The following is a 144,179-nucleotide window of genomic DNA, read 5'->3' as shown; positions in this document are numbered from 1 at the left end:
TAGCTGTATCTCAGCCTATGGAAGACGGATAAAGCCCCTACATGCTACAGTGATGCACCATTAATGGTATGAGATGTCCATAAACTTTAAGACTGGCATTTCCGGCTCCGGCTAGGTCCAGATCTGTAACCAGATCTAGTTCTTTCTTTCTTTCTTCTGTCAACACTATGATCAGCCATCGTAGCCACATGCTTTCAGGCATGTTGACCATACTTGGTCAGTATAACCGTTTGGTGGTGCCACAGATGTCACATGATCAACTTCCGGTCAAATGTCATCCACTTCCGGTCAATGGCCAAAACTTGGATTTTCACTAAAAATGCTACTCCTCCCACATATTACATAGCACCGTGACGTCACTTACACACATGCATCATCTATAGCCAGTGTCTAAAAGTTATACCACAAAATTGGAATCAAAGGTCATTGAGGGGTCACTTCCGGTAAAAGTCTGAAAAATTTGTAAAAAATATTCAAAAAATTACTGTATTTACAAATTACATAGCAGAGAGTCGCCATTAGCACACATGCATCGCTACTATCTAGGGTCTTTAGGATGCCTACAGTTTTGGGGTCAAAGGTCATTAAGGGGTTACTTCCGGTCAAAAACCAAAATTATCAAAAAATTTTAAATTTTTTATCTCAAAATGTAAACAGACCAGAGTAATATAATCATCATACATAAATCAGTGTTACCTGATGTATGCATGGTATTTTTATTTTGGGGGTCAAAGGTCATTAAGGGGTCACTTTCTGTTTTTAGCTAAATAACTTTAAGAATTTTTATCTCAACAACTAAACAAAGAAGAATTTTTTAATTAAAATTGGAACAATGCATTTTATCGGTGTACATAAGGGTTTTTTTCATTGAGGTTAAAGGTCATTAGGGGGTCAAAAGGTCAATCATAAATTTTAAAAAAAAATCAAAATCCATGTAGAAGTTCCGATTAAGCTGAAATTCGCCAGGAATATTCCTTATGACATCCTAAGCACTATGTAATATTTTTGCGGGGTCAAAGGTAATTAAGGGATCACTTCCGGTTCTCACAGATTCATTTGTCACTGCTGGCTGTGCATCCTCGCGGTCGCAGGCGAACGCAATCAGATCTCGTTCTTCTTGCACATCCGCCATCGGCGATGTGCATTCTTTTTACCGCGTTCTTGCACAGCCGCCATCGGCGCTGTGCATTCTTTTTACCGCGTTCTTCTTCTTCTTCTTAGTCTAGCCGAGCGGCGGCTAGACTCCTGTTTCCCAGTAGTTTCTTTAGTCTAGCCGAGCGGCGGCTAGACTCCTGTTTCTGGGCGATTTCTTTCTTCTTCTTCTTCTTCTTCTTCTTCTTCTTCTTCTTCTTCTTCTTCTGTCAACATTTAACATAATTTGCTCTAGCTCCTTTATTATTTGACCGATTATGACCAAACTTGGGCACAAGCTCCACTACCCCAGCCTTTACATTTGACATGACCCATTTGGGGTCAAACGTCATGCATGAGTAATTTTGGCTAAAAATGTGATTTTTACCAAAAATGCTTCTTCTCCTACAGATTACATGGTACAGTAATGAGATTTATACATTGACCTTGGCTATAGCCGGGGCCTATGGGGTCCTCACAGATTTGGGGTCAAAGGTCATTAAGGGGTATTTTCGGCACATAACCAAATACCTTCAAAATGCTTCTTTTCCTACAGATTCTATGGTACAGAGATGCGACTGACACATATGCATTGACATTAGTTGGTGTCTATGGGGTCCTCACAGATTTTGAGTTCAAGGTCAAACAGGGGACAAAAATGGTTGATTACTGAAAATCACTTTAAAATTCAATATTTTCTGCATATTACGTGCTGTGATCATCAGAATAATGCCAAAAGGGCTCTAGCATTATGTTCATATACGATTGTAATCAGATTTGGCTTAAACATGGAGGAGGGTCTGTTTTGGGGTCAAAAGGGTAAAATTCTAAAGTTTGTCCAATTTAAATGAAAATTAGTATATGTGATCTTGATATGATTCAAAATATATTGGAGGTCATTTCAAGGTCACCAGAGGTCAACGAAAGGTCAAAAGGGGTCAAATTCTAATATTTGTCCAATTTAGATGAAAATTAGTATATGTGATCTTGATATGATTCAAACTATATTGGAGGTCATTTCAAGGTCACCAGAAGTCAACTAAAGGTCAAAAGGGGTCAAATTACAAAGTTTATTCAATTTGAATGAAAATTAGTATATGTTATGTGGATATGATGCAAAATGTGGTGAAGGTCATTTCAAGGTCATCAGATGTCATTTCAAGGTCACGGCTAGACTTCGCAGCCTTACTAAGGATGCAATATATCTAGTTCTTCTTCTTCTTCTTCTTCTTACACAGCCGTGACGTTAGTCACGGCTGTGTCTTTTTTTTTTACTTTTTTTTCTTTCTTCTTTCTCCTTCTTCTTCTTCTTTTTCTGCCGACCACTACATTTGCTCTAGCACTTACATGCTTACACCGATTTTAACCTAACTTGGTCACAACAATCATTGACCATGCCCCTACATGTCATATGAAACTCGTGGGGTCAAAGGTCACGCAGGGGTCATAGGGGTCAAAACGTGTTTTCAACTCAAAATGCTTCTTCTCTCACAGATTACGTAGGACAGTGACACCACTTGCACACATGCATTGTTGTTATCTTGTGTCTATGGGGTCCTCACAGATTTGGGGTCAAAGGTCATTAAGGGGTCACTTCTGGTATAAAACGAAAAAACTTCAAAGTTTTTTATTTGCTAAGAAAAACATAGGACAGTAACGGTATGTTCACACATACATTGTAGTTACCCTGTGTATATGTGGTATTTTTTTATTTAGGGTCAAAGGTAATTAAGGGGTCACTTCCGGTATGAAACGAAATACCTTTAAAATGCTTCTTCTCCCACAAATTACGTAGGGCAGTGACAACACTTGCACACATGCATTGTTATTACCCAGTGTCTATGGGGTCCTCACAGATTTGGGGTCAAAGGTTATTAAGGGTCACTTCCGGTATAAAACGAAAAACCTTCAAAAATTTGTATTTGCTAATAAAAACATAGGAGAGTAACGGTATGTTCACACATGAATTGTGGTTACCCAATTCATATGTGATTTTTTTATTTGGGGTCAAAGGTCATTAAGGGGTCACTTCCGGTCTGAAACGAAAAATGCCCCTTCTGTCACAAATAACATAGCAAAGTGGTGCCACGTGTACCCATATATTGACATTAGCAAATGTCTATGGGCGTTTTATATATTTTGGGGTCAAAGGTCATTAAGGGGTCACAACACGGCTGTGTTCGTGGTCTTAGACCACAGCTAAGTCTAGTTCTTCTTCTTTCTGTCAACATTTAACATAATTTGCTCTAGCTCCTTTATTATTTGACCGATTATGACCAAACTTGGGCACAAGCTCCACTACCCCAGCCTTTACATTTGACATGACCCATTTGGGGTCAAACGTCATGCATGAGTAATTTTGGCTAAAAATTTGATTTTTACCAAAAATGCTTCTTCTCCTACAGATTACATGGTACAGTAATGAGATTTATACATTGACCTTGGCTATAGCCGGGGCCTATTGGGTCCTCACAGATTTGGGGTCAAAGGTCATTAAGGTGGTATTTCCGGCACATAACCAAATACCTTCAAAATGCTTCTTTTCCTACAGATTCTATGGTACAGAGATGCGACTGACACATATGCATTGACATTAGTTGGTGTCTATGGGGTCCTCACAGATTTTGAGTTCAAGGTCATACAGGGGACAAAAATGGTTGATTACTGAAAATCACTTTAAAATTCAATATTTTCTGCATATTAAGTGCTGTGATCATAAGAATAATGCCAAAAGGGCTCTAGCATTATGGTCATGTACGATTGTAATCAGATTTGGCTTAAACATGGAGGAGGGGTCTGTTTTGGGGTCAAAAGGGGTAAAATTCTAAAGTTTGTCCAATTTAAATGAAAATTAGTATATGTGATCTTGATATGATTCAAAATATATTGGAGGTCATTTCAAGGTCACCAGAGGTCAACTAAAGGTCAAAAGGGGTCAAATTACAAAGTTTATTCAATTTGAATGAAAATTAGTATATGTTATGTGGATATGATGCAAAATGTGGTGAAGGTCATTTCAAGGTCATCAGATGTCATTTCAAGGTCACGGCTAGACTTCGCAGCCTTACTAAGGATGCAATATATCTAGTTTCTTCTTCTTCTGTCAACATCATGTTAATCAGCCATCGTAGCCACATGCTTTCAGCCATGTTGATCAAAGTTGGTCACTAGGACCATTGAGTGGTGCCACAACTGTCACATGATCATTTCTGGTCAAAGGTTATTCACTTCCGGTCAGTGGCCAAAAACGTGATTTTCACTAAAAATGCTTCTTCTTCCACATTTTACATAGCACCGTGACGTCACTTGGACACATGCATTGCCTATTACTAGTGTCTAAAAGTCCTTCACAGAATTGGGATCAAAGGTCATTAAGGGGTCACTTCCGGTAAAAGTATGAAAAATTTGTAAAAAATATTCAAAAAATCACTGTCTTTACAAATTACATAGCAGAGATTCGCCATTAGCACATATGCATCGCTACTAGCCAGGGTCTTTAGGATGCCTACAGTTTTGGGGTCAAAGATCATTAAGGGGTTACTTCCGGTCAAAAACCAAAATTATCAAAAATATTTTAAAAAAAATTATTTCAAAATGTAAACAGACCAGAGTAATATAACCATCACACATGAATTAGTGTTACCTGATGTATGCATGGTATTTTTATTTTGGGGGTCAAAGGTCATTAAGGGGTCACTTCCTGTTTTTAGCTAAATAACTTCAAGAATTTTTATCTCAACAACTAAACATAGTAGAATTTTTTAATTAAAATTAGAACAATGCATTTTGTCGGTGTACATAAGGTTTTTTTTTCATTGAGGTCAAAGGTCATTAAGGGGGTCAAAAGGTCAATCAAAATTTAAAAAAAATTCAAAATCCATGTATAAGTTCCGACGCAATCAGATCTCGTTTACATTATTGATTTTTATTTAGGGTCAAAGGTTATGAGGGGTCACTTCCGGTGTTAAACAAAATACCTTCTAAAATACCTGGCGGTTGTGCATGCTCGCGGTCGCAGGCGACCGCAACGCAATCAGATCTCGTTCTTGCACATCCGCCATCGGCGATGTGCATTCTTTTTACCGCGTTCTTGCACAGCCGCCATCGGCGCTGTGCATTGTTTTTACCGCGTTCTTGCACAGCCGCCATCGGCGCTGTGCATTGTTTTTACCGCGTTCTTCTTTCTTTCTTCTGTCAACATCGAAATCAGCCATCGTAGCCACATGCTTTCAGGCATGTTGACCATACTTGGTCAGTAGAACCGTTTGGTGGTGCCACAGATGTCACATGATCAACTTCCGGTCAAATGTTATCCACTTCCGGTCAATGGCCAAAACTTGGATTTTCACTAAAAATGCAACTCCTCCCACATATTACATAGCATCGTAACGTCACTTACACACATGCATCATCTATAGCCAGTGTCTAAAAGTTGTTAACAGAATTGGGATCAAAGGTCATTAAGGGGTCACTTCCGGTAAAAGTCTGAAAAATGTGTTAAAAATATTCAAAACATCACTGTCTTTGCAAATTACATAGCAGAGAGTCGCCATTAGCACACATGCATTGCTACTAGCTAGGGTCTTTAGGATGCCTACAGTTTTGGGGTCAAAGGTCATTAAGGGGTTACTTCCGGTCAAAAACCAAAATTATCAAAAAAGTTTAATTGTTTTTTATCTCAAAATGTAAACAGACCAGAGTAATATAATCATTATACATGAATCATTGTTACCTGATGTATGCATGGTATTTTTATTTTGGAGGTCAAAGGTCATTAAGGGGTCACTTCCTGTTTTTAGCTAAATAACTTTAAGAATTTTTATCTCAACAACTAAACAGAGTAGAATTTTTTAATTAAAATTGGAACAATGCATTTTGTCTGTGTACATAAGGGTTTTTTATCATTGAGGTCAATGGTCATTAAGGGGGTCAAAAGGTCAATCATAAATTTAAAAAAAAATCAAAATCCATGTTTAAGTTCCGATTAAGCTGAAATTCACTAGGAATATTCCTTATGACATCCTAAGCACTATGTAATATTTTTGCGGGGTCAAAGGTAATTAAGGGATCACTTCCGGTTCTCACAGATTCATTTGTCACTGCTGGCTGTGCATGATCGCGGTCGCAGGCGAACGCAATCAGATCTCGTTCTTGCACAGCCGCCATCGGCGCTGTGCATTGTTTTTACCGCGTTCTTCTTCTTGCACAGCCGCCATCGGCGCTGTGCATTCTTTTTACCGCGTTCTTCTTCTTTCTTCTTCTTCTTTCTGTCAACATCATTAAATCAACCATCGTAGCCACATGCTTTCAGCCATGTTGATCATAGTTGGTCACTGGGACTATTGGGTGGTGCCACATATGTCACATGATCAACTTCCGATCAAATGTCATCCACTTCCGGTCAGTGGCCAAAACGTGATTTTCACTCAAAATGCTTCTTCTTCCACATTTTACATAGCACCATGACGTCACTTGCACACATGCATCGCCTATTACCAGTGTCTAAAAGTCCTTCACAGAATTGGGATCAAAGGTCATTAAGGGGTCACTTCCGGTAAAAGTATGAAAAATTTGTAAAAATATTCAAAAATCACTGTCTTTACAAATTACATAGCAGAGAGTCGCCATTAGCACACATGCATCGCTACTAGCTAGGGTCTTTAGGATGCCTACAGTTTTGGGGTCAAAGGTCATTAAGGGGTTACTTCCGGTCAAAAACCAAAATTATCAAAATTTAAAAAAATTTTATCTCAAAATGTAAACAGACCAATGCAATATAACCATCATACATGACTTGGTATTACCTGATGTATGCACGGTATTTTTTATTTTGGGGTCAAAGGTCATTAAGGGTTCACTTCCTGTTTTAGCTAAATAACTTTAAGAATTTTTATCTCGACAACTAAACAATGTAGAATTTTTTAATTTTAATTTGTAACAATGCATTTTGTCGGTGTATATAAGGTTTTTTTTTCATTGAGGTCAAACGTCATTAAGGGGGTCAAAAGGTCAATCATAAATTTAAAAAAATCAAAATCCATTTATAAATTCCGATTAAGCTGGAATTCACCAGGAATATTCCTTATGACATCCTGAGCAGTATGTAATATTTTGCGGGGTCAAAGGTTATTAAGGGATCACTTCCGGTTATCAACAAAACCGCCTGGTGGCTGTGCTCGCGGTCGCAGGTGACCGCAACCAATCAGATCTCGTTCTTCTTTCTTTCTTTCTTCTGTCAACATCATAATCAGCCATCGTAGCCACATGCTTTCAGGCATGATGACCATACTTGGTCAGTAGAACCGTTTGGTGGTGCCACAGATGTCACATGATCAACTTCCGGTCAAATGTCATCCACTTCCGGTCAATGGCCAAAACTTGGATCTTCACTAAAAATGCTACTTCTCCCACATATAACATAGCATCATGACGTCACTTGCACACATTTAGCACCGATAGCCAGTGTCCAAAAGTTATACCACAGAATTGGGATCAAAGGTCATTAAGGGTCACTTCCGGTCAAAACCCAAAAATTTGTAAAAATATTCAAAAATCACTGTCTTTACAAATTACATAGCAGAGAGTCGCCATTAGCACACATGCATTGCTACTATCCAGGGTCTTTAGGATGCCTACAGTTTTGGGGTCAAAGGTCATTAAGGGGTTACTTCCGGTCAAAAACCAAAATTATCAAAAATTTAAAAAAATTTTATCTCAAAATGTAAAAAGACCAGAGCAATATAACCATCATACATGAATTGGTATTACCTGATGTATGCACGGTATTTTTATTTTGGGGGTCAAAGGTCATTAAGGGTTCACTTCCTGTTTTTAGTTAAATAATTTTGAGAATTTTTATCTCAACAACTAAACATAGTAGAATTTTTAATTAAAATCAGAACAATGCATTTTGTCGTTGTACATAAGGTTTTTTTTTTCATTGAGGTCAAAGGTCATTAAAAGGGTCAAAAGGTCAATCATAAATTTAAAAAATCAAAAATCCATTTATAAATTCCGATTAAGCTGGAATTCACCAGGAATATTCCTTATGACATCCTGAGCAGTATGTAATATTTTGCGGGGTCAAAGGTTATTAAGGGATCACTTCCGGTTATCAACAAAACCGCCTGGTGGCTGTGCTCGCGGTCGCAGGTGACCGCAACCGATCGTATATCTTGTTCTTCTTTCTTTCTTCTTCTTGCACATCCGCCATCGGCGATGTGCATTCTTTTTACCGCGTTCTTGCACATCCGCCATCGGCGATGTGCATTCTTTTTACCGCGTTCTTCTTGCACATCCGCCATCGGCGATGTGCATTCTTTTTACCGCGTTCTTCTTCTTTCTTTCTTTCTTCTTGCACAGCCGCCATCGGCGCTGTGCATTGTTTTTACCGCGTTCTTCTTCTTCTGTCAACATTTTGCAGACCCCCCCTCTTGAAATTTACAAATTGCTCTAGCTCCGACATACTTTCATGGATTTCAACCAAACTTAGACACACTCATCACTGGCACTTGCTACAAATGTCACATGATCGATTTCCGGTCAAAGATCATCCACTTCCGGTCAATGACCAAAAACGTGATTTTCACTAAAAATGCTTCTTCTTTCACATATTACATAGCATCGTGACGTCACTTACACACATGCATCATCTATGGCCAGTGTCCAAAAGTTATACCACAGAATTGGGATCAAAGGTCATTAAGGGGTCACTTCCGGTCAAAAACCCAAAAATTTGTAAAAAATATTCAAAAAATCACTGTCTTTACAAATTACATAGCAGAGAGTCGCCATTAGCACACATGCATCGCTACTAGCCAGGGTCTTTAGGATGTCTACAGTTTTGGGGTCAAAGGTCATTAAGGGGTTACTTCCGGTCAAAAACCAAAATTATCAAAAATGTTTAAAAAATTTTATCTCAAAATGTAAACAGACCAGAGTAATATAATCATCATACATGAATCAGTGTTACTTGATGTATGCATGGTATTTTTATTTTGGGGGTCAAAGGTCATTAAGGGGTCACTTCCTGTTTTTAGCTAAATAACTTTAAGAATTTTTATCTCGACAACTAAACATAGTAGAATTTTTTAATTAAAATTGGAACAATGCATTTTGTCGGTGTATATAAGGTTTTTTTTTCATTGAAGTCAAAAGTCATTAAGGGGGTCAAAAGGTCAATCATAAATTTTTTTAAATCAAAATCCACGTATAAGTTCCGATTAAGCTGAAATTCACCAGGAATATTCCTTATGACATCCTAAGCACTATGTTATATTTTTGCGGGGTCAAAGGTAATTAAAGGATCACTTCCGGTTCTCACAGATTAAGGGGTCATTTTTATTTTGCATCAGCCCCCCTAAAATACCTGGCGGTTGTGCATGCTCGCGGTCGCAGGCGACCGCAACCATATCTAGTTCTTCTTCTGTCAACACTATGATCAGCCATCGTAGCCACATGCTTTCAGGCATGTTGACCATACTTGGTCAGTATAACCGTTTGGTGGTGCCACAGATGTCACATGATCAACTTCCGGTCAAATGTCATCCACTTCCGGTCAATGGCCAAAACTTGGATTTTCACTAAAAATGCTACTCCTCCCACATATTACATAGCACCGTGACGTCACTTACACACATGCATCATCTATAGCCAGTGTCTAAAAGTTATACCACAAAATTGGAATCAAAGGTCATTAAGGGTCACTTCCGGTAAAAGTCTGAAAAATTTGTAAAAATATTCAAAAAATCACTGTCTTTACAAATTACATAGCAGAGAGTCGCCATTAGCACACATGCATCGCTATTATCTAGGGTCTTTAGGATGCCTACAGTTTTGGGGTCAAAGGTCATTAAGGGGTTACTTCCGGTCAAAAACCAAAATTATCAAAAAAGTTTAAATTTTTTTTATCTCAAAATGTAAACAAACCAGAGTAATATACCCATCATACATGAATTAGTGTTACATGGTGTATGCATGGTATTTTTTATTTTGGGGGTCAAAGGTCATTAAGGGGTAACTTCCTGTTTTAGCTAAATAACTTCAAGAATTTTTATCTCAACAACTAAACATAGTAGAATTTTTTTAATTAAAAGTGGAACAATGCATTTTGTCGTTGTATATAAGGTTTTATTTTCATTGAGGTCAAAGGTCATTAAAGGGGTCAAAAGGTCAATCATAAATTTAAAAAAATCATAATCCATGTATAAGTTCCGATAAAGCTGAAAATTCACCAGGAATATTCCTTATGACATCCTAAGCACTATGTAATATTTTTGCGGGGTCAAAGGTAATTAAGGGATCACTTCCGGTTCTCACAGATTCGGAGCCATAACTCATTTGTCACTGCTGGCTGTGCATCCTCGCGGTCGCAGGCGAACGCAATCAGATCTCGTTTACATTATTGATTTTTATTTAGGGTCAAAGGTTATGAGGCGTCACTTCCGGTGTTAAACAAAATACCTTCTAAAATACCTGGCGGTTGTGCATGCTCGCGGTCGCAGGCGACCGCAACCATATCTAGTTCTTTCTTCTGATTCTGTCAACATCATGTCAACATTATTAAATCAGCCATCGTAGCCACATGCTTTCAGCCATGTTGATCATAGTTGGTCACTAGGACTATTGGGTGGTGCCACAGATGTCACATGATCAACTTCCGATCAAATGTCATCCACTTCCGGTCAGTGGCCAAAACCGTGATTTTCACTAAAAATGCTACTCCTTCCACATATTACATAGCACCGTGACGGCACTTGCACACATGCATCACCTATAGCCAGTGTCTAAAAGTTATACCACAAAATTGGAATCAAAGGTCATTAAGGGGTCACTTCCGGTAAAAGTATGAAAAATGTGTAAAAAATATTCAAAAAATCACTGTCTTTACAAATTACATAGCAGTGAGTCACCATTAGCACACATGCATTGCTACTAGCTAGGGTCTTTAGGATGCCTACAGTTTTGGGGTCAAAGGTCATTAAGGGGTTACTTCCGGTCAAAAACCAAAATTATCAAAAAAATTAAAAAAAATTTTATCTCAAAATGTAAACAGACCAGAGTAATATAATCATCATACATGAATCAGTGTTACCTGATATATACGTGGTATTTTTATTTTGGGGGTCAAAGGTCATTAAGGGGTCACTTCCTGTTTTTAGCTAAATAAGTTTGAGAATTTTTATCTCGACAATTAAACAAAGTAGAATTTTTAAATAAAAATTGGAACAATGCATTTTGTCAGTGTACATAAGGTTTTTTTTTCATTGAGGGTAAATGTCATTAAGGGGGTCAAAAGGTCAATCATAAATTTAAAAAAATCAAAATTCATGTATAAGTTCCGATTAAGCTGAAATTCACCAGGAATATTCCTTATGACATCCTAAGCACTATGTAATATTTTTGCGGGGTCAAAGGTAATTAAGGGATCACTTCCGGTTCTCACAGATTCGGGGTCATAACTCATTTGTCACTGCTGGCTGTGCATACTCGCGGTCGCAGGCGAACGCAATCAGATCTCGTTCTTTACACAGCCGTGACGGTTTAGTCACGGCTGTGTCTTTTTTCTTACAGGTTCTTTCTGCCGACCACTACATTTGCTCTAGCACTCACATGCTTACACCGATTTGGACCTAACTTGGTCACAATCATCATTGACCATGCCCCTACATGTCACATGAAATTCGTGGGGTCAAAGGTCACGCTGGGGTCATAGGGGTCAAAAACGTGATTTCAACTAAAAATGCTTCTTCTCCTACAGATTACGTATGACGGTGAACCCACTTGCACACATGCATTACTATTACCCAGTGTCTATGGGGTCCTCACAGATTTGGGGTCAAAGGTCATTAAGGGGTCACTTCCGGTATAAAACGAAAAACCTTCAAAATTTTTTATTTGCTAAGAAAAACATAGGACAGTAACGGTATGTTCACACATAAATTGTAATTACCCTGTGTATATGTGGTATTTTTTTATTTAGGGTCAAAGGTCATTAAGGGGCCACTTCCGGTACAAAACGAAATACCTTTAAAATGCTTCTTCTCCCACAAATTACGTCGGACAGTAACACCACTTGCATACATGCATTGTTATTATCCAGTGTCTATGGGGTCCTCACATATTTGGGGTCAAAGGTCATTAAGGGGTCACTTCCGGTATAAAACGAAAAACCGTCAAAAATTTGTATTTGCTAAGAAAAACATAGGACAGTAACGGTATGTTCACACATGAATTGTGGGTACCCAATTCATATGTGGTATTTTTTATTTGGGGTCAAATGTCATTAAGGGGTCACTTCCGGTCTGAGACGAAAAACCTTCAAAATGCCCCTTCTGTCACAAGTAACATAGCAAAGTGGTGCCACATGCACCCATGCATTGACATTAGCCAATGTCTATGGCCGTTTTCATATATTTTGGGGTCAAAGGTCATTAGGGGTAACAACACGGCTGTGTTCGTGGGTTAGACCACAGCTTAGTCTAGTTACACAGCCGTGACGTTAGTCACGGCTGTGTCTTTTTTCTTACAGGTTCTTTCTTCTTCTTCTGTCAATCTTTACATTGCTCTAGCACTCACATGCTTAGATCGATTTTGACCTAACTTAGTCACAATGATCATTCACCGTGCACCTACAAGTTACATGAAACTCATGGGGTCAAAGGTCACGCAGAGGTCATAGGGGTCAAAAACGTGATTTCAACTAAAAATGCATCTTCTCCCACAACTTACGTAGGACAGCGACGCCACTAGCACACATGCATTGATATTACCCAGTGTCTAGGTGGTGTACACAGATTTGGGGTCAAAGGTCATTAAGGGGTCACTTCCGGTATAAAATGAAATACCTTCAAAAAATTTTATTAGCTAAACAAAACATAGGCCAGTAACGGTATGTTGACATATGAGTTGTAGTAACCCAGTGTATATGTGATATTTTTTTTATATAGAGTCAAAGGTCATTAAGGGGTCACTTCCGGTATAAAAACGAAATACCTTTAAAATGCATCTTCTCCCACAAATTACGTAGGACAGTGACGCCACTTGCACACATGTATTATAATTACCTAGTGTCTACGGGGTGTACACAGATTTGGGTCAAAGGTCATTAAGGGGTCACTTCCAGTATAAAACAAAATATCTTCAAACATTTTTATTAGCTAAGAAAAACGTAGAACAGTAACGGTATATGCACACATAAACTGTGGTTACCCAGTGTATATGTGGTATTTTTTAATTTGGGGTCAAAGGTCATTAAGGGGTCACTTCCGATATAAATAGATATACTTATAAAATGCATCTTCTTCCACAAATTACGTAGGACAGTGACGCCACTTGCACACATGCATTGGTGTTACCCAGTGTATATGGGGTGTACACAGATTTGGGGTCAAAGGTCATTAAGGGGTCACTTCCGGTATAAAACGAAATACCTTCAAAAAATTTTATTAGCTAAGAAAAACGAAGGACAGTGACGGTATGTTCATATATGAATTGTGGTTACTCAGTGTATATGTGGTATTTTTTATTTTTGGGTCAAACGTCATTAAGGGGTCACTTCCGGTCTGAGACGAAAACCCTTCAAAATGTCCCTTCTGCCACAAATAACATGGTATAGTGATGCCACGTGCAAATGTGCATTGACATTAGCCAATGTCTATGGGGTTTTCATATATTTTGGGGTCAAAGGTCATTAAGGGGTCACAACACGGCTGTGTTCGTGGTCTTAGACCACAGCTAAGTCTAGTTCTTCTTTCTTCTGTCAACCATTACATTTGCTCTAGCACTCACATGCTTACTTCGATTTTGACCTAACTTGGTCACAATGATCATTGACCATGCCCCTACATGTCACATGAAACTCGCCGGGTCAAAGGTCACGCAGGGGTTACAGGGGTCAAAAACGTGATTTCAACTAAAAATGCATCTTCTCCCACAACTTACGTAGGACAGCAACCCCACTTGCACACATGCATTGCTATTACCCAGTGTCTATGTGGTGTACACAGATTTGGGGTCAAAGGTCATTAAGGGGTCACTTCCGGTATAAAACGATATACCTTCAAACAATTGTATTAGCTAAGTAAAACATGGGACAGTAACGGTATGTTCACACATGATCTGCAGTCACCCAATGTATATGTGGTATTTTTTTTATTTGGGGTCAAATCTCATTAAGGGGTCACTTCCGGTATAAAACGAAATAGCTTTAAAATGCATCTTCTTCCACAGATTCTGTAGGACAGTGACGCCACTTGCACACATGCATTGTTATTACACAGTGTCTATGGGGTGTACACAGATTTGGGGTCAAAGGTCATTAAGGGGTCACTTCCGGTATCAAACGAAAAACCTTCAAAATTTTTTATTTGCTAAGAAAAACATAGGACAGTAACGGTATATTCACATATGATCTGCAGTCACCCAATGTATATGTGGTATTTTTTTATTTGGGGTCAAAGGTCATTAAGGGGTCACTTTCGATATAAAACGAAATACCTTTAAAATGCTTCTTCTTCCACAAATTACGTAGGACAGTGACGCCACTTGCACACATGCAAGTTATACATGCAAGATAACACAGTGTCTATATGGTGTACACACATTTGGGGTCAAATGTCAGTAAGGGGTCACTTCCGGTATAAAACAATATACCTTCAAAATGCCCCTTCTGCCACAAAAAGCTATGGGGTTTTCATATATTTTGGGGTCAAAGTTGATTAAGGGGTCACAACACGGCTGTGTTCGTGGTCTTAGACCACAGCTAAGTCTAGTTGTTTCTTTATCCTAATGATTTAATAATATTTGTGACTGGACATCACGAATCAGCCGTAAAGTCGGCCCCGGTCAATTTTGTTATGTTTAGAAAATATATATCATAAACTTTAAAATGGTATATCATTTGACTTCAAACGATATCCAGAAGCGGGGTTATGGTTTGTTGAACTCTGTTCCTTCAACAAATTTTTAGTTTTTATCGGTTCTACATGTGTCTCTTTTTCCACTGGTAATAAATATCAAACAGTCATAATTGGCAGTCATTTCAAATCATTTCCATGTCAACGAAGTTCAGGAATGTCCTCTCATTGCCGAGTTTACGCCTCATTCGTAGTGTCCACTCACATTTAGTTTCTCGTTTTAAATGTCATACTGATCCATAATACACCTTTTGAAATGGAATTAAAAAATCAGTCAATTATATCTTAGTCAAATTACAATACATGTGTAGGCAAAAACTTAATATTAATATTAATGTGTAATTGATTTCTCAATTGATTAATAATACATCCAAGTATGTGTAATAGAAGACCTGAGCTATACAAAAATGCCTAAATCCAATTTTGGTATTTTGAGATTTATCATTTAAAGTTTTCAAAATAAAGTAGCAAAAGAACAAAAATTTAAGATTTAATTTTAAATTATAGACCTTTAAAATATACACCAACAGCTATCACACTTATATACACATACAATAGTTGTTTTTGACTTAGATTTTCTTTTCTTTATAATTTTTTTTTATCTTTTTCTGCCTTTTTGTGGTAATTCTTATTCTATAAACTGTATATTTGTATGCAAATTGAGGGCGCTATTTACATATGTTTAAATTTTAATTTAGCCAAATAATACGAGCTATTCCTTTTAGTTCATTATAAAATGTAGTTTGAAAATGCCCTTGCTATATGTTACTAATTTGTATGTTTTAATGTCATTATACATTATTCATGTATGGCAAAATACCATAATATAACTCACATATCACACATACTAGTAAGCCTATCTCTACAAACATCCATGTAGCGCTATAGTTTTGTAATGGCAAAAAGGTTTCTGAGCTGCAGAGTCAATAAGTGAGTATTTCTAGAATTTTATTATTTTCGAAGATTATTGTCTTTTCCTTATAAGTAAATTTACCCTACCTAAACAGCTTATTTTGTTAGTAAAATCAGCTCCGGTCGGTGCCCTAGGTTTACAGAATAAAAATATTGATGGATTCTTCAGCTCGGATCAATGATGATAACAAATTTGATGATACCAAATTCGATCCCCTATTAAAAAAGGCATTCACAAATTTTGTTTAGGTTAGGTATTAAATTGTGAACTAAACATATAGAACACATCAAAGGCATGCCATTTTTGTGAAAATAAAATGTCATTTCACACCATGGGAAACAGATTCTTCCGAGGTCGGACTTTATAGTATCCGGAATTGGAGGTGGACTTCAGTCAGGACTTTTAACGGACTCAGAAAGACGTCCGTTTTTCAGAGGACTCGGATTTAACTATATGGCCGCCTTGGGTTCTAATGGACTTGGACTTGACTTGGATTCAGACTGCGATGGACTCAGTCTTGACATGGACTCGGACTAAGTGGACTTGAATCCAACATTGCATGATTCTAATAAAACATAACCCTGCCAAGTAGGTGTAATTGTGACCTTATGAAATACACCAAAATCATGTAGTTTTGTGTGAGAGATTCACACCATGAGTGTAGAACAACGCATCCAATGGAATTGGCTTGACTCTTGTATATACAGTCGCTCTTGAACAAAAGCGCTATTCCACCGATAATACCGGGTCAAAATGATACAACCGTAATTATTTTTCGTCTTTGCCCCAACATTTTTATTTTCCCCCTCCTGGCCAAGAAAGCTGGCTATACGCCCCTGTGGATGCGGCTATTGCAACAATGGCGTCTCCTACGGTTGTTTTGTCGAGATCGTCGAATAACATAACTGCGAGTCGGGAAATGCATTTTTACTACTTCCCCTCAAAATAATATTCTAATAATGTATCTGTATACTACCATGCACGTGCTGCTGCCACCTGCTGCCTTGATTGTTGTTGCTGCGGTGGCTCCTATTGTTGTGGGTGGTGGTGTTGTTGCTGTTGCTACTACATTTATTAGGCCTTACACCTGACCATGAATACTACTCTTAAAACTACCCATCAAACACAAAACGTTTTCGACATTATTCGCATAAGGTTAGAAAAGGTTGCCAGAAAATGTTTACACGACGGGTTATAAAGAGTAAAGGCAATAAAACGTATTTTTTGATTACTTACTGCAAATATTCTTACAAAATGTTATATAAGTCTCGTATGGTTACAATTGTATCGAAAATATTTGGCAAACAAGTATTTTGCAATGACATTTTGAAAACATTGCGTACAAAACGCTTAAAACGTTTTCATGACCTTTATATAACCCGACATTTGATGTTATCAAAACGTTTTTACCAAAACCAAAACCCAATATTAATTCATTTAACCTGGTTAAAACGTTTTAAAAACGTTTTGTATTTACTGGGTATGTACTACAAGTATTATCACAAGCATCTTTGTCGTTAGCGGTGATGTTGCTTATTACGTAAAATAGCATTGCTATGATTATGTTAGTCCCTATGTAAATTTATATATACATTATGTCTGTGATATCTGTGGTAACTAGAAGGATCTAGCTAACTACAATACTTATTTTTGCAGTAAGTTTTATAAATGACACATGACAAGTACGTTAATATATATATATATATATATATATATGTCAGTATGTAATGAAAGTTGACTTGTAACCCCACATATGAATTATTTTCATGCCACATGATCACATAAACACCGTACCTTTGTCTTTCAAACAAGATGTAAAAATTATATCATACGCTTGATTACGTAACAGTATTATTAGCATAAAATCAATAGTCGACATCCACTGGCTGAAAATGAGTCGTTTTAGCTAAGAGAAATAAGAGGCTAAAATGAGGTATTGTTGTATATTTTATATTTTCTCAGGAATTAAAGTATGGAGAAAGTGCTGCCTTTTGGAATAGTAGTAGAACAAAACCTTCCAGCTCATAAAACCATCTTTGTCGAGCTCGAAATTATGTACAAAAACAAGCCGAGGCTTTTATTTCTATAAACATTTTGATATTGCCATCAATAGCAAACGTGCAAATTTTATTTTTCTGTTGACAAATATTGAGAAATATTAAAACATTTACATTTTACATTTACATTTACAGGCATTTATGGCGCCATTCACAAAGATACCATTTAAAGGTCAACTTTCGTTACATACTGATCGACCCTCGTATATACAATATAACTCTTTGTCTTTCAATATTTTACATATTTTGCTATCGTTTCTTGTTATACATAGGGTATAGGCCTGGTATAATTGATATACTGCGCCAATAAAGTATCCTTACACGCTTTCCAAAAGCGGTGCATCGCAATTGTTCAGCGATCGACTAATCCCCCAGCAAACACAAAAACGTTTTACTGAATATGTTTTATTGCCAGGTTATATAAAGGGTATAAAACGTTTTAATAACGTGGTAACAACATTTTTGAAAACATGATGCAAAACAATCTGGCATAACGTTATTTAACGTTAACGCCGTCTGACGTCATCACATCTGATATCACAACATCATCAATCAGATGCCTGACGATGCTTTCGGACGCAACGTAGCAAAGTGAGATGCACATTTTAGTTCCAGTATTAGATTTAATTTACAAAATAAAGTTGACAAAAGAGTTGTCAGCAAAATATTTGCCAAGAATATTTTACAATAACATTTTGACAACATTTTGAAAATGTTGCTGTATTTTTGTATATCAAACATTTTTAAAAACGTTTTCATGACCTTTGTATAACCCGACATTTAAAGCCATAATGTGTGATTTGCTTCACAGCGACGCCCTCAATTTTACTCGGATTTCTACTTTTTGCATAATTATAATGCCCAGTGTTATACTAAAATACCACGTAAAAGACTAAGCCTGAAGTGCTTTAATAACAGTAAAATTTAATTTTTATATTAAAACCGGGGCGACCCGGTTTTATTCAGAGTTCAACGATCGAGTGCTTGCTAACGTAGATGTCAGCTTATGTGTACACACGTCGAACGCGATGCTCCGTGCAGTTATACATATAATACGATCGGCGAGCGTAGTACACGCACTGTAGGCGCTGGAATGAATCGCAATTTCCTTCGTTATACCTCATTTGTTTGGCTCGAAATTAAAAGGGGATAATGTGATCAGTGAAAACAAACATTAAATATGAATCTATTCTTTATGCAAATCACACACTGTTGCTTTTAAATGTTATTAAAACGTTTTGTATAAACCCAAAAGGTGTTTATAACAAGAACATTTTTTTATTTGCTGGGTCGTCATTCCGGTTGCTTGAGACAAAACAACCACTTTTAGGTAGATCCAGCTATGGAGAAAAAAATGAATAATAATGATTAAACTAACAATAATGATGATTTGCGTATATTTACGGATACCATATAGCTGTCCCTATATCAGATATAATATAGCGATAAATGAGTCCCTATATCAGATATAACACAGCGATAAAGGCGTCAATATCCACATTGTAGAACTCGAAATTACCCTATTGGGTCATTTTAAATCAAGGACACCCTTATAATTATCATCATCATCATCATCATCATCATCATCATCATCATCATCATCATCATCATCATCATTATTATTATTATTATTATTATTATTATTATTATTATTATTATTATTATTATTATTATTATTATTATTATTATTATTATTATTATTATTATTATTATTATTATTATTATTATTGTTGTTGTTGTTATTATTGTTGTTGTTGTTATTACCAGTAGTAGTAGTAGTGGAATACCTAGAAACAAATCCTATCATTATTATTCTGAATGACGCCGGGCGTGGTAAAGCTTTCAATCTTTCATTTTCCTTGATTATCCAGTCTACGGTTAACAAATTTGCCATTTTCTTAAACTATGTTTATATCCTGATTAAATTAAGTTCAATCTGGCCAAGTAATGTTTTAAAATGCTAGCTTGCCCTGGATCCAATTTTCAATACATACCATCTCTGGATCCTCTTTCCTTTTATCCAACCGTGCTTAAACCAGTCCCCGCTGTATCCTATGTAACAGAGTAGAGAAATCATGTGTGAAAATCGTATTTTTATACTTTGATAACAACAACTGTTGATATTACCATATAGTAGAGGATCAGTGCTAATGTTTCGTGACCAAATCTTAGAAAAAGATTTCCAAATGTTTTGGCATGCCTGAAAGGGTACTAAACAAATTTGCCTTGGGCTGCCCTCTTCAAAGTGTCAGGCATTTTTGGTAGTGGTCTATTCAGGTTTATCAATTATCAATTATCCCAATCATTTTAAAAAGTATACCAAATTACTCGCCTGGTCATAAGGAATCCAAAAAGGTATAATTCACATATGCTCTAATTTGCTCACTCAAACAAGTGCCGATATTCTTTTTGTGAAGTGTTTATTCTTCTAGAAATCTTATTTGACAAGTTGTACTATTGCATACCTCTGTTCTAATATGAAGTGGTTGAACTGAATTCCTTGCCCCCATATTTCGCCGTTGCCAAGCTCTCTTCAGAACGGAGCGTACCTTAGAATAGTTTAATAATGTAAAGAATTTCATCACTATACCGACCGTAACCATTGTCTTAATTGATAAAAAAAAGGGGGTGAACCTGAAAACTTTAATTTTAAACCAAACACAACTAAATAACTGATGTGGTTGAGTAAAACAGGTGTCGCATACTTTTAGAATTGTGAAAAGATATTCTCGATAGTGCAACCTAGTCACCTTACTAAAATGATCATATGAATCAATCTACAACTGGTCTTAAAATGATCATTATGAATCATGTCAGTGCAATGATAGCGTCATCTGTTGTTCAATTTATCTTAGGTTAAGCAAAGTTTTTAGATCTCTTCTATTCACTTTTCTGTAGAAACCCTAGTCATGATCATGGTCTTTATATGAGGCTAATATAACGTGAGCCCACGTCAGCATCGATGAGGTCCAGTCCTCAAATAAATGTTAACAAACTAGTGTTTTCAGTACTGTAATCATGAAGCCTTACCTCTTCGTTCATAAGGCAATGTAGGACACAGATAAACAGCCCTTGCAAAGAGTTGCAAATTACAAAGAGATATTGGAATATTATTGCAGCGCCACCGATGGCAAAGAGGCCACATATCCAGGTAGCTCCCAACAGAGGCGTCAAAATCAATGTTCCCTTCAATGAGGCTCTAAAGTGACAAATGAAATTGAGCTTTACCCATAAGAAGAGAGGTTTTTACGGCGCTAATCTATATAGTTAGGTGAAAAAGTTCAATTTGGTGACCACTCTCTGGCTAGTAAGGTTTGACGATTGATTCGACTTCTATGGACCAAAAAAAAAAAAAAAATAGCCACCATGTCCCTCGCGAAAATCCCGGCATTTTTCGCTAGAGGCCAAAATCAAAATGGCCGCCGCCACCATTTTGAAAATTTAAGTTTTGAACCAGAGTGTCTTTGTGCATGATTATAGGTGCTCTTGTTCAAAACTTAAATTTTCAAAATGGTGGCGGCGGCCATTTCGGATTTTCTCCTCTAGCGAAAAATGCCGGGATTTTCGCGAGGGACATGGTGGCTATTTTTTTTTTTTTAAATGGTCCATAGAAGTCGAATCAATCGTCAAACCTTACTAGCCAGAGAGTGGTCACCAAATTGAACTTTTTCACCTAACTAATAACTGCGGTTTTCATCCACAAGCTTCAGAGGCAATAAATAAATAAATAAAATAAATAAATAAATAAATAAATAAATAATGAATGAAAGAATGAATGAATGAATGAATGAATGAATGAATGAATGAATGATTGAATGAATGAATGAATGAATGAATGAATGAATGAATGAATTAAATAAAACAGAAAATGAGGGCATCTACAAGCTCTTTATACATATTTTAAAGTAATTTCGCCATCAAATTATATCCAAAAATACTGTGTAAGCTCAAGCTAGAACTTTGGTACACAGTCCGGTTGAATAACAAAAGAGTAAAGCTTTCGTTTTGTGGGCTCTGACTTCATCATGACTGATGTATAAATGGACACCAGTGATATAATTCGGTGTGATTTCTGCATTCTAAGGAATAACAGATTACTAAAAACAACTCCTTTATTCATTCATTCATTCATTCATTCATTCATTCATTCATTCATTCATTCATTCATTCATTCATTCATTCATTCATTCATTCATTCATACATTCATTCATTCATTCATTCATTCATACATTCGTTCGTTCGTTCATTCATTCATTCATTCGTTCGTTCGTTCGTTCATTCATTCGTTCGTTCGTTCATTCAATCATTTGTTCGTTCGTTCGTTCATTCGTTAGTTCGATCGTTCATTCAATCATTCATTCAGTCATTCATTCATTCAGTCAGTCAGTCAGTCATTCATTCATTCATTTATTCATTCATTCATTCATTTGTTCTGAACAAAACTAATCGTGATTGGTAAGTTCAAACTATTTTATACTGGTTAATTACTTATTGTAACAGAATAACGTAAATGTACAGTAGCTGTACCAAGAAGCTTCCTCCATTCAAAATAAAAAGTGGGAAAATGTCCGTGTGTAAGCACAATAATAGAACAATAATTTGACACCACCCCACCCCAAAAACAATATGATGCAACTATATACTAACCTGAAACCTGTCATTCTGTTTGCATTGTTGGTGATATCAACCGACTTGTAAAGAATTTTACCAATAACAGCGAGCAGTATGGAGTTCACCTTTCAAATAAAATAAGATTATTTAGAATGAGTTCATGTGAAAATACAATAATGCGTTTATAAAGTTATATTGTATCGCAAACATACAAAGCTATTACTAATTAAGTACAAAAAGTGTTAATTAATATAAATAATAATTTTGTGCATGTGATATATTATATTTTACTGTTTCTTGTCTATATAATTATGCAAAACATACTATGATCACACAAGCTGCAGGACCAGCAAAAGACCAGATAATACCATCATTAGGAGTCAACCAACAGCTGGTTTAAAGAAAACAAATCAAATGAAAGATTAAAATACGTTATAACGTGTAGTGTTTAAGGATACGATACACGATTTACCGACAAGTTACTCATTTCGGAATGCGATCATGAATTTTGAAGAAAAAAGTAGTTTCCACAGACTTCGATGGGACTCGAACCAACGATTCCACGCGTCATTGATTATCAGTCCCGTTCTTTACCGCTCGGCCACGGAGGCAGATGAACAGGAGAATGAAGTAATAAAATAAAAATCTCATAATGCTATCTTTCGCCTTTGTTTACATAAAAATGATGCATTTTGTAAAGATAGATTGGCCGTTTTATGCATAAATAGCACGAACGTTTGGAAAAGGCCTCAAAGAAGTAATAAAGACACTAATACGTTGATGAAATTTCATAAGTTGGGGAATATCTGCGTCGCAATATTTTGTTTTGATTTTAGACATTTGACCTTAAAACTTACGACGTTAAGACATTATCATTCGAAATCAACAACAAAAGATATTTCAGCAGTTTATGGCCACATTCTTTCTCTAGAGTGTTTTAAATATGTATGTGAAATAGCTTCAACAATGGTTCGCTGCATAATGGTCAAAACAGCCTTGACTTAAAAAAGGCCGAGAGGTGCCATATTTACGAATTCAGGCTAAATTCAACATTGGTATAAAACGTTTGGTTTTTGATCGATTACAAAAATTCATTTTTGTCATTAAAAGATATTGCGTCTGGCATGAATTACACTACAATTTTTATTCCTGGGGCTCTTTGATTTCTTCAAATATTTGTTTATAATGATAGAGTGAATCCCCTGGCCCTCTACAATTACGCACAAAAGATCGCCTCCCCTTAAGCACTGACAAAATGTCTGGGATTCTATTTCCCATATAAACATATACGATCACAACTAAATTTCACAGGTACCCAATGCTTTAGCGTTATAGAAAACATAAGAACAACAAAATGTGTTCACACACCTTGTTGTAGATGCGTACGATCTGAACTTGATTCCAGCGGTAATAATAACAATTGGAACCGGAAGTCCCCATCCGATACCAAAGTATAAAGGCAGTCTATTCTTTTCAGCTCCGTAAACTTTTACAATCTTGTAATAGAGATTGAGTCCTTCAACCAGCATCCATCCAAAGACAGACAGAAACAGGTAGTGTAGCAATCCAGCTATTACGTTGCATGCAATCTAAAAGGAGTAAATGTAGTGGTAATATAAGTAGAAGTTGCAGTAAAGAATATAGTAGTAACATAAGGCTAAAAGGCTCAGTAAAGTAAAAGTAATCAGTCATGGGCCTATATTTATCCCTTTAAGTTTTCAGCTAGAACGAAAAAGACATTGTTAACTCTTAAACCATATTGTACCCACATCAGTAGTATAAGTTGTACTAATACAATTGTAACATTAGGCTAAAATCTCATGAAGTAATCAGTCATAATAACTCATTCAACCGTATTATACCCAAAGAGTTTCCAGCATGACACCTGTTACCACCTGTTAATATTTTAAGCGATGGTCATTTTCTGGAAAGCTGGACAAAACGAGTTCCTGTGTTGGAACTGAATCCCCATCTGCTTCATAAGTGTGATGCGATCAAGTTCCGGAACTCGGAACTATTGATTTTGAGATATAGCCAAACAAAGGAAATATTTTGTTTTGTTTCCTGAAGTTTTGGAAACGCTTTAATTGCTCATATCTTTAGCTCTGATTGTTCAATTTCAATTGGGTTTTCTGCAAAATACAGCATTTAAATGCTTTTTACTATCCTGAAAGAAAAATTTAATATTTTTGAGTTCCGACTGATTTTGCTTGATCACAGCACATATGCCCATGGTTGTATGGCAACTGCTCATTTCAGGGACAAGGAAAACATCCTTTGGGATTTATTGCAGTTAAGCATGTTAAGGAGAAAAGCTGACAAATTAAAGGGTCACAATAGTTATTTGACAAACTGCTCATTTCATGGCAAAGGAAATGCATTCTTTTGGATCTAAAGCTGTCAAGAAGAAAAGCTGAAAACTTAAAGGGTCATATATGCCCATGTTTGTATGACAAACTGCCCATTTCAGGGAAAAGCTGAACATTTTAAGGGTCATATATGCCAATGTTTGTATGACAAACTGTTCATTTCAGGGAAAAGCTGAACATTTTAAGGGTCATATATGCCCATGTTTGTATGGCAAACTGTTCATTTCAGGAAAAAGCTGAAAATTTTAAGGGTCATATATGCCCATGTTTGTATGACAAACTGTTCATTTCAGGGAAAAGCTGAAAATTTTAAGGGTCATATATGCCCATGTTTGTATGGCAAACTGTTCATTTCAGGGAAAAGCTGAAAATTTTAAGGGTCATATATGCCCATGTTTGTATGACAAACTGTTCATTTCAGGGAAAAGCTGAACATTTTAAGGGTCATATGCCAATGTTTGTATGACAAACTGTTCATTTCAGGGAAAGCTGAACATTTTAAGGGTCATATATGCCCATGTTTGTATGGCAAACTGTTCATTTCAGGGAAAAGCTGAACATTTTAAGGGTCATATATGCCCATGTTTGTATGGCAAACTGTTCATTTCAGGGAAAAGCTGAAAATTTTAAGGGTCATATATGCCCATGTTTGTATGGCAAACTGTTCATTTCAGGGAAAAGCTGAAAATTTTAAGGGTCATATATGCCCATGTTTGTATGACAAACTGTTCATTTCAGGGAAAAGCTGAACATTTTAAGGGTCATATATGCCCATGTTTGTATGGCAAACGTACTGATCATTTCAGGGCCATGGAAAACATCATTTGAGATCTCAAGTTGTCACGGAGAAAAATATATGCGTATTTCAAGGAAAAGCTGACAATTAGCTAATTAAGAGGTGCATGATGCGGAGTGCAGAGTGGCTGTTGTGGGCAGAGCACGGTTGGCATCCGCATCCACCTCGTAAGAACCACGGGGTAAGTACCTTGTTCTCTGTTCTCTCAACACCAACCAGAAACATGAAGTGTGCTAAAAGTAGAGAAGTAGCTAAATTGATGTGAATAATGTTACGATCTGATGTCCGCAGAGATCTGTAATATAACAAATAAACTAATCAGTACCAACCTACGTGATCTTACTACAGACAGCAATAAGAAGTATCAATTACGTTCACCTAGATATATCCTAAACAAGGACAAATGTGTCAAAATTCGGTGAAAATTCAAACAAGCAGTCAATACATTTACCATTTAGCTCTGATTTAAGACCTCATTTGTTGAAATCAGTTGAGAATTAAAGAAACGGTGATCTGAAACTTAATGATGGAACTAATTACATTTTAATATTTTAATCAATTGTAATCACTGCGCTGCGCTAGTTCTCTTGTTCGAGAACACTTTGTGTACAAATCAAAACGCAACTTTTTAAGTTGCAACTTCCTTGGGATTTTGGATCATCGCGTCTTTATTTCTTGACTGATTTCAACGAATGAGGTCTTAAATCCGAGCTAAAAAATGCACTTATTGGCTGATTTAAATTATACAGGAGTGAACTATTTTTTTTTTTTTTTTTTTTTTTTGCTTTGATTTTGCAGTTTACTTACTCAAAAGACAGGAGCACAACCAAGGTTACTATTAACGCCACGATCGATATGGTTCCCAAAAGCTTGGTTAGAATGCCCAGAATATGGTCATGAATGGTGTATTTCTATAGAAAAACAGCAAAAGATGGAAATAGGTAACAAACAGTGAAAAATGGAAGGAAGGACGAACTGCCAGTAAGAAATCATAAATAGGAAGAGAAAGAAAGAGAAAGAAAGAAAGAAAGAAAGAAAGAAAGAAAGAAAGAAAGAAAGAAAGAAAGAAAGAAAGAAAGAAAGAAAGAAAGAAAGAAAGAAAGAAAGAAAGAAAGAAAGAAAGAAAGAAAAAAAAGACAGAGAGACAGACAGAGAGACAGAAAGAAAGAAAGAAAGAAAGAAAGAAAGAAAGAAAGAAAGAAAGAAAGAAAGAAAGAAAGAAAGAAAGAAAATAGAAAGAAAGAAAGATTTAAAGAAAGATTTAAAGAAAGAAAGAAAGAAAGAAAGAAAGAAAGAATGAAAAACTACGAATTACAGCACTTATTCTGTGGTAATGCAGCACATAACTCACCAGCAATGGGTTCTCAGTAACCTGAAGTAAAATAGCAAAACTGGTTGTGTGATTTGTATGACAGGAAACCGAATCCTCATCTTCTCGGGTTTTGAACACTCCTCTTGATGAAAATGTTCTTTGTTAAAGACAAACATCAACATATAACTGCAACTCCATGGCAATGTAAATGTAACTTATAAATTCATATGCGAAATAATAAATTGAAATTGAGTTGAACTCATTTGTTAATGGATACATAAAGGAACCAACTAAACATAACAATATCTTCATAATGGAACCCGTAAACCTGTAAATTGTGCTGCGGCTTGTGGATCAACGTCTAGGTGTTGTGCCTGTGAGTAGCGCATTATAAATCACTGCGGTTCTTTAGTCCCAACAATCGTGGTGTCTCATCTTGCTGACACACTAACGAATGCAGTTAACTTTACTGCACACAAAAAGTATCCGTACACATAAAACAAAAGCAATATCTTTAAGACACTAAACCTAAATATGTATTTTTTATTTATTTTTTATTTATTTATAACATTCGGCCGAAGCCAGGCTAAGCCCAATAGTGCTCAGAGGCTACTAAATTTAAGGGATGCCATCCGGATATGACGGGACAGGGATATGGGAAGAGGTCCGATTTTAGATGCAGGAGGAAAACCGGAGCACCCGGAGAAAACCTGCGAGGACGAGCATGGATCGGCAACCAAACTCACATGTGGCACCGCGGGGAATTGAACCCCGGCCACAGCGGTGAGAAGCGAGTGAGAAGACCACTACACTAACCCGCCCTAATAAATACTTTTTGTGCGCAGTATTTAAATTCAAACTGGACCTTTTTTATAATGACTATACGATCAGAACTCAACGTTATTATAGTGGGCTGCCTGATGTCAATGTCATAACAGGTCATAAAACTATATCATTAATTCTTGTCATTACAAAAGGATCCAATGTTGCATTTATAAGAAGCAGTATTTTCAATAAGTATCACAAGTAATAGGTAACAATGTTTTAGTACAGCCTGATTACTAGTTATCTGTTATTCGTCACTACGCTGAAATCATAACAATAGCTACATAATGGAACCAACATAAAAATAGGAACCAACCAAACATAACAATAGCTACATAATGGAACCAACCAAACATAACAATAGCTACATAAAGGAACCAACCAAACATAACAATAGCTACATAATGGAACCAACCAAACATAACAATAGCTACATAATGGAACCAACCAAACATACAATAGCTACATAATGGAACCAACCAAACATAACAATAGCTACATAATGGAACCAACCAAACATAACAATAGCTACATAATGGAACCAACCGAACATAATAATAGCTACATAATGGAACCAACCAAACATAACAATAGCTACACAATGGACCCAACCGAACATAATAATAGCTACATAATGGAACCAACCAAACATAACAATAGCTACATAATGGAACCAACCAAACATAACAATAGCTATATAATGGAACCAACCGAACATAATAATAGCTACATAATGGAACCAACCAAACATAACAATAGCTACACAATGGACCCAACCGAACATAATAATAGCTACATAATGGAACCAACCAAACATAATAATAGCTACATAAAGGAACCAACCAAACATAACAATAGCTACATAATGGACCCAACCAACCATAATAATAGCTACATAATGGAACCAACCAAACATAACAATAGCTACATAAAGGAACCAACCAAACATAACAATAGCTACATAATGTAACCAACCAAACATAACAATAGCTACATAATGGAACCAACCAAACATAATAATAGCTACATAATGGAACCAACCAAACTTAACAATAGCTACACAATGGATCCAACCAAACATAATAATAGCTACATATTGAAACCAAACAAACATTATAATAGCTACATAATGGAACCAACCAAACATAACAATAGCTACATAAAGGAACCAACCAAACATAACAATAGCTACATAATGGAACCAACCAAACATAACAATAGCTACATAAAGGAACCAACCAAACATAACAATAGCTAAATAATGGAACCAACCAAACATAACAATAGCTACATAATTGAACCGAGCAAATATTACAATACCAACATAATGGAACCAACCGAACATAATAATTGCTACATAATTGAAACAACCAAACATAACAATAGCTAAATAATGGAACTAACAAAACATAACAATAGCTACAAAATGGAACCAACCAAACATAAAAACGTGTAAGGATATAATTTACCTTTCACTGTCGTTCCAGAACACGCAATTTGTTTCCTTTTCAACGTTGGTGGTAACGAATATACTCGATTTCTATTGTTATAAAGGATAAAAAAAGCTTCAACAATAATGACAACAAATTCCATACGTGTGTTACACTTTAGCATCTCCCACCGAAACATTGAAAAATATTAAAATAACAAAAATAAAAATAATTTGAATATAACATTTAATAGTTTATTGTTGACAACTCTACCTTGATAGTTATATTCATGTCAGCTGGGATTGAATGACGAGTTCCATTAACGAGAAGCTTTATGCTCAAAATACCGCTCAAAAGTTCCGCCGAAATATTACTCTCACTAAATTAATAGATAAAAAAAAAAGATATATAATATTGTAACACTTTTTTTTGCTGTTTTCGCTACTACCAAAAGTACATAAGAATACTTTTCTAATCTAATACTTTAAGGATCATATACAGGTTAGTTTTTGTGTAACAAATGTGTTTTGTCGTGCGACTGCGTTACCCAAAATATCACTGTTATGATATATAGGATTTCTTGCTAAAAACTTAAACGCGGATTTGGACTATAATTTAGAAGGAAAATATTTCCTGCATATAATACTCATGCTTTCAGACTCTGTCGAATAGCTCTACTTCAAGTGAGCTATGTAGATTACCAGCAGTTTTTTTGGAGAACGCACGGAGCGGCACAAATTTGTGAAATTTTGAGTGTTTCAGACTAAAACGCGATGAATTGTGAACTTTTATTCTCAACAGGAAACTAGACATTGTGCTCACACAGCACGGCCCCAGTGATGTTGATCTTTTTATGACCTTTGACCTAGATTTGTTCATGCGACATTTGTACCACCAGCCTATGGTTCATGGTGGTGACGACATTGTAGGCCTACTATGCAATTTACGGGAGCAGCGGCATTTTGAAAGTATTTTGTAAATACTAAAGAAGAAGAAACGGATAGAAAAACAGGAAAATACACAGATGCCCTTGGAAGGCTCTGTAAAGATTGTTTACCTATCTTTACAAAGCTTTGCAAGGACATACATATTCTTAATATAATGTATACTTTAAAGTACACATAATGAGGAATGATCAGCCCAATTATTATTATACATGGCTCACTGAACCACAATGAGCTTGTAAGGACTATATATCTTTGCTGTATGGATGACATATTTGTGTGCAAAACTATCATGGGGGGGGGGGGGGTCGTAGCCCCCTAGTCAATTTTAGTGAAAATGACGTTTTTGGTCATTGTCCGTAAGTGGAAGAACTTTGACCGCAAATGACCATGTTGCATTTGTGGAACCACCCAATGGTCCTAGTGCTCAACTATTTTCTTTCTTTTCCTAGTGCTCAACAATGTCTACGATGGCAGATTTAAGGTATTTGGTTACATGCCGGAAATGACCCCTAAATGACCTTTGACCCCAATTATGTGTACAACTTTTAGACACTGGCTATAGACGATGCATGTGTGCAAGTGATGTCACGGTGCTATGTAATATGGGGAATGAGTAGCATTTTAAGTAAAAAACACGCTTTGGGCTATAATGACCTTGACATGACATTTGCGCCAGACATTTTCACATTACATTTGTGGCACCCCCCCCCCCCATGGCCATAATAACCAAATTTCATCAAAATTGACAAACGCATATGGGTACGATGTCTCATTATACGATTGGTAGAAGAAAGAAAGAAAGAATCAGAACCTAAGAAAAAGAGACCCTTAGCCAAATGCCATTTGGCTATGGTAATAATTTCATGGCACAATATGCTGCCTTCCAAGACCCCCGTACCCATTGCGGTCGTGTCTGAGATTCACTGAAGTTTCTTGAGTGTTTAATTAATAATAAATATCACATACCGATTGTTATTGAATAAACGTGAAGTCGAAACTGCCTCTCCACCGACTCCATCAGCATAATACACAACTGACAATATCCTTTTACCTAAAAATTGGGATTAAAAACACAAATTGCCAAAATTGACGATTGTCATATATTGTTAATAAGAAAACAAAAGAAATAACCGACTTATTAAGGGAAAACACGTATGCTTGGCCTATACTCGAATAAAGTTGACTAACCAGATGAAGGAGGACTTCTCAGGATAACAGGATGGCGCTCCCGTGGCATCACTCTAACCGAGTCAACACTTCAGTGCCAGCCCATTAGACCTGACGATGCGTCTCGGATGAGACGTGATACTCTAGTCTAGCCAACTCAAAATAGTAAGTCTAGATGATCAGTTTGATATTTAATTTTTTTGAACTTATCTATCTACCTGGATGATTCAGAATATTCACAAATATACAGGATGACCTACGTATATCTCAATTTAACAATAATTTGCATAAACTCGGATATTACCTTGTAGTCCACCATTGTATTGGTTTTTTTCTTTGGCTTGCTCCTGATATACTAATTTGAATTCAATCCTACACTTAATTTCTAGTAATCCACACCAAATGACACCCCGTTTTGAGCTTTCTTAATTAGTAGGGTCTACACCGATAGACCCCCAAAATCTGAATCAGATAGATACATTTACGTCAATATTCATATTCGAATGACCATGTCCCTCCGCCACACGCCCCCACACTCCCCACAACCCACAGGCGCCGCCCACATACAACCCGGGGTTTGGTCATATTGCGTCACATAGTACCTCGTGGTAGGTTTGATAATTCATCACCAGTAATGGACATTGCATATTTCCAACTTATATTGTGGTCATCACTATCTCCAACAATCTGAACGTGCAATTCTTCATCAGAGATGCTCCTTGAAGACGCACCTGTAAATAAGCAAGGTAATGTTAACATCATTTTGGTCATTTCGAGAATTAAAATTTAAATATTTCAAAAACACAACATTGCAAACTTTATCCGGCAGCCATTTTTACTTCCGAGATCATACAGGCTGTATCAAAATGATTGGTACCCAACGGATTTCAGTGATTCTGGACATGATTGGCACAAGTATACAAAAAGTCCCAAAATTTCAGAATTTGCTAGCGTAGCGAGCCACGAAATTCTGGTTACGGACCTGATCAAAACTCATTGGTGCGTTGCAAATGATAGCAAAAAATGCGACTTTCGAATTTTGTAAACAGTGAATTAATATGGAGTACGCATGTATTTTACGCGTCTTTAGCACTAACTTATTCCCGCGACCGACAAGCTGAGCTGTTCTCCTGGAGGCAGATGAACTCCCAATGCGCTGATGACCACAGAAAACCCTTCCGCAGTGTTAATTCGTCTTTCTGTTTCCTGAAACAAGATAAAAGTATTGCAGTGATCTATTTTGGCTCTGAAAATCTATAACCCCCAGTTCATGACCCTCTTCCAACAATATTTAATTATTGCTGATTAAAAAGGTGCATAGAACAGTTGAAGAACAACACATAAATAATTAGTTATTTGACCTTAGATAGCCCTGCGAGATTCTTCTAAATTGGACCAAGCTACGTAGTTCACATAACCCACGCTCGTCGCTACTCTTCCTCACGCTTCGTATTAGACACACTAAATAAAATAATAAACAGCTAAACCCATTTGAAATGGTTTTTAATAGAAAATTATTAACGGGTGGTTCAGAAAACGATTGACATTAATACTCAATCGACCAAGTTAACGCACCTTCAACATGTCCAATTCGGTAGTAATGATGTCAGGTTTCGAAATGAATTCAGCTAAATCAGCAAATATTTCCTGTTTTTACATGAAAATACATACAAACACAAAAGGTGAATGAATGAATGTGAATGAATGAATGAATGAATGAATGAATGAATGAATGAATGAACGAAAGAAGAATGAATAAATGAATGAATAAATGAACGAATGAATGAATGATTGATTGAATAAATGAATGAATATAAATGATGAACGAATGACTGATTGATTGATTGATTGATTGAACGAACGAACGAACGAACGAACGAACGAACGAACGAACGAACGAACGAACGAACGAACGAATGAATGAATGAATGAATGAATTAATTAATTAATTAATGAGTAAAAGAATGAATTAAAGGTGGGTGGGCCGATTTTTTTCACATCCTATTTTACATAGGAACCTATCACCAAAATATCTGATTCCAAGATTTGAGTAAAATATTTGCAACAGTTGTTTGTATATTATTACAAGCAAAATCGTGAGTAAAATTACCCAAAGATAGTACGTAGAAGATGAGGCTCCTTTGTTTGTATCACATGAGGGAAACATATCTTAAGTCTAACATATGAGCCTTCTACTGATGTCAAAATCAAATTTGATTGAAAATAAAGTGTGGATGAATGTGTCAATCGATTCACCCAACCGTTGTCATAAAAATATTATGTTAAATTTAAGATTCCTTCCGCACTATAGTTTTAACACAACTGACATACTTTCCCGAATTCCTCAAGTTCTTTTATCTGTTGATCCCTGGGCACGTCCACTTTAGATTGGTTGTCGTTTATTATCTCTAACCATATCTCAACTCGTTCTTCAAAAGTTTCTAAAGTTTCAAAAGATTGGAAGCAAATTAGCCTAGCTTTGTTAGTCGTTTATTACAATGCACATTACTCCGAAACGCCAAACAGGTTTCGTATACATTCTTGTGCTCCAAACGATATCAGCTATTCTATCTTAAATGGCTTTTTCTTTTTCAAAACACACCAGAAATTATATCAGCCACATCAAGCATAAATTTTATCACTTTCCTGCGATTTATATCAAAACTACATCAATTTGAACTTACGGTGACGAGAACAATTTATGGAATTGTGCCATGCCCCCTATCAGTCACACAGGGTTTAAAGTTTCATAGACAAATTTGAATTGTTATTGTTGTGTCCAATTCTCGCTTTTGAAAGAATTCTCGTATAAGTCTCCATTAGTACAGACACCAGAATATTTGCCGTATGTATAATGTTGTGTTATCTCAATATAAACAGAAAACAAATTGCTCATATCTTGTTTAGCTTCTACTCAAGACTTTTGTACATGGTGCGGGATTGGCGTTTAGTGCTTTAGCGCGTAAGCGCTATTTCCCCGACATTTTGCTATTATAGCGCTAAAAGTGGCCATGACCGTAATGCGCGCTATTAGCACTAAAAGCGTAAGGTGTGCTAATAACGATATTAGCGCTCATTAGCGTATCATTTGCAAAAATGTTAATTTTCTCAAGATGGCAGGTGCTATCAGCGCTAATAGCGCCAATAGCACTCATTAGCGAGTATCGAGAAAAAAATATCAAGGCCCCGGGGCCGGCAGGCCCGAGGCCGGAGACTCCCATTCGACGACTAAACAATCCAATGAGTAGCGCTGATAGCGCGTTTTCCCAATAGTTAGAATATTCTGAAATTTATCACAATTGCATATACCGTGCTAATGTGACATTATCACTAATAATGGAATTAGCACATATGACGCTAAAGGTGGTGTTAGCGGTAATAGCGTTCTGAACACTAATACGCTAGTTAGTGCTAATACTGAGTGACTCTTTAGCGAATTAGCACTCTTTTTGGCTAGCATTGTTAATAGCGCGAATTTTCATAGACTCTATACACATCAATTGGTAAAAGCAGTATTAGTCAAATTGCGCTAATTCTGCTAAAACTTTCTCGAGGAGCTCATATTTTTTGGATAAGCTAAAGATCTGGACCGTTTACAATATTTACATAACAAATTATTCTCTTGCTCTCCGCTTGCCGCAATGTGGTATATGACGCTTTATGCCGTTTGTCCTTTTTTGTAATCGGAGCGACACGCCGCTGAGCGGCAGTGACATGACTATGAAAGCCTAGGTTGTCACTCAGCACAGCCATAAAGTGTTTCCTGTTCTCATACGTCAGAGCCCATAATGAAAATACCACAAGCAATCAATCACACTTGGGCGCGTTTATGCGATGTCCAAATACGACAGCCAGCGCCCGCGTAAATTTTTCGAATACACACATTACCTAACGCGGTCATTGTAAAGCGTATCTTCAGCGGTCATAATACTTTTTCAATAAGCTGCGTTTGCGTCCGCGTATTTAACAGTTATTATCTGTGATTGGATTTAATAACATCACGTATATTCACGATGTTATGAATCTTCTTTTCTTTATCCTTCAACGTTATAATCAAAGGTTAACTCTACAAAGAGGGTATACATATTATACATACCAACAGAGTTTTGAGTAGTTGGAATTGCCGTTGTCGTTACACCTGCTGTTGCTGTGCCTGTTACTGGCCCAACAATTGTTGTTGGAACTTTTGATGTCGTTTGTTCTGTTGCTGTTGGTACCATTGTTGTTGTTGATACTATTGCTGTTGAAACTGTGGTAGTAACTGTAGTAGTAGTATGCGCAGTATTACTTCCCAAAACGTCTGTAGAATCAACGGGGAAAACAACAATTAGGCCGAATTTGAAATAATTTGTAATAGCTCATATTGTTTAAACAGAGGTTGCGCTTTGGCTTCACCACCAAGTAGAAACTTCATCATCAGTAGCAAGATGTAAAATCGTTTTAAATGGACGCCATTGGCGATGGTGAGCAATGACGGCAAATCGCACAAGATTTGCTGTGGTTCAAGAGGCACAAATGTAGGTGATGGCTTCTTATTTTGATGACCTCTGCATGACATTTGACCTCAAACATTAAAAACGATGTAATACTCTCAATTATGTCTTTGTCCTGATCTATTATGGTCAAGTTTTAAGTCCAAATCTTTAACATTAGACCCATAACTGACCTTTGATCTCAGATGATTATCTTCACAAAGTTTAAGCCCATTTGGGAATATTTAAAAGTTATTATCTGTGACTGGATTAAACTCATCACGTATATTCACGTGGTTATGAATCTTCTTCGTTTATCCTTCAATGTTGTACTCAAAGGTCAACTCTAAGGATAACAAAGAGGGTATACATATTATACATACCAGCAGAGTTTTGAGTAGTTGGAATTGCCGTTGTCGTTACACCTGCTGTTGTTGTGCCTGTTCCTGGCCCAACAGTTGTTGGAACTTCTGTTGTTGTTGGTCCTGTTGCTGTTGGTACTGATGTTAAAAGTAATGCAAATAATATTTTCAATGTAATTCACTTATCACTATCAGAGCATAACTTAAAATATGTCTCTATGTGAAAAGGACTAATGGCAAGTTCGCCGTTCAGATGTCAGATACGTCGTGCATATACATCACAATGTGAAACAGTTGCGCAAACACGTCACTATGTGAAAGGACAAAACAGCACAATTTTACCTTGCAATGACAAAGTCGCGCAAATACGTCACTATTTGAAACGGCAAATTGTTCCAATTGTAGATACGACATATTGGGCTTGCGCAGTATAGATAATCGGCAAATACGTCCTTATGCGATACAGACATTTTAAGGTTTTGCAAATACGACATAATTAAATTAATTAATATCTTATTAATTAAAGCCACTTTGAGTTTTTGGTGAATATATAGAGTAGACCATAACAATTGAACTAAGGTTCTTATTTTCTCAAAAATGTTAAAAATGTCGAATACGTCAGTATGTGATACGGCCGAAGAAATGTATATAGGTGGTGGCCTATGATTTTGATGACCTCTGCGTGACATTTGACCTCAACCAATCAAAACGACGCATTACCCTCAATTATGTGTTTGTCCTGATTTATTATAATGGTCAAGTCTTAAGCCCAAATGGGGTAATATCAACTATTGATCCATAACTAACCTTCGACCTCAGATGACCCCAGTTCAATTTTTATGTTCCACTCATATCGACGATTATCTTCACACAATTTAAGCTCATTTGAGCAAGCTTCACAACTTGACCTCGGTATGACCTTCGTCATCGGTTTTTTTTTCTTGTTCCCTTCATATCTGGGATGATTTGCACCAAATTTAAGACCAATCGCTCAAAGTTCCAGGTTTGACCCCTATAACCTTAGATGACCTCAGATTAAATTATTATGTATTTTTATGAATACAGCTAATCTGGCAACGTGATTTTGGTAATCTTAGTGTTGTTTGGTTACATTCTTGCTACTGACCCTTGTGTCACAGTTGATCCCAAGCTGGGCTCAATGATTCTTCTGACCAAGTTTGGTGGTCATAGCATGTAATTTAGAGTATAGTGAAGGCAGAATTTAATAAAATGTGTCTGACGTCATCTGTCAATCAATCTCGGGCACGGTTTGTTTAAAAGTGTCGTGATGATGAGTTGTTTAACGCGGTGATAAAACCGAGCGCCTTAAGGTTAATTTGCACGCCCAAATATACAAACCATCACAAAATGCTTTGTAGCAGGAAACTTTTTTGTCGACAATGCCTAGAAAAGTTGCCTTTTGCCGTTTAAAAAGTACATAATTTTTCACCATTTTCTGGGATTCCTTTAATTTCTCCGATCTATTTACCTATGATCTATCAGGTCCACTACTCAAAATATCGGACCTGCCTGTCGTCTATCACACGGTAGAGGATAGTAAAAACAAAAATTCCTATCGTTTATTCTCTGCAATTTGTTCCTCCTTTCAGAGGCATTAATTCACTGTTAGTCGATACCAGTCGACAAATGCCATTCAACAGCTTACAATTCTCTTTAGGCCCAAAAATTGCCAAAACAAAATATTGGAATAAATAGTGTTAATAATATAAAATTTCTGGGTGTAATTATTGATGAATGTTTGACGTGGAAAAACCATATATACTGCATAGCATTTAACCATTTTATGAAATATTGGAGTTATGAACAAATTTAAATTCTATGTACCTGATCGTATTCTGTATCCTCTATATCGTGCTCTATTCTTGTTTTATCTTATTCAAATTAGGCAATACTGATTTGGGGATACATGCTGCTCCTTTATTTACCAAATATAATAATGTTAACTCTTGCCAATACCTGTAGCTTGAATTGGGGTATTTATGTACAAGTACAGTAATAATGAATTACCGGGCGTATTAATGATTTGCTTACAATTCATTGCAATATTCATAATTACCAATTCAACTTAATGAAGAACAATAAAACTCTGACCACCATGCCATTCATACTGCTGGTCCAATATTCAAGCCGAATTCAATAAAAATGGCCAATTCAGTGAAACATTTCAGGAAAATATATGGGGTACCGGCGCCCTGGCGTGTCCCCAGTTATCATCCAACATCATGATGGGAGACCGAAACGGTTCAGAGATTTTTTTTTTATCTCGCTTAACAAGAAAACTAATCTCATCATATTTCAAGAACAACTCATTTCAAACCATTCCACAATACTCGAGACATCACACACCTCAATTCCATTTCTTGACACACTGGTTTCCATTCACAACAACACAACCAATTAAGACACAACTACACTACGCAAAAAGAAAAGTTTCTTTATGGCTAGGAAATAAATCTAGCGATTAATTTTGTACGTTTGCTAAATAATCACATGCTGGGGATTGTCCTGCGCATTTTGACACCTCAATCACTACCCTACGACACTCCTAAGAAAATATATGAATGTTTAAGTAACACGAGGTCGAAAAATAAAAATGACAAAAAGACCTATATTCAAGTTTTCAGCATAAAAGAACACAAAAAAACATGCAGATATCATTTTTGTTTACTTGCTGAGCACATTTCAGGCATCATAGGCCTACTGCCGCTTCCAACTTCACTTGAGATTAATCTCTTTCTTTACCAGTCTTTCAGTACTTTGGCTTCCTTACAGCAGTCTCATGCTCCAAATTAGGCGTCGAATGTTACCTTGCTCAATTCCGTTCAACTCGTTATAACGATGCGACGCAATCCCACCAGAGTTGCATCTGCCTTTATCTTCTTGTGGACTCGTCTCTTGAGCTTATCCCAAAGGTTCTCCCCAAGGGGATCAGAGCTTCTGGGGGCCACTCAAGTATCTTAATTCCTTCTGCCTTCCAGGATTGCAGCTATCCACTTCTGGGAAGATTATCACAATTTCCATAGGTTGCATGGTGGTTTCTCCACTTGGTTACCGTTGGAGGGGTGGTCCCAACACGGCGGGCGGTTTCGGCAACTGTTAAACCAGCTTGTAACATATCAACAATTCTCCATCTGTCATGTTTTGGTAACATATTGAACATACAGTATCTTCCAAACTCTTGTAATCATGACCTGTTATGAATCCCTTTTCCAAAACCATCTCTCAAAACGTTAATGTCTTAGTAAAAATAAAAGGAAAACGCAGTGATTTATAGTGCGCTACGCACAGGCACAACGCCTAGACGTTAATCCACAAGCATCAGCACACTTTACAGGTTGTCGCTGACGACTATGGACCCCACATCATTCCACAAACCTAACAACAATTCAGGGACTTTGCTGCTTCAAGAGCCCACACCCTAGACATTCCACAAATAACATTCGCAACCAGGATCAGCTCCCCGAGTTTTGTACGGGTTACAACGAGACAAATTAGCAGTGAGTTCCTTGTCCAGGGGAATTTCAAGCTAACTCAATTAGCGAGAGCGTACTAAGCACCGCCAGGGTTCGAACCCGCAACCTCTCGCACCGTAGTCGATTGAGCTAACTTGACTGTTAAGCAGGCTTTTAAAGACAAAAAATCCAGGGGTCCTCCGGACCCTTGCCTTAATTTAAGGGTTTTAAAATTTCAATTTTAAGGGGCCGACCAGCCGTAGAGTGTTACACATAATAAATTGTTTCCATACCACGTGTGAATGGAGATGATACCACGAGGTTGTGTTATTATTATATTAAATATATTATATAACAACAATAAGGGACCGTTCATTATTTCCACCGGAGGGGGGCCGGGAGAATACATGGGGGGTCAGATGGTTTTTGTCAGGCAAAAGGGGGGGGGTCAGATGGTTTTTAGTTATTGAAAGGGGGGGTCAGATGGCTTTGCATCTCAAAAATCCTGGAGCTTCCGGGGGCTTCGCCCCCTGGACCCCCATCTGGAACATTGCCCCATGACCCCTGACCATTAGATTTGCACTTTGCATGTCGGCCGACACTTTGGTCACTAGTCCGGACTTACGTCGGGCCTCAACCTGTTTTTCACCTGCCACGGTGTGAATTGACATAAATTTGCACCAAAAGTAAGTAATTTATTATAACATTTTGAAAAAAAATGGGTTATTGGGTAAAACATTCCAAAAAATGGAGAAAAATTCTAGATTTTGCTTCTAATTTGCCAAATGAACAATACAAATTTGCTGAAATAAAAGAATTTTGAACCATATTTCATAAATACACATGTACACTGCCATTTTCGTAATAGAGAATTAAAAATAATCAAGCTGCTGCACAGTAATGCTGTGGTCAGACACTTCTTTGTTCTTTTACAATGAAAAGAGACAACTACACCACCCCAAACCACTCCCCAATACACATCCACTATCAAACCCCACCCCACACAGGTGTCATTTCCATACCCTAGTTAAACTACAAAGACTCGCCCAAACCACCATGACAGTAAACTTGGGCAATGTATTCAAATACATTATAGAAAAATAACATCATCATCATCATAATATTAATAATAATAATACTAATAGAAATTCACCCTTTCAGAAATTATAATATGGTTGTGTGCTGGACAAATGTTCCGGACATTAATGTGCAGTGACTGCCACTGAGTAGTGAACACACACAAACCACAGCCACCCTACATGTAGCTCTATGGATGGGGTGTACATGTCTGTGTGCATGTTTTCTCTCTTTCAAGAGTTTAATGATTTAGAAAGTTCCATGAAAGAAATTTTAGATATATTTATATAGTCAAAATATTTATTATCAATTATTTCATTAACGATAACAGTAATGATTCTGGGAAGTGACAGATAAATCTAAATAATTTTGTGGATATGTTGGATATTATGACAACAAATTTTGAATCAAATGTGAGATCTACCGTATGTTGACATTTTTAGATAATCATTTCACATTTTACATGGATCTAATTGGACCTGTGTCCAAGTTTGAGCCGAACCGAGTCTGTTTGTGTCCGAGTCCGGCAAAAAGTGGACTTGAGTCCGATCGATACATCACCATAGGCATAGATCCCCCAATATTTTTTGCCAGGGGATGCTCCATACAATCACCCCCCAATGTTGCTGAATATAGGTTTTTGAAAACATATTTGCCCATTTTAGCCCCAAAAGTGCAAATTTATTCCACTTGTGCACCATATTTCATCAGTTTAGCTTTAAAATATCAAAAATGTTCGCGCGCCGCGCTTCCCGCGCATTTGTACCATAAACTTATTTTGTCGCCAAAAGGTGCTGGATTCACTGTACTTCAAGAATTTCCCCCCCATGTCAAAAAGAAATCTACGCCACTGTACATCACTGATTTATGGTAAGATGTCACAAACTACTTTTTATTCATTTTAATATACTGATGAAGAAGATTTTGCAGCTCATTCATTTTACACCAAAGGGGGCTATGTACTGCACCCACTATTAACATGTATGAGAAGTTGATGCATACTTTTGAAAATTAATAAATCAGCTTGATAGTTTATTAAACTCATTTGATTTTTTATATTCTGTATGATTGAAGTAAATTACAACTTAAAAAAATGAAATAAATTAGTTTTACAGCCATTTTACATAATTTAACTAATGAACTATAATAATTTTGACCCCAAGTTTCCAAACCTGCCACTTGAAAGATTGATCTTGGTGCAAAAAAAAACCTGTAGTCGTATGGATAATATCACTGTGGTTTGTTCAGGGACCTGTGGTATTGAAGTACATGTACATGTAATAGCTGGGCACAGGGTGGCAGTCCCGGGGTGGCAGTTTGAACCAAAAACTGTGTAAATACATGTGAAATAAATAATATTTTAGAAAAATAAATAAAACAAGTTAAAATACCCTGTGGGGTTCTACCTAGTTGAAGGTATATGAGGATGTGCCACGTTTTGGGGCCCTTTTCAGCGATTTTGGTATATTGATGGGTGGCTATTCAGTAAAGACCAATATTTGGAGAAAAGTGTCCAATTTAATACTGCAATTAGGGTAAATTTAGGTGCTTTTTGTTAAAAATTGGTATACTAATAGCCGGGTGGCAAAAACAGTATAATTTGTCAGCCTGATATGTGGCAGTGACGTGATGCGTTGAGGCAACTGATCTATGCGCGCATCTATTGCGCGTGTGCATACGTCAGGTGGGGGGGGGGGGTCATATGATTTTCATGTAGCTCGGAGGGGGGTCATATGGTTTTTATTATCGGAGAAGGGGGGTCATATAGTTTTCGGCAGTGACTTTCTGTCTGCTCCCGGCCCCCCTTCCGGTAGAAATAATGAACGGTCCCTAAATTAAGGATATTTTCAAAGTATATGATTTGTAGAATGAACTTTTGCAAAACACCAAAGTGTTATTTTTCAATAATATATTGATTCAGATAATGAAAATCGATGTTTTTTTTGCTGCTTCGACCAACTCGTATAACATGTGTTAATCAATGGAAAACGCAGCATACAATGGAGCAAACTGCAACTTTTTTCATTTATTTCATTTGCATTTTCATTGGGTTTATGGATCATCGTGTCTTTATTTTAACGTTATTATGACAAATCTGTTTATGTTTAGGATATACAGGGGTAGCTGGTACTTGTATATTCAAACATATCCCGTACAGCCAGGAAAGTTTCCTATATAAATAAAGAAAGAAGGTCTGGTAATGAATACTGGGAATGTAGAAAAAAGAAAGAAAGAAAGAAAGAAAGAAAGAAAGAAAGAAAGAAAGAAAGAAAGAAAGAAAGAAAGAAAGAAAGAAAGAAAGAAAGAAAGAAAGAAAGAAAGAAAGAAAGAAAGAAAGAAAGAAAGAAAGAAAGAAAGAAAAAAAGAAAAAAAAAAAAGAAAGAAAGAAAGAAAGAAAAAAGAAAGAAAGAAAGAAAGAAAGAAAGAAAGAAAGAAGAAGAAAGAAAGGAAGAAAGGCAACCTAGAGATACACGACCAATGACATTTTTATTCTTATTTATTTATTATTCCTTGCGACCAGAGGAACATTATGTGATATTTTATAATTCAAGGGTGTTCTCGTGGTTCCCGGTGCAATCTAAAACTACATACCCTGCTCTATTAAGCAAAATATTGCATTGATACGCAACTTCACGGTCATACTGTGTCGTCAATGATTCTATCCTCGATTAATATCTTCATTACTGTGCGTAGGTGTACCGGCCACCGAGTCAATCCAGTAAGTGTCATTAAAGTTAGGCCTATGCCATTATGATATGTTGCATTCAATAATATAAGCCTACGTGTACTGTACTTCTACTGTCACAAATATAATTATATAAACTTTTTCATAACCATTTTATACTAGTATTTTGATGTAATAAATATCAGTATAATTTCGAGTTCAACTGAATGCGTTCATCATGATTAATAACATATTTTTATTTATCAAAAATCGACTATGGTATAGTCTAATGGTAATGGTACGTGCCGGGAGGATTTAAACAATAACGAGATCTGGGCGACCAATCACAAGCCAGATTCATTTAAAGATTCATTACATCATGACCAATTACATTTAGGCCAGAAATTGGCCTAACTCTCCATAGAGTCCCGTGTTAAAGATGTCAACAGCAAGTCAAAGTCAGTAGTCCACTTGGGAAGCTAACACACAGAGGCAGCACGGTGACTGAAAAGATCATCCAGATGTGAAAATCTATCAATTGTGCACAAATAATTGAATCAGAGTTTTAAGCTTAAATGTAATAGCCAGAGTATGAACAATTGGCAAGTGGACTACGGAGAAGTCTACACCTACCTTGGCATCCCAATAACTCAATACGACAACTAACATACGCTTTATTAAGGACCACGCGCCACTCCACAGGTCGTATTCGTATGAAACGTGTCACTATCGGCTCATCAAATATACTCGGGATTTTGGTGTTGCGGTCAGTTGTTCCAGTGAAAACCTGTTTGAAAAAGACAATGGTTACGCAAAATAGTTGCTCAGATTATTAGATAGTTACATTTTAGCGATATAAGTAGAAAAGTTTACTCGGGGAAAGAAACGAGAATCAAGATACACAATTGTCTTTAATTTCGGATCTTTAATACCGATTGATGTAACTTTTGTTTACCGGGCTCTTCTGAACACAATCGTAGAGATGATCCAGGTATCTTTAAAAAACCTTTTGGACAGTTCTCGTTGAAAGTTGACTTCAGACTGAATGAGTTACCTTATATGAAATAAAATAATCCAACAAGTTCAAGTTAACAAATATGTTCTTTACCACTGTGCTTCCATCGGCATCTGTGACCCACAGCCACGGATCAGCTGCATCTATCCTGTAGTCCACGCTATATTTGCTGATATACTCAGCGTACCATCCATCGTTACGTCCTTGCATGATTACACCCGTTACTATTGTACAGTTAACTAGATCTACCTGAAGCCAGTCGTTTTCATTGCAATTTATACAGGCCCAGGCGCTGCTTCCATCTAATCGTCCATCGGGGGCATGGGCATGGGAAGCGGTCATTTGACTGTCCATAATTATATTACCATTGGCAACACCTAACGCTGATGGGTTTGAACACGAGTCTTTAGCGCCTACATAAAGAAAAAAGGAAGTTAATGAATCCCGGAAATGCATAAATGGAATGACAGAATGAATATAAATGAATGAAAGAAAGAAAGAAAGAAAGAGAGAAAGAAAGAAAGAAAGAGAGAAAGAAAGAAAGAAAGAAAGAAAGAAAGAAAGAAAGAAAGAAAGAAAGAAAGAAAGAAAGAAAGAAAGAAAGAAAGAAAGAAAGAAAGAAGAAAGAAAGAAAGAAAGATAGAAAGAAAGAAAGAAAGAAAGAAGAAAGAAAGAAAGAAAGAAAGAAAGAAAGAAAGGAAGGAAGAAAGAAAGGAAGAAAGAAAGAAAGAAAGAAAGAAAGAAAGAAAGAAAGAAAGAAAGAAAGAAAGAAAGAAAGAAAGAAAGAAAGAAAGAAAGAAAGAAAGAAAGAAAGAAAGAAAGAAAGAAAGAAAGAAAGAAAGAAAGAAAGAAAGAAAGAAAGAAAGAAAGAAAGAAAGAAAACAGTTTTTCTATCTGCTATGTCAACTTCAGCCATTAAAGCCACAATGTACGATTTATAATATGAAATTTATTAATTTACACATGTCCCCTGATTGGAATCAGCCACATTCATTGTGCTTGTCAGGTCAACAGATATTTCGACATATCGAATTCAGACATTAAGTCCCTCGTAGAATTCCACGTTTAACAGCCAAAAAGGTGAGTTTTTTTACTTTACCTTGTTATTTCTCTTTAAAATGGATAGAAACCTTTCCTGACAGCTACTAACATTATTTCATAAATGGAAATCATACATTATGGCTATAAGAAATCGTTTGCACTGTAATTTTTGTGGGAGCTGACACCAGGCATATCGAATTCTCGTTATTCACAATAAGGGCGCCGCCAGCGGTTTGCGATGTAATCGTGATGTATCATGGGAAAAGGTCGACATCCAAGTCCGCGCAATACGAATATTACCATGCTATTACATAGGAACACGTGACAATATTTTTTAGTTTGTCAATATAACGGTATTACACGCAAATCGATAGAGAAAAAATTAATTGTGCACATTTCAAATCACATTATTAAGTATTATTGAGTATCGATTCGCGTGTAACACCGTTATATATTGACAAACTAAAAAAATATTGTCACGTGTTCCTATGTAATAGCATGGTAATATTCGTATTGCGCGGACTTGGATGTCGACCTTTTCCCATGATACATCACGATTACATCGCAAACCGCTGGCGGCGCCCTTATTGTGAATAGCGAGAATTGCATTCTGAACACGACGAATGTCCTGCTGATATCAAATAATTGTGATTTTTATATGACAAATTGACAAAATTTGATATTTCTAACATTTTTGATATTTTTAAAACAGTCCTCGAATAAACTTTATAAAATCTAATAATATGTGCTTAATGTGTATATAGCTAGGATGAAAAGCCGACGATCAATTGGCCTATCATTATTGAAGATATACAATTTTGCCTCCAAAAAAAGAACCTTTTTTTTTTGGTGTTTTGGGAAAAAACGCCAATATATATACACATTTTGTCAGAATTAATGAAAGATAATCATAAAAATGTTCAAGTGCAAAGTCTAGCCTTTCGAATTATAAACAACCTTTTTTTCGAATACCAATTTGGTCGAAATCAACTCGTGAATGTACCCATGAAAGGATGATTTTGCAAGCAACAATAAAAATATCGATTAGTTCTGCTGGTTATATGTGACTGGACGCGGCGAATCAGCCGTAAAGTCGGCCCCGGTCAATTTTGTTTTATTTCGTGTTTAGAAAATATAAACCAGAAGCTTTAAAATGGTATATCATTTGACTTCAAACGATATCCAAAAGCGCGGTTATGATTTATTGAACTCTGTTCCTTCGACAAAATTGTATTTTTTATCGGTTCTACATGTGTCTCTTTTTCTACATTTCTGGTAATAAATATCCAACAGTCATAATTGGCGGTCATTTCAAATCATCCCCAAGTCAACGAGGTTCAGAAATATCCTCTCATTGTTCATTGTTGATTATACATACCTAGACAAAATACAATGCTTTGTTATCTGCCACTTGAACAGGATTTAGCCAATGCAAACAAAGACAAGAACTATTCTATAGAAATAGGTAGAAGCTTATTATCCTCTTCAGCAGTAGTATTATTGATTGATTTAAACAGCGTTTAATAAGATACTTGTCGCAAAGAATTGATACACCTATGAATACGACCTTCACATACAGGCTGAGTCAAAAAGAAGTAAACTCATGTTTGAGGGGCTGTAACTCAAGATCTGCACGGAATCTGCTAAAAATAAAAATACCACTGGAAAGAGAAAATTCTACACGTCTAAATAAAAAAAGGAATTGTTGCAACTGCTCACAGCAAACTAAAGTTATACCCATTTGAATGCAACCACCCATTTTTGTAGCTGCGCACGGCTGATTGATTTTCATCCATTTGTGTAGCTGCACACGGCTGATTGATTTTCATCCATTTCAATTTCGACGAATCAGCAAAGTGCTAACAGGATTTATTTTTGAAAAGTCAACTTTTGCCTTTAATTAATATTCAACAAAATCCATGACGGTACTATAGTTTGTAGGGATACCAATTCAAGTCTTTACGAACGATCCAGCAGAAGCTTGATTGGGAATGTTGGGTAAAGGATTGAGCTGATCTTTGATCTTGTTGTAACGCATGTCTAACTCTAGCGATGTTCACTTGTGATCTAGCAGTTCGTGGTCTGCGTGAAGCTTCCGGCTGTCTGTTCCTTAGTTTCCCATGCACATTGAGCTTGTTCACATTCTAATATACCGCTCCCTTACATGAAACCCGGTTAGCTGTAGGAAATTGGAGACGAAAAAGACGCTGAACTTCAGTGGGACTCTTAGTTTCATGATACTTCGTCGGTAGAAACGTGCGCCCCCGTACAGTAAATTGTGGTGCCATGTTGTTATTTGGCCCGTTGTATTATAATGTAGTGTAATGAGGTAAAATTCATATTGAATTTAGCCCTTTAACATGTAGGAATTATTGATCGAAACCACACCTGCCACAGAACTTTATTTGCATTTGAATATCGCGCCTTACCAATCAATATAATAGGTAGGCCCCTACTTGGGAAGTGAGACCGTGTGCAGCTACAAAAATGGGTGGTTGTATTCAAATGAGTATAACTTAAGTTTGCTGTGAGCAATTGCAACAATTCTTGTTTTCATTTGGACGTGTAGAATTTGCTCTTTCCAGTGGTATTTTCATTTTTAGCAGATTTTTTTACAGAGCTCGAGTTACAGCCCCTCAAACATGAGTTTACTTCTTTTTGACTCAGCCTGTACATTTGACACTTTAACTCAGAATACAATTTGCCGAGTTTACGGCTGATTCGCCGCGTCCACTCACATATTAATAGAAACAGTACTGAGGTGAAAATTTTGGCAGTCGCAAGTGAAAAAAGGTGAAATCAAAACGTATATTTAGACAAAACTATAATACATAGACCCTCACGATGTGCATTACAAAGGTGGGAATTATCTTTCTTTAGCAAACTATATTAGTTTGAAACGCTAAAAAATTAATTCCGAAAAAATCTCGCGGGCAAAGTTAAGGCCTATAAAAATCAAATATCTTACACTAAAAGACACAATTTCATGCCTAATTTTAGCATCAGGATTTTTTTAATGTATATCCAAGCACTATGTTTTTAACTGACATTTCTGAAGGAAAAAAATATAGAGGTTATCCACTTTACTCATGCGTGACTTCTAACAAAAGGCGTTGATTCCCGTAGTATTCCTCATTCAAACCAATTCAATGCACGACCTCGGAGTTACCTGCATGACTTTGGCGGGCTATTTTGAAGCCGTCATGGTTGCACACGCAGGTACTTCTTTAGAAAGGAAAGTCCTAAACAAGGTATAGCAGTCGCTGATAGGATATGCAACACAGTGTCAACACCCTGTATTATAAATTTTTTTCCATACAGCTCAATACTCCGTTGAAATCAATTGACACAGATAAAGAAAGTTTACATATGCATTGTGTTAGTGGACGTGCACCTGGATGGGCTAAACGCGTTCCTTTATACCTATATAGTATAAATGTCATTCTCAAAATTAAATATATCTCAATTTTTACATTGGATTTCAAATATTTTACATTTAAATGCAGTAAAAGATATCCACAGCAAGCTGCAAGGCCCCGCTAATTAGTGTACTGATTTTCGAGTGAGTGTACTGGAAACAAAAAACTCTGGTTTTACATGAAAACAATTTTTTTTTCTTGTAATATAAACATCATATGGGGTACTAGAGCATACAGAAATCGTAATAATGTGTAGAATATAGAAACGCTGTGGTATCTCATATGATAGTCATGGTATGCTTAGCCTGAGTCGCTCGGCCTATCTCGAACAAAATCGCGATGCGTAGTTGTTAAAAAACGAGAGGATTCGCTGTGCTATCACGGCAATTTTTAACACGAAGATATAGGGACGATGACGATGTGTGCAACTTATAGAACACGGTTAACCTCTATTGATATATATAAAATTGGATCGGTTGAGCCCATTTTTATTGGTCGAGCTATGAGTTTTAAAATATTGGACGAGACGTAGTCGAGTCAATATTTTACAACTCATAGCAAGACCAATAAATATTGGGCGTAAAGCATCCAATTTTATCATTATTATGTTTTGGATCCAATATTATCACAACTTGGATCCATCAAAACATGGATCCATAGGCCTATTTCACAAATCTTGAATGGAATTAGAACGCATTTTATAGCCACTTTTTCGGTCAAATTTTCGGTAAAAAATCCTATAAATAGATGCATATAAAAGGCCTATGTTCCAAAATAACCAATAATATTAAATGTAAAAATGTTGCACCAAATGCCTTCACTGAGGCTTTGATTGCGAGTTGTTGAGCATGCGTGTTCTTATAAAACTAAAATTCGCGGCTCAGATGGAAATCGATTTTCAAACATTTTCAAACATTTTCTAATTCTGAGGGGGGGGGGGCACATCCCCCCTCAGACACCCCCCTGAGTGTGGAGTGTGCAGTGGTCCTTTGACCATGAGTGCCTTCATTGAGGCTTTGATTGCGACTTGCGGGTTATTGAGCATGTGTGTTCATATTAAACTAAAATTTGTGGCTCAGTTGGAATTCTGGTAAAATATATGCTCCAAAAATAACCTACAAATGTGTAAAAATGGCTCCATTGGGGCTTTCACTTTCACAAATTTTCTAATTCTCAGACATCCCCCCTGTCGCGCAAGCGCTTCTGCGCCGCTGCCGCGCCGATGTTACACGTTTCAACATTTTTCGTTCAGACTTCAGCCCCCGGGGTCCAGATTTCTGGGCACGCCCCTGTAATTACTAGTACTTTCATTTTTTCAAGGAAAGCAATTTGCAAGTTCATACATTCGCCAGTTTTTAGTTTTAACTACCGTATTCACGTTTAGAACTTGTTTTACTAATAAATTGTGTAATACGTACATTTTTTTAATATGAAACTGACTGTCAACGTCCACATAGAATTCTACTTACTTTCACTGGCTACTTCTCGTATTATCAAAATCAATATCGATGTCCAGAGTAACTTAGGGCAAATCCACAATTTGTCCATTGTTTTTATCTTAAATCTCCTCTCAAAATAAATACAGATCCACAATCCTTTGTAAAAACATCTTTTTCAATGTAATCATGTAAGTATCTCGATGCGTGAGTCTGTTTTCCCAGCCTTTTACATCTGCGACATGGCGGATTACCATAGTTACTCTTATTTTGCGTTATTGATGATTAGGGGGTAGCGTGTCCACTGATCATAATGGGTAAAATGAGTTTTCCGTTTGGAAACCGACTTTAATGAATTTCGTTATAATTTATTGCTTGTTCCAATACGCGGTTCCTTGATGTTTCAACTCTCTATCTATTTTTGAATCTTAGGATCACACACCCCAGGATTGAAATTCATATTGATTGAATATTACATCCAAATATATGGTGTCGAATTCTGCACCAATTTTACAACCGGAAGTCACAATATTTCCCAAATACTCAGGAGACACGCTACCCCCTAGATACCGATGCCACGTATAATAACGTTTTCAAATAAATGGATTGTATGACGTTATTATTTTACAGCTTTTGAGCTATAAAAAATTATATTCAATATAGGAGTAGCCTAATTACGCTAATGGTGTTGCTTAATTCTGCCTGATGTATTTTAATATGACAGTGCGTAACCGTAATAAATTAATGAATAAATACAATAGCGTATCATATTTGTCGAGTAAAATTAATATACAACTTGTAAACCTAAACGTGTCTTATAAGATGAACTGTCTTTCTGCCCTACATCTCCTGAAATCGATAAGCCTGAAATTAACCAACGATCTTTTACTCAATTCAACAAACTTTTACTTCTTCGTGACCATGTTTTTGATCGCAATAGTGAACTACATGATTTTTTTTGATTTTTTTGATTTTTTTATGAATATCTTACTCATGGCAATTTAAAATGTACTAAACCCAAAACAGTCCACAATGGTAAACTATCGAAAACAGTGGCGTATCGTTGCCGCTCGTACCAAAGGAAAATATGTGCTCTTCGGAGTTTGAGACAACACCTCTATCGTTGTTAAACCCACAGATTAAAAACGATGAAAACCCGGGATGAAAACGTCATTTCAGTGAGGGAAGTAGACGATTGAGCAACGCAAGGCTTTTCAGAAACTGCCCACTGATGAAGAAACCAAAATTGCTCCCACTCAAAGAACACGGACTCACCTCACATGTACTTCTTACCCAAGATACATAGAGTGGGAATAATCCCGGTAGACACAGTCAATTGTGGCTAGCTGTAATGGTCTATTCCATTTAAAATGCACATTACCTCTGTGGATAATTTTGGAAATATCTTCCAGGGGTGGGGGGTATGAATTTCAAATGGAATGAACACATTAGGCAACTCCATTGCATACACTCTTTGAGAAAGATTCAATCTGAATCTTCCACGAATGGAGGATGAGTTTCAAATAAAGAAGAGTCAAAGGTCGATTATCAAGTTGTACAGGGGTCAAAAATTAAAAGTTGTCCCAAATTATTTGCCTAGCTTCAAGCTGTGAGAAAAAGTTAAGTTTCCACTATCTGTGATGTATAGTTACTATGTTATGTGGCAAAAAGGTTACAGGTCTATAGGTTTATCATTTCTACCCAAGTAACAACACTCACAACGGTGGTCACCAGCTTCTTTTATTATAAAGTCGCGCTAAAAGTCGATCGATACATGTGGCAATCATCACAATTCAGAGATACGCTTTTTTGCCATAAAATTAATTTTCTCGGTCAAATATAAAGCAATATTTTTCCCTTCACAAATGTCAGATAAAAACATGAAAAAGACATTAAATTGTGTCTTTTAATGTAAGATTTTTGATTTTTATAGGCCTTAACTTCGGCCGCGAGCATTTTTCGGAATTCATTTTAAGCTAATATTGTTTGCTAAAGAAAGATATTTCACACCTCTGTAAGGCACATCGTGTGGGTCTATATATTATAGTTTTGTCAGAATATCTGTTTTTATTTCCCCTTTTTTTCACAAGTGACTGCCAAAATGTCCAGCCAGTACTTCATTTCTAATACATGTATAACCAGCAGAAAAAAAAAATCGATATTTTTTATTATGGCTTGCAAAATCATCCATCCATGGGCACATTCGCGAGTTTATTTTTGACAAAATTGGTAGTCAGAATTGAAAAAAAAACTATGATATAGCTCACGGTGATAATTACTATATTACTTTGAAAAGCTAAAAAGTTGATCAAAAAAGAAGCTCGCGGGCCAGCGAGCCTATCAAAAACGAAAATCTTACACTAAATGACTGAATTTCACGCCTAAATTTAAAACCGGGTTTTGAAAAAAATGAGTATCAAGCATTCTAGTCTTTTCCTGACATGTACCAGTGCACTTCGATTATATATATAAATGCGCCCGTGACCTCCTCCGCGCTGCCATAACAGCTTATAGACAATAAGTCTCGAAGTGACCTTCTACATAGCGAGTGGTCTTTCTATACATTTGAATGCAAAGGCGGAATAACATGAGACTGCTGTGCAAAAAAAATATTTTGTTCAACTTTGTGATTATATTGTAAACGTTTCCGTCGTTGAATATTTTTTCCGTCGTCAAATACTTTCAAAATGTTGTTTTTGATAACATATTATAAATTCGGAATTGCAAAATGTGTAATAATTTAGCAATTCAATTGTATACTTAAATTTGATGATATTTATCAACAGAGTTCCTATCCTTTTCTATAAAGTGGTCAATGCATGAGGATTTGGTCACGCTTGCTGGTCTTGGTATGTCGTGCCCATGGGTCATGTGCGCATTTATAAAAGCGCAATTATAGATATAACCGAAGTACACTGTTTGAAAAAATGAAAATTATCGCGTTTCATTTGGCCGAAAAACAAATTTTCCATTGCAAAGGTGTGACTCAAAATTTTGCTGATTTCAACATCAAATTCGATCGTTTGTATTGCCTCATTAAATGATGAGTGATCCTTGTACAACAATATCGGTTGATCACCGTTGCGAGTGACTATATATCACAGATAGAAGAAACCTTTTTTCACTGAGAAAAAGATAGCAACACCAAGTAATTGGTCAAGATAAGCTGAATGGTGTTACGAGTTAATGAAGACCAAAACACCTTTTCCCCAAGTTCACTTCAGAATGCACAACAAAACGCACTATTTATTTAAGTTAACAATATTTTTAATCAAAAGTAAAATGTGATTTATAATGATCTCATACATAAACATAAATACATGCAATCAAATATATCTATTATGAAATTTTGATGTTACCAGTAGCCTTCTTCATGTTATTAATAATGTAAAGTCTCTATTTCTCAATGTTCTTGATGTATATCCTGATTCACTTGGCCTGCGAAGTCCACTGAAGACTTTTGTATCCTTTGCATAAAATTCTCGCACAGTTGACTCTCTCCAAAATGGTGCTCTTTTTTCCTTCCACACAATTTCTAATGGAAAACAGGGCTGCATTGCACTTGTCCCCCTGTTTCCACTTACATTGACATATGTGTTGTTTCATAAGACTTCAGCAAGTCGACAGAAGAATATATTCCTTTCTCGGAAGAGGTACGCACTTTGACGTATTCTAGATCTTCTCCGATATTACTTCATAGTAGTACCTTGACTACTTAAATTATTTCTGGTTCGCAATTTTAATGGACTGTACGCACACTAGCTAGTCCACACTAACAATGAACTGTGAAGTATTGTGTTAAAGTTCTCTTATACCAATCATAGAAAAATCCCATTCTGTTGATACCCAATTACTACTTTCACTATATGATGTAATCGGGAAATTCCCAAGAGTAATTATTATAAACATTAACCTTTCACATTACGTGATGTCATATCCATTTTACATTCTTGGTTTATTTTCTCAATGGTGCAATACAATGAATATTCTAGAGAATAGGTGATTTCCTACAATCCAGAATTAGATATTATTCATTCTGTATATGATCAACTTGATGGTTCCAAAATTCTCTCATGAAATAGATTTTTCATTGTAAACAAAGATAAATAACCGAATTAAATTACTCAGGGCGCATCACAATAGCTAGACAATGGGTCAAGTTCACATGCAATTGAATACATGAATACAAAAGCCACCTAAGTCCATGCGAAGTTATTTTGAGAGAAAAACCCGTGTATCATTTTAATTCCTTCAGTTAGATTTACCTGGTCAATATGGTAAGTTTTACGTGCAAATGAGTGGATTAACCTGTATTAGGTATGACGATTAGCATTTCAGGAACTTCGTGGGGTTCATTTTAAATTTTGGACTTTTTGAATCATATACAAAGACAACAATGTTAGAATGAGATTACCACTAGTAAGATAATACAAAATAAAGCACACAGGTATGTATAATGTTGATAAGCATTCTGCCATGTAATATAAACCACACACTTTCCTTTATTAAACCCATTTTTGTTCAAAAGTCATTCTCTAGCAATGAATGTGTTACAAGTGGACTTTTATACATACTGGATTTCAATCAATGTGTTACAAGACTCAAATCATGGAATTGGGTGATTCTTTCATACATGCTATTTTTCACATGGCCAATAGACACAGAGAATGAATTTGAGTTGTTCTTTCATGCATAGGACAGGCCTATGTATAGCAACAATTTCCCATGCTTAACTCAATTTGGCCAAAGTATGGACTTAGGTGGCTTTTGTATTCATATATATATTCAATTGCTCTGAACGATTCCAGAGTATTTACATTATTGCTTATTTGTGTACAGTTATTAACGTCCCCATTTTTAAATAAATAAATAAATAAATAAATAAATAAATAAATAAATAAATAAATAAATAAATAAATAAATAAATAAATAAATGCTGCCGAATCTGGCGCACACCTATCCGCACTTAGAGTGTAACATCCTCCAATTATTTGTGCAGGTTCGCAAATTCCATTGGTTGAAGGAAGTTTTTGATAACCAAACAATTAATCACCGAATTTTGAGAAACAGGAGGAAACCGGAGATCCCGGAGAAAACCGAGAGAGAGCATGGCATCGGGATAAACCAAGTGCCGGGGCTTGAACCTGGGACCTCAGTGGTGCAAGGCGAGAGAACAATCGCTGCGCCAACTCGCTCTCCCTCTTCTTTGTTTTGAGGCTTTGGTGTTGTAATAGATCCTTTCCGCCTTTCCTCCTCAGTTTACAAATTAGACGATAAGTGCCGGTACATCAAACCAACCAAAGGCAGTTATCTTTAGGAATGTCAAAGTCTTGTGGTAGACATCTCTTGCTGTACCTGTAGAAGCAGAAAATATACATGAGTGAGTCACGTTGATAATCAACTGGATATCTAACAACTGCATCCACGTGCAGGAAAATCCTTATGTTCATTTTCACTGTGACAAATTTGGCAAGGTTACAAGTATTCAAAACAATATGTGACCGTCCACGGCGAATGAGCCGTAAATTCCTCCCCCGGTCAATTTTGTTTTATTTCGTGTTTGAAAAATAAACATCATAAACTTAGAAATGGTATATCATTTGACTTCAAACGATATCCAGAAGCGAGGTTATGGTTTGTTAAACTTTGCTCCTTCAACAAAATTATAGCTTTTTACGTTTTTACATGTGTCTCTTTTTCCACATTGCTGGCAATATATATCAAACAGTCATAATTGGCGGTCATTTCAAATCATCCCCAAGTCAACGAGGTTTAAGAAAGTTCTCTCGTTGTTAATTGTTGGTTATGCATACCTGTACAAAATACAATGCCTGGTAACCCACCACTTGAACAGGATTTAGCAAAAGCAAACAAAGCCAGAGCTATTAAAAGTTCTATAGCCGGCCATCTAAGGTAGAAGCTTATTATCCACTTCAACAATAGGATTATTGATTAGTTTTTGACTATCAAAATAAGACGGAAGTCGGGCCAGCTTTGGTTATCGATGAATACGACCTTCGTACACATTTTACACCGTAACACAGAATACAATTTAGGGAATTTACGGCTCGTTTGTGCTGCCGGGTCACATATTGTCATTTTGAACGGACAGATACTGCTCAAAGATTTAGTGATTTGTATTAGTGTGTTGTTTACCCCCAAAATACAGTCAATTTGTTCCCTATGTACATAGTACATAGAACATGGGAGGCTTTTCCTGCCCAGGGACAAATGTACATAATCCACTGAAGAAAAGATATTCTGAACAATCTATATTCATACCTTTGAACTGAGATTAATTGTAGTATCCGCTTTAACTGAGCGACTGCAAAGAATGCAGTTTTCTTACGCCATCGTATACATCCTATTCAAAAATCAGTCACAATAGAGTGTTTTGAATTTAACTGGCGCACGAGTAGAGGTTAGCGTTGGGGTAAGAATGTGCAATCCCGTGTGCTATGTCTCATTTCAGTGTTATGGTGCTCGTACTGCCATACATTGTGTATAATGTACTAAATTTATATAGCTAGTTTCCCAGCAAACACAATTTTTTAAACGTTATAATCGTGTTTGTAAGCGCGTTTTGGGTTCAATAACATTTAAATGTCGGTTTATATGTTTTAGATGAAAACACACTGCAACAGCATTATAAAAATGTTATCAAAAGGTTATTGTAAAATGTTTTGGCAAACATTTTTGGAGATATTTTGTCAACACTTAATAACTTTACATTAAGTTTTGACAAATCTTATCTGAATGTTATGAAAACGTTTTATACCCTTTATATAACCGGACATTTAAACGTTTTTAGTAAAACGTTTTGTGTTTTCTGGAATATGGTTGCATATTGAAGCAAAATGCCTGTAAACCATTATTTCTTTACTTACATCAATTCTTTGTAGTTGTTGCTCTTGGTCAAGTCCAAAACCATAGTCAGACACTCTTTATCCAAAGGAATATCCTTCAGTCCAAATCTTGTCAACAGTTTCAAGCTGCGTAGAACCTCCACTAGACCTTGAAAGACATCCTTTGGAACAACATCCCCTTGGTTGCCGTACTTGCAGCCAAGCATAACCCATTTAAGGTTGGAACACATTGGTAGCCCTTCTCTTAAAATGGTAATGAAATCCGTTGCGGCCAGAGGTATCTCATATATGGCTATGTTCCAAACTGATGTTGTACTGATTGCCGTCAGGAACTTGCTAATTAAGTGAATGCTATCTGCAACACCTGCAGCAGAAAAGGTAACAGCGCCAAGATTGGGGGATTTTGGTATGTTCTCCACCAGGAAACGCATCCCATTGGCATTGGTTATGTTGCTTGCTCCGTGGGTGTACACTTCTTCAAGTTTACCGCAAAAGTCGGCAAAATTGCTCCAGAAAGTAGTCAGGATTTCTGCGGAGATATGGCTGTCTCTGATATCAAGCCTCCGTAACAGGATACCATGTGTCTGGTGTCGTTTCAGTTTATTAGATAACTTGGTCAAGGAACTTCCGATATTGTTGTAGGAGATATCAAGACTGTTCAGCATTTTCAGATTGTCCATTGCATCGACGAACTTCAGCAAATCCGTGTCCTGTAACCCAGTATCCCTTAAATTCAATACAGTTAAAGTGGTAAATAACCCTTCTTTCATTCTGCTAAACAATGTAGCACTTCGGTTTCCTATGGCAACCTGGCGAAGATTCAGAGTGTTCAAGTCAACATGAACTATCCCATCAACGAGAGGTTTAACTATGGCCAAACCTCCTTGCCAGTGTTCAAACTTCTGCCACAGTTGTGCATTCACTATCGCCTTTGTTGCACCGCCTTCTTCTGCTATGTGTTGCAGGCTTGGCTCTCCACGTAGCAGATCCTGACATTCGGCAAGAGATTGCCTGCCTACTTTATCTCTTAATGTCTTATACTCTTTGTCTACTAAAGTGTTCGCTGATTCCGTGATACTGATAACTCGTCCACGGCGTGGCACCCCAACAACTTTCAACGTCGATATGCAGCCACGGTCAGTTGTGTTATTCAGTAAATACTCGATACCTATTGCAGTTTGGAATACCATGCCATAAAACACCATTGTCTTATCAGGAAATAACTTCAGGAGGATCTGGATGAACTTGCCATCGGCTTTGCTTTCGAAATTGCACTGCAAACACAAGTCATAGAACATTTGAAAGTTTCGTGTCTCTTCAAATTCTAGTTCACCGCGGTAGTATTGGTGTATCTTTGGTCGCAGCTCATGGACAAACAAGTCTGACAGGTGTTTGATGATAACTTCAGCAATAGTAATGTTTGACCCGCATCCAAAGAGAAAAAGCATCTGCAACTTTAAAGCGTCACCAACCGTCTTGACATGCTCTGTAAGGCAAGCTTTAGCCATTTCCGCTGAAAAACTCCCTAAATACTTTCCGGCGTGGAGTTCTTGACTTGTTTTGTGGAAGAACTCAAAGCACGTTACTTTACGCAAAGATGAAGATTCGTTGTCAAGCTTGTCATCTTGAGTGATGATCCCAACTTCGCATGCCTCTTGTATCTCACTGTCATCCAAATGTGTTTGCAACTCTTCCAATGTCCAAACTGAGTTTCTCTGTGGAACCAGTAATCCATCAAGAGCCAGTTTTCCAAGCTTATGGATTAGCTTTTTGATCTCTTTCTCCCTAGTAAGCAAATCTCTTCCTTGAAGTTTTATTCTTTTTAGGTAATGTTCATTGATGAACCTGTGGATTGCTTCATAGATTTCAAACATTGTAGATGGGTTGCTAAGAAGCTCGCTTTTTGTCGTTCTCTTTTCCCAATAAAGACACAGCAAGTGTATCACCAGTGGCATTGTCGCTAGCTCTTGTCTTAGCCCAGCGTTCTCTACAAATTTTAGCACATCATTCGCGTGTTCTTCTTTATTCATGTATTTCTTTACATATGCTTCCATATTTTCTTTCGTAAACCCAGCAACTTCAAATACGTAATAGTCTTCTAAATACTCCCCAAAGTCTTGTGTTTTTTCTGGCCTTGTAGTGACGACAACGATACAATCTTTTAACTTTGTATTCTGTAGAATGCTTGGGATGTTTGTCACCTTGTTTGCATCATCTGAGAGTGTGACATGATTGCATTCGTCATACCCGTCCAGTATAACACATATATTCAGAGCCGAAGACATATCAGTGATAAACTTGAGCAATTCATCAGGATCGATTTCATCGTCATGCGCTAATAGCTGTTTCATAATTGCATCTTCAATATTTGTATCGGAATCGAACCATCGCATCTTCAGGTAAAATAGCAAATCTATCTTCCCGAGAGTTGATTCTGAGTCTGTGTTTGTGGCCCAGTCGTATGCAATCTTATCCAACAATGTGCTCTTTCCACATCCAGGTTTACCTTCGATTAAAATACGTCTATAACGCTCTCCGATGTCTGATGTTCTGCTGAACATATCTTGATAGGAATCTAAAGGAATTTTGATAGTTTGATTACAATCTGGAAGCATGACGTGGATGAGTAGTGATGTGAATATCTTTTTGATACTGAGATGTTCACGATTACTCCATGGATATTTCTTGATCTTATCGTGGCGGTGGCAATATGTCTTGCGTAGATCTTGGCGTATCTTGTGAAGATCTATAGGTGAATGGTGGCTCAGATGAAGTGTACCTGTATTCAATAGAATGAAATATCAAGCAAAGTATTTTTATCGATTTAACTTTCAGTAATATTTTCGAGGCTGTCTTAAATTGTATTTTTCTGAGATATTTTCTGAGTAATTAAGCTTATCCGTTCTGATTTGAGAAAACTTCACATCTGTCGTATCAATATTATCGAGTCTAATAGTTAAAAAGCTACGATTGTGCTTTTATTCAGAATTGTTTTAACCTATTGCTATGGTAGTTAATCAGTTTTATTACGTCACTTCGCCAGGGTATAGCATATTTTAATTACCATTCTTTAATTTCTCAGCAAGAGAGTATTTGCGACATTGTTTCAATGCTTCAGCTAGTTGATTGACATGTTCCCAAGTAAGGACTCCCTTGTTCCGCCTCCAATCCACCAGCATTTCAAACGCTGCTCTTTCCTTTGTTTTCATCTGTTGAATTTTTGCGAGGCTAAAGCCCAAGTACGTAGCTACATTTTCCCAATCACATCTGTCGTTCAGTTGCTCTGCCAACTTCAAAAGTTGCTTATCAGAAAGAACCTCACTAGGCTGTATAAACAACAAAATTCAAAATAGTCTACTGATTAACAAATTATTATTTAGTTACATTAACAAATTACATTTATAAAGCGCATCAGTACTCTTGAGGTGCATGGTACTAGACTCCTCTGATAAATTTTGTGACTAATTTAGCATTTTTTCTCAAAAAATAACTACACACTGGTAGCAAAAGGAATCCAATTACTTCACTGAAATTTCAGTTATTCAAGACAAGTGGTTCATAGAAATGAGGTACATTCTAGTGGTGCCACTTTTCTTATCATAAATAACATACCACTTGTCTTGAGTCACTGATATTCCAGTGTAGTAACTGGATTCCTTGCCCCTATATTGGGCTGTTCCAGAAAATAAGTGCACACCCATTATAGAGGAGTAACTTTTAAAACAATGAAAAGTCTGGATTTCCAATTCTGCTTTCTGAAATCGACTGGGATTCCAGTTGCTAATGTCACTTGAAAAAGTTTGGATATCCAATCGAATGATGAAAAGTCACGCAAATGTCCAAAATGAGCTCTCAAATTGAGGATTGTTGATTTTGAACTATTTTTCTGCTGGATTTTTTCACCTTTGGACACTTTAAAAGCCTGGATTTCCAACAATCACGACTGGACAAAAAGTCCGAAATCCGAACTCCTCTATAAGGGGTGTGCATCTATTTTTTGGAATAGCACATTATCCATTACTTTTGTCACCAGTGTGTTTATTATTTTTGAGAAAAATGCAAAATAGCCACAAATTTATCAAGAGGTGTAGTACCACCTTAAGTATTTTTGTAATCATAAACAAATCATAGACCTATATAGATGTAATTATGATGAAAAGTAGATGCATATTACATCAACGATATTCAAATCATCTCACCAACGCACCCCCCTTCCCCAAACCCACACCCCACACGCACACAACCCAATATACAACATACAACATTTCAGCATAGAACCAAACAGCATTGTAAAAATCCTTAATTTTCTTATGGTCTGAGATATTTCATTTATTTACTGAAAAGCATTTCATATCAAAGTAGGCTAGATATTAATCAAATTATGCCGTGCATACAAAAACGTAGTACGGGCATAAAGTGGTGTAGTGTTTTTGTCCTGGTACGTATGAGGCTAAACATACTCAGGCTGACATGCATGTAATACCATTAAACAACAACAACAACAACAACAACAACAACAACAATGAAAACTAGGCGGTTTTGAGTAATATACTTGTATCATTTAATATGCCTAAAGAAAGCGCAGTCGCTTGTCTATTGAAGTCATCAAATCACTTCAGATTAAAAACACTGCAATAATAACATCACGGTTGAGAGCTGTAACACGATTGTATTCTGTCTCTATTAAGGGCTAAATGACGATTATACGCCAACATCAAAATCTAGCACAAAGACAAAATAAATATCTCACCAATAGTTTTTCTGCCATTGAGCCTTTACACTGCTATGATGACATTAAATCTTCCATTTGACGAGAAAAATTCTAAAATTCAGTTGTTGACACAACACCATTCTAATGTTACACACACAAGAAAAAAACCGCGATGCTTGTGACGCTTACATTAAGAGATATTTTGTCTAAAAATAAACATTATGCATGATTAGGGTCGTATTATCATTGTAAGCAACCAACACGCATGCGCAGAGTTATTCAACAAAGCTGATTGTGAATATTGGTTCAAGTTGAATTGAAATCAGTGACCCGATTAAATCAAAATCCCTGGTAAATCTTTTGTATCATGGAACTTACATTTTCCTAATATTACGTTTACTGCATTTATAGGCCTCTGCAAAGAAAATCATTAAAAATAAGTGCGCTTATTATTTTCCTGACTCATAAGGGGTGGTGCAATAATTATGTGTACCGGGGGGTGAATTATAGGGGGGCAAAGATTTTTGGCAGGCTAAAAGGGGGGCAAGCATTTTTGGCAGGTCGAAAGGGGGGTCAAGCGATTTTTGGCAGGTCGAAAGGGGGGGCAAGCAATTTTTGGCACAGATATTTTGGGCACCGTTTCTATATTACGCCCTAAAAGGCGTAGGAAAACGTTACGAACATGTTCAAATATGCAAAATTTCCTGCTCGCTGCGCTCGCATTATATGTTAAGACAATTTAAGGTTTTAAATTCGGGTTCCCCAAAATCTTGCATGTGTAAGTGGGGGCAAAGATTTTTGGCACGTCAAAAGGGGGCAAAGGTTTTTGGCACGTCGAAAGAGGGGCAAAGGTTTTTTTGGCACGGCCAAAGGGGGGTCAAGCGATTTTTGGCAGACCATTTTGAGAATTCACCCCCCCCGGGGTACACATAATTATTGCACCACCCCTAACCGGTAGAAAGCAGAATGATTACTCAATACACTTGGCTATTTCATTTAAAATCTACATTACCCCTGTGGAAGATTTTGGAAATATCTTCCACGGGGGAGTTAATCATTTCGAAACCCATACTCCCCCTGTTTTATGGCTTTACCTATATCTTTCACAATTGGAGTGAATATTTCAAATGGAAGTTACCCAATTGTATATTCTATTCGAAACTTATACTCCCTCTGCGGAAGACTTTAGCTTATTCGTCCATGGGGATTTTAAATGGAATAACCCATTGGTTTTTATCCAATCCCATTTAACATCTAAATCCAAAGATAGGTTTATGATGATTTACAGAAAGTAACGAGAATTCTAGTTGTTACACCTTTGTTACACTTGGCGTAGTGCTGTGGTACGAATAAATATTACCTGTTGATTTACCTATGAGTGAATGTATGGAAATTGGGCCAATGCATTTCGGCATATACCTAGTAAATTGACCATAGGGATGGGGATACCCCACCCCCACCCCAATATTTTGCCAGGGAGGATGGTCCATACAATCACCCCCCCCCCCCCCATGTTGACAACTGAATATGGGTTTCTGAGCACATTAACCTCATACTTGCCCATTTTAACCCCAAAAGTGCAAATTTTCGCGCGCGTCGCGTGCATTTACTCCACTTTCGCGCCATATTAATTTTAATCAGTTTAGATTCAAAATATCAAATTGTTTCCCGCACTTCGCGCGTATTTGTACCATAAACTTATTCTGTCGGCAAAAGGTGCTGGATTCACTATATTTCAAAAATTTTATTCAAACCCCATCCCCCCATGTCAAAAAGAAATCTACGCCACTGAAATTGATCGTCCCTTTAGAATAAAATCTGTAAATTTTACGTAAAATCTGTAAATTACGTGTAATTTACAGAAAATCTGTAAACCACACAGAATATGAGTGGTCTTGGTAGGCTACAAAAAAGCGTGACTGTTTTCCGAGGAGGCAAAAAAGATTGATCTAATTTTGGACAGTAGGCTTACAATACAAATATGAATATGGTTTACAATCTTGATCTTGCTATAAAAATCGCCAACGACCCGGCATGAACTCGTGAAGCAAACGGGATTAACATATATACAAATGGTTTAATGACCTCGTACTTCAACTTTACTTAACGAATGAGTGATCAGACCGTATTCATTTTTGTATTATATTTGACGCCTCATTTATTTATTTATTTATTGTGTGTCTTCGTTTTCACAAATTTACACCTTGACGTTCTTTTTTCTCAAATTCGTAAGTGGTACTAAGCTAAGGCCACCATTTTGTTTCAGGTTATTAGTGCCACTCTAACGTGCAGCCAGAATATTTTACATTGACGTATGCAAACAATATTGAGCCTTGTTTCTACTGTTGATGGCATATTCAGCAAAGAGTGATAGGTAAGCTAATCAAGTATCATATAAAGTATGAGCATTCTTTAAAATGGTATATTTGGCTATTGTTATTAAAACCTTTTACGGCCTTTGCTTACAATGGCGGAAAAACGGGAATCCGTTTTAATGCAGAGACAAAAGTCCACAAAATGTCCATATGCCTTTAGAATGGTCGCCAAATGATTGAATCAGTTTCTGCAAGATATCTAAGTTGCTTGCATGGACGAAATAATCAAATATCATGAAGATGGTTGTCATCTTATTAGGGTTGGTGAAGTCAGGAATTTTAATTGCAAGAGTAAGGTCACGTGGTTACTCCATAAAGGTCATCCGGTACCTTATGAGCTAGTCACGTGACCTTTGTTTATTCTGAGTAATCCAGACCTTGAAAGACCTTTGTCTTCTAAGGCTGGTAATTGTTTCCACCCGATACAGCCATGAATCATTCTCCCACCATCATTTTCCTGATACCTTGCAGAAACCAATTAAACCATTTAGAGACCATCGGAACCTTTTGTGGACTGAAGTTCTTCGTCTGTACATTCAAACGGATTTCCTTCTTTCCGCCATTGTCTCATTCATTAGCCTAATCTTACTTATTTCAGCAAAGAACACTTCTATCCAGTACGTATATTGCAGTTACCTTACAGTTTGACAGTTTGCGGAATTCTTCTTTTTCAGAAATGTTGCAATACGTCTGTGTATTGCGTGTATGTGATTGATCAATCAAAGTTGTTTTTTTCTGGCCAGTCGTCAAAAGCACCCTCATTTAATGCTTTAGTAGGCCTACCTCAGTGATCCATGCTCGGTCCACTTCTATTCCCCGTCTTCATCGATGATCTTGTTGACGAGTGTGTTGGGTGTTGCCATCCATAAACGAGCCTGTTGGTCATAATATATCTCATCTTTCTCCTCTAGAGCGGGGCGTACTTTGAAAGTGAATATATATATTTGAATCACAGGACACCCCTACTATAATAGCCTACATGTACATTGTCACATTTATCCATGGGGTATTTCAGGGCCGAAATTAAAGTTTTACAAAAGGTTGTATTGTGTGTTTCTTTTCCTTAGAAGTCCAGAATGCCTGCCAATATCAACAGACTGGTAACATCGTTAGCGATCTCCTTAGTCTGGACCGTGATTCTGGTTGCTGCGGGCCCGCATGGCGGTAAGCAAAAGTATTTTGACCCATCAGATTTACGCAGACAAAACATCTTTGCCCAGACCACCATCATGATTATTTAATAGCATTAGCATGATTATTGCTTATCATTTGCAAAGACAGGCGCGTTGTCAGTTTCATCAGTGTTGTTGTATCAACGATTTGTGGGGTAAACATGGTAAATGTGAGACAACCCCTTCGTTTCACCAGTTTGCTAATAATAATTTCCTACTAATTATTGTCTTTGGGTTCGCAGTTTGCAGTTCGATGATTCATTGTTAAAGGAATAATACTTCTATATTTTGGTCTATTGCCATTTGGTCTAATACCATTTGGTCTAATTCCCGTTTCGTCTATATTCAATTGGTCTATTACCAGAAATGATATAGACGAAATGGGTAGTAGACGAAATGGTATTAAACCAAATGGCAAATCCCCTATATTTTGTTGATAGCTCATTTGCCGGAAGAATGTGGTACAAGATCGCCACATCTGTCTCGACCGCAACCCAGAATCTTCCGTGGTAGAGACGCTCCGACGGGGGCTTGGCCGTGGCTGGGAAGAATAGATATTGGAGAGTCGTTTTATTGCCACACGGTACTCATCAGTAGACATTGGGCCTTGGCTGAATTGGATTGTGTGTACGTATGAAAAAAGTGTTGTTTTGAGAAATTGCGATTTCCAAAAGCTGAATTAATATACGACATATCGCTGATAGCCAATGCGGGAGAACCCTTTTTGTTACGTTGGTACAAATTCCAATAATGTGTCGCTCCACGTTGGAGTAAATTTAGGCTTCACATTAATACACAGTTCGTTTTTAACTATTTGGCAGTTGTGGAATGGCCCAAATGGTACTGATTTTCTCACGACTAGCTGATTTTCTCAATAGTGCCCTGCATTCCCACTGTTTTGACAATTGGCTTTTGTTTGATATGACCTACTAGGATAGCTATTACCGAAATTGTTAAATAGTGTTGGTATATTTTTCTACTTATTACATACAGGATAGACGAAAACTCGGTAGTTATATTCGGAGTTACAGATCAAGATGATCAGTCATCGGCTCGTCAAGAATTTGGGATTCTGAGAGTTTACACAAACCCAGAAGCGGTCAATGCAGGGCCAAACGAAGAGAATCAACTAACCATGATTCGTCTGGACAATCCCGCGAATATTACTGACTATGTCCGTCCAATCTGTATAAATCGGCTCGTGGATGAATGGGATATGTACGAAAACTGTTGGATCGCTGGATGGGGAGACTTAAATAATTATGGTAAATAGTCTACAAAACAACAATCTCCGTGGCAAAATATGTGCACCAGTTTAAGTTTCCAACTAATATTTTCCTGAATTGTTATGTGATGCCACGCGCGCTCCAAAAATGAGAGATAAGAGAATAGACAGAAAGAAAGAGTGGTTACCCTATCAAAGTTACGTTTTTTCACGGCAGTGAAATGATGCCACTTGCCCCAACATCTCATATGCACAGTTTATCCCTTACATGTCATGTGTCTTGAATAGCGTGTAACCCATTAAAACTGTGGTTAAGAGTCTAGGAAATAATTCCTAATATCTCATACCCTAGTTTGTATGCCTTTATCTAATCCTGCCCACATGACAGGGACTAAATTATCCCTTAAATTTGGTAATGAGTTGTTGAGTGTAGTAATTGAGTAGCCTTTTTTTATAAACATGTTTCTAATTGGCTTATAGCCATCACATGCTGACAATACACATAACTGATTGGTTAATCAAAGCTAGGTAGACAGGCCATGGCCAGCATACTGAATGTTTACTTTGTGATTAGGTTTATCTGTATTGAAAACTACACAATGGGCGATTTACTTCAGAAAACTACATGGCACAAAACTAAGTCCATTATCTATAGTTAATTGAATGTTTATTGACTCTTGTAATAACCCAGCAATGTGTGTATAAACCTGTATAATATATTTTCTGTTACAAAATATTAATTGGTGTTAAGTATGAGACAAATATCCCTGACAAAAGCTAGCAAGACCAAGACTAGCTGTGTTTGTTTACTTTAGTGATAGGCTAGGCATCTTGCATATCTGTATACATGGTATAGAAAATTATATTCAACAAATTTAAGATATTGCCAACATGCAATAATAGTGGACATTTTGATACAATTTTCTTCGTAGTTATAGCCAAATTTGTTTCCTGTGGGTGGCTTTAAAAAATTGTTTTCCAGAGTCAAGACGCAGATATCATTATTAAGCCTCATATCACTTATTTATTGTCGTAGTATCCCAGCAAACACAAAACGTTTTCGACATCATTCGCAAAAGGTTATAAAAGGTTGTCGGAAAACGTTTAAATGTCGGGTTATAGAAAGGGTATATTAAGAGTATAAAACGTTTTCATAACCTTAAAAAAAATTTTGGAGCTCAGCAAACAAAAATGTTTTACAGAAAACGTTTAAATGTCGGGTTATATAAAGGGTATAAAAACGTTTTAATAACATTCCAAAAACATTCTTGAAAACTTCATACAAAACATTCTAAACAGAATGTTATTTTGGGGTTGAAAAAATATTTTGCGAAATATGTTTGCCCAAAATATTTTCAATAACGTTTTAAAAACGTTTTCATGACCTTTATATAACCCGACATTTAATGTTCTTAAAATGTTTTGAGAAAAACATTTTAAGAACATTTCTGTGTTTGCTGGGTTCAAATATTTTAACATAATGTTATTTAAGTATTAACACAATATTTGGCAAAAATGTTTGCAAAAATAGTTTACAATAACATTTTTTGAAAACATTTAAAAATATTGTTGTAGTGTGTTTTAATGCAAAACGTTTTAAAACGTTATCATGACCTTTATATAACCCGACATTTTAATGTTATTAAAACGTTTTTACCTAAACCAAAAGCCAAAATATAACTTATTTAAAATGTTTTTAAAACGTTTTTGTGTTTGCTGGGATGTTAGATATGAATACTAAAGGTCAGACCAAAGTAGCTCAAAGTACTATCTGAGACTATTATAATAATCACAGGTATAATAATCTCAGGTACTAGGCCTATACACCTGATCCGTGACTTGTCTTTTTTTGAAGACAACTTCTTGTTTGTTGTTGTTTTTAGCTTTTTGTTTATTAAATATAATAATATATAGTTTCAAACATTACAATATTAACAAATTACAGTTCGTTTAAAAGATTACACCGTTGAAATGTGGCGCCAAAATTATCAAACATGGAACATTATAGGATGCATTCCATAAAGCTCAAGTCATGTGGGAATGGCAAAAGTCACACAACTGGAATCTTATTATCTATTTCTATTCATGCAATTTCAAACAATCTAAAATGAAATACATTACATATCAAGCCTTCGATTATACCATGTCCTGAGAAACATATGATTGGGTTGTTTTTAGATACCAACATCTTGATTTCGATGGGGGATTGGATATATTTAGGGGGTTGAGGATGTCATTCTAGTCACCCACAATATGTGTGAAAAAATGCCTCGTAAACTCTTACCACCATCAAAATTAAGTCGCGGTATATCCCCATTATTACTATTTTTCATCTACGTTTCTTTTACTAAAGATGAAGAGAAACCCAGGATTCTACAAGAAGCTCCGTCCGGAGTGCTTACACCAGAAGTATGTCGCAATCAGAACGCAGCTATCGGAAAACCGATTCACGATTCGGAAATATGCGGTCTTGCAGGAGGAAATGCGGATGGATTAAACAACCCAAGGGCTTGCACAGTGAGTTTTATTTGATCATTTTAAGTTTGATATGAAGATTTAATGAAAATGAAACGTGTAGAAACTAGAAACAAACCAAACTCCCAAAACACCGAAATGTTTAAAATTGAGAGTAGTAAGCTGATGACAATACTTCAATTTCACTTCACTTGGCTCTCCGTTGGAGTTCTTCCACTGCTACAGCATCCACTGCCTGCTGTTTACGTTATATGACAAGCAAAACAGGGTTTTTTTTTTAAGTTTTAAAAGTTTGATAATATACTCCTCACACACCATCACCCACTGAGGAAGGAACCAGTTGGTTCTGAAATTATTTGGGATACCAACCTGGTGAGTGCAGTTGAAAGTTTTAATCTTTTTACTTCTTGATAATATATGTTTATGAAATTTATTTCAGACTGAACGTGGAGCTCCGATGATGTGCTCCAACGATAATCAGAATTGGTATGTTGTCGGACTACTAACAAGCCAAGGGTTTGCTTGTGGCAACAATACTTCTATATACACCCGAGTTTCGTATCAAACTGAGTTCATTGATGCAATAATCAATCGCGTAGCAGGTAAATTCCCTCTGAGTTGCGTTATCAATAATGAATTGAAGCGTTTGTCGTCAGAATAAATGCGTAGGACTTTTCTTCTTTTTATATTTCTATCTGCGACAGGAAACTTTTTGCAACTGTTGAATGCAACATACACTAACATACAAGAGTTTGCAAATCGCACCGCGTCACGGTTTATTTAGTTAGTGTTGATCGACGTATTGTATGTTCAGCAACTGACCCAAAATATATCTGGCGACAAACGACGCATTAAGCTACTTGATCATGTCGGATTTGTATTCTATTTCTAAGCGATATAATTCGTATCAAACTAGATTATTGGTGATAATACTACATTATATCGATGATTGTTTGGTTGTTGGCTATTTGACATGTTGAGAGGAAGAAACAGTGAGCACGTTTAGGGAACGTCATCATGTAAGAATCCTAAGGAGCAAAATTCAGTTATTATACAATATGCACACTTTAGCCTATTATATTATTACCTTTTGCAGCTTGTGAGGAGCCTGACTATCTATGTAGTGACGGAATTACATGTGTATTTCCGGAAGAGTTGTGTGACGGCACAGAACAATGTCCAGCGGGTGACGATGAAGTGACTTGCGAAGGTGAGTAAATGTTAAGTTCACAGATGTTGATATAAGAAGACCCCAGAAATATGTTAGTATCAGTGTAACGCCCACCGTATTGTCTGAAGCCTTTAATATGTGCGTTTTTCTGTTGTGCCAGCCGTTGCGGTGTCGGATCTCCACAGCGCCTAAGCGTGCATAGGCGATGAAGGTGACGCAGGCAAATTGCATACAAACAGATACAATCAAGGCTCGTCATTGGCTGTGTCATGCCTTTTGTTGCGCGCGCAGCGGCGTGGCAGTCTGACAGGCACATAGACGTCGAACTATTATACCTCTGCAGCCGTGAGTGAAAGTTATACATACAACCGTGTTGACATTATGATTTCTCCCCGATTGGGGGCACCCAACTTCAGATTTAGTAAGGGTGTGCGCCGATTTTATAAAGGGTGGTGCTTAGGAACTGATTTGGAGCAACCGAACATTGTGTCTTGGTGAGAATTTATTTTGTGGTTAATAAGAGATCGCAAGTACTGATTGCTTAAAGTGAAATATGAAGATATAGATAGTCTCAATGGCGTAGCTAGATTCATCTTAATTGGGGGCAACGACTATAATGAGGGGGGATGGGCCTGATTGATTTTTCGGCAATTTTCCCAATTTTCACATCAATTAAAGGGGGGCACGTACCCATGTGCCTCTATGACGCTAGGCCACTAGGTAGCCTTGGTCTCTTACTTTTAACAATCGAATTTATCTGAAAAAATTATTTTTACATTCACACCATACTTTTCAAATATTAATAAATAATTCACATTTTCTAATGAGCAGTGCCACAGTGCATGGACACTACTTGTCGTAATGGAGGGACGTGTACAGACAATGAAGATGGCTACACATGTGAGTGTCCCATTGGATGGAGTGGAATACAATGTGAAACAGGTAACATATCTTTAGGACAAGTACTGATCTTTAATCAAGATTCGTCATAATGATGTTGTCTGTTCATTAAGAAATTATTCACAAATTACTATGATCTATTCAACTTTCGTCATGTACTCATGTATACTCAATTATTTCAAATGTATGTTGAGATATCTATCTTTAAGGGACCTTTAAGGTGAGCAAATATAAAGAAGATGCATCCTCAAACTTCGTATATTCTCGCAACGATGTTTTGAAGAAAATGTTAACAAAATATGATAAAAAAATACCCACAAAAGGTGAAAGTGAATAAAAATTATTCAAATATTCAGATATTTTTTACTGATTCACGATACGAAGCGGGAATCTGAAACCGGGGCATATATATAGTGTGACTCCACAAAAGAACAGGATCCGCGTTAATCCGCATCAATGCGATATCCTGGGATGCACAACCATAATAGACACGTGTCTAAACGGAACTCGGATCCGCATCCGGGAAATGATCTCATAGTGAGCACGTTACACCAAATTACAGTGCGAGTGAGTTTATGGCGCTCATTACGCGATGCCAAGTACATGGTGGGCACGCGATGCTGTCTGCGCGCACAGCGGAGATTACATTGATCCGCATCCCATTTTTGCGCATTGACACGGATCCCACTTTCTTTACCCATTATTATAATTGAAGACGGAATTAAAAAGACTGGTTTGCGTATGACGTCCTGTCAACCAGACCAAAAATGCTGTACTGCGCAGGTCAGCAACCAATCACGTCAAGCCTTTGCACTGACGTCATAAGCAAACTAGTCTTTTTTAATTCGGTCTCCCATTATATTTTGATTGTAAGTATCACGTACTGTTTTCTTTGCAACAGTTGACTGTGGTGAAAATATCTCAATCCCCATCGGGACAGCTGTTAATCTCAGCTCACCATTCTATCCTAACGACTATCCCGGTAGACTTCAATGTGAATGGACGGTGACGGCACCAGAAGGATACAAAGTTCTGGTGGAGTTCATGGATGTTGACCTGCAAGTTTCTTACGATTTTCTGTACCTCAATGATACGTATTTCTCCGCTGACCCTGGGAAAAATTTTACTTCTTCGAGTGAAATCTTGGACATCAGACTCACCAGTGACCCTGGCGTAGCCGGAAGAGGATTTCTGTTGAAGCTATCTGCAGTAGATGTTGCAGGTTTGGAAGAATTATTTGAGTAGTATATTTAAACAAAAGACAGTCAAATTGATATGGACGTGTGGATAATTTATGATAATATGATTCTACATTTTGAGCAAAAAATAGGAATCATCGAGAATGTTTAAACGACATTTGTGCGATTTGAAAGCTGAAATTCTATTAAGCCTCTTCCTGGGTCATTTTTTATAATTTTATATATTGCGAATTTCACAAAATTGTCTGTTAACTATGAATTTCAAAGAAAATTTCTATTTTAACCTAACTATTAGGTATAAAATCCATATCACTTACAATATTTTTATAAGAACAAAACAAAAAAATATGGCATTTACTGTAGAAACCTAATGGTGGCCTTCACTCCACCCCCTTATTGTCGACTTTGATGGTCTGTCTTAGCCCCAAGTAAGATGGTGAATAAACATTTTAAATTTAATTATTAATAAAATGGGCCCTAAGGCTGGATCTACGATTAGCTTAAGTCATTTGGGCATCCCGTATGAAAAAAGGAGAGATGAAACCCCTTTTGTAAAAACTTGCGCTTTAATGGCTATCAATCATTCATAATGCTCTCCAAATTAGAAAGGACCGCGGTGCAGTGAGAGTCCTTTCCGATCAATGACGCACTCCGTCACTTACTTCAGGTGAGTGAAACATGATTGTCAATAGAATATCACACAGGTGTTATGTTGTACCTGTTTGAATTTCACACTTTCCAAATTGCATTCAATTACTTATTTCTCGATCATTGCTAACCGTTACCCAAACTCTTAAAATATTATATTGATTAGAGTATCTGTCAAACATATTTTGCCTCACGTTTTCAGGAGTTGATGAGTGTTCTTCATCCCCTTGCTACAATGACGCAACATGCACTGATGAAACTGACGGATTTTCTTGTCAATGCCAAGCACCATGGGCTGGGAGAATATGTTACGTTCCAGATGAAGGTAAATATTGTGCTTTCTGATCACTGAAAGGGAACCGGTTCTTAAATTTAGTTCAACATCCCATTGTGTCTAACCTATTCTTTCTGGTTCTCCTACATTATAATTATAATATTATAGTAAAGAGGTTTTCAATTATTTAATAAAAAATACCATGCAGCCAGTAATTTAAGGATTTACACCATTTTGCTGTCCGTTGGTGTAGTAAACGTGTGGGGACTCCATTTGCGATAACTAAATGGATTTATTCTCACATACAGATCAATTTTGTGGAGATCAAGACGTCATTCTAGCTCCTGACACTTCTCGCAATATCACGTCGTTTGATTACCCCAATATAAATTCTTATAGAGCCAGGTATAGATGTAAGGTGATCATTACCGCACCTCCAGGCAGGAAAATCTACGTAGACTTCCAAGACCTCGGGCTTTATCCAGCAGCAGATATATTGTATCTCAACAATTACATCTTCACCGGTTTCGAAACCCCTAACAAAGGGTTCATCTCGGATGGAAATCATCTGGAGTTGGGATATTACAATTGGGGTACAGGTATCAGCTATGGATTCCATGTAGTGGTATCTGATTATCTACCACCGGGTAAGAAATAGTCTGACTACACGCTTCATATTGTCATTATGTATTCACGATAGTTTAACTAATAATACTTGCACAAAAAAGTAGTTGTATCGTAACAAGCACTTTGCAAATTACAACTAATTACAAAGTATAATCTTATTATATTGATGAATTTATGACTAGTCTCACAACAAAAATGTTCACTTACGTGAGCTTACGTGAGTATAATCTTATTCACATTTATTCAAGGTGGTGACGAGTGTATAAGTGAACCATGTCAAAATGGCGGACAATGTCTTGAAAACGACAGCGGATTTACCTGTAAATGCAGACGGGGATTCACTGGGAAGTTTTGCCAGACTGGTAAGAAAGACCAATTCGATATAGGGGTTGTGTACCACTTCAGTGCCGCATAGGAGGGGTAGACTTGCGTAATTGCATGCCAAACAATTCTTGTCGCCTCTTCCATGTCCGGTGTAAATAACAATAGGTTACAGGATTGAATTATCATCATTATCATCAATATATTCCTCGCGCCAAAATATAACTTAACCAAATATTTGGGTCTACTTGATAGGGATAGCTCTAAACACCAAGAGACAGAAGACACACCCTGACAGAACTAGTGGTTTGACCGTGTTCCAGCTTTTAATGTTCCGAACAATAGAAAACAAACCAAATTTCGCCGATTCCTCCTGGGCGCTGGCGGCGGTTGGGTTTTGAAGTTGTCCCGTATAGTATTTTTATTTGTTTCATCATTGGCTAGGCTAAATATACTTTTCAATGGCAGAAAGTGGGAATACAAGCATGATTACTTGAATGATCTTTTTCCAGGGTTATCCCGTTGTGGTCGTAATCACTTTCAATGTAAGAATGGACGATGCATTAAAGCCTCCGATGTATGCGATCGACGAAACAACTGTGGTGATGGCAGTGATGAAGTGAACTGTAAGTTCCCGAATTCAAACATTAATTATATTTTTTGTGTATATACCTTTGGATTTCATTGTGTCATCTTCAAAATTTTAGTTCTGATTATTGTCAAAGACAAGGTGATCTGATCAAGTTCCAAGCTTGACATTTTAGTTTACTACTAGAAGCTAGAGCTGATTTTTTTAGATTTAAGGTGATGGGGGAAAGTTCACCTGCTCATCATTTAACTGGCATGTCAAGTAGGTTCTGGATAAGACGTCGTTCTTAAACAATAGGTACTGTAGTACAGATGCACATACATTTCCCTAATTTTATATGCATTTTATACTCATTGTCACCAAAATAATATTAACACTACTTAGCAGAAGAAGTATCACTGGACCACTCCCAATATGCCTTTATTTGTCAATAATTATTGTGATATATCGCCTAAAATGGCCCAGAAGACGATGCACGCCACATTTGTTGGTTGATATTGTCTCTATTCCGCATAATTGCACGGATCAATAAGCCCAATCGCCATTGTAACTTCCGGTTTTTGAGGACACTTTGACCTCTGAAATATCGGGAAAATTGCTGTAATTATCATTAATTATTTATTATTGTATAAATAATGTTATCATTAAAAATATTTTATATAATTAATATATAAAATAATCATATTTTTTATTCTTGTTTTTATTCTTGTAAAACATTTTAGATTATATTTTGTAAGCACAAAAACCAATTTTGGTGAATTTTTCCAATATGTCAGAGGGCAAAATGTCCCAAAACTGCAAAAACTGTCCCACAATGCATTGCAAACTTTCAATGCCGATTTGGCTTATTATAAGTACGCGGTTTGCATGGACTCGCAATCAGAGTATTAAGGTTATCTTGGTGTAACAGGGGCTTTTAAGCTTCCATTTCCAACAACATTAGGCCCCAGGTCACATGGGGGAAAATGGTAAATCACACATATTTATCAGCATTTCTCCTCATTTTTCACAATTTTACAGAATTCAGCAGCCTGTTTTAACAGATTTTGTCGTTATTTTAGAAAATCTGGCTGTTTTGTGTGATCTCCCATTTTCCCCATGCGACATGGGGCCTCGTTTCAGATCATGAGTTGACATTTAAAATAACTCACCTTAAAAAAAAAATTTAATCCGTAGAGAGGTGGGGGGTATGTGGTTGGGTGAGGTGGGGGGGTGAAAATTCAAAACGTTCGAAATCGCTCATTTTTTTACCCGCTGGAATCTCAGGGCAGCAAATGTGTTTGATATAGCTCAATTTTGGCTCCAACTTGAATATTTTGCATTGGCTTCAATGTAAAATTAAAACTTCACATGCATTTTTCTGGAATTCCAAGTGCTTTTTTTCCTCTGTCGTCAAAAAAAATAGAATTGATCGCACATTAAAGTTTCTTTTCGAGAACGCACATATTACTTGCGGACTTTTTTGAAAGAAAAAAAAGCGGGAAATTTAAATCAAATTTGCTCCACAGTTCCAAAGTACACAATGTGCTTACACAATGATACAGCACCTTACCTGTATATGTCCGATGTGTGAAATGCAGCCAATGGGCTGTTCCAGTTAAAATCCTTACACCCTCTAGATGGAGTTCATGACGTCAATCTTGCACAGAGGAGTGTGGATATCAAATGTAGTCACCCATTCAGGCAACTCCATTTGTCTTTGCCGGGTGGGGAGTATGGAATTCAAATGGAATAGCCCAACATTTCTTCTTTTGTAGGATTTGAAGGATTTCAATTTTTAGGCCCCAGGTCACATGGGGGAAAATGGTAAATCACACATATTTAGCAGCATTTCTCCTCATTTTTCACAATTTTGCAGAATTCAGCAGCCTGTTTTTGTGTGATCTCCCATTTTCCCCCATATGCGACATGGGGCCTAACATTTAATATTCCGGTGTTGTCTTTATCATAACAGGTGAATGCGAATTTCACTGCTACAACAGGCGATGTATTCCACAACGTTATGTCTGTGACACAATGAACAATTGTGGTGACTGGACGGATGAACTACGTCCAAATTGTAAGTTCTGTTAAAAAAGTTATTTTGGGGGATAAATATTGTTGCGTGTCTCTCATGCTCTTTCACCCCTCTGCGTGTTGGGGTGTGTTCGCGTGCGTCACTTCGTATTGCTGATGCTATAACAGCTTTCATTTTGTTTATTCCTTGCAGGTTAAAAACAACCATTGTACGGCACATCAGGCTGATAATTAGGTCATACCTAGCTGAAGCGCACGTTAAATCAAACAACATTTATTTAATTTAATTTTTTTTATTGCTTTAAGTTAATTACGCTCAACGTTATGGCTTCTCAAAGAAGTGGGGACTGTCTTCTTGATGTGTGTAGAAGTAGCATAGCTACCCAAGAGTTTAACTACAATGTCTCGCATAATAAGGACAATTGACCTTTTTGGTAAACCCATAAGCCTTTGCGAGTACACTTGAGATGTCGTCATTTGACGTCACGCCGATCTGCGCCGATGCGCACATCGTTTATTGAACATCATTTACCAAAAGGTCAATTTGACAGAATTACAGGAATTAGACTATATAATAGCTGTCAAAGTTGATTTGAACATTTTTATTTATTCAGAAAACCATATCCTTAATTTTGCTATTTTTACATCTTAAAGTTTTACATTTTGACATCTTTTAAATAAAATTGAATATTGATAGTAGCTAACATTTAATTTTTGATTTGTCTCGTAAGTAAAGTAATTCCCTCTGTATGGCATATTTTTATATTATTCTAACAATGCTGTCTTGTATATAAATTTTGGATTGATCTATTCCTTGGGCAGTAATACAAGGCGAGGAAATAACCGCTGTGCCAAATCTCTCACCGACTACCATGACTATTAATAGTACTAATTGACAAATAAACTGGCATGATTAGTTCATAAATAGTAATGAGATGTCAAAATAGAATCAGTCCTGTTGTATCTATTCGTCTCTGATTCGCTCAAATTGCGCGTAAGAGTATCGCGTCGACTCGCGCGAGCTGAACCGTGCTGTATCTTGTCCACAACTTATAAGTTCCCCCTGAATACTTTTTAAAATAAATCGAAAAATATTTGACGAAATGCACACCTGTAAAAAGGAAAAACGTTTGGGTAACCTTAATTGTTATACACATATGGACCAAATTATAGCGTCACGTGTCATTGCGTTCAGTCACAATGATTCATTATCTAAAAAAGAGACCGTTTTAAACAGTGTTAAAAGTTGCATCCGAGTCAACTCTCAAACAATACAGTAAGCCAGGTCTATTCATGTCAAAGAAAACCTGACTGCTACGGACTCAGGCGCAACTTTTAAAATGACATCTTTTCTTACACAATTAACCATTGCGACTGAACGCGATGATGCGCAACGCTATAATTTGGTCCACATGTGTAAAACAAATAGGGCTATGCATACTTTTTAAATTTTTTACATTTTGTAAAATATTTGTCAACTTATTTTAAAAAGTATTACGGGGGAAGTGATAAGTTGTGGGCCCTATATCACACGGGTAAGAACCAAGAATGTAGGAACTTTCTCAAGTGTTTAAGAATGTCTGATGTTAATATGCAAGATGGACCGTCCCTCACAAAAAGTAATCTAGAAGACGACGTGAGACCTAGCACCTCATCCAGGTTCGGGTTGTAATACCTCGGGAGAAAGATATAGTTTACCAAATGTAGTAGTATTTTGGTTATTTTTAGACTTTGAGGATGAGTTTTGTAGTGAAATAGGGAACTGATGCAGTTTATATTGATCTTGCTGGTTGTACTAATTTCCTGCCCTCCTTTCTACGCCCTTCGGCTTCCAGGCGCATCAATATACGTATGGATATGCTTTTCGACAAAATAAAGCTAGCTCGACCTCTCCTTCATCTTGACAAATGTCAATAAACATATGAAGCCTGCGTAAAATATCTTTGTCACGGTATTTTATATTAAATTTTATGCACTTCTCGGCAGCGACTACTTCACCAAACTTGCCAATCGCCTTTTGCAACCAATCAGTAGCTTCCTTTACGAGTGCTTCGTTGGCTTGCTGATTATCATCGTGTAACCGAAGCAGGTATGTATAAAATAGTCTCGAGTAATTTCGTACTAGATATTCTTCATTGGTCATAGAATTGCTGATGGCTAATTTGTAGCATTCGCCTGCTTCTGTGTAATTACCCAGTACCAGACAGCATTCTCCTCGTTTCCATTGAGTGAAAACGTTGACAAATCCTAATGACTCGTCCATCTGTGTTGCACGCGTGTAATACTCTAGTGCCTTTTCCAAGCATTCCTTTCTCTTCGTCCCAACCGAGTGATCTGCCATAAGGCGCCAAATCTCACCCAACTGTCGATAGTCTTCGGGTACAGCATGCATCTTTGTGGATATTTCGTATCCATCAATAGCTTTATTAAGATGACTCTTTGCATCTCTTCCTTTTTGGAAGATATTTACATACATGTTGAGGTATATGTCACCCCGTAATGAGAAAGCGTAGTGATTCATCAATGAACTATCGGCCTCAATGGACTCATCAAGTAGACTCAGGGCAGATTTATAACCACTCAAGGCATCCTCATTATTTAGTGTCGTCGATTTGATGTCGACGAAAATCATCTGCTTCATCATTTGTGCTTTCTGCCTTAAAATCTGAGCATGTTTGGGTCTGAATTCTAGAGCCTTATCATAACAAGTGAGAGGTTGTAAGTAACAGGCGAGGAATTCGCATTTTCCTTTAATGCATTCGGGAGGGTTGGTGTCAGCAGGCTTAGCGGCGTCACTTGCATTCCTTTCATACTTAGACATCGTTGCGAAGTACCGAAATAGTGTCCCCAGTTTTACCCACACCTCTGCTTTCATGTTATCATCTCCATTCTTTAAAACCACTTCAAAGTGTTCAATGAGTTGCTTCTCGAGATCAACATCTGTGCTTGCAAAATCATTACTTTTTACTTTCATGTGCAATATTTTATCTTTAGCTCTCGCTGACCCTAGCCTCCAATCGGTTTTTTCTTCTATTGAAACAAGATTTTCCGCCAACTCGAGAGCCTCGTCGTACATCGCAGACGCATTCGCATGTGCGTCATGAGTACGGCGAGTAATGCCATTGCATATTGCATAACCTTGCTCCGTAAGGTACCGTGCTTTTATAACTTTGGCCCGCGGACTATCAACTATGTCCAGCATTGGCCTCAGGTCATCTAATCTTTCTGCGATTTCATCTTGCCGTGAATCGTTGTCGCTACCTCTGGTCTTATACACCCACTGCAAATTCGCGAGCGCATTCACGTTATCCTGATCCTCCTCAAGCACTTTGCTCAAGATTTCAATCGCTTTTTCATACCGCTTCAACCTGGCATCGATGAATCCTAGAAGATTTCTGACTGCGTGGCGTTCAGGTCGATCTATCTTTTCTTGCAGATAGTTTTCAAGGACTTTATATCTGTATTTTGCTACATCGTCAGTGTCGAAGTGTTCGGTGTTAACATCAAGGGGAAGTTTTGCGAAGCCTGGTTCTACCGTTGTTGTCATTTCTACCGTTGTTGTGGTCATCATTAATTGTCTTTAATTACCGTAGATTGCAGTGCTTCTGTCAGAAAAGGGAAAATGTATGGAGAAATTAGAAAATTGCTGCAAATTTTGTTAAAAATGTCTACGAGTTAAATGGCCTCCGGGTAGATAAGCGAGACGGGTTTGCAGATTTGCCCCTTTAAAAGTTTGCCCAGGAAGCAAGTGCATAGTATTGTGAATACCTGTTATACTAAATTACGCATATATGTGATTGTTATTTTTGAAAACAATGGAAATACTTAATCATACATCTATCAAGGCAAAATATTTTACTTACTTGAAATTAAATCCGTATTTTTATGTTACTCTTGTGTAGTCAAGACCATTTCTGCTGTCTCCTGCATCCGCTCCTTTCTTTTATTCAAATGCTTACAACTCTGAAGGTTACCTCTAAAGCGTAATGTGCCCAAGAACACGTCGTCATAATTTTGCGCACATTTGGGCGTTATCTCTTTGTATGAAAGTCCAAGACAATCACCTATTATTTCCTGATTATTTTCATGCAATATTTACTTAGTTATCTCATATTTTCAGTAGAGTAAACAGTGTGTCCTACACATAACTTTGAATACAATGGTAAAAATATCAAACAAGATATTAAGCACTTCGATGTGTAAATATTTTACACGTTCAAATAGGGTTCATAATAATTGATAAGCGGAAACCATTCAGGTTAACATTGCAAAATATTATTTCTCATTTATACAATGAAATTCTTATATTTATCCCGTCATCATTATTTGCCGTTATAATAACGATATCATACCATGCGGTTTTGAATCAAATAAAGAATAAGCTCATTTAAGTTTGAAAAAATTAGTGACGTCATTTTTCGTTTCATGCACATTTTTGAACTGTATCAACACCTCCAAAGTTTCATTTATGGATTTTCAGATTATGAGTACAAAAACCCTCTGTTGTTTCTATGAGCTGACAGAAGACAAAAGGCTATTCACGGTGCAATATTACTACATCTTACATAATACGGAGACTAACACTTATTTTCCAATGAAAATTATTAGTTGTACTGCAAGAACTAGTTATTGTGTGCTATATTGTTTTGTCTAACCAGCATTTGTAACATATGTATTTTGCATGCAGGTCTTTGTAGAAAGTGTTAAATTGCTCCTTAGAGACATTTTAAAAACTTCTGAATTCCATATGGCTGAAAATATATGCCACAAAAATCACTGATATAGTACGGTTGACTAAACTCTCTTTTAAAGGTCATGTACTAGTCCCACATTCATGATTGGCCAACATTTTTGTACTGCTACAAAAATAACTACAGCTACTGTGATTCAAGAGCCACGAATACATGCGGAGGATTCTGATTGAACTCATTTGACAAAATCTGGCAAAGTTTAACATTTGGTCCCATTTGACATTTGACGTCTGATGATCATTGCAAGGGTTATTTGTACTAGGTACAATCACAATCGGACACTGATTTCAAAATTTGACCACTCCCAATTCCCATCAACCCTCTCCCCGAACTGGTCATGCGCCTCCGCACTTAGAAACAAATAGCTGGACACATACGATTAAATGTCATTTACCATATTATTACAAATGCCTTATTGGAAGCTTAGAAATACGCATTAGGCTAACCTTCTATTCCCCATTATGTAATGGAGGGGGGGGGCATTAGCTCGAGTTTTAAGTTTTAATGGGTATCGAGTTTGGTGATTAAGTTTGGTGGTAATAGCATGAAAATTAAAAGAAGAGTAGCATTTCTAATGATTTTCACAAAATTATCTCTTTGGCCCTTATCTGTAAATATTTAATTTGGGTCAGTGCTTCTTTTGGCCAAGTTTGGTCAAAATCAGTGTAAGCGTCTGACACAAGTAGCATTTTATCGACCTACTGAAGAAAAAAAGAAGAAAATTTGGGACGTCATTTTTCGTTTCATGCACATTTTTGAAGTGTATCAACACCTCCAAAGTTTCATTTATGGATTTTCAGATGAGTAAAAAACCCTCTCTGTTGTTTCTATGAGCTGACAGAAGACAAAAGACTATTCACGGTGCAATATTACTACATCTTGCATAATACGGAGACTAACACTTAGTTTATTTTCCAATGAAAATTATTTGTTGTACTTCAAGAACTACAGTTATTGTGTGCTATATTGTTTTGTCTAACCAGCATTTGTAACATATGTATTTTGCATGCAGGTCTTTGTAGAAAGTGTTAAATTGCTCCTTAGAGACATTTTTAAAAACGTCTGAATTCCATATGGCTGAAAATATATGCCACAAAAATCACTGATATAGTACGGTTGACTAAACGCTCTTTTAAAGGTCATGTACTAGACTTCTCCGTAGTCAACTTGCCAATTGTGAATACTCTAGCTATTACATTTAAGCTTAAAACTCCGATTCAATTATTTGTGCACAATTGATAGATTTTTACATTTGATCTTTTCAGTCACCGTACTCCCTCTGTTTGTTAGCTTCCCAAGTGGACTACTGGCTTTGACTTGCCGTTAACATTTTTAACACGGGACTCTATGGAGAGTTAGGCCAATTTCTGGCCTAACTTAAATTGGTCATGATGTAATGCATCTTTAAATGAATCTGGCTTGTGATTGGTCGCCCAGATCTCGTTATTGTTTAAATCCTCCCGACACGTACTGGTACCATTAAATAGTATACATGGTACACAACTATCTATGGAATGCGGGGCTTTTGTGCTGGCGCGAAAGTTGGTGGATGAACGTACGCATCTAGCGCGTAGTGTACCACCATGCTTAGTCTTGTGGTTAGATTTGATTGATAAACAAGTATGATTGACAGTGTGTTTTAGAGAACGAAGTCCCGGGGTAATGTTGCATTCAATAATATAAGCCTACGTAGGCCTATACCTTACTTTTATTGTCACAAATATAATTATATAAACTTTTTCATAACCATTTTATACTAGTATTTTATGTAAATAAATATCACTATAATTTTGAGTTCAACTGAATGCGTTCATCATGATTAATAACATTTTTATTTATCAAAAATCGACTGTGGCATAGTCTAGTCATGTACTAGTCCCACATTCATGATTTGCCAACATTTTTGTACTGCTACAAAAATAACTACAGCTACGTTGATTCAAGAGCCACGAATACAGGCGGTGGATTCTGATTGACCTCATTTGACAAAATCTGGCAAAGTTTAACATTTGGTTCCATTTGACATTTGACGTATGATGATCATTGCAAGGGTTGTTTATACTAGGTACAATCACAATCGGACACTGATTTCAAAATTTGACCACTCCCAATTCCCATCAACCCTCTCCCCGAACTGGTCATGCGCCCCCCTCCGCACTTAGAAACAAATAGCTGGACACATACGATTAAATGTTATTTACCTTAATATTACAAATGCCTTATTGAAAGCTTAGAAATGTGCATTAGGCTAACCTCTATTCCCCATTATGTAATGGAGGGGGACGGGCATTAGCTCGAGTTTTAAGTTTTAATGGGTGTCGAGTTTGATGATCAAGTTTGGTGGTAATAGCATGAAAATTAAAAGAAGAGTAGCATTTCTAATGATTTTCACAAAATTATCTCTTTGGCCCTTATCTGTGTGTAACTTTAACTTTAAATATTTAATTTGGGTCAGTGCTTCTTTTGGCCAAGTTTGGTCAAAATCAGTGTAAGCGACTGACACCTACTGAAGAAAAAAAAGAAAGATTTTGGAGCTTCACAAGATACAGATGGTGTACACAGAATCCAGCACCAAATTCTAGTCTATCTTCAGAAGACAGCACCAAATACTAGCAATATTATCTTCAAAAGACAGCACCAACTGCTAGCAATGCTATCTTCAGAAGTGAACTGCACCAGGGTCAAACTCATCGGCACACACCAATTCACCAGAGCTGACCGCTTTGCCGATTAAGCTAACTACTTCTTCAAAGCCATGCCAGAACGTATCATAGGCAATGTGGAAGAGCTTACAACATTTAAAGCTGTAAGAAAGTAGCTAGCTTTATCCCTTCTAGAGAACATGCACAAAATGTTTACTTAATTAAACTGTTACTAAATGTACAGTTTTGTATCCTTCTGGTTCCAGCTACGCTCCAAACACTTTCTTGGCAAATGCATACATAATATTGTGGAATTCCTGGGGTTGATCCAAGTAGCATGGATGTCCAGCATCTTCTAGTGTATGTGTTTCTCCATTAGGCATTTGACTAAATTTGGCTGTGACAGATGCACCCATGCTTGAGTCTTTGTCACCAACTATGGAACAGATGAATACCTGCAATATTAAACAAAATAGCGATTACATCATTTAACACCTCCTTAAAGGAGGATTTCGTGATCCTAGCATCCTCTTTTTATGAAATTTTTCAGTACATATCCACGAAAAAAGCCTATTCCCAAAATTTCAGTTGATTCCGATTTTGCGTTTGCGAGTTATGCATGATTATGTGTATTACACTGCTCCATAGACCGTAATTTCGTTCTGGTGCACCAGAACGAAATTCAAATTCCACGATATCTTTGCAAAACGAATTAATCTGCAAGAAATATTTTGTACATAAACATTATGTAGCCAGAGGTTTCCAGTGATATAAAAATCTCAACTTTTTTTTGAGAAAAGTGGGGGATGAGGCTGTGGATCACGAAATGCCCCTTTAAAACATGAACTGTGAGATGATTGAACACACTTAAAGCCATATTATAACATTTGCTGAGGAGGACGCCCTCACTGAATTTTTCAAATTCTTTTTTTCACACGATTATATTGTACTTTATTAAACCAATATAGGCCTACCTTGCAAAAATCAAGACTCTAGGTGGTGTAGTTTTGTCAAAATCCGAGATTTTGAATAAAACGCCGGAATCAGCGTTTTATTATTACGATGGAATTATTACTCGAACGCATACACGATGTTCATAACACACAGTACGTACACGGCGTGCCGGACGGTGATACACAACAAAGGGTCGTACCATAACATGACCGAAGGAGTGGTACGTATTGGCGACATGTGCGCTGGTAGTAAATTCCAATTTTCTTTGCTTTGCCGTAGTTGTTCGGCTCAAAAATAAAAGGGATATAGCTAACATTTTATGGCAAAGAAATGCTAATCTATTTTGTTTGAAAATGTTATAATATGGCTTTAAAGGGTGTTCTTAAGCCTGAAATTATGGAAAATTTTGCACCTCATACAATGTAACTGCTAAATTTTTGGTCTAAAGTATGTATAAGTACACATGTTTAGAATGGCAAAGACTTGATGAATTCATCTTTGAGGACAAATTTGGGCAAAAATGCTCATTCTTGTAGCAAATCCACAGCTTCCATTTGGGCGAAAATCAGGCATTGAGCATTGAGCATTTTTCGGCCATTTTTGATGTAAATTTCTCAAAGTTGGGTAAAATTAGATAACAAGTAAATAATATATTTATCTAGTTTTCATAATTCCAGGGTTATGACCACCCCTAAGGGAAGAATTTTGTTGCACATGGAATGAAAAACTTACATTGATCCTCCTAATGCACCAAGATTCATTTGACTTTTTCAAAAAGTTTATCAAGAATCACTGTGGGTTTGTGTTGATAGCCATGAAGCGTATGCGCTGTTCTCAGAATCACAGCTAGTATAATACGCTCACATGTAAAGGCAGCACACAGCACAATCAGAATTAATGCTCTCTCATATGTGATGCGATCAAGCAAAATCAGTCGGAACTCGGAAATATTAAATTTTCAGTTTCTTATAGAATAGTAAAAAGCATTTACAAACCTGCATTTGCAAAAAGTCCCATTGAAACGTTTTAAAAATAAATGTTTTCATGATCTTTATAGAAATCAACATTCCAATGTTATTCAAACGTTTTTCCCAAGCCCATATAGTGTTTCAAAAACATTTTTGTGTTTGCTGGGAATGCTATCTACAGAAGACAGTACCAAATGCTATCTTCAGAAGACATCAAATGCTAGCAATGCTATATTCATGATACAGTACCAAATGCTAGCGATACGATCTTTAGAAGACAGCACCAAATGCTAGCAATTCTATCTTCAGAAGACAGCACCGAATGGTAGCAATGCCATCTTCAGAAGACAGCACCCGATGCTAGCAATGCTAACTTCAGAAGACAGCACCAAATGCTCTATCTTCAGAAGGCACCACAAATGCTAGCAATGCTATCTTCAGATGACAGCATCAAATATTAGCAATGTTATCTTTAGAAGGCATCAAATGATAGCAATGCTATTTTCAGAAGACAGCACCAAATGCAAGCAATGCTATCTTCTGAAGACAGCACCAAATGATAGCAGCGTCATCTTCAGAAGACAACACCAAATAATAGCAGTGTTATCATAAGGGGACAGCACCAAATGCGACCAATGATATCTTCAGAAGACAGCACCAACTGCTAGCAATGCTATCTTCAGAAAACAGCACCAAATGCTAGCAATGCTATCTTCAGAAGGCCCCACAAATGCTAGCAATGCTATCTTCAGATGACAGCATGAAATGTTAGCAATGTTATCTTTAGAAGGCATCAAATGCTACCTTCAGAAGACAGCACCAAATGCAAGCAATGCTATCTTCAGAAGACAGCACCAAATGCTAGCAATGCTAACTTCAGAAGACAGCACCAAATGCAAGCAATCCTATCTTCAGAAGACTGCACAAAATGCAAGCAATCCTATCTTCAGAAGACAGCACCAAATGCAAGCAATGATATCTTCAGAAGACAGCACCAAATGCAAGCAATGCTATCTTCAGAAGACAGCACCAAATGCTAGCAATGCTATCTTCAGAAGACAGCACCAAATGCAAGCAATGCTATCTTCAGAAGACAACACCAAAAGCAAGCAATCCTATCTTCAGAAGACAGCACCAAATGCTAGCAATGCTAACTTCAGAAGACAGCACCAAATGCAAGCAATCCTATCTTCAGAAGACAACACCCTATCTTCAGAAGACAGCACAAAATGCTAGCAATGCTATCTTCAGAAAACAGCACCAAATGCAAGCAATGCTATCTTCAGAAGACAGCACCAAATGCAAGCAATGCTATCTTCAGAAGACAGCACCAAATGCAAGCAATCAGAAGACAGCACCAAATGCAAGCAATGATATCTTCAGAAGACAGCACCAAATGCAAGCAATGCTATCTTCAGAAGACAGCACCAAATGCTAGCAATGCTATCTTCAGAAGACAGCACCAAATGCAAGCAATGCTATCTTCAGAAGACAGCACCAAATGCTAGCAATGCTAACTTCAGAAGACAGCACCAAATGCAAGCAATCCTATCTTCAGAAGACTGCACAAAATGCAAGCAATCCTATCTTCAGAAGACAGCACCAAATGCAAGCAATGATATCTTCAGAAGACAGCACCAAATGCAAGCAATGCTATCTTCAGAAGACAGCACCAAATGCTAGCAATGCTACCTTCAGAAGACAGCACCAAATGCAAGCAATGCTATCTTCAGAAGACAGCACCAAATGCTAGCAATGCTAACTTCAGAAGACAGCACCAAATGCAAGCAATCCTATCTTCAGAAGACTGCACAAAATGCAAGCAATGCTATCTTCAGAAGACAGCACCAAATGCAAGCAATGATATCTTCAGAAGACAGCACCAAATGCAAGCAATGCTATCTTCAGAAGACAGCACCAAATGCTAGCAATGCTATCTTCAGAAGACAGCACCAAATGCAAGCAATGCTATCTTCAGAAGACAACACCAAAAGCAAGCAATCCTATCTTCAGAAGACAGCACAAAATGCTAGCAATGCTATCTTCAGAAGACAGCACCAAATAAGACCAGTGTTTTCATCAGGATGATGGGAATAACAGCACCAAATGTAAGAAATGCTATCTTCAGAAGACAGCACCAAATGCTAGCAATGCTATCTTCAGAAGACAGGACCAAATGCAAGCAATCCTATCTTCAGAAGACAGCACAAAATGCTAGCAATGCTATCTTCAGAAGACAGCCCCAAATAAGAGCAGTGTTTTTATCAGGATATGATGGGAATAACAGCACCAAATGTAAGAAATGCTATCTTCAGAAGACAGCACCAAATGATAGCAATGCTATCTTCAGAATACAACACCTAATAATAGCAGTGTTTTCATCAGGATATGATGGGAACGACAGCACCAAATGCAAGCAATGCTATCTTCAGAAGACAGCTCCAAATGCAAGCAATGCTAACTTCAGAAGACAGCACCAAATGCTGGCAATGCTATCTTCAGAATACAACACCAAATAATAGCAGTATTTTCATCAGAATATGATGGGAACGACAGCACCAAATGCAATGCTATCTTCAGAAGACAGCACCAAATGCTAGCAATGCTATATTCAGAAAACATTACCAACTGCAAGCAATGCTATCTTCAGAAGACATTACCAACTGCAACAATGCTATCTTCAGAAGACAGCACCAAAAGATGTCATTGCTATCATCAAAAGACAGCACCAAATGATGGCAATGTTATCTTCATAAGACAGCACCAACTGCTAGCAATTTTATTTTTAAAAGACAGAATCAAATCCTAACAATACTGCTATCTCCAAAACCTAGCAATGCTATCTTCAAAAGACAGCACCAACTGTTAGCAGTTCTATCTTCAGAAGACAGCAAAAAATAGCAATGCTATCTTCAGGAAACAGCCTGAAATGGTAGCAATACTATCTGCAGAAGACAGCACCAAAAATAGCAATGCGATCTTCAGGAAACAGCCTGTAATGGTAGCAATACTATCTGCAGAAGACAGCATAAAAAGATAACAATGCTATATGCTGAAAACAGCATCAAATGATAGTACGATCATCAGAAGAAAAAAGCATCAAATGGTAATGTTATCTTCAGAAGACAGCATCCTATTTTGAATAAGACATCAAAAATGCTCACAAAATTTGTTCAATAAGAAAACAGACAAAAGTGTTTCACATACAGAGCTTACATGTATACAATACTGGTTTTAGATTCAGCCTCAAACTGACTTTTCGCTAGGTTAATTTTCCTCAAAGGGTATTTTTATGAAGAAGGCACTTGATTCTTAATCTTAGTGACCTCTACAAGCCAATCATTTAGTAACATTGTGTTACTAGTATTAAAGTTACAGTTCTGTATGTGAAAGATTTTGTCTAAAAGAAAATAAAATTAGCTGATGTGACTAACAAAAGTCTGGGTTCAAAAATAGCCTCCCAATCAGGTCTCACAGTCTTCGGTAGATAGATATCGTTTGCTACCATGGCTACCTACACTACAGCAATTGAATCTACCAGTAAATGCAATCATCGGCATATGGAAAAAAATACTCGCATCTGACACAGATTTTTAATATAAAATACCTTTATTTTTCATAGGTTTTCATCCCAATACAAGTAAGCAATTTTAAAAATAAGTATGGAAATGATCAATTGGATTTCCAAATAAGTTACTAGTAGTCTATACTATTAAAGAACACCAAATATCATCAAACATGAACCCTGTGTCCAACTATCATTTTTTAAAGTATGTCTCAAAAAAAATTGTGCAAGTGGAAAGCACCATCTTTGGCAATTAGAAAATACTGTTGTGACATGATGCTTACATCAACGTCAAGGGAGCAGTCCTAGCTTTCAAATACCGTTTGTTTCATTCATTTTGGTTTCGGCAATACAGAGATCTGCTTCACTGAACACAAATGTTTGAAAAACCTTTTGTGCCACCTTTTAGAAAATTGAATAGAATGATAAAGCAGTAAAAACACCTTTGTATTGTTTTGTAATCGATGCATTCTTTTGATTTCACAAAGAGACTCTTGATAAACTTGATGATATCATTGATCCGGGTCATTGATTTGCATGTACAACCCTCTTCCCTAATAAAAATGGCACAACTGTGATTTTAAAACTAAACATATCTCGAGATTAATACAAGCAAATTGAACAGAACAAACTGCATTTGAGATTGCGCCCTCGATATTGATGTAAGCTTCATGTCACAACAGTATTTTCTAACTGCCAAAGAGGGTGCTTTTCACTTGCACAATTTTTTTGAGACAGGCTGTATATTAGATCCTTATAACAACAATGCAACTGAATGGGGCTTCACATCTTCACAGCACCTATGTCTTCCTGTTTTTTGTTTTTGTTGTTTTCACTTTCAGGCTATTCCAACAATTTTCAAATATTTTAAAGCCATACATCTTATAACATGAAATCGGTGAATTTTTTTCCAACCTAGTATATTTGTAATGTTAACCAACTTACACCTAAATGGAATCAGTAGAGAGCAATTACTGACATGATGTCATATTCAGGCCTCGAAGTCTCTGATAATAGAACTACATGTTAAATGGACAAAATAGCCAATGGTGTTTCTTTCAATTTACCTCATTAATTTTACCTTAAAATGGACATAAACGTTTCATGACAGTTATTACTAATATTATTTCAGCACTTTGAACATAGAATATAACAAAATTAAAATTTCATGTATCACCATACAAACATTTAACACTTTTCTGAGGATCACTGTTAGTGCCTTTAACCTTGGTCATTAGTCAATTCCAAAACACATCATTTGTGTACATCCATATCAAAAGGATGCACTTGTCGGCTGCTACATGTGTCTCATTTCACATAATAACTAGGAATAAATACCAGACTCATCTCCGAAGTGGAGGTCACTTCATATTATCCCAAGTCACATGGTTTAGGAATACAGATAATATTTCTTATACAATTTGACTTGGGATGATTTGAAGTGACCTACACTTGATATGAGTCTGGTATTTATTCCTAGCTATTATGTGAAATGAGACGCATGTAGCAGCCGACAAGTGCATTGTTTTGATATGGATGTACACATTTGCAAGTTTTGGTTATTTGAACTTATTTCCACATTTTAAGGCACATTTTCTAATTATATGGTCCATGTTTAGATGATATGCATTTTGATGAAAAACTAAACAACAAACAAGTACCAGTAAACTTTAAATATAAGCAATGAAACACATGCTTTTAAAAGTCATAGTTATAAATAATAATATTTCTCTGATGTTCAGAACATCATGGAACATGCTATAGGTTTTGTACATGTGCACGGTATATATATTGTGATGACTAAGATATCTAGTTTTTACCCCGGAGGGGGTACTCAAATGTAAATGGGGTATGGGTATGTGCGGCGGTCAAGGGTCCCTTTTTCAGGCTCCCCGGCAGTTCCTGAAGACCCACATTTAGATCATGCTCCAGTTCTTTGAGCCTCAAACTCTGGCAATTGTAGCTCTTTAGCCAAAATTTGGAAAATTTTGGAATTTTTTAAACTCCAAAGCCTATAATTTGACCCAATTTTAGTTCACAAGACCCACCAAAAATGTTGAAATTTCAGTTCATCAAGCCCCTATTTTTCCCAAAATCAGTTCTCAGTTCCCAAAGTTTGGCGCTCTGCGCCACACACCCCTACCAAAATTTCAGTTGAGTGCCCCCCCCCCCCCGGTTTTTACAGACTCTATTTCTATTTGACATTGCAATTTAGAGAATTGGGCTATTCCAGTTGAAATCCATACACCCCCTATGGAAGACATGACCTTAATCTTCCACCCAGGGAGTGTGAATTTCAAATGGGTTTACCTACATGTATGTAACTGGGCGACCCTATTTGCCATTTCTAATCCCTGTGTGTAACTATTTGCCAGTTGCAACTCGACTTGTTTTTCCCGACCGACTGACGAAAATGAAATCCTGATGATTATTATAACTTGGGTAATAGAAAAAGTCCAGGTTATGATCATACAAAGTCTGACGTGGTAAAATTGGTTGCCACTGAAATTGTACATCCATTGAAAATTATATTCAACAAGTCAGTCACAGAAGGAATAGTTTGACATGCCTTTAAAATAGCAAAGGTCATGCCTATATAAGACTCTCCACAATCATTTGGCAATTATTGACCAGTATCTATGTTGCCTTGTTTCTCCAAAATTCGTAAAAGATTTGTTCATGAAAGATATATAAAGATATAGACATTCTATGTATATTGCTGTATTAGACTTTATTAAAGATACAAATAAGGCTATTGATGAAAATATTTCTACTGCACGTATCTTCATGGACCTTTCAAAGGCTTTTGATACTGTTAATTATGATATTTTATTACAAAAGTTGTACCATTGTACTGGTTTGAAAAGTCTTTGTCAAACCATAAACAAAATGTATCTTTTCATTTTACAAAGTCATCTTATACCAGTGTTAAATGTGCCAATTTGGGCAAAAAAAGTTTTTTAGTAAAGTGCTTTAAGGGGTACTACACCTGTGGTAAATTTGTGACTATTTTTTTATTTTTTTCAAAAATAATACCACACTGGTAACAATCGTTATGTATATTATTGGGGCAAGGGATCCAATTAATACACTGAAATTTCAGTAACTCAAGACAAGCGGTTCAGTATATATGATAGGAAATGAGGTACATCCTAGTGGTACCTTATTTCTTATCATAAATAACGAACTGCTTGTCTTGGGTCCCTGAAATTCCAGTGTAGTAATTGGATTCCTTGCCCCTATAATACACATAACTTTTGTTACCAGTGTGTTATTAGTTTTGAGAAAAATGCAAAATAGACAAATTTATCGAGGTGTAAATACCCCTTAAGTGAATAAATTGGTAGGCGGGAGATGAAGATCCCGTTTTCCACAGGAGTGTATGGATCTCAATTGGAATAGCCCATTTCATCAAATGCTTTTTAAAACCTTGTTTACAAACATTTTTTTTTTAAACACAAAGAAACTTTGAGCAAAAACTCCTTTTGGTTTTTAAAACCAAACAAAATTAGTAATATACTTATTCACAAACAATTTTTTTAAACACAAGGACATTTTCAGCAAACTCGCCTTGATCAAACCAAAAGCAACTGGCTTTACCTGCATAATGCCATTATTATATGCCTCACACATACCACATACAAAGTTCAGTAAGTAAACCACCAGGTTATACAACATCTTATCCTTCTTTCTCAGATAAAACAATCCAGTTAACACATCTCCTTCAATGAAGAAATAAAAATACATGGAGATTAACTAGGAGTATAACCTCCTCGGACACAAAATGTCAAGTACGAAAATGATTATACCCACATAATACTTATAGAAGTAGACTTCTATTTCAGAAAGAAATCTCAGACCCATCCTTCTGAATGACAGACATCCTTTTGAAGGTCCCTGTCACAACTTTTCAACGTGTTCTACAAACAATTAATCAATATTAAAACAGTTTCTCTTTTTTTTTTCAATCACCTACATGTACCAATCAATTTTTAAAATCAGGTCTATTAAATAAACAACAAACTCATCATTTGACATAATAAATTAAGACAATACAATAAGCCAAACAATTAAGGTACCAGTTGTGTTCACCCCTGGACAAATGTGCCAATATTAAAACAAGCAGCCTATGCCTGTACTTTTTAGCTCTTATTTAAGACATTATTTGTTGAAATTGGTTGAGAAGAAACAGTAGTCCAAAACCTGATGAAGATACGAAATAAAAAGTTGCACATTTGTGTTCTAATCAATGAAAGCACGACGCTAGTTTTTCGTGCTAATCAATGAAAGCACAGCGCTAGTTATCTTGTTCACGAACGCTTTGTGTACAAATCAATAGGGCATGCAATGTGGCAAACTGCAACTTTTAAATTTGCATCTTCCTTGGTTTTCCTTGGATCGTTGTGTCTTTATTTCTTAAACAATGTCAACGAATGAGGTCTTAAATTCGAGCTAAAAGATGCAGCTATTGGCTGTTGGATCCAATTATTACATATCTGCCTTTGTTAAAGGATATACAGGGAGTGAACGTAACTGGTACCTTAATTTTTTGGCTTACTGTATATTGCCACAGCAGATAAACATCAAAAGCCATTTACAATAGCATTTAAACGAAAATTAATTTAATTTTTAACCAGCTTTAGTGCTAATCAATATTTTAAAATCAGACCAATTAAATAAATCAAAAAACTCATTGTTTCTATATGTGTACATCCATATCAAAACGGTGCACTTGTCGGCTGCTACATGTGTCTCATTTCACATAATAGCTAGGAATAAATACCAGACTCATATCAAGTGTAGGTCACTTCAAATCATCCCCAAGTCAAATTGTATAAGAAATATTATCTGTATTCCTAAACCACGTGTCTTGGGATAATTTGAAGTGACCTCCACTTCGGAGATGAGTCTGGTATTTATTCCTAGTTATTATGTGAAATGAGACACATGTAGCAGCCGACAAGTGCATCCTTTTGATATGGATGTACACATATATGAAAAGCTATATATTGCCACTTTAATACAGATTATACAACGAAAGTCAGAGTATATACATGAAAAATTTCAACATCAAAATTAGTGCATGGCATGCAATAATAATCTAGCATTTTTATTCATTTTCTATACTACTAGATATATCACTGGCGTTATAAGGCTAAAAATTAAGTTTGTTTCCTGTGGTTGGTCTGAAAACCAAAAATTGAAATGGGTTTAATTTTTTGAGTCAGTATTTATGGTAACATTGTGCCTCAAATAAAAACCAATTTTTATTTAATTGCAAATTGATTTGATTGATTTCATATTGCTTGTAAAAGAAAATGTACCATAAAAAATCTTTTGAAAAATGTTGCCATTGCTTTTTTGCCCACCACCCTTCTTTTTTTGTTGTTGTTGTAATTTGCAAATTTAAACAAAAAATGTGGTAAAATTGCTCCAAATATAAATTGCACAAAGCCTATACTACGGGAAACAAACTTTTTTAGCCTAACAGTACATTTAATTAATTTCATGCCTCAATGGCGATCATATCATCAGATAAAATTTTATCTGATGATTTTATCATCAGTCAGCAATTTCCTCTGATGATCGCCGTTGAGGTGTGAAACTCGATAAGATCATCCTATTATAACATAATTATGCTGTTTTATTTTATTACACGCTCTACTATCTAATATTATCGAGCACTATTCTCAGCTGTTTTGATTAACTATATATTATATATATGATATCATCTTGAAGTTAAAACTGGTAAAATTCAAAGCTTATCTTGAAGGTAATGTGTAAAGATAATTATTTTGAATCTATTTCATCAGAAATCTCCTGAAATCTTCTTCCATCACCAAATCATGAATTGATACTTAACTATAATAACAAATATGATTACTTATCATACTTACTTAGGAAAGTTCATTTTTAAAACCAATATACAAAAGATTGTACAGTAAATTTTATTACAAACCCACAATCTATACCTTCATCAGCTTCCTTTATTTTTAGGAGTTAACATATTCTCAATAAAATGTTACATTGAATTCTAGAAGAGTGATGCGAAAAAAAGATCCAAGTGATTAAGTGCGCTACACACAGGCATAGACCATAAGCTTCAGCACACTTTTATACAGAAATTTGTTGACACACCATAAAACCATAAAGCAACAAACAGGGACTTGCAGTTAAGAAGTGCTCCCTATCTGTGCCACAATAAACCATCACAGCCAGGTTTAGCTCCACAAGTTACAATACAGGTAACTGAGGCAAGCAGTTAGTTCCTCCTACAGACGAGAGAGATACAGACCGTGTACAACCAGTCAAAGTCCATGTGCATTGTATGATTTGAGTTCTCGCATATTCATGATTGTTCGATCGTGCCGTGTCTAACAATCACGCCAGCGTTGCGTGCCTTCGCGTATACGAGATACAGCATTGTGTGCTTTCGCAATTACACGATAGACCGTGAAAATACGCGGTAATTGCGTAGCAGTCTCGCCTGTCACATTTCATGGAACAATAGCCCTCATTATATAGGGTGATGCTGAGACTTTGACTGATTGCACACGGTCTGTATCTCTCTCGTCTGTGGTTCCTCTTCACACAGGAATTTCAAGTTAACCTCAATTCGTCGGCAGAGTGCTACACTATCGTAAGTGCAGTTTGGACAGTTTTACAGGAGGAGCATATTTGTGTTTTGCGTAGCCGTTTGTTTCCAATTAGCCATAAAATGACATGGGAATGTAAAGCAATTTCATTTTAATAATATAAACTATGTAAATGGTGTTAAAGTTAATAAATCGATGAATTATTTACTGATTTAGATGTCGTAAGTGGCACATACGATAGGGTTGCACTCAAATAGAAATGAGTGTAGAGTGCAACACTATCGTATGTGCCACATTCGATAGTGTTGCACTCAAATAAAAATAAGTGTATAGTGCAACACTATCGTATGTGCCACATACGATAGTGTAGCATTCATTGCTAAATTGGGATATGCATAATATCGGCTTAAATGTCCAATATTTTCATAATTCGTCAAAATCTCATTTTGGCCAAAAATGTCACTTACGATAGTGTAGCACTCTGCCGACGAATTATTTCCCGAGAACAAAAGTGAACTGCACCAGGGTTAAACTCACATCTTCACACACCGATTTCCTCATAGCTGAACGCCTATATGGCTTTAGCCATGCCAGAACTTTAGACAATGTTGAAATGCTATACACCATTTAAAGCTGTGGCTAGCTTCTTGAGAATATGCACAAACTGTCTACTTTAATAAACTGTTACTAAATGTACAGTTTTGGTATCAACCCACTTTTACATGTATATCCTTCTGGTTCCAGTTACGCTCCAAACACTTTCTTGGCAAATGCATACATAATATTGTGGAATTCCTGGGGTTGATCCAAGTAGCATGGATGTCCAGCATCTTCTAGTGTATGTGTTTCTCCATTAGGCATTTGACTAAATTTGGCTGTGGCAGCTGCACCCAGGCTTGGGTCTTTGTCACCAACTATGGAACAGGTGAATACCTGCAATATTAAACAAAATAGCGATTACTTCATTTAAATGAACCTCAAATCATGGTTGATTTAATGCTCTGCGTGCTGGCCATTGCCTTCCGCATAAAAAGTCAAAGTTTTGAGATATTTTCTCAAAATATCAAGAGCTATCTCAAGAGCCACTGAACCAATACTAGGCTTGCTTGTACTCATTTCAATGCGTTTTTCATGCTGATTCCAAATAAGATCATGAAAATTTACAGTTCTGAAATTCGACTCGACACCCGCGTGGAGAGGGTTATACAAACATTGCAAATGAACATTTTCTAATACAAAAAAGTTTTATCAAAAATATTACATGTACAATTCATTCTAAACTTGTAGAAAACTTGTCCTTATTAGTTCCTGGTCCATATCCTACCTTGTTATTTTTGTACTCGTCATCATTGAACTTCCCAACACCTACAGGTGCCACAGGAATATAACCTTTAAAAGCTTCAGGATGCTGGAATAACAGCGGCAAGGCAAAACCTCCACTCATTGATGGACTCACTATGATGGGTTTGTCTATATCCAAGCCTAGCACCTTGAGTAAGTCTAGCATGAACTGAACACTGTCGCTTGTTTTGCCCTTTGCGGATTGGCCATAATCTGTCAAAGTGAAAAATTCAGATAAAAATATATAAGGACAGAGTTGTATTCCGTCATTTCATTTGACCTAAGTTTAAGTCCAAGTCGTTTTCCTGTACAGCTTTTTAACGTTGATAATAAGTTTGTTTATTTCTAAAATCACATGCATTTTGTGGTTGCACTTCATCAATATTATTCACTTGATTTTAGTATCAAATTGATAATTAAAATCTAGTCAACTGGACTAACTATTTTTGACTGGCGAAAAATAGTAAGTCCATTACTAGATTTTAACTATCAATTTGATATTTTATATACCAAGATGACTGAGAATATACACAAATACACTTGATTTTAGAACAACTCCCCACTCAATCACTAAATTACAATGTACAGTGGAAACTCATTATAACGAAGTTGTCAGGGACAGAGAAATTAGTTCTTTATATCCAAATTTCGTTATATCAGGGTTGTAAAAACAATAAATACATGTAACAAAAGAATTTTGTATCTTGGTTCTGGAAAAATACTTCTTTATAACAGGGTTTTTCTTGTATCAGATTTCGTTATAATGAGGTTTTACATAAAACGGGGTAACTTTGGTAGCAGGGGGTAACTTTGGCAGCTCACTACTTTCAAATTCAACTCTATACCAATCTTTCAGGCATTGATTTTCTTTGAAAAGAAAGATATGTGAATGAAAAAAGAAAACACTTCTGATATTATAAAGAGTTGAAATTGTAAAGTGTCCTCAAAGCTACCCCTGCAAATGATTAACTCCAATACTGGGCTATTGTTCCAGCTGAAATCTATACACCCCTGGATGGTTATATTTTCCATAGGACATATACAGATTTAGGGCTGTACAGATTTCAATGGTAATTGCCCAAACCAACCTACCTGGTAAATCTATGGCTATGGCTTTGTATCCATGATGAGCTGTAACATTTAATGTTCCCAATTTACACCAATTTTCTGATGTAAATGCCTGTCCATGTAAAAAGAGAATAGTTCCCCCAGATGTTTTCTTCTTTGAATCCACCGCCTCTCTTTTGAAGATCTTGGTACCACCAACCTCCACAGTAACTTCTGTTGATGTTATGCCTGCATTGCTTTTAGCAGCTGATTTAAGCTCCTCCCAGTTCATATTGCCTGATCTTGAATTTGTGTCCGATAGTTTTTTCAACAGAGATTCTTTCCGGTTATTATCCAATGAATTTTTCTGCAGAGCAGCTTGGTTGTCGGACTCTTTGGAGGGATAGTGAAGATAAATGACGATTATCCCAATGATACCCACGAAACCGAGTAAAGCTGCTTTGTTGTTGACCTGTATTGCCATCGGGTAAGCTACTAATATCCAAGGTTATGTGAAACTGATGACCTGCAAAATAAACAAAGATACAGTCTATCAACAGTGTACAGTTTATATACATTGTTCTGCCTGAAGTTCGGTAGTGGCGTAGGTGCGCATTTCGCTTTTTGCATTTTGTTGGCGTTCTTGCAGCGCAATCATGAAAAGCATTGATTACTACCGAACTTGAGGTGTACCAAAGAATATCAAGCATTTGATTCAGACCTAGAATCAGTACAGGACGAGTTATTATTTATAATCTGTACCCAAATTTAGTTGCTTTTTTCCTTGGATCTTGCAACGCCCTGAATATACATTAACCTGCACTCATGATGGAATGTTAAAATATTCATTCCAACATGATGGAATGTTGTTTTATCCTTCTCAGAAACTTTTGAATTGATGGTGTTACTCTCAACTTGAGATGAGACATACTATAGAGACTGTTTTTTCATGGCAGAAGAGCAAAGCCAATAGCTTCCTATAGGGGAAGTTATCTCACAGATGGATGTAAACTTCCAGGTCAAACACCACTTGGATAAAAATGTGTGACATTTTTATACAGGCAGGTAATATTTCCTGTGTTACCTGCGTAGTCCTAAAATCCATAACATGACTCGCATGATGGTGATATCCTTAGACTCGCATTCATACTTCATGCACGGTTGCACTGTTAAAAAGCAAGCAAGAAACTGGCCTACTTTTCAGTATTAAATTCCTTCAGCAAAGTTTACGAACAAGTCGGCAAATAATAGAATTCATGTTCACTAAAGGATAAAATTGTTACCTCTTGTTTGTTCTCATGAAATACAGGAATATACCTATGACTGGTGCCGTATTCCATTCAGCCATGGAGTACAGCATCCAGACAGTAGATATTTTCACCTTATTCCATTCACAAACAGGGGGTAACCAATAGAATTCTTGCATTCTGTCGTGAATATAGAGATGACTGATGAAGATACAAATACGCTATTTATAACATTAACATCTCTTTTAAAAGAGACTGATTTATTACAGAATAGATATATTAACAGAAAAAATAACAGGAGTACTAATAATAATTACAGTTAAAATATGTGACACGATCTGGACCACGGAGGCCAAAGGCAGCGAATTTGAAATTGAGAAAATGGCAGAAATATGGATTAAAAAAACAATAAAATACATAAGAAAATAGACATCACACAACTTCATAACTTTAGAACCAAAGTATGCTAGACCATTGGTGTTTTCAATATATGATACCCTAACATTAACAGCTGATAATGCAAACCTTAATTTTAAAAAATGCCTCCTTTGGCCTCCATGGACCAGATCGTGTCACATATGGGATATACAAGATTTTTAGTTCAATTATATGCCACATCCACATACATTCATTCACCTTTAATACAATTGAATACCTGAGTGGAAGAAGGGCCCAACTCCCAATTTTTTACAAAAATGAGTTAGACCCAGCATTTTATTGCCAGCAGACTGTTCTTCCTTACAATCTATGTGTGAAAGATGAGCCAAAATCCACTAAATATAGTCTTCCATGTACACTTAACCATGGATTTCATGGAAGAAAGGCCGAACTCCGTGGAGTTGGGCCCTTCTTCCACAAATATAGGGTTAAAGAGGAATTTTGTTCATCCATGAAATCTGCTTTTCACCACTATAAACTTTCTTGCTAACATATTACATGAGTGCTACTTAATTAATGGTGATTACCTAATTCCTGTAGCTATTTAACACTGAACTAACACTTTCAGTATATTAGTGGAAGAAGGGCCCAACTCCAGCTTGTATTAAGACCTGTACCGTTGCCATGGAAACATCACATATAATTTCGAATGTATGCAATATTGTATGTTCATGTATTAAAGGTCCCCTGAAGATAAAAACATTCTGTCTATAAAACTTTTCCAAATATTAAGTTTTTTCTTAATATCTCAAAAACAGTTTTGATGGAGTTGGGCCCTTCTTCCACTCAGGTATTCAATTTTGCTTTTTTTTTTTTTGCCTTGTATTGAGATGTTTTGTGATTTCTATTAATTCAGCAACACTCCCTGGTGATTCTACAGCAGAAATTTCAATTGAATGAACACAGCCAGATGACATAGTGTGACAACTTTTTGCGTACACTGCATGATGTATTTCAGCGTGTGGGGGTGAGCCTTGCGCAACGCTGAAGTGAATCCAACCATGCCAACTGACTCGTGATTGGTTATTATTGAATCCAAGGTTGTGCGTTTGCGATATAACGATCATGGTTGGATCGAATACAGCTGTTGAAACCTGTGTTCAGTCAACTGAAATTCCTAATGTATTCATGCAGGCCTAGTGATGCAGATTTCAAATAAAGTCACCCATTGAGGCATTCCCTTTTGAAATTCACACTCTTCATGTGGAAGATTAAGGTCATGTCTTCCATATAGGGGGAGTATGATTTTCAACTGGAATATCTCAATCTGTGAAGCAAAATCTGTACAACTACAATGTACACATATTATACAAAATAAATGCAAGCAAACCTGTGTATGACCAAATTGTGAACCCCCACAAGGTTTCATCACAAAAATTTCTTACTGCACAGCACCAATTTGTATCAATCAAGGGGACACTCTAGTCCCAAACCATGGTTGTTTGATGGCATGTAAAACTGAGTCATTTTTAAATTGAACAATGATGGCGCCATTTGTCTAAAATCTTGTTTGCATCTTTACAAGGGATAGACACTTGTAAAATAGTATTAGAACATCAGCAAACAGGCCAACAAATGACAAGGGAATTTTCAAAAAACTTTTTATCATGAAATGTAACTCATATTATTTGGCTAATTTAAATTTAAACTATATGTAAATAGCACCCTCAATTTGCACACGAATGTACAGTTTATAGAATTTAAAAAAGCAGAAAAAGATGAATAATTTGATATAGAAAGGAAAATCTATGATAAAAATGGCTACAAAATATATACAGTTTATTAGTGTGATCTCTAGCTTTTGGTATTTATTCAGGTCTAAAATTGAACAGTACAATAATGTTTTGTTAGAAAAATTAATAAATGATTACATCAAACAACCATGAAAAATTGACATCATTACATGTATGTCAATATGCAGCAAGTCTCAGATGGTACGACACCAGCTGCAGTATGATGAGGATAACATTTCAGATTGGGTTATTTTCATGTTTAATGCAATAGACATGACATATGGTGATCAAATCATCCCATATATATATTTCTTGATTAAGTGCAGTTACATTAAATATTTTGCATAGAAAATCACTGATGATAGCTTTATACATGCAAGATATAAAGGTAATTTTTTTTTACTTCTGTGGTCCGAGCTGTGCACCAAGCGCACATGCAGAAGAGATAAACAATTACGCTGCTTACATGGCTGATCAACGCACTTAACAAGTCGGTTGACCCATTGGTTGTCGGCGCGGCGCATATAGTAGGCGACCTTGTCAATTCTATGCGATCACAATTCACCAGCACCTACCTGAACCACGGAAGTAATAAAAAAAGTTAACTTTAAGTACACAAAAGTCACTAATTCAAAACTTCATATGTCCAGGAGTGCATCATATTTCTAGTTTATGTTTGAAATACATTGTTAGCAAATTCAAACATGATTTGATGGAATCCCTGGGGTTGATCCAAGTAGCACGGATGTCCAGCATCTTTTAGTGTATGCGTTTCTCCATTAGGCATTTGACCAAATTTGGTTGTGGCAGGTGCACCCATGCTTGAGTCCTTGTCACCAACTATGGAACATGTGAATACCTGTAATATTGAATAAAAAGAACAATATTTGTGATCATTTCAAATGTTATACAGAAACCTACTTAAGCTTCAATCAGGTCGGTGTTGGGAAAATTTCACTGGTTCATGTCCAAAATGTATTTTTATGATCAATTTTATAATGGCATAGGACCAAACCTAGAAATCAGTACATCAGTGCAGGGCTCAAAATAGACGAGGGCTAAGGGCGATTTGCCACCAAACCCCCAAAATAGCCCTTGAAAATTAAATCACAGGGGTGATTTTTAATAGAAATTAACCCCTGAAAGGAAACTATTATATATTGAGACCTGAATTGCATGCATATTTATATTTTAATTGGAATTTCTATCTTTCATTGTAATATAAACATGCTTATATGACAGCCAAAGAACTTAAGGCACAGCTTTACCTGGTTTGTTTTGTATTGTTCATCTGTAAAGTTGTCAATTCCTACAGGCGCCACAGGAACGTAGCCTTTAAAAGCTTCAGGATGCTGGAATAACAGTGGCAAGGCATACCCTCCACTCATAGATGGACTCACTATGATGGGTTTAGTAATATTCATATCCACAGCTTTCAGCAGTTCAAGCATGAATGTAGCTTGGTCAAGTGTGCTTGGTGGTTTATCCGACTTGCCATATCCTATATGAAACAGTAAGTATAAATGAAATGATACAAATATTAAAAACTGCACAGAATTTCAAAGGTGATGGATATCATTTTATACCAACAATGTGTGTAAAGTATAGTAAATGCTTGCAATAGTATGAGATAACTCAGACTATATGTGTACATCCTTATCAAGAGGATGCATATGTCGGCTGCTACATGTGTCTCTTTTCACATTATAGCTAGCAATAAATATAGACTCATCCCAAGTGAAGGTTACTTCAATTATCCCCAAGTCACATGATTTTGGAATGTTCTTTGTATTCCTAAACCATGTGACTTTAGGATGATTTGAAGTGATCTCCACTTGAGATGATTCTGGCATTTATTCCTAGCTATTAAATGTAAAATGAGACACGTGTAGCAGCCGACAAGTGCATCCTCTTGATATGGATGTACGCGTATTTCATGAGCTATTCAAGCTGGTTCAATATATCTTAATCATTAGTACTTTGTACAAAACAAAACAAAAACACAATGTTAAGTTCAAACAAAACATGTCATATCTATAATTCTGACAAATCTATAACCTGTGTCAGTGATTGGTTAGACCAAAACATCAAATTTAGATTTGTTTTTTGAAGCATACAAGTTAATTTGGGGATGAAGAAAGTCTTGCAAATTGCAGACAAAAAGCTACCCAAGTGTTACCCAAGTCATAAAATGGTTTATTTGAGCATTTTCAGAACCACATTATATGGGGCTAATCTTTAGAAGCCCTGCATCATTTTATCGATTGGCTCCAAACAAAGGATTTGAACCGTGTCCTTCACCGTAGTTATGGCGGAGTGCAGTCCATTCAATCAAATGTTGTCATCAACCTATTTGATCGTAGTGCAGGGTTATGTGTGTGAGAGCGAACTGTCACGGTAGATTGCAATCATGCTTTTGTTGAATGCATTTGAGTAGTCCGCCATATTTACGGAATGATACGTCACATGCAAGGTCTCTATAGAGATGCACCCTCACTTTTCTCATGCAGTCCAAAGTTTGGCTCCAAACTCAACTGAAGCTCTGACTGAAGTTAGTACTACAAGAAGAAAATAGACAATACATACCTGGTAAATCAATGGCTACAGCTCTGTATCCTTTACTGGCTGTTACATTTAACGTTCCCAACTCTAACCAAGTTTGAGATGAGAACTTCATTCCATGTAGGAAGAGAAACTGTCCACTGGGTGTAGCATTCTTGCCAATGTCTACCATTTCCCTTTTATATATCTTCATGCCAGATACTTCCACAAACTGCTCTTGTAATTTGATGCTATTATTGGCAGCAGCGGCTGCTTTCTGATCCTCCCAGCTCATTGTTCCTATTCTTGGTTTCCTACCTAAAAAATGTATTTTCTTCAAAAAGGAGTAATCCACTGAACTTTCAATCACAATTGCTTTAATTTAAAATGTTATTCAACTCTCTGGTGAATTTTCGGTGACCACATAAGCCAACCTATATATATTCCCACTGCTTTGTTGTTTACTCCAGTTAGGTTGCAAAGATTTGTTTTATATTTTTATCAAAACTGCAACATGACCATTGACCTGGAAAGCAAACACATTTGTTGATAACTAACTGTTGAGGTTGATCAACCTCAACAGTTAGTGATAATTATATATAAAGAAGTTTTTCCTTCATTATTGACAGCAATTTTATCATTTATAATTTGTTTGTTTATTTATTTAACAGTATTATTTTCAGGTAGACTAACTTTGCAATTAAGAGTGCTCAATCTGACTGATCGCGGCTTTGCCAATTTATTTATTTATTTACTTATTTATTTATCAGGGTGTGAGAGGTCACAGACCAAAAAAGAGGAAAATTACTAAAAAACGTTGAAAACAGCATAAAATCAGGGAAAAAACACCAAATATGGGCTGAAAATAAAAGAAAATGTGTCAATTTTGCCAACCAAAAACCAGGAAATCAGCTGAAAAGAGGAATTACTATACCTCATAAATATTTATTAGGTAATCCAGACATCTTATTGGTTAATAACGCCAGCGTCCGAGTACGGTATTTTGACTACTTCCCGCGCCTGTGCAATTACGGCGCAGCGCTGGAAGTAGTAAAACTTCCGCACCCTACTACCACGGTGTCTTGACCCCGTCGTCGCCGTTCCTTCTGGCGTAGCATTATGCTACACAACGGTGATTCTGCAGACGCATTTATCGTGAAAATGGCATCTGCTGCAGTTATTTTGCCGAGATTACCGATGGATAATAACACGCAAATATGACATTTTATGAAACAAAATGCTATTTATGGAATGTTAAAAAGAAAATTAGAATAATATAGGTCAAAATGTAAATTGATTGAACAGAAATCCTCCAATAAAATCAGGTAAGCAAAATATTAAGCTTATTTACCATGCTGGCCGGCACGTTGACTGGTGTGTGTGTTGACTTTTGTTTGCGATTTTACCGTGATAGTGAAAATATTTATGAGGTATAGTAAAACAAATACAACATGTTTTATTTCAGGAAAGTAGTCAAAACTACTGGTCCCTCGGTGTTGGATGATTTGACTACTTCCCTCCGCTGACGCTGCGTCGGAAGTAGTCAAATCATCCAACACCTCGGGACCAGTAGTTTTGACTACTTCCCCTCAAAACATGTTGTATTTGTATACTCTCACACCCCTGATAGCATAATGAGAGTTAATCTTAAAAAAATAGCACTCTGAGCTGCAAAACGTACATGTAGCATGCACTTGTCCATACTTTAGGCAAAAAAAAACAATTGTCTGCTTGCCGTCAAGTGGGATATTTGGGGAGGGCGGTAGGTCAGAAAAATATACATTTTTTAAAAATGGCACTACATATAGGTAAAGGCAATGGGCATTGGTCATGTGGAAGGATAAATCAATACTTCAGAGTTTCAGACCGTCAACTCAATAGGTTATTCCAGAAAATAGATGCACGCCCCTAGAGGAGTTCTGATTTCTGGACTTTTTGTCCAGACGTGATTGTTGGAAATCCAGACAAGTTTTAAAGTGTCCAAAGGCGAACAAATCCAGCGGAAAAATAGTTCAAAATCAGAAATCATCAATTTGAAAGCTTATTTTGGAAATTTCCTTGATTTTTCATCCATTTAAATTGCATTTCCAAGCTTTTTCTATGCATTGGCAACTGGAATTCCATTCGTTTTCAGAAAGAAAACTTGGAAATCCACATGTTTCTTTTATTGAAAAGTTACATGTACTCCTATATTAAAATTATAAACTGAAATCTAAAAAACAGGGCAGACCCTGATTTTGGACAATCGGTGGAGGGCAAGCAAACAATTTTTTTGGCCTTTTATGGTAGACGCCCCAAATGATACATTTTTTTTAAAGCACCATAAGGCATAGACTATACATACATGTATACATGTACATATGTAAACAGGTGTTATGCAAAATGTATTTGACATTTAAAATGTCATTATTAAATCATATCTACAGAGTGCAGGACATATAATTTGCTATGCTGGGACAATATTAAATTTCTCAGCAAATTTGTATGTACATGTATACACTATGCAGGGTTTTTTATTTACAGGTTTTTGTCGGTGAAAACCAAACCCTGGCTAGCGGTGGCCTTCAGCAGATCTTTCTTGATGATACTGTATGCAGAAATTACATTACAGATCAAAACTTTATATCAAGTCTTATTACGGGTTCATATATATTTTCATAACTAATGTTTAATTGTAAGTGCAAGAGGGATTTTTTTTAAATCAACCATGAATGATCCTGGCAATTATACCTCTAGGTCAAGTAACACTCCAAAAGTGAAAATATGTGCGTCCGACGGATAACCTACAGTGAATTTCTGGTCATCCGCCAGCAAATGGGCTTCAGGATGACCACTTAATTACCTCCCCCCACAATATTTTGCCGGGGATGGGCCATACAATCATCCCCCCAATGTTGATGCAGGCCTGTATGTCGGTTTCTGACCAAGTTAACCTCATATTTGGCCATTTTAGCCCCAAAAGCACGAATTTATTCCACTTTTGCTCCATATTTCGACATATTAGTCACATTTTTCGTGCGCATTTGTACCATATAACTTATTCTGTCAGCAAAAGGTAGGTGCTGGATTCACTATTTTTTCCAACCCCGTCCCTCAATGTCAAAAAGAAATCTATGCCACTGGTTGAGTCAATCTCCCAAAACATCTAAACACCAAAGACGTTGCAGAACATTATAATATATTAGACCTGATTATTACGCACACAAAGTTTGTTCAACTTGTAGTATAGAAAGGTCAAATTAAGCGAAATTAAATCTCTGTACCACATCCCCATCGCTATTGCCATAATCAGTGTTGGAATTTAGGAAAAATAAATGGTTGTCCCACAAACAACCAGATTACAATTTCTGGTTGTCCGTCTAAGTTTTTGGTTGTCCGTAGGCCTACAAATGTGACTTTTGGCTAGATTTATGGTTGTCCGGCGGACAACCGAATCAGTATTTTTGGTTGTCCGGCGACTTTTCTAGTTGTCCCGGGCAACCGGACAACCAAAATTTCGAACGCTGGCCATAATGCCAAGTGTTTTTTTTTCAATCTGAAGTTTGGCTACACATGACTAAAATAAGCGACCGGAAATCAGGGTTCATAAAAACGTCAACAGATTTCAAAACATAATGGCGAGGGGTCTGAGTTTTGACTATACAAGTTTACGTGGTGAACTACCGGCTACCGTATATTATGCCGGGCTTCCACTATACTCAGTTTCAGAGAAGAACGGCAGTCCCTTTCAGATTTGTTCGAAAGGTTCTAACTACAGTATGAACAACCTATAGCTTGTGATACTAAGTCGCGTACCGCTACCGGTACTTTGCTTTATGCACATGTACACAGTTGCCATACACGCATACAGGGCACATTGTCATACAATATCATGTATGTAGGAATAAAAAAATATGAGGATATTGTTCTTGACATAATATTAGCAACACATTGGCTATATATTCCTTCATTAATTCATCAATGATTGTACTAATTTATACTAAAAACATCATTTTGTGTAAATTTTTCTGGAGTGATCATCGATTCGTCGGACATCAACCCAGTGCCGCCGAGAGCCATTAGGGGGCCCGGGGTAAAATGAACGTCAGGGACCCCCTTTTTAACAGGCCCCCTGCGGTCTCTTTTCTAATTTTTTTTCTTTGTTTTTATAGGCCCATTAAGGTATCATGCTTTCTTTATTATTTCTACGGTCCCCCAAGGACCCAGGGGTGCGCACCCCCGTAACACTAACACCCCTTGTCGGTGGCACTGCATCAATCACACAACCACCATTGTAATACTGATCAACAAATGTAGAGCTGGGCTCACAACCTCACATACATGTTTAAGAAAATACGACAACGGAATGGTACGGTACATCAGTTTGCAATGACAATTAAGTCAACGTTTGCCAATTGGGAAATCGATTGATTTGCCCAGCCCTGGATTTTCCCAAATATTTACTGAGCGGCGCCTGAGTCTTAGCCAGAAATCAGAAACCACCCGTCCAATCTATACCAAAATTTGACCCTCAAATATATAAAACAACTTGTCTATACCCATGGATGGGTCACTAGGTTCAAGTATGATATTTGGCCTTTACATGTCACTTTGAATTAGTCCCAAGTTCATATGCCCTTAAAAATAAAATCATCTATTTTAGAGCTACATTCTGTACATGTATCACATCTATTATAAGGGGGTACTACACCCCTCGATAAATGTGTGTCTATTTTTGCATTTTTCTCAAAAACCAATAACACGCTGGTAACAAAGGTTATGTATATTATAGGGGCAAGGAATCCAATTACACTGGAATTTCAGTGACCCAAGACAAGCGGTTTGTTATTTATGATAAGAAATAAGGTATCGCTAGGATGTACCTCATTTCCTATGAACCGCTTGTCTTGTGTCACTGAAATTTCAGTGTAGTAATTGGATTCCTTGCCCCAATAATATACAAAACTTTTGTAACCAGTGTGTTAAATTATTATTTTTTGAGAAAAATGCAAAAATAGTCACAAATTTACCACAGGGGTGTAGTACCCCCTTAAATCTACTCGTCTAAAATTAGATTAGCCCGTCTTAAAGATGGGCAGACGTATGGCTGGTTAAGACCTTGAGGAGCGCTGTTTACGATCTGCCTTTAAATATTTGGATAGCGTGCAATACGATCAGATAATTTATGTTCGTGAAATTCAGAAATATTTTCAGTACGGTACAAACGTTTTCTAATTAAGTGGTTAGTCGTCAAAACAACTTTGATCAAGCAAAATCGCAGAATATATGTACTCATTTTATGGTCAGAATTTGTACTTCAGCACCTGTTTCCGGTTAAAAGTAAGCAAACCAAGATACATAACTCATTTAGCTTAGCTACATTGTAACCAAATTTGACAATCTAAAATATTGAAAACTGATGATGAGACACTGAAAGTGTTATACTAACTAGCAATTTCTATCTAATCTATGCACACTGTAACTATTGTGTCATCGTGGATGACGTGGTGGATAGTAGATCTAGATTTCTCGATCAATTTCAGATTGACGCTAGCGCCCTGTTATTGAGCGATATACGTGGAACTTTGTTTGCGCCGACCAACAGTTTGTCGCGTAAAATTGGCCAATCAGATTACCGCATCTGTTGTTCCGACTGTCAGACGATTGAATCAGCCAATCAGAACCCCACTTCCTTTAAAGTGCAGCCAGTCAAATATGAGGAAAAACGCACTGCGTGTGTGCATGGGTAGGAACACCTTGAACATAAAATTGAAGACAGGTAGTGGACCGGCATCCACTACTCAAAATATTGGACCTGCCTGTCGTCTATCACACGGTAGAGGATAGGCAAAATAAAAACTGGATTCCGATTTCCGTGTTTACACTGTGCATGCTCTCAAAATGTAAACAAGTAAAGAGTCGTTCTTCTCTGACTAGACTGTGCATGTGATGTGTCACTTTTTTGTGTGGCTTTTTTGTTTAAAAAAACATTTGTTGAAGAAAATTAAGCCTTAGGCTTGTTATAGACTGCGGAACTCAGTCCTCAATGATAGTCAGTCATTTATCTTTTGGTCGTTATATGACTATCATTTGAGGTGCAGTTTCAGACAATAGCTTGGGATTATTGGGGCAGAGGTTATCTATTGAATCCTTTCATGACCACTGAAGCATAGTCAAGTCTGCCAAGGACACTCGGCACGAATTGAAAGACCATGTCACTTTCAACAAAAGAATGCATGCATGTGAAAGGTCATACGACACCAATTTGGTGTTTGTTTAGTCCTGCCAGCAAGACTTCGGTCTTTATCATAAACATAATGACATCTACGACGAGTTACAGTTACTGGAACTAGGTGTTTGTTATGACACCAATTTGGTGTTTGTTATGCACCTCGAAATAAATATGTACCTTAAAGTCTGTGTCTGGGCTTTTGTTTAATAGGCTAGTCATGCTAGTTAAGTTAGTTTAAGTCTTAAGGCAGTGCCGTGCTATTACGCTGACTTTCGATTCGGCGAGGAGGATTTATTTCGACCTCCTGGTTTGTTTACAAACAGAGAGGTAGACAAAAACCGCTCCGCTTGTCCAAACACTCAAGTATCAGAAGGATGGTCCACAATAGCGTGATTCACGTAACCTGAATAGGGATTAAAAGCTGTCACGTAGAACCATGTGCTTCTATTGTCCAATTTGCCATCAAGATTTCATATGGAAACAGTTCAGACCCAGTACACGATCATGTCAGAAATTAATATTTTGTTCTGGGTCTGATTATTCGGACTAGTCTTAACTTAAAGGTAAGCTTAACTTAAAATTTAAATACTCCACTTACGAAGTTACGTGGACAGTGCAAAATTAAACTACCAGACAGTAGCACAATGTCCCGTTGATAGCTGAGCCAGAAAAACAGTCAATAACAGAAGATAATTAAGCTTTTAAAAATAATCTTCATTCAACTCTACCAAGTGGTTCCACGCAGTCAGCAATCTCTTCCTGCATACTTTGTTGACATCGAGTGTGCCCTCTCGTGGCGGGAAATGTGTCGGCTGCTTCACATGTTTGGTGATGTTGTATAGCGTTAATTTGTTTTTGATTGCGTTTTCATTATTAAACATACAAGTCTTTAGATTTAACATTTTTCTTTAATAAAATAATTAATTAAAAAATAAAATAACGTAAAATATATTGTAGTAATATTTAAAATATTTTTTGCTTTCCATATTGGTGAACAAGCCTGAAATTGCTCTAAAAGGGGTTGCACTACATATTATGAAACGGTCGATTGTGACAATGTGAAATTATTGTAAAACATGCGACGAACTATAAACAAACAAAACAAAGCGGTTTCACTATTGAATAAACTTGAAAGATCATCATTATTCTGCTATTTTCCCAAATAGTGAAAATCCTACATGTAGTGTGTAAAGCATTGGGTACCAGTTATTTTAGGTAGTGGCTACCCTTTCTTCCTTTAACCTTTGACCTAGATAAATAGACTGACCTGGATGTGATTTTTCGCCAAATCGCTGCAGCTGATGATCGCATCATTCGCATGCATGTCGGGTGGTTAAGCTTACCTATCTCCACACGCTTATGAAATGATTTTAAGGACAAGCCTGTCCCGAATTTGTCGCGTGTCTAGCGCCTTCTCATCGACCCTTCCTCTCCAGAAACCCAACCTTTATCCTCGTCGATCCTTCGTCCTAACTGCAGCCACCATGTCAACAACGAATCAAGCCAAAAAGATGAAAACAGAAGATCAGGCGGTCACCAATTTTCGAGAGTATCTTCGCATCCCTACAGTACATCCAGATCCAGATTATGGTAAGTTGTTTATCATGAATATAGTGTTGGTTTCAGGATGAAAAAAAATCAAAGAATGTCAAATTGAATCTAAATTTATGCTTGATCGCTGTCTCGAGAGCGATTCATGCATGACATGCATGCATGGGCGATCTTTTCTTTTAGACCATCCGAGCCAGACTGCGTTACTGGCCTGTATCTCGTTTCGGGGTACATCCAGGCTGGACACATCACACTACCGTGTGATGTGTCCAGTTCGTCACCGAACTTACATATAAGATGGAGAGCTTAGCATAACGGCCTGCCTATTTACGCTTCCTGAAAACACTCTTGCACATAACATACAAAACCACAAATTCACTAACTTCAACTTGCACTACCGACACCATGAAAAATATTTTAATTATTAATACCGATCCTTCAGAATACTTGCAAATATTGGCAGTTTCATAAAATCCTGCTGCTGAAAATCGTAAATTCCACAATCTTCTGTCAGATCCAGGTCAGTAATCACAGGTGGGCGAATCTACCAGCGTGACAAGACCAGAGATAATAAAAAGGATGAGAGGCCACGCGCTACAACTAGCTAGCCTGATTGGCAAGCGTCGTCGCTGGCCAGATCTTCTACGGTCGTGTATGATGAGTAGAGACCATAGAGCCCTATATAGGGCTCTGTGGAAGAAACGGTTCCTAATTTTGAAGCCATGGATAATATATTCATTTATACGAGAACCATATTTTTGTACCAATCACAGAACAGAATTTCACTTACTCACAGCTGTCAATCATTCTTGTGAAACGTAAGCTCCGCCTAGTATCAAGGTCTTCTTCTGCGCATTGGTTGTGCGCATTAACTAGCCTCCAGCACAAATCCTGTGCACACGATCAGGTTGGATGGGCGGTTTACGCCTGGTTTACACAACAGGAACTGCGATGCATCCTAAACTGGATCGTTTCCGTGTATTCGCATTGCATGGTGAGTAATCGCCTGCCAATTTGCGTAGCTCCACGTTCACAACAGTTTAAAATCAACACAGGTAAATCCATATAAAATTAACATGGACACAAAATTGACATAGCTTATGTAATTCAAATAATAAAATAATAAAATGTAATATTATCATGATAGATGCAAGTTTTATTAAAACTTGAAAAGATTATTTAAGTCCAATAATTTGTTTGTGTTAGCTTGCACGAGTCACAAAATGGCGACCCATCACGCATTTTCTGCATGTGCCGACATTAGTAACTCATAGTGACTGTCCTCAAACTAGCGCCAGTGTGTCTCAGGCCTGATAATCGACCCCAGGTAATTTTATGCAGAAAGTTTTCTTAAACAGCTGCAGGTGACAATTAAACAATGAACACGGCTTGTTTATGTACATGCGTGGGGAGGCTTGTACATCAGCTGACGTGTTTTGGACATGTTCCGGCGTAAAAAAGTGTTGTTTTTCTTCATGAAAAATACCAGCGATGACCAGTTTTTTGTGGGCTATTTGATTTACAGGTATGTCGGTTCGTCATAGGGTAGAAATGATAGCTGTACAATTTGTATAACATACAGTTTAACATAGGCCTAAACATTTATGGGCACAAATCGACCTTCCGTATTATGCACAAGTATGTGGAAGTGGCAGGCATAGTTTCGGGGAAAGAACGTCTGTAGCACATACCTGTTTTTAATGACTTTGCAACAATGTTTCTATTGTCAGCAGTAACACCTTGCATTCATACTTTTGAGTTTGTATGGAGCACATTCGTACACATTATAAATAAGTGAAATCAGAATATCCTGAAAGGAATTTAGGTAACGAATTCAACGACACTGACCTCGCAGCAGCTAATGTTTTCATGTAAACGTGGCGTCATTAGACATTTTTAGCCTACGTTTCGTATCCTACTATCGGATCGTTGAAACAACAAAAGTCAAAACCTCAATCCCCGGCCTCATTCACGAATTCACTCACCTTCCTACACCACCAGTTGTAATAAAACTCAAAACATCCCGTGTTATTCCTCAAAACTACATGTACCTTCATTAATAAAAAATTAAAATCCTAGTAGAAATCCGTTATCCAAAATTGTTTGATATAAAACGTCAACAAAAGTAGTTTTTCTGAAGAGTAGTACCACGTGTCAAAATGGCGGCTCGCAGTCGCATCCCCTGCTTTGTACATGTACAAAGCAGGGGATGCGACTGCGAAAATAATAGCACTCTAGTATACCGCCGTTCCGGAGAACGGCGGTATACATGTATACCTACACCCGAGCTATATAAGGTTACAATTACGATTTTATCAAATTAAACTTTCGTATCATTCAAGGTTAAACATGTTTTTATTGAAACATACCTTTTACTTTGTAGAACAAGCTTTATTTTGTTCCAAAATCCACGTTTTTATCACAATTTTGGACATACATGTAACTAAAAGAGCCAGCTGAATGCAAAACCGGTGATGCAAACTCAGAAACCTTCGCGTAGCACAAGCACTTTAACGCTCACGTATCAAGCATTTTCAAACGCGTTTGACAGTTTTTTACTGTGTGACGCAATTCTGAATTTATTCAAGATGGCAAATTTCTCGAAAAACTTGATGTATTTTTCTTTAAAAAATTCCCTCATTTCACAAATTCTTTGCCACTTTCCACTCATCTGATTTAGGGGTTCATTCATATATTTTCATGACTAAACGGTTGTTTATGCCCGAGGGCCGCTTGCCCGAGGGCATAAACAACCGCTTTATGAAAATATATGAATGAACCCTCGCTCATACATCCCAGAACATTTTGTGATTCTTATTTCATCAAAATAATAACCAAAAAGTTATTAAAATACAAGATTTCCCTGCATTTTCCCTACCCGGCGATCTCACATCCGGGACACCGGGCATAAACGCTGTTTATGCCCGGCTCTCGACCAATCACGCGCGCCGTTATATAGCGCGTATGTATGAACATCTTTCTAAACCGAAAGATTGGAGCCAATCGATAATTTCATGCAGGGCCTCTATTATCAGGGATGCCAGTCTTCCGGTTTTAACCGGAAATCTGTTTTTTTAGTGTTTCTAGAAAAAAAATCCGTTTTCTAAAAAATTTTTTTTTTTTTTTTTTTTTTTTTCAATTTTCAAAACATTTTTGCCCCAAAAAGCAAGTTATAGGCCCTAAATTACTTGTTATTGAAGGTCGGAAACCGTAGAAAAACAGTCAGGGACACATTGAATTAGTATGTGTTGTTAGTTGTTCAATAGAAGCTAAAGTACCGGTAATTAAAATGTACAACTTAATCCAACTTTGTACAAAAAAAATAGTTTTTGAAAATTAAAGAAAAAAAGAGGGGGGGGGGTCAAAAATGTGATGAATCATCATTTTCATATTGCGCATTATATATATCAATTTCAGCCAATTAAGCCATGTTATTAGGCAAAAAAATAACTTTGAAGAATGCCTCTTATGTACAAAAGTATAGGAAACTGAATATTTAAAACCACTTTTTTAGGATGAAGGAAGCATTTTTTCAAAAAAGTCTGAAACAAGTTTTTATGTCAAAAATGGCCTTTTGGGGTGCTAAATCTGCTAACATTGCCTGGGCTTAGGTACCTAATTTGCATATTTTACGGTATAATCTTGAGAAAATGAGCCAAGGTAACAGCCTTGAAGAAGATTACATGATTTAGATATTTTCCAAGGCTGTTTATCTAGGCTTGTTTGTTTTTTCAAAAATAACCTTATTTTTAATCCATTTAAATGTAAATCCCCTCAGAAATGGTGTCTCCTGTTAGTCCTGTAGTGTGCAATGTGTAGAAACCCTCTGGCTTCGTGGGGCTTCGTCCCCTCGACCCCCACCGGGGCCCTTAAGCGGGCCCCTGGACCCCCGGCCGTGTGACGCGAGCGCTACACTCGCTTCGCTCGTTACGCTTCGCAAATTTTCAGGTTTTTTGACAATGAGTCACTGGCATCCCTGTATTATACATTCCAGTTTTGATTGATAAGAATAAGATTCAGAATATTGTTATTTGTTTTCTTTTCTATAGATATACTTGTATTATGTATCTGATGATCTATTTTCCATTCTTTAGAGCCTGCTGTAGATTTTCTCAAGAGAATGGCTGGTGAATTGGGGTTGCCAATAAAGGTCATAGAGGTATGTAGATCAGGTTAAGGCTACCCCAGGCATGGGGTTTTAAGGGGTGTATTCCCCACTCCAACTTCTAAATTTAAAATTTGGTGAATACATTTTAAATCTCAACTAGTGGCCTATACTGATTTCTTTTTGGCATGGGGGATGGTGGTCTCATTTTAACATCCATCAAAAAAAAACAAGTGGTGGGGAGACTTATACCATAATTATCTATGCGTCTAAACCCAGGGTCTAAGCCCTTCCTTAAAAACTGTCATTTTCTTTGACATTCTGTATCAATAAATTGATCCCTGTAATGTGTTTGTGATGCAATGCATGAAATTTTCTCACTTTATTTTAGAAATTATACCTTTTAAGTACTCAATGGAACACAACTGGTTCACTAGTAGTATCAAGTTTTAAACGGTATGTGTAAAAAAATGTTTTCAGAATGCAAAAACAGATCAAGTCTGCAAAGTTACACAAAGTGCACACAGGTGGCTACAAAAAAATGTACAATTGTATAAAATTTTAATATATCTATAAAATAATAAAAATGTTAATAAGAAAAGAGAAAATGTTACGTGGAAGGGTAGGTTTTAATTTAAAATGCAAATCCCATTAAATTGAATTGTCATTATTTTTTACTAGCTACAGCTTGATTAAAGTACACACCTGGTTGACTAATTGAATGTCAAGTTAACATTTTTATTTTGTTCAAATAAATATTTAATCAGAAAGCAAAAACGAATGAAAATTGCAAGTTTCATAAAATTCACTATCTCTGTAAAATATTATTCAAAAAAGAAAATGTGTGGGTTTATTTAGAAAGATAGATGCATCGCGATGAAAGTACACAGCTGGTGTATTGATATCGAGTTTTATGGTATTTTACAAATCATACGAATGCAAAAACACATACAAACTCTGCAAAGTTTCATAAAAGACAGTGAAGACACACATTTTACCACTCTGCTTCCAGGCCTGTTGCGCATCCGCCTGTCCCAATTTAAGGCTTTCATCCAAAAATGATCGAAAAATATAGGGGAGAAAAGACGTTGCCAGAGGTATTGTAACCTTGGGAACTGTAGATGAGCTCAATGTTCAAGAGTCCCCATGTTGATGCAATGCTAGAGGATCAAATAAAATGCCAACATCACTTGAGGTATTTCACTCAGTAAGCTACATGTAGGAACAACATTTAAACCATTTTGCTGATAAAATGTTGTCTGATGAGATCAACTTTTATTTATTTTTGGCTTATGACGATCAGTAATTATTTTTAACAGATTTGAGTCACCCTATAACATTATTGTAATCAGTATAGAAATAGGTAAATTTTTTGAGATACCACTCAGATACCGATTAGGTGAAAATCAGGCCGATTATTATTTTACCGATCATATCAGTTAAACACTTGTAAAATCATGACAACTGACCCAAATACTGGCCTCTGCTCAAATTTCACTATTAAAAGTTTCAAGGAGCTCTCAAATGTTGCATAGAGTTGTAGCATGTTCAAATTGTCAAAGCTTGAGAACTTACAACATGAGTCTGTTAATTGTTTTTGACAGGTGTACCCCAAGAATCCAGTGGTTGTCATCAGTTGGGAAGGCAAGGATCCATCACTGAAGAGCATCATTCTCAACTCACACATGGATGTCGTCCCTGTCTTTCCGGTAAGTTTTATTTGTCTAAGGTTTGTTTAACTGGTCGGTTAAACTGGGCGAGCGGCGATGGTGCTCCCAATACAGGGCTCCAGGCAAAGCCTAAGCTTGTTGTAAGTTAGATGATGCTCTCACTACAGGGCTCCAGGCAACGCCTTGTTGTAAGTTAGATGTTGCTCTCACTAAATGGCTCCAGGCAAAGCCTTGTTGTAAGTTAGATGTTGCTCCGATCACTACATGTAAGGGCTCCAGGCAAAGCCTTATTGTAAGTTAGATGTTGCTCTCAGTAAATGGCTCCAGGCAAAGCCTTCTTGTAAGTTAGACAGCTCCGATCACTACAGGACTCCAGGCAAAGCCGTCTTGTAAGTTAGACAGCTCCGATCACTACAGGGCTCCAGGCAAAGCCTTATTGTAAGTTAGATGGTGCTCTCACAGGGCTCCAGGCAAAGCCTTCTTGTAAGTTAGATGATGCTCTCACTACAGGGCTCCAGGCAAAGCCTTGTTGTAAGTTAGATGGTGCTCCGATTATTACAGGGCTCCAGGCAAAGCCTTGTTGTAAGTTAGATGGTGCTCCGATTATTACAGGGCTCCAGGCAAAGCCTTGATGAAAGGCTAGTATAAAATAACAAATTGAAGTGATACTGTAAGGCATATATATAGTTTTAGTTCAGTGTTTCAAAATTTGGAGTATAGGATTTTATAGAAAATTCACTCCCATAGCACTTGACTTCCGTCCTGCCATGAAATTGTCAGAACTTATAGCACCTACCAAATTTGTCTTTTTGTTATTCAAAGGGGTCAATTACATCAATTTATCAAGAGAATTACAGTTAATATAGCACCATCATTTTGATTGACAGTATGAAATAAATGTTATTTAAATTTGTACAGGAACATTGGAAATGTGATCCATTTTCAGCCACCAAATATGACAATGGGGACATCTATGCAAGAGGAACTCAGGTGAGGGCTAGATGCAGGGAAAATGAAAGCTTCAATTGGACACATAGATTGTAACAGTTAGTTCTGGCCTAACCGACACTGGATTCATAATTGATAGATGCAGAGGGGGGGGTGCTAACAAGGTGATTTAAGAAAGGGTTCAAAATTCAGAGCTACTGCTAATTACTTTCTTCTCATTGCATGTGCACTGTTTGTATACTTCGATCTGACCAGTGACAAAGGAGTCATAAAGTAGATACGAGTGCTGAGCTCTCAGGGTATATCACAGGCCTCAAAATACCTTTTAATTTTGAGGGCTGCTTTTGAAAAAAAATTGCCCCCAGGCCCATATTTTTACTTTCAAGGGCTACTTTAAAGATTTCAGCAGCTAAATTCCCAATTACTTAGAACTATACAAGTCTCAAGATAGTTTACTTGCATGGGGCTACTTTCTATTAAAAATCACCACCTGTCATTTATTTTTTCAGGGCTATCTTTGTATTTTCGGGGGAAAGTTTAGCCCCAGTCTATTTTGAGCGCTGGTGGGGCATTTACTCAATCAGAGTATTGTGGGCCTGGTGTACATGTATGTAGCTTCATCTGTATTTTTAACTTTTTTCTTTTCCTTTGCAGGATATGAAGTGTGTTGGAATCCAGTAAGTATAATAATAATAATATAGATTTTGATATTTATAAAGCACTCAATTCCAAAAGCTCCTGAGGACTTGACAAACCAAGCAAAAGCTAACAAACATAAATTACTCTCCTAACAAAAATGTTATTTAAAAATAATTACATGTACATAAAAGCTGTACTATAAATCACTGTGCTTTTTTTTTTTTTTTTTTTTACTATACTAACAAGGAGGACAAAATACCATTAATTATCATAACTTGATTTGAGGCCCTGACATTTCTTTTGAGAAACAAATCAGATCTTACATACAGATGGTCACATTTTGCAAAAAATGGATTTATACTGTGCCTTGTCTCAAGTTGAGAACTGATGAGAGTGGCTCAGCTTGTCATCAGTACATGATATGCAATTGTGTCACAAGCGTGTGGACAATTTACCCTTCTACATGTACATATGTGTATACGCTATGCGGAATCTCCTGAGAAATCCATCATGGCATTGCTCTCAACTTGAGACGAGACACTATAGTTGACATCCCTGAAATAATTATGTGTTTTAAATCAACAAGCTCTTGCGATGATGTATGTGTGTTTGTCTATGCAGAAAATGTTAAACTTTTACAAAAAATGTGAACCCTTGGCTTCTATTCTTGATTTAATTTCTCCCACATGCTTTGATGGATTTCAGTGGGACTTGGACACAGTGAACATATTTTCAATTTTTTTTTTACAATCGAACCATGACATTTCAAGAACTGCCCTTCTGGGGGGGGGGGCACATTTTATGCATCGCATACTTTACTAATCTACTTGTTTGACTTGTTATAGATACATTGAAGCTATCAGAAAGCTGATCAAGCGAGGAGAGAAACCACTGCGTTCAATACACATGACCTTTGTACCAGGTTGGTAATCAATATTACAGAATTACAGACTGATAATGAATAGTGTAATATCTATCACAACATAATGTAAACACTGAATTCTGCTGAATGGATGTTATAGAGAGCATAGTATATAATTCAGATCAGGCTTTTCATTTGGTGGACAGATCCTTAAAAAACTGAAGCTAAATTACCCCGCGATTAGTGACAATGGGGGTAATAAATTTTGTTCCACTGGTCTCATTTTCTGAAATTGAATACCAGAATTTGATCTCAAATACCAGGACAGCTCTAGACACCTGCTATGTGTTTCACCTTTGGCATGTCAACACATTAACTTTTCAACCCCTGTGAATTTCCAGAGGGCATATAGTATGGCGTGATCATAGTGGTGTGATCATACAGTGCAAGTCCAGTTGTGAATAAGGACCATGACAGGTTAACCAACAGTGTGTGTTAATACACCATTTCATGTTCATGGCCATTACTATAACTGGCAAAACTGAAAAAATTCTGTCTTCACAAGTTTTAAGAACGTGCCAAATTATGATATGCAGTTTTTGCATTATGGCTGAAATACCCAATTTCACCAGAATCTGTAAAAAAAATTGCAGATTTTATTTCACTTGCTTTGTTCCCATTTTTTCCAGTCAAAAAATAGCTGATCATGCATACAGCTAAAACGAAATTCCAAAAATGCATCCCAAGTTGGTCAGGATCATAGATTAGGCCAAAAAAAATAAAGGTTTGTCTCAAAGCTCACGAGTTGTTTGAAAACAAATGCGAAATGCGATTTTTTTTTAAATTTTTTATTCCCGACTTTTTTCATGGTATTTGGAGAAAAAAATCTGATTTTTGCCGAATTTTTCTGGAAAAAGTAAAAAAAAAATTTGAAATAAAAAAAAATGCTGCGTTTCTTTTTTTCCAAATCTCACAATTTTACAAATGCGCGGGCTTTGAGACAAACCTTTTTTTTTTCATCACCAATGCACCTGGTGTCTCCCAAAATAGAATTAATACATTTAATTGGCTTGTTAAATTGATTGATTATTCATGCTGTAATATTTGATGCAATTCCTTCATAATAATAATGTTGATATAATGCACTAAACATTAGGCCCGTATCTTTATAAATTCATGTTTAATGTAACCTAGCTTATACTAGTCTGCTGCTTTCAAAAAATAAATTGCAAACTTAACAAAATTAGAATATAATGGAAATCATACATTATGGCTTTTGTGGAATATTTGAAACATTTCCCGTATTTGTCTGTGAATTTGTTCATCATGAACAATTCCAACTAAAAAGTGATTTACTTCATCAGCCTGCCAACTCATCACATCAGACTGTTTCCTTTTATGGACAACAGGAAGCACCGTAGAGGGTGTGATGAGTTGGTCAAAGATGTTATGCCCCCCCTCAACCTTGTTTAGAGCATCAGGTCCTTTACTGCGGATCCAAATGGCTTCTTTGAGCCACCTGGTGGTCTTATCAGCTTCATGATCAATGATTTTAGAGTCCTCCCAATATTTGGAGTGCATGTAAAGGTCACATGATCAGTGATGGCAGATTTGTGAATGCCTGACAGAAGATTTGCGATTTGCAAGTGTAAATGGTCTGATTCAAATAAAACCACTAGTGAAGTGGTGAAACATCATTAAAACATCAGTAAATCGCCTTTGTTTTTTTTAGTTGCAATTGTTCATAATGAACAAAATTCACAGTTGAAATCAACATGCCTAATTATGAACTTGTTAAAAATTTCCCTTGTTTGTTTGTTTTGTTTTTCTTTCCTTTTGTACTTTTTCCATTGTTTTGAATGAGCAATTATTATGTCTATTGATTCTCTATAGATGAAGAGGTCAGTGGGCACAAAGGGATGAAGTTATTTGTGGATCACCCTGAATTCAAGAAGCTTAACATGGGATTTGGACTGGATGAAGGTAATGCATTATGATAAACTACTCAATCATTTTTATCACTATCCAGACAAAATAATTTGTCTCTTTTTTACTTCTGACTTTGACATTGTCAACTGTATTAAGTATAGGTATAATTTGCTATTGATATAAATAAATATTGATTGATTTAAATAAATATAAAGAAATTTACTTGGCATTGGAAAAAAGAGATTTACCTGATGGGATTAAAAAACACCTTCATTTGCTGCCCAGTGTTGAAAAGGAATTTGAATTCAAAGTCAAAATCAGCAGTGAAAAAAGGGACTCTTTTAAGCAGATATACCACTTTGCAGGTTTTAGCCTGAATTCAGGTTTTTTGTGAGTCCAAATTCCCATGTTTTTCCATGTTCCTGTGTTTTTATTTATTTTCAGCCCATTTTGTAGCTCTTTGGCCTCCATTCACATACTTTTTCAGGTTTTTCTCACTAATTTCAGGTTTTTTGAGTGAAACTGAGTGGCATCTCTGTTTATTTGCAATGATGTGTGATTGTGTAGTTTATAAGCATATAGTTGTAAATGGGTTATTCCAATACACTCCTATATGGAAGACATGATCTTAATCCCCCACCATTTGAAATATACACCCCATGTGTGGGAGATTAAGGTCATACCTTCTATAGGGTGTGTGCATTTCAACTGGAATAATCCAATCTATCTTGATTTATTGCATAAAATCTAATTGCATAAAATGACAAAATTGCATTTGTGTTTTTCCCCTTAGGTCTTGCCAATCCTACTGAAAAGTTTACAGTATACTATGGGGAACGAGCTGTGTGGTGTAAGTATAATTTTGTGACTGCAAACCATTATTTATGCACGTATTGCAATTTTAGATATGGTTTTTGTCACCAGGAACCAAAGAGATTAAACCAAAATAGAATCAAGTGCCATGTTTACGGGTCACTCATTGAGGACAAGATAGTGAACCTCCGATAAAGTGTGATTTAAAATGCATTTTGTATGCATTCTGAATATCATTGGCTACTTGACGTGTATATAAAGGAAGTGTATACATGCAGAATTTGCAGATGGATTTTGTTATAGAAAAGGACATAAAACCAAGTTACTGGTAATCAATTATTGGTAATTTCACTTCCAGCTAGCCAGACCTACCCCAATGATAAACCACAGTGGATAAACCAACTGATAGAAAATGGTATACAATAATGTTATTATGGAACTTGTTGGCACACTTTTCACATCCTGTTGACAGCTCTATCCATAGGAGATCAGCACAGGATAATTCACTTGAGCAATTATAGTGGTTTCAGATTTATTCCTTTTTCATAGGGAAACTGATGTTAAAGTATATGCTCATGTATGTTTTGTTTATTCTTTCTTTTTGTATTCAGGGTTAATTGTAACATGCAAAGGTCATCCAGGTCATGGTTCACGTTTTCTAGAAGATACAGCAGCTGAAAAATTGGTAGGATGATATTATTGTTATGTATATATTTTCTTTTTTTTTTGCATCAGAAAATATCTTGTCATTATTTAGGTATGTGAATATCCTATAGCAGATATCTAAATCAGTATGTTATTATTTGTGTGACTTACTTGAAGATATAGTCTTATTTATTTTGTTTATATCAATGCTAATCAAGACACCTATCAAGTTCCTATTGTGGCCGCTTACACAGGCACACCATTGCCAAGGTACCTGACTGGTACACACAGAGTACATACACATTACCAATGCTGCTACTGCTAAGGACCCACCAGCAGTGGTACAGCACTGGTACTAACACTGGTACTTCCCAGGTACTGCATAGTACTAGCTGAGTAACTTAGAGATGGAGTACCTATTAAGCAGGCAACCTTAATATGAATATGGTAGTGTAAGTAGTACCTCTGTGTTGCACACCCCCATTCTTCTTAAGGGGAGGGCACCCAGATTGTAAGGTGTACAGCCATGTTGTGGTGTTACGGAAAGTTATAATCAAATTGAGGGCCCAGTGTAACACTGTCTTATCGCCAATAGCTCCCTTGCTTAATACTGTGTATAAATACAATCATGCTTATAATTTAGTTTACACAGGGGAGCTAATGGTGATGGCAGTGTTGTACTGAGGCAGCAATATATTCTTGGTACCCCTGGATTAGGGTATAATTATGTATGATATCAAAAATTAACATTCCAGTGTCTTAGATGTAGAATGTTTTCTGTAGACATTGTGATAAAGAGTAATTAGGTCACTTCAGGTATATTCTACTACAATAACAGTGTTTGATCATGATAATGATATACATGTATTTTAGCTTTCTTTTCTGTGGGTTTTATTTACAGCAATCAGTACTCAACTCGTTCTTAGACTACAGGGAAAGTGAAAAAGAAAAGTAAGCTTTTTAGTAATATTGATTCAATAATTATTCAATGATATTGGTTCATTCATGTAGATGTGTTTGAACCAATTTGATATTTTAATGTAAAGGTGGTCAGTTTGTAGTGTTCACAGTTCTAAGAATTCTTTCAAATATGAAGTAACAGAAAGAAACTTGTATGAAGCCACACACAATAACGTGTTCAACCACAGCACATTCTTAGAACCACATAGCCAATCAGAAAAGGCATTCAAAAATATGTGCAGTGCCTAAATAATATTGTATAATGCCTCAACATCGCAGGGTGCTTGCATTTTTTAAGTAAAATTTCTCTATCAACAAGTGATATGCATTTGTGATGCGATCAAAATCAGTCGGAACTCTGAAATTATATTAAAATTTCAGTTTCTTATAGGATAGTAAAAAGCATTTACAAAGCTGCCTTTTGCAGAAAATCCCATTGAAAATGAACAAACAGTTCCAAAGATATGAGCAATTAAAGAGTTTCAAAAACAACAGAAAACAAAAGGAAATATTTCCTTTTTTGGCTATAATTTTTATCTCAAAAATAATATTTCCGATTTCTGACTGATTTTGCTTGGTCTCATCACATTTTATTAAATTAATAAATTAATAGTATTTAATATTTGAACTTGAAGCTTGAGCATGCAAGAATAAATGTTTCTCTTACCCCAAATGGCACTTGAAAATCTAGCTTAAGTTGAGCACAAGCATGCATATAAAGGCAGAAGCATTGTGATCCAATTTTCTCTTCTCTTTATAAAATTGTTATTTCTTATTTCTTGTGTGGTATCTTTCTTTCAGACTGAAGACATGCAAGACGTGTCGATTTTTGGGTGATGTGACAACAGTTAACTTGACAGGCTTGGAGGGTGGTGTACAGCACAATGTCGTACCTAGTGAATTCAAAGCCAAGTTTGACATCAGAGTATCACCAAAAACTGATATGGAGGTATGTGGCTATCAACCAAAACATGTCAAATGTTGACCATGTTAAAATAAATATATTGTACATTGTATGGGCTATGTGTATGTATTGCTGAAAACTGTTCTCAAAGTTGAGTCAGACCTTTATAAGATATGAATAATTCCAAGGCAGCAAGAATAAAGCTCACCTATACATGTACCTCCATTCAGACCAGCAAATGCCTTCATTCGATGACGAACAGTTCTCCTTGAAGACACCGGAAGAGCTATTTAATGCTCTCCTGCAAATTCCAAAAGACAGTTCCTGCATAAGTGCCAATTTTTGGAAGACTTCTCTGCTCTAAGGTGTACAAGGCTAAAAAGAGTTGAATTTAAGGTTTATTAGCATGATTTATGGCAGGATAAGTGTCAGGATAAAGAGATTTTGATGTTGTATTTTGTTATAGGAAGTAGGACGAGGATATGCTGTTGGACCACTCCAGGGTCAGAATTTCGTTTTGCAGTGCGAGAATCAATCTTGATTCTTGCAGAATAAATTTGCCAGAATCATTTGATTCTTGCAAATCAACTTCTGTATGTGTAAACTACAAAAGTTTGCAAGAATCAACTAGGATTCACATAAATCTTATTTACGAGAATCTTTGGGAGAATCGATTTTCAGATTCTCGCCAAAATTCTGACCCTGCACTCCAGTATTCTAAAGTCAGGTCGATCCTTCATGTAATTATTTCGTGTAATCTAATCCTAACTCTAACCCTAATCCTAACCCTAACCCTAAGCCTAATCCTAATCATAACCCTAATCCTAACCCTAACCCTAATCCTAACCCTAATCCTAACCCTAAACTAACCCTAACTCTAACCCTAACCCTAACCCTAATTTCGTGTAAAATTACATGAAGGAATAACCTAAAGTCACTCCACAAATTAGGTATTCAGTATACAATATCAGTGTCTGTTTCAATAATATTATTGGCCATTATTTCTGTTTTTATCAATGGAATTTACAGCATCACTTCAGTATAACAACTTATTTCTGTTCAATTTTGCATTATTTAACCAGGACCTGGAAAGGAAAATTGACTCATGGATCAAGGAGGCTGGTGAAGAAGTGACATATGAATTTACTCAGGTCAGTCTGGTGGAATGATTGCTTGATTTTAACGAGGGAGTCCTGGAATGTTAAACGCACACACTGTTAAACACACACATTTTCCATTCTTCAATGCTAAACAACAGTTTAAAATAAAGAAATCTAAAGATGAACTTAATAATTTACATGAAACTTTCTCAATACATTCATTCTTTAACAATAATATGTCATAATAATGCATAGTTCAATAATAGTGGAATAATTGAAGACCGAATTAAAAAGACTGGTTTGCGTCTGACGCCAGGACAAAGGTGCAGCGTGATAGGTTGCTGACCTGCGCATTACAACATTTTGGGGCTGGTTGACAGGACTTCATACGCAAACTAGTCTTTTTAATTTGGTCTTCAATTATAGGGCCGTTGCCTTCGCAAATTTTACCTTGTGTGCGGCGCCATGGTACTGTTATAAATTCCTGTTTTGTGAGGTGCACCACACCTATCATTGTATTCATGAAATCTTGCCGCTAACCAGGGCAAGACTGATGCGTGTTACTACATTAAATGCATGCGTCAATGTGTTAAGTGTTCAAGAAAATATACGGAATAACCCATCCCTAATTTTTACTTTGTTTTTTAAATACAAGATGGAACACAATAATTGGTCTTCGAGTCCTCTCAAAATACTGGATTTCATAATGACAGAAAATGAAGTGAACATATATTATTGCACTGTGTAAACTGCGTAAAAGAATGAGAAAGTGCAACTTGTTTTTGGTATGGAAAGAATATTGGGCTATCCCAGTTGAAATCCATAAACACCTTATGGAAGACATGCTTTAATCTCCCACACAGGGGGAATGAATTTGAAATGCAGTTACATGAATGGGTGACTCCATTTGAAATCTACAACCCCTGTGTGGAAGATTAATGTCATGTCTTCTGTAAGGGGTGTATGGATTTAAACTGGACTAGCCCAATAATGCCCTTGTAGTGCATCTAAAAACTGAACCTTGTGGCTTCTACTTGGGTGAACATTCTGGCCAAAAGGAGATGTTGGAAATAAAAAATGTTGGAATAAAAGAAAGATGGTTACTCCAACGAGTGGAGTAAAAGTATTTTGAATACATGTGGGCTGTAATGTCGACAGAGCTTGTTTTGAGATAGGGCCAATTAAACCTGTCAAAAAATAATATTTCATGACTTTTTTACTGATTTTAACTACCTTGCAAACAAGCAACATGTAATATATCAATGTAAAGCTTATTTGCCTGTTCGATATCTCAAAAAGTGAAAATGCTGATATTACGGCCATTTGTGGTGGGCAGTCACATAATAGAAAAATTATGAACTCCACCTGGTAATAGTACAGAGGCAAAATCTGTTTTATGATTGTTTTTGTTTTTTTCGCTATAGAAAGGGAAGCCTTGTGAGACGCCCATAGGAGATGGTAGCCCATGGTGGAGAGCATTTGATGCTGCTTGCAAAGACGAGTAAGTTATTAGATTATCCTATAATACTAATTGGACTATTTCAGAAATATTGCCCTCCCCCAGAAGACAGTGGAATTCCCAAAACATTTTGCCTTTTCAGCAGTGGGAATTCACAAAAGAAAAATCATCATTAGCAGTGGTAATCCTCTGCCCCCCCCCCCAAAAAAAAGTCTTTTTTTTCCAAAACAGTAGAAATTCACAACATTTTATGTGGTATGATAAATGATTGGTTTTTTTTCTGAAACTGGAGATTCCCCATTTTGCAATAAACTTCTAGCCTGTGAAATTCCAATTTTGTTGGTAAAAAAAAGACTTGTCTTGTTTTGGGGAGGTAGCATTAATTTCTGGAATAGCCCACCCCTTCAGAGTCTGGCCAATAGAATTGACTAAGTCGCGGCGATGTCATATGCTAAATTTTAAACGCTATTTTGAATGCTAAACTTGATGATCTAAAACGCTTGTTCAATTTATAAAACTTCACTTGTCTCATAGGCAGATTGAAATAGTGCCTGAAATCTTTCCAGCTGCGACTGACAGCGCTATACTACGATTGGCTGGCTATCCATGTTACGGGTTTTCACCAATGAATAATACCCCCGTCTTATTGCACGACAATAATGAGTACCTTAACGAGGATATTTTCTTGCGTGGCATTGAGATTTATGAAGGAATCATACCTACTATTGCAAATGTTACTGATGGAGATGATTGAGGTGAAATGCATGTACAGGGTGTCCCCAAAAAAAAGAGGCCCCTCATTGCGCCTCCTTTTTTCCTATTTCTGAAAAGTTGATCAAATATATTTTGGTATGTAAAGACACCTTGAGTCGTTAGCTTTAATAAACCAAAACAATTATTTCAATCGGCTCACAACTTTTGAAGATATGCTCTTTTAAAGAAATGCATTACGATTGGGTTTTGGAAAGAACCTTCTGTTAAATAATGCATGACTCAATTACAAGTCTCTAAATCCCTTTCTTCTTGTCTATTGATATTTTGAATAGTGTTTATCTTTCCCTAATAGATTATGATACTAAATGAACAATCAGCTTGGGCAGTTCGCACTATGCCCTACATCTCATAGGACAATAAAGCTAGTGCCCTGAGAGTCGATTCTTCCTGCATATCAATATGCTTCATTTACATTACATTACAGAGATCGGACACTAATCCCAACCATAACAAACCATGTAAACAATGCTCACCTATATTACAGGTGATATTACAGGTAGATATTACAGGATTAGATTTGTAAACTATGATCTATTTGCAAGTATTATTTCGATTGAGCAGGAAAGGTGTGATACTATTGTTTTTTTTAGTAGTCCAGTTGCCGGCGTCAGGTACATATACATGTAGAATGTTTTTTTTTATGATGATGACATGGACGTACTGATTATGTATGATGCAAACTCATAGGTGTTGTGCGCTTTGGCAATTTGGGAGGGGTGGGGTTCAAAATGACCCCATAGGATTATAAAATCAAAATTTCAATTGCTCAAATACCTCTTTCAAATATATCAAATTATTTACATAAATAAACCAAATAAATAAATAAATAAACAAACAAACAAACAAACAAAAACAAATTGTAGCGTAGCGTTAAAATCATAAATATAACCATTGCTGGCAGGACTCCTCGAACCAACGATATTGACATTAGCAGTCTGATGCTCTACCACTGAGCTATATGACAGCATCTAGTGATGAGGGTCGAGTTTTCAGCTTATACAGTGTTTGTCTGTGATAATGCCGCCTCGTGAAAGAAAGAAATATAAAATCTCAATTTTTAATTTAAATTTATTTGATAATTTTCTAACCTATATTTTCTTTAGATCAGGGACAAATATTTCCCCTTTGACCGCTAAATAAGAATCTACTTCTTTTATTGCTGTTTAATTCCGCGATTTATTCCATTAAGCAATATCAAAGATTAATGTCACACATCTCACAACAGATATTTGGTTGGCTTAGTGGTCTTGCACAGTGCTGTTTAACCGGGAGGTACCGAGATCGATTCCCACCTCTGCCTGCAATTTTTTGAAAGACTGGGAAATAATAACCTGACATTCGCCGCTGACATTCGTACTGCAGAAGCGGAGTTATAACTTGTTAAACTTTGCTCCTTCCGTAAAAGGGTACATTATTTTGGCACTACATTATTTCTTCTTTTTTTCACATTGCTGGTATTAAATATCAAATGGTCATAATTGGCGATCACTTCAAATTATCCCCAACTGAATGAGGTTCAGGAATGTCCTCTCATTGTTAATTGTTGGTTAACCCACCACTTGAGAATAAAGGACTATGAATAGGTGCAACAGGATTACCTACGGCAGTGGCGTACCGTGGCCGCCCCAACCCCGGGGGGCTGAAGAAGAAACAATTTTGCCGCCCCTTCCTTAACAGCCCGAAAAGGTTGACCCAATTTTTTTCACGGTCGCTTTGAAAAAGTGAAGAGAAAAAGAAGAAAAAAAAAAAAAAAAAAAAAAGGGGGATTTGAGGCGCTAGCGCCCTAAAAGCAACTTTTTTCAAATTTTTTATGCTTTTTCAATTTTTTTTCTTTGTTAATTCGTTTTGACGTCCCCTTCGTTTTTGCCGCCTCTGTTTTTGCCGCCTCTTCTTCTTCCGCCGCCCTTCGCTTTTTGCCGCCCCTCTACTTTGACCCCTCGGCTGGCGCCCAAAGCCCCACCCAAAATACGCGCATGTACGGGATTATCTCAAGGATATAATTCTGTTCTCCCACCTTTTCTTACATCTTCTCTGATATGTGCTAGTGTCATTGGTTATTGTTAAAAGGCAATAAGGTGTGTAATTGCAATATTTCCTCTGAATAGGAAAGACTCTCTACATCGAACTATGGATGCTGGTGGTTCGCAATACTATTATTTAAGAGAAGGTATCTTCCAAATCCAAATCGAAATGGTACCCGTTTTTCACTCTGTCCACGGAGAAGGTTTCGCTACTTCAAAGATTGAAAAGAGTACACATACCATGCATGAATATCAAACATTCCTCAATGATAACTTTATAAAATAACTTTATTTATAGAATGGGCTTTACCGATGGGTTTATGGGCAATGGATTTTGTTAATAGTGTCATTAATTTGTGGGTAAAATGGATGCCGAATGGGACTTCTTTTGCTTTACTTGCAATTACTTATTTTTTCTTGGTTATTTATGCCTTTTTGTTTTATTATGTTTCTTATTTCTTACTTTGTTGTTTCTTGCTTTCTTTTTTTATTTACAACATAAGTCATTTCTCTTTTTAGGATAAAAGGTAGCCCTAAAAGGCTGTTTGGTTTGTCGTTAGTTCTTCTGAAGTGAGTTTACTGTGCTGCTCTGCCCTCTACCTGGTTGCCTCCTTGGCTAATACAGGTTTCAGCCCTGGTCCTCATTGCATCAATTGTGCTATGCACCATCCTTGTGCGCCGGATACTTGCGATGCATTCAGTAATACGCTTATGAAGATCTTGGATTTTGCCACAAAGGAAAAAATCAAGTGGTGTGAGGTCTGGTGATCATGCAGGCCACTCCACAGCATGAGCCATCCCAACCACTCTGTTTGCTATCCGTAGACAGAGTGAAAAACGGGTACTTTTATTCAAAAGGGCATATCGTCAAAAGTTGTGAGCCGATTGAAATAATTGTTTTGGTTTATTAAAGCTAACGATTAACGGTTTCTTTACATACCAAAATATATTTAATCAACAGAAATAGGAGAAAAAGAGGGCGCAATGATGAGGGGCCTCTTTTTTGGGGGACACCCTGTATCAGCAGAAAAAACGATTACCAGTTACTAATCTCTACTGCTTACTTTCCACATACTGCGGCACATAGATAAATTAGGGGTGTGATTCTCCAGGATTTATCCAGATTTTATTGATTTTTTTGTGGCCAAAATTTACACAATTTTATTGATATTCAGCCCGTTTTGGTGTATTTTAGCTCAATTTCATGCTGTTTTTCAGGATTTTCGACTCCTTCCTGGATTTTTCACAAGCTTTGAATCACACCCCTGATAAATTAATTACCGTATTGTCTGTAATAAACCCCCCTGGGGCATGCAATTTTTTCGAAAGGGGAAGTTAAACAACAAATATATCAGTGAAAAGAGCTTAAAAATTGGGCCGAAAATTGTACTCCCGGTTTGTGTCCAGATTCAAATCCAAGATGCATGCAGCCCCCATGTAACTGGATATTATCATGGTAAATACTACAAAGAACTTACACCTGTAAGTGCATTTTAAACAAGAAGGTGATTTGCCATATTTGTGGTAATGAACTAGACGGAAGTCTTGAGACTTGAATCAACTTGATACGAGACACACTTTAGGCTACTCCACTTCTCTCCTCTCCTGATTTTCCCCTCTTTTCTTCTCTTCCTTTCCCTTGTGTCTATGGTAATTAAATTTGAATGGTCTGTTTATGTTCTTCCCATATCGTCGACAGGTCCTTAAAACTTTGAAGCCAGACTTAGTTCAGCTTTGACCGTTAGTAATGGCCATGGGCATGAAAGGGTGTATTCACACACACTGGTCAACCTGTCATCACTGAACAGCTGGACTTGTGCCTCTGTAGGATCACACCATACTATATTCCCTCTTAGAAATTTACAGGGGCTGAGAGTTAATGTGTTGATATGCGAAAGGAGTGTTGAGAGCTGTCCATGTATTTGAGATCAAATTCTGGTATTCAATTTCGGAAAGTGAGACCAGACGAACAAAATTTATTACCCTCGATTGTTGCTAATTGAGGGTAAATTTAGCTTCAGTTTTTTAAGGATCTGTCCACCAAATGTGCATGCTTTGTGCATGAAATGTAAACTAAACTAACTGCAATGTAATAACGCACAAGGATGGCATTTTAATTAGCAAAAAGTTTTGATGGACATTTGGCCAGCTTGTTTTTTAGTTCCAACCCATTTCATAATCAGCTTCTGCTTCATTGTTCTTTTTGCTTGCATTTTTTGCTAGGCATTAACAGCCGAAATGTAGGAGATAACGCCATGTATGTATGTCATCCACCAGTGGAGCTCCTGCGCCCCTCCGCAGAATTTCCGGTAGTGGGTGTTCTGCGCTCGGGGGTGCAGAACATCCACTGTCGGAGTTGATGCGCCCGGGCGCAGTCCCTTATATGTAACGGTGGATTGGGCCTGGGCCCGGGCGCTTCAACTCCGACAGTGGATTCTCTGCGCTCGAGCGCAGAAATGATCCACCAGTATTATAATAAGAAAATCTATTATTTTGCTTCCGAGCGCAGCAACTCCGACAGTGGATGTTCTGCGCCCGAGCGCAGCAATGATCCACCATTACATATAAGGGACTGCGCCCGGGCGCATCAACTCCGACAGTGGATTCTCTGCGCTCGAGCGCAGAAATGATCCACCAGTATTATAATAAGAAAATCTATTATTTTGCTTCCGAAGCGCCAGCAACTCCGACAGTGGATTCTCTGCGCCCCCGAGCGCAGAACATCCACTACCGGAAGTTCTGCGGAGGGGCGCAGGAGCTCCACTGGTGGATCACGTACATAACTCATAACGCTGACAAGTGGCCTGGTGAAGGGGGGTTGCCATATATAGCTGGTCTAACAACAATCTGGCTTATTATCCTGATCGGAACTGACTGTAATGAGGGAGAGCAGAATTAGATTATAATTTGGACCTGCGGGGAATTGAACCCAGGACCTCTCGCACCAAAGACAAAGACCTTAACCAGTGTGCCCAGCTGCTCCTGTTTAGCTATTATATGTGACACGATCTGCTCCATTAATTGGGGCCAAAGGAGGGATTTTTCAAAATTGAATTCTAATACAAACATTAGTCTATCATATACTGAAAACACCAAAGGTCTATCAGATTTGGTTCTAAAGTCCTGATGTTTTGTGATGTCTATTTTCTTATGTATTTTGTTGTTTTTGGACTCCATATTTTTACTTTTATCTCAATTTCAAATTTGCTGCCTTTGCCCCCCACCCCCCTCCCACATTCTACTACAAAGCCATTTTGGACTGGAATGATCTCCCATTAAACATCAAGGGATTGCCTACCAAGTCTGCATTTAAACAAAGTGTCAAACAACATCTAGCCAGCAACTCTCTCAGTCAAGAGATGTCTGATTTCACTGTGTAGGCATTTTTGGTTTCCCATTTGTTCTCTCATCTTTTCTTGGGACCCCATCGGAAATAAGCTTGCCTTTTCTGCGGGCTTAATGGGTTATCCCGGCTTGTCATTGTTTGTCCGTGTGCTTTGTTCCTAAATGGCTTTGTGGCTGATTAATTTAAGCTTTAAATATTTTGTCACATTGTTGTACTTTGTAATGATTTTTCTGTCTCTATAATTTGTTTTTGTATTCTAATGATATTGCCAAATAAAAAACAAACAAACAAACAAACCGTGTCACATAATTATATGTTTTAACATCTGTGTCATACATCAAAATCAGTTGAAATAATGAGATTGGGTATTGTAATTCCAACATTGTATTTTGTTTGTTTATCCTGTAGAAATATAGACATAGTACCAGAGATCTTCCCAGCGGCCACCGACAGTCGTTATCTACGATGGGCAGGCTACAAATGTCTGGGATTCTCACCAATGAACAATACACCCATCCTATTACACGACCATAACGAGTTCCTCAACGAGGACATTTTCTTACGAGGCATAGAGATTTATGAAAGAATCCTCATGTCCATTGCAGGTGTTGCAAAGGATGCTGAGTAATATATTTTTTACAACCCTAAAGTGTAGTTTTTAAGCATTCCATGCCAAAGTAGAGAATTTTATGCAAGATGTAATTACTGATATATGTAATGGGTACTATAAGGAATAGGATAGCAATGATTGCACATAATTTCTGTTGGACCTGAGAGCACATCAGACACACCAAATGCATTCTGAATACGAGGATTGTCCTGATAATCAAATAAGGACATTCCTCATATTCAAAATACAATTTGATTTGTCTGATGTGCTCTTGTGTCCCACAAAAATACTGTGCAAATGTTGCTTTCTGATCCCTTAATAATTGCAAGGAAGTTAAGCATGATTACTTAGATGTAGTACAGCCAAATCGTGGAGCCAGATCTGACTAGTGCAGGCATGGGCAACCTATGGCCCACAGGCCGCATGCAGCCCACCAGGAATTTTATGCGGCCTGAGTCATCACCAGATGCTTTCATCTTTACTTGAAGCGTTTTCGGCCCGCGTACTTTGATAAAGAATATTTTTGGTCGGATAGGATGAAGTGGTTGTCCTTCCCAGTGCTAACGTGAATTAAGTCAATTCATTCATGATAATTGTTTATATTCCCAGCTCTTTTTTTTTTTTTTTGGCATTCCCAGCCAAAGATGATTGAGAATACTGTGCAGCTTATTCGTACTCCCGATTCCAGCACTACAAATACAGCACTAATTTTGTGGAATTAAAAAAATATTATCTTCTTTTGCCAAATCCTTATCTTTGAGTTAGTTCTAAGCTAAATTTTAATATTTTGATTTGAGGGAAAATGGGCTAAAAAACATGCAATATAGCCTGTTTTCTTGCAATTGTAGTTGCACAATTCTAAGTGCTAAATCTTGAGTATCATCAGGCTATAGTCTTTCCAGGTGTGTGATTTTTCTGGATTTTTTGTGGCCAAAATTTACGCAATTTGTGACAGTTTTTCTGGATTTTTTACTATTTTTTTGATATTTCACAAGCTTTAAATCACACCCCTGTCTTTCACAGGGAAATTAATAGCCATTGGGTATTATATAATCATGCAAAAAGTAGAATTGTTAAAATGTCAAAATGTTATTGTATAAAATATAATGTTGGCCAACATTTTCGGGGAATAATTTGGTAAACACGTAAATAACAATAGAAGTTTTGCAGCAGATTTTCAAAAATGTTTGTTTTGTACCCTTTCCACAACCTAACATGTAAAACATGTTTTAGAAAATGTGTGTTTGCTGGGAACACCCCAAATTTGTCAAGTACTTGGTGGTCTTGGTACCCTTCAATGTTCTTACTCAGTGGTTTTTAAAATGAGTGACCTGTTTTGAACATGTTTGATTGCCATGAATGCTATTATCCTTATAGAAAAAAAAACAGTAGTATTACTTACAAGCCGATTAAAAAAGAAGTGAACTCATGTTACAGGGCTGTAACCCCGTGTTACAGGGGCTGTAACCTTGTGTTACAGGGGCTGTAACCTCATGTTACAGCGGCTGTAACTACATATCTATAAGAAATCTGCTGTAAATGAAAATGTCATGGGAAAGAGCAGATAAAACAAAGATAAAACAAAGAATTGTTGCATTTGCTCATATATAGCAAGCCTGAGTTACCCAAGAAATCCAAAAATTGGTTTTACCAACTTGTTAAGGTTCAATAATAATGGTACACATTCATTTGTGTGTCACATGTCAAAAAATATGCCTAACCAACCAATACACTAGGTACATGGGGAGTGCACAGCTGCCAACTCTCCCTCTTTTCACAGGAGACTCCCTACTTTTAACCCTTCAGAACCCTTAATTTTTGGTCATCTCCCTGAAAGGGAAATTATTTTGTCCATTAAGATGTACACATTTTGACAAATCTCCCTGATTGCAACAGGAAATCTCCATTTTTTCAAGATTCAAATGTTGGCAGCTCTGGGAGTGAAAGCATGTGGAGCTACAAACGAGTATAATGTGGGTTTGCTGTAAGCAATTGCAACAATTCTGTTTTTATTTAAACGTGTAGAATTTGCTCTTTACAATGATATTTACAGCGTATTATATAGATCTATAGTTACAGCTCCATTAACCACAAGTTTAATTCTTTTTGAATCCGCTTGTATGCCCCTGCTTATGAAATAACTTAAAGAGATGATCATGAAAAATAAATCCTAAAGAGGTTTGCTCATCAAGTTTGATAGTAGGATATAAATATATTTTAGCATGTACATTGTATGAGTTCAAACAAATAGGTAATTATGTATTGAAAACATCTCAAGTTTATTTGGTTCTTGATTCTATATGTGATAACTGAATCTGAATGAAATAAACAAATTGCTTAGAAAGAAAACGTGAATTTTGTGTACATATATACTTAGTTGTAATTGCTGTGAAGTGATGCCTATATAGACAAACTTGGAGAAGGAAAGGTACCTGGCTTTTTGATGCTATATCATCAGAAGAAAACCAAGCTGCGGGAGAAGGGGGCATAGACATAATTCACAAACTATGCAATATAATCTAGGAAACAGAGACATTTCCAGCTGGGGGAAAAGCAATTATCACCCCAATATACAAAAAGAAAGACAAACTCGACTGTGGGAACTATTGTGTAATCAGCCTGCTAAGTCATGGCTAAAATCTTCATGATTATTCTCCAGAAGAGGATTTTTAAGAGGACTTAGGTATTATCCGAGGCGCAGGTTGGATTTAGATTAAATTGATCAACCGTAGACCAGCTGTTTACACTACGACAGATCATTGAAAAATACCTGGAAAAGAATAAAAACTTGTACCTATGCTTCCAAAAAGCATTTGATTCCATCTGGCAAGGACTATGGAAAGCAATGAGGTTCTATGGATACCAACAGAAGATCATCTGCCTACTGAAATCACTGTATGAAATTTCACATAGTGCCGTGAGAGTCAATGGAGAACTGACCGATTGGTTCCACACAAAAGTTGGTGTGAGGCAGGGTTGTGTGATCTCACCACAGCTTTTTAACATACCTCTGGAACTAGGTATATCCTCAGCACTGGAAAATGAAGATGCAGGAGCAGTTATCTCTGGCTTCAAAATAAACAATCTTAGATTTACAGATGATATAGTTTTAATAGCAGAATCACCAGAAGAACTCCAAATCATGGTGAACAAAGCTCACAAAGAAAGCAGCAACTATAAACTCAAAATAAATATAGCCAAAACTTAAGTTCAAGCCATCACCAAATATAACCACAGACTGGATATTACAATTGAAGGAGCTGGAACAAGTAAACTCATTTGTGTATCTGGGCGGCACCATATCTGGATATGGGACATGTGAGGAAGATGCGAGGCACCGAATCGGCAAAGCAGTAGGTGCAGTTCAAAGTCTCCACAGCATATGGAAAGCAGAAGATATCAAGCAAGACACCAAATTACAATTATACCAAACACTCTGTATTACTATATGGATCATATCAAAAACCTTTTTGCCCTTTTTTCCCTATATTTTTGCAAGGGACCACTTACAGCCCTGCATTTTTCAAACCCAAAGAGAAAGACTTGTACTAAGACTAAATTCAGATTATAAATAAATGCATTCACATTTTTTGATAAACACATTTTCTAATATCTTTTATAACCAATTATCAAAATTCAGATAAAAATATTAAATTTATGCGCAAACTCGTAGCATATACTCAAAATTTGAATGCTTAGACTTGTGCAAAGTCTTTGAATTTTGCGACTGAAATTTTAAGAAATGCAAAGTTTTTGGCCCATGCATTGCTCCTCAGAATCGGATTGCAGACCTACTAAAATTTGAATTTTATTGTCAGTTACAACTAACTAAAGGATGAAGATTGGGTTCTGTTTCGCTTGAAAAAACAGTAATATTTCTTTAATCCCAAAAAAATTAATGCTCTATTTTTATGGAAAATGTTCTGAAAAAATACTTCTTTAAACAAGCATTCGAGAAAATCATAGAAACCATGGGTATCGGACAAAAACAAGAATCCCGATCCCTTATGATTAAAGGAGGATTTCGTGATCCTAGCATCCTCTTTTTATGACATTTTTCAGTACATGTAGATATCCACGAAAAAAGCTTATTTCCAAAATTTCACTTGATTCCAATTTTGCGTTTGCGAGTTATGCATGATTATGTGTATTACACTGCTCCATAGACAATGTGTTGTAATTTCGTTCTGGTGCACCAGAACGAAATTCAAATTTGGCGATATTTTTGCTAAACGAATTAATCTGCAAGAAATATTTGGTACATAAACATTATGTAGCCAGAGGTATCCAGTGGTGTAAAAATCTCAACTTTTTTTTTGGGAAAAGTGGGAGATGAGGCTGTGGATCACGAAATGCACCTTTAAGAAAAGAAAAATATTTTGATAATCTAATAAAATTGTCCAATTCTTAGGCCTATGTGGTAAAAAACTGGGGCATAATATCTTAAAATAATTACTCAAATAATGCGAATATGTGCATTAGTCATACTTCAAGTCATTTAACAAAGATGTTATTGGTATTTATAGGTCTTTCATGGCATTGCAACAATAAGAGGGTATTCATATCATAGATCGATCTATTTTAAGCTCACATTAATTATTTACGTGTCAGCTTTTTATGTTTCATAATCGAAACTAACTGCGAAAATACCCATGACAACATTAACACTAAACTTGAACTTGGCAATAATGCCCAAAGCTCACTCAAAATAACCGAAACATTCATGACTTCCTCCCATTTGACTTTTTTTTAAGTAGAATCAATTTACAGTCTGCTATAATGGGCCGGATATCGGTTTCCTTCCTATAATCTTTTTCCCAACCAATTGCCTACGCGCCTATTATGGTTTTAGGTTTCCCCGACATTTTCTTCTTTTCCGGCAATAAAGAATGTTGTTTTCCTGTGAATGACTTAGTCGTTTGTATTTTTGTTTCTGAAATGATTGTTGGAAGGAAAAATAAAACGTGACTTTATTAGGGGTCGGTCACCTTTGCAAAGTATTTTAATGGGCCTGAGAGCACATCAGACCCCCGGGCATCAGACATACCGAATTGCATTCTGAATACGAAGAATGTCCTGATGATATCAAATAATTTTGATTTTTTTTTATAAAATACGCGATAGGCCTATAAATAGGCCTACGAATTTTATTGCAAATCATTAAATAATTGATATCTAACAGTCCTCGAAGTAAAATTTATAAATCTAATGATATTTGCTACTATGTAGCTGTGAGGAAAAGCCGGCGATCATTTGAAAATGTTCCCTTTTCGTATTAAAGATATACTTTTTTTTACAGTATTTATTGTGGAACATTAGAGCACATCAGACATATCGAATTGAATTCGGAATACGAAGAATGTCCTTCTGATATCAAATAATTTAGATATTTTTAAATTCGCAATGTAATACGTACACATTTTATGGCAAATGATAAAAAATTGATATTTTTAATATTTAACAGTACTCGAAGTAAACTTTATAAATCTGATGATTTATACTTAAAGTGTATACATGTAGGTGGGATGAAAAGCCGACGATCAATTGAAAATTTTGACCTTTCGTATTGAAGATATGAATTTTTTCCCCAAAACACAAAAAAAAAATAGGTCTTTGGGGAAAAATCCATAGGTCTATCTTCAATATGAAAGGTCAAAATTTTCAATTGATCGTCGGTTTTCCTCCCAATTACATACACTTTAAGAATATATCATTAGATTTATAAAATTTATTTCGAGAACTAGCTGTTATATATCAAAAATGTGAAAAATATCAAATTTTAATCATTTGTCGTAAAATTTGTATTATATCGTGAATTTCAAAAAATGAAAATTATTTGATATCAGAAAGACATTCTTCGTATTCATAATGCAATTCGATATGTCTGATGTGCTCTCATGTCCCACAAAAAATACTGTCAAAACGCTCAAAACGCTCATTCTAGATCCCTTAATGTAAAATCATCATTTTGACAATCGGTGTTTTCCAATGAAAGCAACAAAATGGTAAAAAAAATCTATGAATGATGTATGTCGCAAGTTTCGATATGTTTATCATTTTGATATTTGTAAATATGTTTTTCTGCCTCCGCAGGAGGTAGTATGCTTTGAAATTTACACCTAAAATGCCGCACATTGCGCGGCATGTAGGCCGATTGTACAAATTTATATTCTGACAAGTACTCTAATTTCCGCCCAATATCGAGAGCCCAATATATATCCCCCACCTCTTTGCGCCATACATAAATTCGCCTATCGCCATTTCCGAATGTTCAAAAGGTAATCACACTTCCTCAGCATGTGCAATAAATTAGCATTAAAATTAATCTTATTCTATAGGGATTCTAGAAACGCCTAGCACGTGGCGCCAATGGCGTGGGTCTATCAAGTTAATGAATTATGCATTAGAATATTTTCAAACTCATATGTTGTATAATTGAAGACCGAATTAAAAAGACTAGCTTGCGTATGCCGTCCTGTAAACCAGACCAAAAATGCCATACTGCGCAGGTCAGCAACCAATCACGGCGCGCCTTTGTCATGACGTCAGACGCAAACTAGTCTTTTTTAATTCGGTCTTTAATTATAGGTTGTAGCCTCAGCGCTCATCAGCAGCCACACCACCTCAATGCCTTCGGTGTGATCAGCAGCTTTATCGTTGAAGACAAGTTGGAAAACCGTTATGCTGTGGCAATGGGAATACACCTCAAACAAGGTTTAATTTCATGATTACATGAAACCTGATTATTAATGCAAAAACTTTGGCTGGAGAAGTTGAAGCTGACGTTCATGGCGACACTTTGGATGTGATAATTTGACATCATGGATTGTTTTGTGCAAAATTGAGGTATTTTTGTGCCACGGCGAGTCAGCAGACCGACTGGCATGCATGCTAGGCTCGACTAGGCCACAATCATGATCCGATGCATTTGAACTGCAATGTATGGTATGATACGCCTAGCCGCGCCTATGGCCGGCTTCATTGCTGCCCGAGCATTGCTGTTCAAATACATGTACTAAAGTATTGCAATTTTATTGCGTTGATATAATTCGAATAATTCGTTTTAAAGTATTTGCTTCCCCAATTCCCATGCGTGGTTGTGTTTTATGTTCTACTGAGTACTGTACAATATTTTTGCTTGCATACCCATGACCGTTTCAAGACTTTGACTGAGAAATTTGCTTTTTGTTTGTTAAGATAAAAATAAAAATAAAATGCAAGAATCATCTTTCCCCACACAATAGGGAGTGATAGTTATTTACGACAGGGGGGATGGGCGTTTTGAGGGGGGGAATCCGAATTTTTTTTAGGTCTTGAGGGGGAACGCGAAATTTTCGTTGAACCAAGAGGGGGGAATGTTAAGTTTTAAATGGAGAAATTCGGGAAAACAAGGGGGAATCCGAAAATTTTGAGCGGACGCGAGGGGGGAACGCGAAATTTTTTGTCGATATTTTTTCCAAAACGCCCATTACCCCCCCTGCCGTAAATAACGATCGGTCCCATACTTTTTACAAACAAGGTGTTGATATTGGCCCTTTCGATGCAAGACAAAGCACAAATGAAGGAAACAAAACAAAACAATAATGTTTTTGATTTTTTATTCAATTACACATAGGCCTACAAAAGAGTAATGACCTATAAAAAGACCCCCTAAATATAATAATATTAATATTATTTTAGTCCTGAATACAAAATATAATAAACAAGCATTAAAAAAATCTGAAACGTTACAATCGTAATTTTCAGTCAAAAAAATCCACGAGAAATGACTCTTGATACAACTTAGGCATATATGCATTTAAAAAACAGAAACGGCTGCCTGCATCTGGAACTCTCCATATCTGAAAGTTTGAAGGTCTTATTTCATACATCAGAATTATCTGCAAGATTGCAAGATGGCTTTAGGTGACCGTGGCCCTATTGGTTAATGCACAAATTTAGATTTTCTTTCTATTTAAATAATATGTTAAAGCTTATGCCCTGTAGATTACATTCGGTTCTTGAGATATGGCCTGTCAAAATGGTGCGAACCCAAAACAAAAAATTGGCAACAACTTTCTTTTTATTTTCTATATTTTTGACAAGTCCAGTTGCCAGATGATTTTCTAATTACTGTATGAATTATGCAAAGTAAAGATTTCAGATACAATTAAAAGAGCTATAGTAGGCCTACTGAGGCATGGTACATGGGTAGAACACACACTGTAGACCTACTACAAAATTACGGTTAGCGTTTTGGCAAATTTCAATTTGCATAATTAATTTGGGCCACTTATTAGAAAAGTTGATTAGGGCCCTAATTAATTATGCAAATGGAAATTTGCATGGAAAAAAAACATTCATGGGTTTTATATCTTATTTTGTAGCCGATCTGAACATTCTACTTTGTACAATTCTTGCATATATAATTAGAAAATAAGGCCTACCTGACATCATTGCATATCAAAAATAAAAGAAATTTGTTGCCAACTTCTTGGTTTCGCGCCATTTTGACAGGCCATATATTTTGGTAACCGAATATCCGATTAAAATAAAATTTTCAGTCTTGTAATCAGGAGAGAATGGACTCACATATTTCAATCAGACAAAAATCTATATCCAATAGCGTTACCTTAAAGCTAGCATTATAAGTGTCTCCTTAACTAATAACAAAAGGTGCCCACTGGTATCTTGGAGGCATTGTCTTTTTTAAAGACATTTCTTGTATTTAATAATGTAGGCATATCATAATAATGCAAACACTTGAGGTACAAAGTACATAACAATTGACAATGAACAATAATGAATAAGGGAGTGTTCATTAAT

At 36.7% G+C, this 144,179-nt stretch overlaps 5 protein-coding genes across 7 annotated transcripts; 2 read left to right on the top strand and 3 right to left on the bottom strand.

Annotated features, from left to right (window-relative positions):
• Nucleotides 1-55,056: 55,056 nt before the first annotated feature.
• LOC140148099 (uncharacterized) lies at nucleotides 55,057-62,152 on the bottom strand. Its single transcript, XM_072169956.1, has 4 exons — nucleotides 62,052-62,152; nucleotides 60,366-60,627; nucleotides 57,323-60,080; nucleotides 55,057-55,790 (listed from the first exon to the last, which is right to left on the bottom strand). Exons 1-4 carry the CDS (start codon nucleotides 62,067-62,069, stop codon nucleotides 55,724-55,726), a joined length of 3,105 nt encoding a protein of 1,034 aa, XP_072026057.1. The 5' UTR covers nucleotides 62,070-62,152; the 3' UTR covers nucleotides 55,057-55,723.
• A 2,834-nt stretch (nucleotides 62,153-64,986) lies between these two features.
• On the top strand, nucleotides 64,987-77,935 carry LOC140148098 (uncharacterized). Its single transcript, XM_072169955.1, has 15 exons — nucleotides 64,987-65,004; nucleotides 65,455-65,551; nucleotides 66,000-66,186; nucleotides 66,553-66,824; nucleotides 69,138-69,301; nucleotides 69,699-69,861; nucleotides 70,356-70,469; nucleotides 71,262-71,372; nucleotides 72,232-72,552; nucleotides 73,380-73,502; nucleotides 73,760-74,098; nucleotides 74,327-74,440; nucleotides 74,912-75,025; nucleotides 76,943-77,047; nucleotides 77,198-77,935. The coding sequence occupies exons 2-15, from the start codon at nucleotides 65,464-65,466 to the stop codon at nucleotides 77,200-77,202; spliced, it is 2,220 nt and encodes a 739-aa protein (XP_072026056.1). The 5' UTR covers nucleotides 64,987-65,004; nucleotides 65,455-65,463; the 3' UTR covers nucleotides 77,203-77,935.
• Nucleotides 77,936-78,844: 909 nt separating this feature from the next.
• Nucleotides 78,845-80,572, bottom strand: LOC140147077 (tetratricopeptide repeat protein 22-like). The gene has a single exon (XM_072168849.1). The coding sequence runs from the start codon at nucleotides 80,570-80,572 to the stop codon at nucleotides 78,845-78,847; it is 1,728 nt and encodes a 575-aa protein (XP_072024950.1).
• Nucleotides 80,573-94,393: 13,821 nt separating this feature from the next.
• LOC140148097 (putative protein-lysine deacylase ABHD14B) lies at nucleotides 94,394-111,858 on the bottom strand. 2 transcript variants are annotated; one of them, XM_072169952.1, is made up of 4 exons: nucleotides 111,637-111,836; nucleotides 98,914-99,394; nucleotides 97,805-98,034; nucleotides 94,394-97,413 (listed from the first exon to the last, which is right to left on the bottom strand). In XM_072169952.1, the coding sequence occupies exons 2-4, from the start codon at nucleotides 99,350-99,352 to the stop codon at nucleotides 97,225-97,227; spliced, it is 858 nt and encodes a 285-aa protein (XP_072026053.1). In that variant the 5' UTR covers nucleotides 99,353-99,394; nucleotides 111,637-111,836; the 3' UTR covers nucleotides 94,394-97,224. The 2 variants fall into 2 exon arrangements, with proteins under 2 accessions (XP_072026053.1, XP_072026055.1); XM_072169954.1 differs by lacking the exons at nucleotides 94,394-97,413; nucleotides 97,805-98,034; nucleotides 98,914-99,394 and adding exons at nucleotides 101,613-103,145; nucleotides 103,555-103,787; nucleotides 104,873-105,141 and having other exon boundaries at nucleotides 111,637-111,858.
• A 423-nt stretch (nucleotides 111,859-112,281) lies between these two features.
• Nucleotides 112,282-137,729, top strand: LOC140148096 (aminoacylase-1-like). Of its 2 annotated transcripts, XM_072169951.1 has the most exons (15): nucleotides 112,282-112,628; nucleotides 116,684-116,748; nucleotides 118,299-118,403; nucleotides 119,283-119,354; nucleotides 119,967-119,989; nucleotides 120,797-120,873; nucleotides 122,707-122,796; nucleotides 123,536-123,592; nucleotides 124,167-124,240; nucleotides 125,102-125,151; nucleotides 125,962-126,109; nucleotides 127,147-127,215; nucleotides 128,589-128,665; nucleotides 129,158-129,378; nucleotides 135,173-135,308. In XM_072169951.1, the coding sequence occupies exons 1-14, from the start codon at nucleotides 112,403-112,405 to the stop codon at nucleotides 129,375-129,377; spliced, it is 1,353 nt and encodes a 450-aa protein (XP_072026052.1). In that variant the 5' UTR covers nucleotides 112,282-112,402; the 3' UTR covers nucleotide 129,378; nucleotides 135,173-135,308. The 2 variants fall into 2 exon arrangements, with proteins under 2 accessions (XP_072026052.1, XP_072026051.1); XM_072169950.1 differs by lacking the exon at nucleotides 129,158-129,378 and having other exon boundaries at nucleotides 112,285-112,628; nucleotides 135,173-137,729.
• The last annotated feature ends 6,450 nt before the right edge of the window (nucleotides 137,730-144,179 follow it).

The sequence above is a fragment of the Amphiura filiformis genome, chromosome 3, assembly GCF_039555335.1.
Source record: "Amphiura filiformis chromosome 3, Afil_fr2py, whole genome shotgun sequence".
In the NCBI taxonomy this organism is placed as follows: Eukaryota; Metazoa; Echinodermata; class Ophiuroidea; order Amphilepidida; family Amphiuridae; genus Amphiura; species Amphiura filiformis.
Note: the sequence above shows the minus strand (reverse complement) of the source record. Positions and strands in the feature narration are given on the sequence as shown.

Excerpts from the sequence above, each read along its gene's own strand:
- LOC140147077 (XM_072168849.1), bottom strand. The coding sequence starts at position 80,572 with ATGACCACAACAACGGTAGAAATGACAACAACGGTAGAACCAGGCTTC.
- LOC140148096 (XM_072169950.1), top strand. The coding sequence starts at position 112,403 with ATGATTTTAAGGACAAGCCTGTCCCGAATTTGTCGCGTGTCTAGCGCC. Across the intron at positions 119,990-120,796 it reads ATGAAGTGTGTTGGAATCCA|ATACATTGAAGCTATCAGAA; the intron begins GTAAGTATAATA and ends GACTTGTTATAG. Across the intron at positions 127,216-128,588 it reads TGACATATGAATTTACTCAG|AAAGGGAAGCCTTGTGAGAC; the intron begins GTCAGTCTGGTG and ends TTTTCGCTATAG.
- LOC140148098 (XM_072169955.1), top strand. The coding sequence starts at position 65,464 with ATGCCTGCCAATATCAACAGACTGGTAACATCGTTAGCGATCTCCTTA. Across the intron at positions 74,099-74,326 it reads ATCTGATTATCTACCACCGG|GTGGTGACGAGTGTATAAGT; the intron begins GTAAGAAATAGT and ends CATTTATTCAAG. Across the intron at positions 75,026-76,942 it reads TGGCAGTGATGAAGTGAACT|GTGAATGCGAATTTCACTGC; the intron begins GTAAGTTCCCGA and ends TTATCATAACAG.
- LOC140148099 (XM_072169956.1), bottom strand. Across the intron at positions 60,081-60,365 it reads TGCTGAGAAATTAAAGAATG|GTACACTTCATCTGAGCCAC; the intron begins GTAATTAAAATA and ends TATTGAATACAG. Across the intron at positions 55,791-57,322 it reads AACAACTACAAAGAATTGAT|GTACAGCAAGAGATGTCTAC; the intron begins GTAAGTAAAGAA and ends CTGCTTCTACAG.
- LOC140148097 (XM_072169952.1), bottom strand. The coding sequence starts at position 99,352 with ATGGCAATACAGGTCAACAACAAAGCAGCTTTACTCGGTTTCGTGGGT. Across the intron at positions 98,035-98,913 it reads CATAGCCATAGATTTACCAG|ATTATGGCCAATCCGCAAAG; the intron begins GTAGGTTGGTTT and ends TCACTTTGACAG. Across the intron at positions 97,414-97,804 it reads ACGAGTACAAAAATAACAAG|GTATTCACCTGTTCCATAGT; the intron begins GTAGGATATGGA and ends TTAATATTGCAG.